The sequence below is a fragment of the Cygnus olor genome, chromosome W (assembly GCF_009769625.2).
Source record: "Cygnus olor isolate bCygOlo1 chromosome W, bCygOlo1.pri.v2, whole genome shotgun sequence".
NCBI lineage: Eukaryota > Metazoa > Chordata > Aves > Anseriformes > Anatidae > Cygnus > Cygnus olor.
The window spans coordinates 805,375-949,553 of record NC_049199.1 but is presented as its reverse complement, the minus strand read 5'-3'; the positions used below and the strand labels follow the sequence as shown (position 1 = coordinate 949,553).

The 144,179-nt window shown below is 44.6% G+C and overlaps 1 protein-coding gene across 1 annotated transcript; it reads left to right on the top strand.

Annotated features, from left to right (window-relative positions):
- Positions 1–24,058: 24,058 nt before the first annotated feature.
- On the top strand, positions 24,059–128,599 carry LOC121062446 (SET-binding protein-like). Its single transcript, XM_040542440.1, has 4 exons — positions 24,059–24,088; positions 27,474–30,936; positions 120,412–120,579; positions 126,500–128,599. The coding sequence occupies exons 1-4, from the start codon at positions 24,059–24,061 to the stop codon at positions 127,054–127,056; spliced, it is 4,218 nt and encodes a 1,405-aa protein (XP_040398374.1). The 3' UTR covers positions 127,057–128,599.
- The last annotated feature ends 15,580 nt before the right edge of the window (positions 128,600–144,179 follow it).

Below are 144,179 nucleotides of genomic sequence, written 5' to 3'. Positions count from 1 at the left end.
TGAAATCCCTATCCAGTGTCATAATCACAAATCCCTCTTTTGAGAGGTTTTTCTTGTCCTTTGAATATAATGAGCTTTTCCTTGTCTTTTGGGCTTGATTTTCCAGTAGGTTAAATATGCTCCTTATCAATACTTTATCAGCACTTCCCAGTAGTAGATCCACTCTGACAAGGAGCAACAGTTCACTGACTTTTAATGGAGATTCCTCCATTTTCCTTTAATGCTTTAAAGACTGCTTTAAAGTTTAAAATATTTAAAGTGCTGCAGGCACATGAGAGAAGGTGGGGAAGGGACAGTGGTAGTGAGAAGAAAGCCGTACACTGGCTCACAGTCAAGAGACCCCTCTCTGATTTCAGATAGGTCCAAAGGACTGCCCTACCATACTCAGAAGAAAGGCTAATCCCTAGGATCTTTATATTCACAATCCTGCCTTGTGATCTTTATAAATCTCTCTCCAAACACAGAGGATGAGCATCCTAGGGGGAATGTCAAAATGCTTTTTTGTACGAACGCTTGGTTCAAAAGGAAACAGAGCGCTGTGAAGAGTCCATGAAGAAGCAACCGTTTGAAGGTCTGCCTTATGAAAGATTAACTTGCATCCCACAGCTTCTTTTTTTTCTATTTTTTATTTTTTTTACAAAAGCTGTTTTTAATGGTTCACGTTTTAAATGCACACTGTTTAATTATTTATGCATCCCGAGCTGTTTTTTTCATCATTTAGAACGTTTGCCATGGCACTAACCATTTTATTTGACACCCCTGAAAGCACACCCTGCACTGTGTACAAAGCAGTATCTAAAGGGCCCCTGGAGAGTGCGTGCAGCAAGTGTGCAAGGCCTGTTTAAACACATGTGCGAGATGGGTTATTTGCCTGATTGCTTTGACCAGTAAGTCAGGGAGCATGGCGAACCTACCTCCACCCTGGCAAAATGGTTTCAGACCTGTCTTGGAAGTCAGAAGATGTGGCTTCTGTGTTGGGTGGTATTTTGGCCTCTTTCCTCTGCTTCTGCATCTTCCCTTTTCTCCATTGTGCCCTCATTATTTGAATGCAATGAATTTAGGACAGATTTTTTGCTGCATTTTTGGTGCCGTTGTTGCAGCCAGACACATATGTTCCTGTTTGAGTGTCCAGATAATCACAGTGCAAATAATGAATAGATATACCTACAACAATTCTTTTAAATTATCAAAAGAAAGTATAGAAGTGAAGGCCTGAATTCCTAGTCCAGTCTCCCTGTGTGCCACAGAGACCTTGAATACCTGTCCTTGGTCAAATCTTTCAATGTCTTACACCTTTTCTGGTGTGGAAATCAGTGCAAACAGGCTGTCCTTAGTGCAGAGGATCGGGATAGATTTTGCATGGCTTTCATATCTCTGTACAAATTTTGTAGATCTCTGTTGTACTGGAAATATAGAAATTTAATTTTATTATGTGCAAGATTTTAATTACACCATCATAAGATATATCTTCAGGTGGGTTTGCTAATGCATGAACATGGTGTATGGATAGGAGCAGTTTTAAATGCACTTGAAACCAAGTGAAAGAACAGGAGAGAAGAACCACAGGAGTGCTTCTATTTAATGATGCTGTTTAGGATTGATCCTTGCTGCAGGCTTTGGTAATGCGGACATAGACCATGCCCTGGGTTAACGTGCCTGCATTTCTAATGCAAGGAAAGTCAGGAGTGCAATCCTTATCTCTGTCAGAGACTTGTAAAAGTGAGCTTGAATGCACATCGAAGTGCTGGTCCAGCAGCTCCATGTGGTTACTGAAATCCATCCTTGCTCAACTTTGCATATCCTTGCTTTTGCCCTTCTTGACCATCAGAGACCATCCTGGAAGACATTTTGCCAGACCTGTATCAGAGCAGCCTAGTTCTGATTATGTGCATTAAGATTCTACAAACAGCAGAAACTCTGGGATTACTGTGGAAACATGGAAAGGAAGAATGGAAAAAATGTAGACAGGTCACTTCAGTGTCTCTCTTCCTATCCTTGCACAACTGTTCCCTGTAGCATTTTCTCCATCCCTATTATTTTGTCTAGTCTTATGTGTTCAAAAACTGGGTTTCCTGTTGTATTTGTAGGCTGCCCTATAACTTAGTACATTTCGTTGTCAGCAGGTTCTAATATTAAGCCTGAATTTCCTTTCATTTCATCCCTTTCCTCCTATTTGTGTTGTGGAAAGCCAGCCATCTCTTCAGCTGCTGATAGCCCAGTGCCGTGACTGCAAGGGGGAGTTTTGCTCAGCCTCTTGGCATTTGGTGGGCTCGGTTTTACAAGGGAGACTATGCCAACGTTACCAATTACACCTGCGTTTGAATATAAAGATCAGCTTAAAGGAAGATAGATGCCTTAAATGCACAGTGTGGTTCCCCTGGGGAGGAAATGTTTCTGGATCAAGTCAAACTTGACTTTATCTGGGAGTATATTGCAATCAGACATTGTCCCTTTTCCATCTGCAAAGTAATCTGCAGAATCTGAGCAAGTTTTCTCCAAGGGAGATGTCATGGCCTATTGCGAAATAACTCTTCGTTTTCCAAAACACTCTTGCAGCTCAATCTTTCCCATACATGGAGTCCCCTCTCTCCAGCACACAGCAGTAATGATACCCGCTCTGTATATAGTGTCTGCCTGATTTTTTTATTTCTATTTTTTTACAAGAAAATGGGATCAGGCATTTTGAAAGCACTGGTGTTTATTCCGTGAGAAATCCATCCAAGACAAATGAACCGTCAACACCTACTTCTCAATAAACATCTGTCAGGGATTTGAGTAAAGGAGGGCTGCGTGTGTGGGTGTGTGTGCCTGTTGGTTATTTAATTACTCCATGAGTCGGCTCATATCCCTAGTAACCTTCATGTTTTCATTTGAGTTACACCATTGCTTTGCAGTTATTTTCCCCAAACCATGGCTGGTTCTGAGATGAGATTGTTAGACAGCAGCCTGGCTTTGTTTGCTGCCCGTGTTACTGTAGCATGGGCAGAAAATTTAAACAGGCACCTATGACCCCTCTTGTGTGCTTCAGTGAGGGTTTTGTGCTGCTCTGATGCATCTTAGGCTCCCTCACTAACTCTGCATTAAGCCCTGCTCTCCTGAAAGGACAAACTTCACTGGCTTCCCATCGGGATATATTGGTTGGAAGGGAGAAATCAGCTCTCGGCTTCAGTTCACCAACAGAAATCACTACTGTAGTTTGCTGTTTGCACAACAAGTGAGTAGGCACAGCACATACTTTGATTAAAATCTGTGGCCTGTCTACCGGCCAGGCCTGCTGGTGCTGGGCAAACCCAGTAGGGTTTGCAGGGAAGGAAGTCTCGTCCAGGTTCTGGGGCTGCTGCCCCGGTGGGAGCAGAAATCACATCACTGGAGCCTAGATCACGTGTCAGAGTGGTTGGATGCACCATTCCCCTTGTTTTTTTGGGAAGGGCTTTTCACTAAGTTGTGCGTTTTGTGATGGCACAAGGCCTTCAGGTGAGGTGATGAGCTGAGATGGTCACAACTTACTGAGTTTTGCCCTCTGCTTTTTTCTTCTAATTTGCTATTTTTTGTCCTGTGTTCCTTTGAGGAAATAATGCACATACCCTCACTTCTGCAGAGAAGTGCTGAACTGGAAAAATTCTGACCTAGAATTGGGAATTTTTTTTTTTTTTTTTTACTAAAATGATTATTTATATGATGCTAGTAGTTAGAAGCCTCTGCCAAATTTAGGTTTTAGTTTTGCCTTATAATCATACCACAGGAGACTATCTCTGGACATTTCAAAGACCAGGGCATGCTGAAGTTATGGTAGGCATGATAACACAACATTGATCTCCAAACTCCTAGGCCAGCTAGACCATGTTTATTTCCACAGCTGTGCGGGCAGGTGTGTGTCCAGTAAAATAGCTAGAGGTGATAAGAATAAAAAAAAATCACAATTAAAAGAAAGAGAGGGGACATAAGCCTTCCAAAGGATACCCCAAGCAGAGGCCAAGGTTTGGTCCATCATCATGGGGGTGAGAACCCCAGGCCATGCAGGTGGCAAGACTCCTACTCCCTGTGCCTAGCTTAGACATCTAATAATGATAAGTTTTTGTGTTTTTTTTCTCTGCTGAACCCTTAGGCCTGGTGAACGGTGACCAAAAACCCAGGCAGAGCAGGGAATCTCTATCTCAAACCTCATTTAACCAAAGCAGAGCCTTGCAAGCCATTGGCTGGAAGGGCTGAGCAAGGCACTGCTCATTAAAGGTGTGGTGACTGGATGAAGCCTCTCTGGGAGCACCACGAATGTACCAGAGGTGCCCTTGTTGGAAATAACCTACAGGAAGAGCAGGAGCAAAGGATGCCCAAAGCAGGAGACGCTGCTGCTCCTTGGGCAGCGGGCACTCGGCTCCATTGCATTCTTCCTGTGCCCAGCTGCTGTGCCCTGCGGTAAAAGAATATGCATAATGCAAGATTTTACTGACGAGCAAACCTCAAAAGACTGAATTCAAGTTTTAATAAGAAGCTAGAAGCATGGGCATTCGAACGGTGCGACCAATGTGAATCCCGGTACCAGATTTTGCTGTTTTTAAATGCCCATTTGTATAATGTGGAATTTGCAGGGAGGGAACAAGGAAATGTTAGCCTCTGCTAACTTTGAAGAAGGCTGGGTTTAAATCTGAATTACATGCATAAGTTTGTTCTTTGTTTTCAGAATGCTCTTATTTGCCTGGGAACAATAGAGAAAAGGCACAGAGACTGTGGTGTATCCGAGATTATCTGTTTGCTCTTCCATGGTTTACCTCAAAAAGGAAAGAGAAGTCTTACATTCAAGAACAATTCAAATTAAGACCTTGTAATGATATAGCCTGACTGTGGGGAATGAAAAATCCCCTGCTTCAGGCAGGAGGGATGGCGTCAGGCAGCCCCCAAAGGTTCACAGCTAGCGGTATTCAAAACACAGTTTCAAAGAACTGCAAGGATCCCTATGAAAAATACTAATGATAGGTGGAAATCTTGAAAGCTTTGTCAGGAACAATTTGGGCCTCTGTGCCTTTGACTGATTGAGAAATGTTTCAGAAAGACTTTTGTCAAGGCATGGTTCAGCCCTGGCGTGGAGCAGCAGGAAAGAGGTTAAAGGCATCGACGTAATTGGGGCTATATTCACCCTGCCTCCCTTCAGTGCCTAATTTAGGTGCCTGAATTAGCTGCTCAGGTGCCCTATATAGTCAGTGGGGTGAGTTAGCATGCTGATTGCCTCTCTGGAGGCCTGGCTGGTGGTGTGGGGCACCCAAGCTGCTCAGTCAGGTGGTGGTCGAGGTTCAGTGGCCAGAGCCGTGCTCACAGTTCCCTGCCCTGCCCGAGGAGCAGGAGGAGAGCCAATTCTTGCAGAAAGTTAATGGGTGTCATCCCAAGTCTGACATGACATCTCACTGGGTTGGTCCAAGCAATAGCCTTGGTAACAAACAGCTCAGTCCTGGGGGGAAACCTGGGTTTGGATCCTGACCCAAATTTCTTATTTTATTTCATTTTCTCTCATTATTTATTTATTTATTTATTTGTGTTCCTAACTGGAAACTGTTTCTGGAGGACAGGAGCTGAAAGCACAAAGGCTTTGCTTTAATCACAACCTTTTTCCTTCTTTCCTCTAAGTAAAACCCCAGTGAGCAGCAGCCAGATCTGCTGAGCTTTGCCTGAAGTAACCCCTCCTTTTCAAACTGGAGTACGACAAGTCTGCAAGGGAAGGAAATCTAATTACATTGCACATGTTCTAATTTAAGTTGCTGTGGGTTGCTGGGAGTTTGAGCAGCAGAAACACGAGGTCACTTCTTGCCTGCGACTGTGTCCTTTGCTTGATGAGAAGTGGATAGACCTGATAGCTTTTCCTGGTATAATTACCTCTAAGGTGGACAACCGGAGATCTTCCCCACAGCCTGCAGTTTGTTTCCTTGAGAAAAATGTCCATCTTAAACACCCATGAACACACACACACATGCACAGACACATGCGCACAGGTAGGCAGGTAGAACACTGCACGTGTGCTGTGATTGCAGATGCCGGAATAATCCATTTTAATATCACCACAAAGCCAAAGGACTTAAAAGCCATCGCTCGTGGGTAATGTTTGCAGCGTAGAAATGATAGCCCTGTACATCTGAGACATCCACGAATCCCCATGGGCTGGCTGTGAAAGGCTGCGTGCTGCACTGACGCACAGCCCCACTTTTGTTCTGCTTTGCAGATCTGTGATCGCAGTTGCGGCTGTGATACCAATGGTCACTCCTGAGGGAAAGGCATCAGCGCAGCCAGCTCAGAGCCTTTTGATTTTCCCACCCACACTTACACACACAGACCCCATAGCAAAGGATCTGTTTGCACTTCATCTCCTTGCCAGGGGGGCATGATTTTTGTGATAACATATACAAAAGTGCAAACACACACGGACCGTATTTGCCCCACAAGTGCATTTTTAAATATATTTTCAATATTTAAAAACCTTTCCCCACTGATTTGCCTATAAACCAGAGAAGAAATACACAGCCTACAGGAAACACCAGCACTAGAATTCCAGTTTACTTTTTTTCTTACAGTTTTAATTGACATAGTATTGCTTATCTCATGCTGGTAGTGGAAGGTCCATCTTATTCTCTTTGTCCAGCTAGATGTTCATTTATTTGAAGTCGCATTCATCTAGATTGTGAAGTGCCTTGGGAACATGGACTTAGGATCTTGGTCTTGGGAATCTCCATGGGCACTGAAAAAAGTGAGGGTCAGGAAAACTAAATTCTTCTGAAGAATGTGGAAAGACATTTGGCAAATCACTGTGCCTCAGTATTTCTATCCGTAGTGCTCAGAATAATCATATTTCTTCCATGAGGTTCTTTGGCACCTAACTTTAGATAACAACAAGGTCTTTTTGCTTCCTGCAAATGATGTGATGGATGTCATTCTGAAGACTATAATGGAAAACACATGCAATAAACTTTTGTAACTCATTTATTCATTGCTTTATATCCCCCCTCCCACCCGTAACATACAATGTTCTTACTCACTGAAGTAGTATTTTTACAAAGAGTCCATCAGCCATTCCTGATAGAGAAGGGCATGCAGGCCAGTAGAAAAGATTACCTATTCTGGATATATTTGCAAGGATATATTTGCTCCCAGATGGGAACATGTATGTTGATGAGACTAGAAACCTCATTTTTAATACCCATTGGTGCAGTCCATCCACATGAGTCCTTGTCAGTCTCCACTGAGGACAAACCTAAATGTGTTTCTGGATGGGGCAGAAAGGATTTAGGATATTTTTTTTTATTATACTTCATCTACTGAAGCCTAGTCTTTGTATACAGCACTGTCTTCTCTATAAATGAACATTTGATCAGTAACAGTAAATCCAAAATACGTTACATGTCAGGAAGAGATTGCCAGGAAGCCTTGTTTCTCTCCTCTCTTTATCGCTGGAGGTGTTATACATGCAGGAATTTGGTACTATCAATTGTGCCTTACCTATTCCAGGAGGAAAAAAAAAAGAAAAAAAGAAGAAAAAAAATCACTGTAATAAATCTCATGACCTGCAGTCAGGGAAAACACAAATTCTCAGATATCCATGACAAGCAGAGCAGTCTGCAGCAGAAATTACAAGCGCTGCACACTGATTTAAAGTCTCTGGCACTTTAAAGTGCACATTTTCCAGATTTGCACTTTCCATAGTATTCCACGGGGGCCACCCATCGCAACTGATGATAAGGTCGTGTGCAGGGTGGGTGATGAATCTGCGCTGATTTCAGAAGGTTTTTCTGTCTGGTTGCAGAAAATAGATACACATGAATCCTTGAGAGAAATCCTTAAAGGCAGAATATACAGGAATAAGTGCATTGCCTAGTGAAAAACAGAACAAACAAAAAGAAAAAAAAAAGAACAGGAAAAGAAATCCTAGCTGAAAATAATAAGTAAATACTTCATCTTGGGTGAAATAGATCTTTTTTCTGACCTGAAGTATGTTTAAAGCATTCACTGAATAGTCCCTGTACCAACGACTTCAGTGTATGCAACCTTTTCATTCAGTGGTTTTAGATTTAGCTTTTGCTCTTTTTTGTCCCCCCACTTCCCCCAAAAAACACCACTGCACACTGAGTGTGACATTTGGACACAGGCAGAGAACTCCAGCAGCTCAAGGGGTTGCATTTGGGCTCTTGTTTGAGACTGTGATGTTGCATACAGAACAGCAGAGAAATTTAAGCCAAATCAATACATTATTCTGTATTAAGGAAAAAAAAAAAAAAAAGAAAATGAGAAGGAAAAGGAAAAAAAAGCAGCCGATGCCTAAAACTGACTCCAGCATTCCTCGTCTTCGTGATGTTTTGATTTTGAGCTGTTTTAATGATGTCTGTGAGACTTAGATCCAGACTGGGTATCATGCTTGGTGCCTGCTCTTGAGGCTCAGGGCCAAATCTCGGCTCAGCCCTATTGGTGAGGACAGGGTCAATCTGGAGGCATATTTCAAATTTATGTGCCTCTCAAAAGTCCACGCATGCCCATGCTCAGCCAGCACAAAGGAATCACTGGAGGCATTACCACAGCTTTCCCTGTGCCACGTTGGTAGCCTGAGTGCATCAAGAGCAAGGTGTTTGCTTCGCTCTTGCTTGCAGAGCCATGTGCAGTCCAGCACTGCCCGTCCTCACTCTGGGGGGAACAGAATCTCCCCAGGCTTGTCGAGATGCAAAGGGCCTTCCTAGTAAATCAGCTCTGGTGTACCGGCGGGACACGCCGCTTTACAGCAGCAGGGAATATGGCAAGTGAAATGAATTGTTAAAAAATGTGAAATATTCTTTTTGGTGCCAAGGATGAGGATGAATCCAGAACTGAGGTGTGTCTAGGGATAGAAATGATTCCAGGGGAAGACAGAAGAGGCTCTGAGCAGTGAGATTTATTACACTGGGATATAGCCTCCCAGAGGAAGGGCTTGAAGACGCATCGCTGGAATTGTTTAACACTTGCTTAGACAAAACACTGGAGGATATAGAGGATATATGGTCACAGATTTTTAAGGGTAGAAAGAGCTATTGTGATCGCTTAGTCAAACCTCCTGCATGACTCATACCAGGGGGTTTGCCTAAATGTATTCCTGTTACAAGTCCAATAACTGTCAAGCACTAATGCATATCTGTTTGAAAAACACCCAGCCTTGATTTACAAGAAACTTCAGTAATCGAGAATCCATTGCTATGATAAGCTGTTCTCATGGTTATTTATGCTCCCTATTAAAAATGTGGGCCATCTTTCCATCTCAGTGTTGGTAGCTTTGGCTTCAAACCCTGCATCTGTCTGCTAAGCTGAAGGATCTTCTGTGGCACTCTTGCCCCCATGTATTTTAAGTCCCTTTGTTGTGCATCTCAGATGCTTATAGCACCACTATCACCTGGGCTTTAGCTCATCTCCCTCTCTCCTCCACTACCTCTTGGAACCACTTCTACTAACTCTGCCAATGCCAATCCTTCAGAATAAGCTACATTTTGGAAAAAAAAAAGAGAAAAAAAAAAGAGAGACATAACTTTGCTCCCTCAGCAATGGACAAAGCCATTTTGATGTGTGAAACACATATTGCCTGCCTCTGATTAACCCTGTGCGCCAGGATGCTTGGATAGGGGATTGTATCTTTGGTGTCAGTATTTTTATAGAGTTACTCAACTCGAGCACGCAGTCAGCACTTAAGAGGAAGTAATAACAGGGCTGAGAATGGTTCTGCTTCGTCAACATGGATAGAGCGAAGAAATGTATTTAGGTGATTTAGTAGAACAAGGGCAATTAAAAGAGCAATGCTCTGAAGTGCTGGCGGTACCGTACCATTACTCTGTTTAATCTCAACGGCTCCACTCCTAAACAGAGCATGTACAGAGAAATCACTACATTTTTTATAGGTTCAAGAATTGAAGGGTTTCTGCAGCCCAGATCTTCTGCACAAGATAATGTTGCTCAGGCAGATAATGACAGGACAAGGGGGAATGGTTTTAAACTAAAGGAGGTAGGTTTAGATTAGAGGTTAGAAGAAAATTCGTCACTCAGAGGGTGGTGAGTCACTAGCACAGGCTGCCCAGAGAAGCTGTAGATGTCCCATCCCTGGAGGTGTTCAAGGCCAGGCTGGATGAGGCCCTGGGCAACCTGATCTAGTGGGTGGCATCCCTGCTCATGGCAGGGGGGTTGGAGCTGGGTGGTCTTTAAGGTCCCTTCCAACTCGAGCCATTCTATGATTCTACGATAAGGCAAACCCTGAGTCACGAGAGCTACAAGCTTTGCTGTTCTGGATGCTGAATCTGCATTAAAAGACTTTCCACTTGTCCATTCAAACTCCTGGATGAAAGGCTGGGGACTCAATGGGCTGAATTTTATCCCTGATTTCTTAGGGGAGGTGCCAGAGAAGTTTGGGAGGCCATTTAAGCACAAAGTCATGCTTGGGGTGCCTTGCAAGCCTCTTTTCTAGACCACTGTTCTCTGCCCTCTCTTTTTTTCAGTCTGTGCTGCTGTTGATTTATATTTGTAGAAACCAAACCTAAGCTTGGCCACAGCCTTTAAGGAATGCTGCTATACCTTAATAAAAGCGTAGTTAGTCTGGAGCTGTTGTTGTGAAAACAGCTGAGAAAGTCTTGAAAGTATAAAATCAAGGGACAATTAAATCTTCGGTTCAGCTCCCAAATGGGTTTCTGCTGGAGATTCACACTTAATAAAATACAGAAAATTGTGTTTCATTTTGGTACATAAATACTGGTAGTGGGGAACTGTGGCATTTAGAAGGGAGAATTGCTCCACCAGAAAACTCACTTCAGCAAAATGATGCGGTTCAGTTGAGCCCCTTTTATGATCAGAGAAATGACTGTTTTTATAGCACACTAAATAAAACCTGCTATTCAAGCTGGAGGTTTATTAGTAAAGGTGATTTTGCCATAGCTGGGGAGGGAGGGGAAGAAGGAGAGCTGCGAGATAAACATCAAAGCAGAGATGCGTGTCGATGTGAAAAAGCACAGCAATGCCCTCCAAAATATATGGTGTTGCTCATCATCACCCCAACTAGCATTGCCACCAAAACATTTGTGTCATATGATTATTTTTTTGTTGCTCTGAAACAGTGCTAACCTGGTTGAATTTCCCCTGGTGGGAAAATCTTTGCTACAGGTGCAGCGGGGGGAGTTGGTGAAAGGATCTGGAAGGACGAGGCACCTCGGGGAGCCAAATCCAGGGAATGGTAAAATTGGTCCTTGTAGGAGAGCACTCAGGTTTGGCCAGGACATCCTGTGATGGTGATGCCACCCAAAATTGCTGCTTTTATAGCCTTGCAAGAGGATTTTCAGGGGGATGTTGGCATCCTCGTAGCGTGTCCGTGCCTCAGGCATCCCAGTGCACTGCTGGGTGTCTTTCTTCAAACCTTGGAGATAGAAATTTGTCATGTATGACCTGTTTAGGCAGATTTTCCAGAAGGAATGAGCCACCCACGCCTTGCTGCAGATCAAGTTCATTTTTTCAGGGTGAATTTGCTGAAGGCAGAGCTGATGTTGTCTCGACATTGGTGGTGCAGGACTCATCCCATGATGCAGAGGTGGGAGAACACTCCTCTTCTTTAGTATATTTGAACTCTGCTGTGAATTTTCATGAGATTTTACCCAGCTCCGCCAAATAGATGTTCTGGCAGATTTCTGGACTTTGTGCTAATGCTGTAGCACATGCAATACTTCATGCAAGACCTTAGCTGCAATCAGGATGCTTTGAAAGAATTAATCTGGTGGTCAGTAACTGCTAAATGAAGTGCATGCTAAAAGAATGATGAGCTAACTGACTGGAGCTCGCAGCTTTTATGAGCTTCTCTAAATGCCTGTTTTCAGGTGAATTCAGCATCTCCTTGACATTTAAGGACTCAATTTATAATCAAATTATTTAACTCTAGTGGAAAGAAGCACTGGCCTCAATGGAAAAGCCATCTATAATCCCCCCCCCCCTTGGAAATAAATAAATAAATAAAAAGCATTCAGGGTAAAACTGCAATTCCTATAATAAATGAAGGATAAAAGAAATCTTTCCATGCAAATTAAGCACTGCAGGCTTTTAAAAAAATATAGCAGAAACTTACAGCGCACAGCTGCTCACATCCTTATTTCCAATTTAGTAAGCTGAGACGTGCCGAAGCATTATCGTCCCGGACACCACCACAGACCTTTCAGTGATGAATACTTCTTACTGCTCGCGTTTCTACAGGGCCAACAGGGCACCATCTATCCTGGGATCCTTCTGCTGTTTGATTTTGGCCAAGTCACTGTAGAGGTATACATTGCCCTCAAAGGCTTGAAGGGAAGAGCAGGCTGAGGTAGAAAACTAGATATGAGTAGGTGGCTATGGCACTTCTGAAGGGATGGAAACACATTTTATATATCAAAATATAAATATATAAAATCTAAAATATATACATATATATTTCTTGTATATCAAAAATAAAGCCTTTATATCACTGATGCTATTAAGTTCATTAAACAAGGCTTTTGGACAAATGAAAGCAAAGCAGCTTAGCAAGGCATTTTGCACTGTGAGCCCTGGCTTCGTGGACATAATGTCCAGTTGAAATGCTCACTTAAAACTCTTTGCACTGGCATGAGGCCAAGCAAGGGCCAAACCAGGGTTATCTTGCCAAAACTGTATTAGTTACACTGTAGTCTACCTTAGCTGTTCTCCCAATTGTTCTCTCTGCCTAAACTGGGGTGGCAAACTGTGTTATACACGATATTTAAACTGCTTATACACGATATTTAAACGGCATTGTTATGTCAGTGGTGATGTGCTCTTTGTTGGAGATGAGAGAAAAATCCCACTGTTTAGAGTTTTCCCAAACTCGGTGCTTAATACAAAGCCCTGAACAGAGCGGAGTTGTTTAAACATTTGATAAAGAAAATGTGTAGAGATGGGCCTATCCCGTGAGTAAGGAGTGGATCAGCCCGCAGATCCAAATCCTACCTTTATAAATTCACCATGCTGTTGCAATTTCCCCCCCCAAAAATCCTCAGTCCCTGGGTTTGGAAATTGGAAGTGTCTTAAATGCAGCTGAAGACTGAAATAGTGTGCAAATCATCCAGTTCAAAGCAGTAGCAAAATTAATTTGGAATAACTGTGAAATTTGCAAGTTATTTAGCAAATCGTGATGCTTTAGCAGGAATGCATGAAAAATTAAGATTTGCAACTGTGTGAGCATCTTTGGACTATTCAGTAATCTCTGTGCGTTGCTTTATCTTTTCCTTAAGGATACGTAATGCAAAAGCCTTTGCAACATCATCTGTTTTATTGATATTTTTATTCATTTGTCTTGACGATGCCCACAGCATGAACAACAAGGTGCCTATGGCACAGCAGCAAATAATGGGACCATCATTTCCACAGGACTTCACCTTCTCTGTATTGATATGATTACACAGATATCTCAGGGAAGACAGAGCTGTGTGACAATGGCAGTGCAAATCTGGAATGACCCCCGGCAGCTTCAGCGAAGCTGCTCCTGTTTTGTGCTGACTTGCACCACAGTCAGTGATGTTTGTGTTCAGTGAATGGACACAAACAGGTGATGCTTTGCTTTTAATTAACTCACTCCTACTTCATGCTGTGCCTTGCTCTCAAGTAGTCCCCCTGCAGCTTTGTGTTAATTCCTGTCTCTCTGTCAATTTCTACTGAATGATCCTCGCTCCTGCGAGTGCGGTGGTGTTTGAGCTTTGCACTGTTGAAGGCTCAAGGTTTCGGGGAAGGAGTGAACTCTGGGAGCAATGAATTTGACACACTGCTCTGAGAAATCCCCTTTCTTTGAGATGATAATGATGAATTTCAGGTTAGTGCCTGTTGACACATTTTCCATTCATATTTCAATCGGAATTAAAACCCCTGCATCAGTTTTGAACTAGCTTCAGTGGAGTTTCTTACAAGACACTAGCGCTGTTTGCCCTTCTAGCAAGTGTCATATGCCAGTTTGTGATCCCTCCTCACTGGTTAGAATCACCAAGGACCTAAAGGACTTCCTGAAACCATTTCACACACTTGCTATTACAAACTGGCCTGACTTGATCACAGATCCCTGCTATAAATTGATCACAGTGACTGCTCAAGCAATAAGTCATCAGGCCAAAGTTAAGTTCTCCTGAACCTGGAGCCTCCTACACTTAGCATCTTTTATTTACAGAGTAATGCTACCCCAGAAAGGCTCATTGCACTCACCAAAAGATGAGAAATATCTCTAACCTGGAGTTCAAATTATGGGCTTCAAGTGAGCGGTTTTCAGCTGTCCCATTAGGACACAGGAGGAAATGCTCAGTTTTAGTTTTGAGTGAAAGTATGAACTGAGCTAGGATTATTTATTCATGCATTGGAGAAGGATATCTCAGATTTTTTCTTCCTTTCAAAGGGTTTTCTTTTCCAGTAAAATGTTTTCATGCATGTCTAGGAAGCAGAAACTGAAGAGAAAGCTTTTCAAGAGGAACAAATTACCTGAAGTTCCTCCTGTTTTTTAGAACTCCGTGTAAAGGACGAAAGCAGCATCTGTTTTTTTCAGAAAGCAGGTTCCCATGACATTTGCAATTTACTCTCAACATAACCAAAATTATTCACTCAGTCTTGAAAAATCTCAATCTGACCTTTCGCTAGGCACCACCTACCTTTGCTAGCCCTATCTTTGCTCTAAGCTAGCTAAGTGCAAGGAAGGTCCAGTTTGCATACAGTACAGCTACCTTAGCAGAGTGCTGTGCCTGAGCTAAATACCCTTCTCTGCATAGCTTGGAAACAACCTCGTGTCCCAGCATCCAGCCAACCCAGGTGACAAGCAGACCACACGCCTGCACACAATGAAGCAGTCACAGCCTCACCCCACTGATTTCCAATGAGATGTCAGCTCCTTGTTGCCCAATTTGTTACCAAAACTGCCTTACAGGTTTCTAGATGACACAGGGTTATTGAGCAATGTTTCACTGAGATTCTTGCTTGCTGGAGAGGCAGTGGCGGCCCTGAGATAAAAGTAAACACTTCCCAAGACTCTGATTCTGAATGATATTATTCATTTAGGAAAGCCTTTCCTCTTTTTCTTCTTTTTTTTTTTTTTTTTTTTAATTTTATTTCCAGTCTATGAAGAAGATAACAAAGGATGGTATGTCCTCAGAGCATGCTCTGATGTGTCACTGTGGATGCCAATCCCCACAGATGCTTCAAATGTTATTAATTTTTAAAACAAACTTGCAGATTGAGGTTCTGACTGTCTTTAAATTGTCTCTACAAGGAGACTGTGTACTAATTAACCCACAGAAACAATCAATGATGTACCTTTTTCAAGTTTCAGGGTGATTAAAATATGAAAATGAAGAGCACAATGGTGCAGATGTTTTTAAATCACAGCAGACAGCAATTAGTGACATGGGAACCAGCTGCTTATCTCTCCAAATAAAGCCTCTTAATAGGGAATTACAATTGAGGAGCCATTACACAGATGGATCTGCAAATGATTTAAAGAGGGGGTGTGGTAGTATTAACTTTGATTTGCAAGCTAAATTCCTGATTGGGGGGGGGGTTACCTCTGGAATAAAGGTGCATTTGGATGATGAGGATACTACACCCTATAAACATCTAGACTTTTTTCAAGTGATGGGTTTTGCTATTTATTTTTTTCTTTTCAGTTACTTTATTTTTTCTATAGAGTACTTTGAATTTTATTGTTATTTTATTAAGCACTTGGTCTGATTATGGTATCTCATCCTGCCTTGAGGCTGGAAGCAGCATATAAATTTGGAGAGAAGCTTAGAAGGAATGGTGAGGCAGAGTGAGACATCCAGTAGCTGAATTAAAAGCGTCTTGCAGGGATGGATTTTGCATCTGGGTACTGTTTGCAGAGTAGGGTACCATTTGTCAGGGGACTGATATAATACAGTTCTCCTTTTTGTGTCCAAGGGCTGCATGCTAGAATAAAACTGTAAAGAGGAGTAAGCATATCTGCAAGTGTGGGGATGCACAGGTCTGACAAAGCAGGTGAAAGCACACAGTGCCATCTCCTCTGTCCTCTGGCCAGTGCGTTTCAACTGCTGGTAAATTCAATGAATCCTGCTTGTAGGCCTACCTACAACTGCCTAAGCTTGAGGAATGAAACTCATGAGCTTGTCACTAAAACTATTTCACTAACGATAAGAGGATTCATGCTTCATTTTTTTAGTCTACAGCTTAGCAGGTACTGGGTTATGTTGCTCAAAATCCTTTACAAAAACTGTTAGCTTCCATATGTGTTTTTTTGTCTTTTTTTTTTTAAGGAAAGATGGGATTATTATCCACTGAGCACTTCCTGTAAATTGAATGTCAAGAGAAAAACTGTCCAAGTTTGGTGAGAAGTAAAAAAAATTACACGGTTAAGTTACACTTCTACTAACAGACAAAGGAGCACAGTCCTAGACCAGAATGGCTAGGTGCTGAAGAAAATATTTTTTTAATAAAAGGGCAAGCTACAAATAGAGTCAGGCACTAAGTTGGAAGTATTTTTTCGGTATTATAAACCAAAAAAGTAAATAAAGGTAAATCTTTGTTTTCTTGAAAAAGCCTACTATTCTTGGTGCTGGTTTCAGTTCTCCTGCCATAGAAACTGTTCAAGTCAACTGTCCCTTGTCAAGACCTATAGAGCTGTAGTATATTACATTTTCCCAAATGAATAAAATAATGAATTTCTGTGAAAGGCACTGAGCTACAAGCTTCTGAAGAGCCCTGTTCGCTCTTATCCTACTGACAGCTCTGGTATCTTCCAATAGCTCATCTCAGGAGTTAGGTACGCTAAACTGGGGCTTGTTTGCCTCTTAGGGTGGTGCTCAGCCAGCAGGGTAAGTTGAAGCTTAAATTTTAGGACCAAGGGGATCAGACAACAACCCAGGAAGACACTGTTGTGGTTTAACCCGGTCGGCAGCTAAACACCACACAGCTGTTTGCTCACCCTCCCCCCTCCCTCTCCGGGATGGGGGAGAGAAACGGGAAAGTGAAGCCTGTGAGTTGAGATAAAGACAGTTTATTAAGACAGGAAAATAATAATAACAATAATAATAATAGTACTACTAATAATAATGTGTACGAAACAAGTGATGCACAATGCAATCGCTCACCACCCGCTGACCGATGCCCAGCCTATCTCCGAGCAGCCGGCCCCCCCACCCCGGCTAGCCACCCCTATATATTGTTTAGCATAACGTCAGATGGTGTGGAATACCCCTTTGGCCAGTTTGGGTCAGCTGTCCTGGGTCTGTCCCCTCCCAGCTCCTGCTGCACCACTAGCCTGCTCGCTAGCAGGACAGAGCGAGAAGCTGAAAAGTCCTTGGCTTGGTGTAAGCACTGCTCTGCAACAATTAAAACATCAGCATGTTATCAGCGCTCTTCTCATTCTAATCCAAAACATAGCACCCTGCCAGCTACTAGGAGGAAAATTAACTCTGTCCTACCTGAAACCAGGACAGATATCCACCCCTTATTCCATACCATTTATGTCATGCTCAGGTTACACTCTTTCCAGTACATTATAATTAATCACCATTTTCATCTGTGGTATATAGCAATCGTGGCAGTGATGACATACAGTATTATATAATAATTAACATACTACAATTCAACTCATGGGCTATTCTCACCCAGTATTAAATCCCCTTGAGGTACACACCGGACCTCCCCATTCTTTTGCATTACCCACCAAGTGCATCCAGGTCCCTGGGCAAAAGCAATCCCACGAATGGGCTTGCCTTTTCCTGAGGCAGGAGTAGCCCAGACTGTCTTACCCAACATGTTTCTTACGTGCACTTCAGGAACTTTATCCCCTTCTACAGTGCGTAACAGGTTTGATCGGGCAGGCCCAGCTTTGTTGGCAGATCCTCTAGTATTGACTAACCAGGTGGCCTTTGCCAAATGCGTATCCCAATTTTTGAATGTCCCAGCACCCATTGCTTTCAGTGTAGTCTTTAACAGTCCATTGTATCGTTCAACTTTCCCGGAGGCTGGTGCATGATAGGGGATGTGATACACCCACTCAATACCATGTTCTTTGGCCCAAGTGTCTATAAGGTTGTTTCGGAAATGAGTCCCATTGTCTGACTCAATTCTTTCTGGGGTGCCATGTCGCCATAGGACTTGCTTTTCAAGGCCCAGGATAGTGTTCCGGGCGGTGGCATGGGGCACAGGATATGTTTCCAGCCATCCGGTGGTTGCTTCCACCATTGTAAGTACGTGGCGCTTGCCGTTGCGGGTTTGAGGGAGTGTGATGTAATCAATCTGCCAGGCCTCTCCATATTTGTATTTCAGCCATCGTCCTCCATACCAAAGAGGCTTTGACCGTTTGGCTTGCTTAATTGCAGCACATGTTTCACAATCATGAATAACCTGTGCTATAGTGTCCATGGTCAGGTCCACCCCTCGATCACGAGCCCATCTGTATGTTGCATCTCTACCTTGATGGCCCGAGGTGTCATGGGCCCATCGGGCTATAAATAATTCACCTTTATGTTGCCAGTCCAGGTCCACCTGAGCCACTTCAATCTTAGCAGCTTGATCCACCTGCTGGTTGTTTTGATGTTCTTCAGTAGCCCGATTCTTGGGCACATGAGCATCTACATGGCGTACCTTTACAACCAGGTTCTCTACCCGGGCAGCAATATCTTGCCACAATGCAGCAGCCCAGATGGGTTTGCCCCGGCGTTCCCAGTTGTTCTGCTTCCATTGCTGTAACCACCCCCACAGGGCATTTGCTACCATCCATGAATCAGTATAGAGATAGAGAACTGGCCACTTTTCTCGTTCAGCAATATCTAAGGCCAGCTGGGTGGCTTTCACTTCTGCAAACTGACTCGATTCACCTTCTCCCTCAGCAGCTTCTGCAACTCGTCGTGTAGGACTCCATACAGCAGCCTTCCATCTCCGATGCTTTCCCACAATACGACAGGACCCATCAGTGAACAGGGCATATTTCTTCTCATTTTCTGGTAGCTTGTTGTACAGTGGGGCTTCTTCAGCACGGACCACCTCCTCCTCTGATGATATCCCAAAGTACTTGCCTTCTGGCCAGTCCATAATCACTTCCAAGGTTCCTGGGTGACTGGGGTTTCCTATTCGAGCCCGCTGAGTAATCAGTGCAACCCACTTGCTCCATGTAGCATCAGTTGCATGATGTGTAGAGGGGACCCTTCCTTTGAACATCCAACCCAGTACCGGCAGTCGGGGTGCCAGGAGGAGCTGCGCTTCAGTACCAACCACTTCCGAAGCAGATCGAACTCCTTCATATGCTGCCAATATCTCCTTTTCGGTTGGAGTATAGCGGGCCTCAGATCCTCTGTATCCCCGACTCCAAAACCCCAGGGGTCGACCTCGAGTTTCCCCAGGTTCTTTCTGCCAGAGGCTCCAGGTGGGGCCATTCTCCCCGGCTGCGGTGTAGAGCACATTCTTTACATCTGGTCCTGTTCGGACTGGCCCAAGGGCTACTGCATGAACTGTTTCCTGCTTAATTTGTTCAAAGGCTTGTCGTTGCTCAGGGCCCCATTCAAAAGCATTCTTCTTACGGGTTACTTGGTAGAGCGGGTTTACAATCAGACTGTAATTTGGAATATGCATTCTCCAAAACCCCACGACACCTAGGAAAGTTTGTGTTTCCTTTTTGCTAGTTGGTGGAGACATAGCTGTTATTTTGTTGATCACATCCATTGGGATTTGACGACGTCCATCTTGCCATTTTATTCCTAAAAACTGGATCTCTCGTGCAGGTCCTTTAACTTTATTTTGTTTTATGGCAAAACCGGCCTTCAGAAGGATTTGGACTATTGTCTACCGTTTCTCGAAAACTTCCTCTGCAGTGTCACCCCACACAATGATGTCATCAATGTACTGCAGGTGTTCAGGAGCTTCCCCCTGCTCCAGCGCAGACTGGATAAGTACATGGCAAATGGTAGGGCTGTGTTTCCACCCCTGGGGCAGCCGATTCCAAGTATATTGGACTCCCCTCCAAGTGAAAGCAAACTGTGGCCTGCACTCTGCTGCTAGAGGGATGGAGAAAAATGCATTAGCAATATCAATTGTGGCATACCACTTGGCTGCCTTTGATTCCAGTTCGTACTGGAGTTCTAGCATGTCCGGCACTGCAGCACTCAGTGGTGGCGTGACTTCGTTCAGGCCACGATAGTCCACTGTTAGTCTCCACTCACCATTAGACTTTCGCACTGGCCATATGGGACTATTAAAAGGTGAATGGGTCTTGCCGATCACTCCTTGTCTCTCCAGTTGACGAATTAGCTTATGGATGGGAATCAGGGAGTCTCGGTTGGTGCGATATTGCCGCCGGTGCACAGTTGTGGTAGCGATTGGCACTTGCTGTTCTTCAACCCTCAGCAACCCCACAACAGAAGGGTCCTCTGAGAGACCGGGCAAGGTAGACAACTGTTTAATGTCCTCTGTCTCTAAGGCAGCTATGCCAAAAGCCCAGCGGAACCCTTTTGGGTCCTTGAAATATCCTCTTCTAAGATAATCTATGCCAAGAATGCACGGAGCATCCGGGCCAGTCACAATACAGTGCTTTTGCCACTCTTTCCCAGTTAGACTCACTTCAGCCTCCAATACAGTTAACTGCTGGGATCCCCCCGTCACCCCATAAATACAGATGGGCTCTGGCCCTTTACAGCTTGATGGCATTAGAGTACATTGTGCACCGGTGTCTACTAAAGCCTTATACTTCTGTGCGTCAGACGTGCCAGGCCATCGAATCCACGCAGTCCAATAAACTCGATTGTCCCTTTCCTCCCCCTGGCTGGAGGCAGGGCCCCTCTAGTCCTGGTCAGAATCTTCGTTTCTGTGTTTAAAAGACTGCCTGCTGGAAGTTGGAGCAGCAAACTTTTCAGAGAACCCCTTTCTCCCGATTATTTCTTTTGCAACTCACGTACCCGTGCCTCTAGGGTCTCAGTAGATTTTCCATCCCATTTTCTCATGTCCTCTCCATGGTCACGTAGGTAAAACCACAGGGTGGCACGGGGTGTGTACCCACCATATTGTCTTCTTTGCACGGATGAACGCTTACCCCTAATAGCTGAGACACTGGTTTGTACAGGTGGGGAGGAAAATAATTTCTCTTCAAGTTGGTGGACCTTTTCAGAAAGTTTCTCCACAGCCGAGACGCAGGCCTGTAGGGAAGAGGAGAGACTTTCTTCGTACTGCCGGAGTTGTTTAGTCAATTCATCCACTGTGGGTTCCTCATCCTCTTTCCAGGCCATTATTGCCAATGAGCTGGCACATGATGATGGTGCACTCCGTAGAAACTCCCTCCACATGGGTCGTGTACACTTGACTTCATCTGGATCTGTGATATTTGTCCGTTGTCTAGGTCCTCATAAATCACCTCCCGTACGGCTAATTCCCTCAGGTACTGGATTCCCTTCTCCTTAGTGGTCCACTTGCCTGGTAGACATACAAGTTCTTCCTTGAAGGGATACCTTTCCTTCACAGCTGCCAGGAGATGCCTCCAGAGGCTGTAAGGTGGTGCTCCATCTCCAATTGCTTTGTCAATGCCTGCGTCTCTAGCAAGGGATCCCAGCCGCCTGGCTTCCCTGCCCTCTAATTCCAGACAATTGGCTCCGGTGTCCCAGCACCGGAGCAGCCAGGTGACAAGCTGCTCACCTATGCAGCGACCAAAATCTTTTCGCACATCTCGTAGCTCACGCTGGTATAGGGTTCGGGTAATTACTGTTGATTTTTCGACATCCTCATCTTCATTCTCCTGCACCTCTGATGGCCCAGCCTCATCTTCTCTATACCTAGACCTAGCAGAAGACTCTCTGCATTCTAAACGACCTGAATCTCTATACCATTTTTTCACCTTGTCTACAGGGGCAACTTGCACTGCTGCAACTCGTTTCTCTGACCCAGCCACAGGGTCTGCCACAGGGGTTGGAATACCCTCTGCAGGGGCAACTTGCACTGCCACTGCTCGTTTCTCTGACCCAGTCACAGGGCCTGCCACAGGGGTTTGAATACAGTCTGGGCCCATCACAGGGGTTGGAGCGGCTGCAGGAGCTGGAGCGGCTGCAGGGGCCGGAGTGGCTGCAGGAGCTGGAACAGCTGTGGGAGCCGGAACGGCTGCGGGAGATGAAGCGGCTGCAGGGTCCGTTGTAGGGGTTGGATTTGCCGTTGGGCTTGTCACAGGACTTGGAGTGGCTGCAGGGTCTGTCACTAGGTTGATAGTGGCATCGATTGCAGCTCGATAGGCATAGGCCAGACCCCAGCACGCTACAGTGATTTGTGTCTCTTTGGAACTGCCAGAGTCATGACACCTTTTTTTCAAGCATTCTACCAGGTTTTTAGGATTTTGCAGTTGTTCAGGGGTGAATTTCCAAAACACTGGAGGTGCCCACTGCTCTAGAAACCTGCCCATATCCTCCCATACTCCCTGCCATTCACAACTATCCCGCCTCAGGACAGCTCTCTGGATGAGATTCCTAAGTAGTTGTTTAACCTTCAACAAAACCTGAAGCGCATTCAGGAGACATAACAACAAGAACATGCTGGTCTGAGTATCCCAAGGATATTCAACATCTTGGAGAACTATCGTAACTAGCTCAGAGGATAAGAGGGTGGTGAAGGAGAAAGGGAGAGTGAACAGGTAGGAAAAAATATCTTCCCCTGTCCCCTCCACAGATTGACTCCCTGATGAAAAAAGGCAATAGGTGTAATTGCTAATAGTTTCTGAGATATGGTTTCCAAACTATAGAGTCGACGACAGTGCTGAATACAAATACCAGGTTAGAGTCATGACCAGAAATTTCATCATATCATAAGCCATTGTTACACCACACAGTACCATAACAATCTTAAACCAGGGCCCGGAAAGGATAAACAGCACGACAGGGAGCACATACAGAAAGTAACGTGCTATAAAACTCAATTTGGAAAACAGGCACAGCAGACTTGAGATTAAAGCAATCAACATTGTGACTAGCAACTATTAAGCAGGTCCAATACTTATACCAATTTTAGTTTAACACTCTGGCCAGATCTGTCGTTATCTCAACCCTTCGAGCCCCACGTTGGGCGCCAAAAAGGACTGTTGTGGTTCAACCCAGTCAGCAGCTAAGCACAACACAGCCGTTCGCTCACCCTCCCCCCTCCCTCTCTGGGATGGGGGAGAGAAACGGGAAAGTGAAGCCTGTGAGTTGAGATAAAGACAGTTTATTAAGACAGGAAAATAATAATAACAATAATAATAATAATAATAATAATAATGGCAATAGTACTACTACTAATGTGTACAAAACAAGTGATGCACAATGCAATTGCTCACCACCCGCTGACCGATGCCCAGCCTATCCCCGAGCAGCCGGCCCCCCCACCCCGGCTAGCCACCCCTATATATTGTTTAGCATGACGTCAGATGGTATGGAATACCCCTTTGGCCAGTTTGGGTCAGCTGTCCTGGGTCTGTCCCCTCCCAGCTCCTGCTGCACCCCTAGCCTGCCCGCTGGCAGGACAAAGCGAGAAGCTGAAAAGTCCTTGGCTTAGTGTAAGCACTGCTCTGCAACAATTAAAACATCAGCATGTTATCAGCACTCTTCTCATCCTAATCCCAAACATAGCACCCTGCCAGCTACTAGGAGGAAAATTAACTCTGTCCTAACTGAAACCAGCACAATGAATAAAAGAGATTTTGCTGCATTACTTTCAACCAAATTGTCCATGCTTTTAAGTAGACAATCCCCGCTATTCATTCCAGCCAGTGAAACACAACCTGCTGCAGCCGCATGATCTCTTGTTACCATGCTGCAGAAGAATTATTTTGGGGTGACATGGATGTGTCTGGCAGGGGAGAGCAAATAGTAAACCTTATGCTGGAAGAAGTAGCATGAGGAGACCCGGTGGACTGTTATGTGCTTCAGTAGATATGTAATTTTGACATCCCACTTTGGAAATGAAGTCCCCTGATCCCGCAGACTAGTTATTTTTTTGAAGCGCTGTTGAAATTGGAGTGATTATTAATGTGGTTAAATGCCTCTAGAATTGGCACCTTTGATGACAGGGGCATATCTTTCTCATGAGTTGTACGATGTATGTTGTGGTGGCCTGTGGTGCTGCAGTAATGACAAGGCTATCATTAGGGATATGTTGGAAGCTGCATCGTCATTTTATAATGTGCAGGACAAGGAAATGAGGCTGGAGGAGCCAACTGATTTATCAGCACTCACCTCTGATATAGAACTGGCCTCTCAGTTCTGAGCCCTTATTAACTGCCTTTAAACATAGATCAGAGAGTATTGCTTCTTTTAAACCAGAGATCTCTGTGTGTACGGTGTGCTCAGAGGGACCAAGGTGTTGCCAGTGTGTGATGTTTTCACTCAATGCTGTAAGCCTCTGTTTTTACAAATGAAATTGTTCAGGTCATATAGTCATATAGCAGCTTTGCATTTTGGAAATAACGTGAGGGGAAGGAGTTGTTTTCATGGCAGCCACAAGGCCGGGATCTCCGCAGAAGCAGCCTAGCCCTGCCTTGGTGCAGGCCAGGAGAGGCCTCGGCTGCCCATTTCCAGGCTTTTTCCAAGTCAGAAATCATGATACATTGGGAAAAGAATGTTTTCTGTGAGGCACAGCAAGCTATTAAACCTCATCCCGAGGATGTGGAAGTGGGTGGACTGCATTTTCTCTCGTGTTTTACCAAGGCAGACATTGGCATCGTGCTTCAGGAGCCGCACGGCCCTGGGCCGCTGCGTGCTGTGTGGTTCATGCGTGGGAGGCCACTGTGGGGAGGATGAAGTGATTCATTCCCCAAGGTCTTGTGGTGGTTTTACTCGGTTGGGCAGCCGAGTTCCACCACAGCCGCTCTCTCACTCCCCCTTTTCAAAGGGGAAGGGGGAGAAAATATGACACAAAGGGCTCAAGGGTTGAGATAAGGACGGGGAGATCGCTCAACAATTATCGTAATGGGCAAAACAGACTCAGCATAGGGAGATAGTAAGATGTATTGCCTATTACTAACAAGCTAGAGAAGTGAGAAACAAAGGAAAGAAACCAAAAACGCCTTCCCCCCATCCACCCTCTTCCACCTCCTCCCCCTGAGTGGCGCAGGGGAACGGGAGAATGGGGGGTGTGGTCAGTCTATAGCACCTCGTTTCCACTGCTCCTTCTCAGTCACTCTGCCCCTGCACTGTGGGGTCCCTCCCACAGGATGCAGTCCTTCCTGAACTGATCCGGCGTGGGCTTCCCACAGGCAGCAGCTCTTCAAGAACTGCTCCAGATATGGGTCCGTACCATGGGGTCCATCCCTCAGGAGCAAACTGCTCCAACCTGGGTCCCCCACGGGCAGCAGCTCCTGCCAGGTCACCTGCTCCTGCGTGGTCTCCTCTCCACGGGCTACAGGTCCGGCCCGGAATCTGCTCCGGCAGGGGTCCTCCACAGGCTGCAGCCTCTATCGGTGCAGGTCCACCTGCTCCACCGTGGTCTCCTCCACGGGCTGCAGCATGGAACCCTGCTCCACCATGGTACTCCATAGGCTGCAGGGGGACAGCCTGCTTCACCATGGTCCTCACCACAGGCCGCAGGGGACTTCTGCTCCGGCGCCTGGAGCACCTCTCCCCCTCCTTCTTCACTGACCATGGCGCCTGCAAGGCTGTTTCTCACTCCTCTCTCTCTCCCAGCTGCTGTACCGCAGCGGTTTTTTCCCCTGTCTTAAATATGCTCTCACAGAGGCGCAAACAACATCACTTACTGGTCCGGCTCTGGTCAGCAGCAGGGCCCTTACCTAACATGGGGCAGCTTCTGGATTCTTCTCACAGAAGCCACCCCTATGGCCCCCTGCTACCAAAACCTTGCCACGTAAACCCACTACAGGTCTGTTTATGCTTTCGGCTTTTTTCTCAGGCTGAAAAAAACAGGTATCACTCGCTTGCGACATCTGCAGCTCCACCGCAGCTGCGTGCTTTCATTTTCTCACTCCACAGTTCCTGGAAGTCTCTGCTATACACAAGCATACCTGGTCTGTATGCACAACAGCTGAGCTATCCACAGGATTTAAGAGTCCCCGATTACTCCTCAGATGATGGACTAGAACAGCTTCATCATTGCTGCCTATTCCAGAAAGGCCACATGCCCATTTTTATATGCACACTAAGGATATCACATTATCAGTTTGATGATAACATGCATGTTTATTGGTCACTAAATAAAGTACTGTGGGCTTCAACTGTTTAGCACCTTTCAAATTCCTCCAGCGTTGCCCAAAACTAGGGACACATCATTTCCCAGAAAACTAAGTCTGAAGGACCTCAGAGCCCTGTTATGCTGACCCCAAAATCTCTGGCAAACACCCCAAGCAGGAATCTAATGTAGGGCTGCTGATAGAAAATTGTAACAGCGTGTTTGCAGGAACATGAGATGCTAAGCAATTGTTTTCTGTTGTTCTTTCCTTGGTTACGCATTTATTTTAAGTCTCTCATCATTTATTTGGAATTCAGAACAGTGTCATTACAGTTTGCTAAGAACAGTTTGTTTGTAGTTCTAGGTGTACAAAATCAGTTGCACAGTTTGGTTCAGAACTTTAGAAAATATAGCACCTAAATGTCACAGGAGAAAACAAATGACTAGAAGAGGTCAGTTATGGAAAGTAAAATGTTGGTTTCTTTGTTTCTTTTAAGACATTTTAGAAAAAGGTACAGATGTAACAAGTATAATTTCTTTATCTGAAGGATGCCTACCAAGAAAAAAAGCAGACTTTCTTTTACTCTATAAAAGTTTTTGGTGTAATTCTGCCCTTACTGTTACACCTGCAGTTTGAAAGGCTTCTGTTGGATTAGAAATCATATTGAAAATATCTCTTACCAACAATGCAAATAGCAGATTATTAAAATTGAAAAAGAATAATGCAAATCTTGAACTTAACAAGCATACCCAATACACTTGATGCTATGCTTCTCACTTTTAAGCACTGATTTTGTGGGGATGACTTCTAAGTGAAAATTAAAGCAAGTAAATTTTTGCAGATTTTGGCTTCATGGGGAAGTGAACTCATGGGTTTTCCTCTTGTTGTAACTTCCTAGATAATTCTGCATTCTTGTTGTTTACAATGGGCTTAATTCTGATCATCAAGTTCTGCAAGGGATTATTTTTAAGGAAAAAGAGATTCTCACCAGGAGGCTGAGTTACACCATTCATCCATTGAAAAGGAATATTTTACTTGTGTTTTTTTTTTTAATTAAAAATCAATAGAAGATGTTTCCTCAGCAATCTAGCATTTATAGAAGTATTTCTATTGTTTTTAGAATGGGAAAACAAAACTTGTTTACAGTGCATGAATCTAAAAACAAATTTGACTGAAGTATAAGAACATTTTATAAAGGCTGCTAACCCTTATGAGGACCTCAGCTTAGAGGAGCTGTTATTCACTGTACAATGAAAGAGCTGCAGCCAGTGGTTATGACTGGAGTGATAAACTAACTTTTTTCCTATTTTTGTTTTCTTCTACCTTCCAGGTATATGACAAGCCACAAAAGCATTCTGCTCTGCACTATGATCCAGGCCTCCAACAAGACTTCACTGGTGACACCTTAAAATCAAAGCACCAGCAGAAAAGTAGCAACCAGCACCATCTTGACTGGTCAGCAAGCTCCGACTCTGTATCCACTTCTCAAAGTTGCTTCATCAACACAGAACCCAGTCGAGAAGCAGTTAGTGCCACCAAGGTCACCACTCCAGAGCCAGGAGTTTCCTTCAGCAAATCCCAAGCAAAGAAGTCCTGTGCCAGTAGCACATGGGGGCAGCTGTCGGCCAGCAGCAAAGAGCTTGCCATCTGCAGTGCAGTCCCATCACCCAACAACGTTAGTGCGGCCGCCCAGCCAAGCAGCGCTTCTGAGTGCAATGGGCTGTTGCCTCTTGGTAATCAGGAGGGAGGAGTGCAGCTGGAGGCCCCCGATCAGCCTGCTGGGAGTACAAAGAAGTCCAGCAAAAAGGACTTGATAAGTCAAACCATCCAAACTGCAGACATTGAATGGGTGAAGAGTGCTCAGAAAGCATTTGATAGCAAATCCCATGACAGCATGGAAGGAAAAAAGGAGTCTTACTCGATGGACACTGTGTTGGATGCATCACCCACAATGCAGAATCCCACTTCTGCTAGCAGTTGTGAAAGTGACACCAGTCATGTACGAATTACTATCCCAATAAAGTCTCCGACAACAGATACATCTGGCCACAAAAGGAAAAAAAGGCAATCTACAAAATCTTCCATGGAGAAAACTATCCAGGAGAAAAGCCTGCCTTCTGCACTTGCTATGAGCAGTGAAGTAGCAAACAGGACTAGTTCTCAGTCAGAGGGGAGTAAAAAAGATCTTCGAGCCACAAAGCTGGGGAAAGTGATTGAAAATGAGTCCCCCTTAGTAGCTGTTGACAGCAGTGTGCTTACTGACAAAGCTTCCCCCAACAGTGCCACCAGACTCAGAAAATCTGTAGCTGTGACATCCACTCTCCTATCCACCAATCTTCCCACAGCTAGCAAATTATCTGAGGTCCAGCACCCCAAACTTGCAGCTAAGAGGCGATGGACCTGCAGCAAGCCTAAATCTATCCTTCAGGAGACCTCCATGACAGCATCTGAGAAGCTGATGGTGGAGCCTCCTTCAGCCTATCCCATCACACCATCCAGCCCTCTGTATACCAATACAGACAGTCTTACTGTGATCACACCTGTCAAGAAAAAAAGAGGACGACCAAAGAAACAGCCTTTGCTCACTGTTGAAACCATTCATGAGGGAACCTCTACCAGCCCAGTGAGTCCAATCAATCGTGAATTTCCAGGAACAAAGAAAAGGAAGAGGAGACGGAATCTGGCCAAGTTGGCCCAGATGGTCCCAGGAGAGGACAAGTCCATCAGTGAACTCAAGTTTCACAAAAAGGTTGGGAAGCTTGGGGTCTTGGATAAGAAGACTATCAAGACCATTAACAAGATGAAGACCCTCAAGAGGAAGAATATTCTCGATCAGATCTTGTCCTCCTGCTCCAGCAGCATAGCTCTGAAAGCAAAAGTCCAGCCACCATCTAGTGCTGGGCCAACAACCATTGATGTCAGGCTAGGGAAGCAGATCAATGTCAGCAAGAGGGGGACTATCTACATTGGTAAAAAACGGGGCAGGAAGCCAAGAGCAGAGCTGCAGCCTCAACCAGAAGAACCTAAGACAGCCATCAAGCACTCAAGGCCTGTTTCCAGCCAGCCAGAAAACCCAGCAGTGCCTTCCAACTTGCAATCACTTGTGGCATCGTCACCAGCAGCTATTCATCAGCTTTCGACACAGTTAGTGGGGACTAATGGCAACCTTAGCCCTGCAAGTACTGAAACTAATTTTTCAGAGTTAAAAACTATGCCAAATCTTCAACCTATCAGTGCTCTTCCTACAAAAACCCAGAAAGGAATGCTCAGTGGAACTTGGAAGCTGTCTCCACCCAGGTTAATGGCTAATTCACCTTCCCACCTCTGTGAAATAGGTTCTCTGAAAGAAGTCACGCTGTCGCCAGTGAGTGAGTCTCACAGCGAGGAAACCATACCAAGCGACAGCGGGATAGGTACAGACAACAACAGCACTTCTGACCAAGCCGAGAAAAGCTCAGAATCCCGCCGGAGATACTCCTTTGATTTCTGCAGCCTGGACAATCCAGAGGCTATCCCATCTGACACCAGCACAAAGAACAGGCATGGTCACCGGCAGAAACATCTAATTGTGGATAACTTTCTCTCTCATGAGAGCATTAAAAAGCCAAAGCACAAGAGGAAAAGGAAAAGCCTGCAGAATAGAGATGACCTCCAGTTTCTGGCAGACCTTGAGGAACTCATCAATAAGTTTCAAGTGTTCAGAATTTCCCATCGAAGTTACACATTTTATCATGAAAATCCATATCCCAGCATCTTCAGGATTAATTTTGATCACTACTATCCTGTGCCATATATCCAGTATGACCCATTGCTCTATCTTCGCAGGACCTCTGACATGAAATCTAAGAAGAAGCGTGGTAGACCTGCCAAAACCAATGACACCATGACAAAGGTGCCTTTTTTACAAGGGTTCGGTTACCCTATTCCCAGTGGGAGTTACTATGCACCCTATGGAATGCCTTACACATCAATGCCTATGATGAATCTTGGTTACTATGGTCAGTATCCAGCTCCTTTGTACCTGTCTCACACACTCGGAGCAGCTTCCCCGTTTATGAGACCTACCGTGCCCCCACCCCAATTCCATGCGAGCTCTCATATGAAGGTGTCCACCACTGCCAAGCATAAAACAAAACATGGAGTGCACCTACAAACATCTGTGGGAATGGGCCTTGGAGACATGCAGTCCTCTTTGGCTCCTCCAAAGGTTGGAGGAACAAGCCTTTCAAGTGGCCGACTTCACAAAAGGAAACACAAACATAAGCACAAGCATAAGGATGAGCGGATATTGGGGACACATGAAGATCTGAGCAGTCTCTTTGATAGCAAGTTCACTGGCTTCTCCAGCCATGCGATCAATGAAAGGCTAAGTGGCTCAGATAAAGATCTGTCCTTGCTCAATGAGAAAAGCAAGCATAAGGAGAAGCAGAAGCACCAGCATTGTGAAACTGGGCACAAAGGCTCAAAGAGTAATTTCGAAGTGGATACACTGTCTACGTTACTACTTTCTGATGACCAGCAGTGGACACAGAGTAAAGAAAAAAGTGACTCGAGCAATGATCCCATTGACTCTTGCACAAAAAGATACTCTGGTAATACTGAGAGTAATGCAAGATCAGAGTCTCTGGACATGTTTGGTGAAATGAATTCCTCGAGTGAGAAACGGGACAATGATGCAAGTGGGAATAAAAGAAGAAGCTTTGAAGGGTTTGGAACTTACAGGGAAAAGGACATTCAGCCCTTCAGGACAAATAGGAAGGACAGAAGTACTTATGATTCTTCATCCTCTTCAGGTAAGCTCCGTTTTATTCTATTTTACCTTACTGTATTTTAATTTTAATGCTGAACAGAGGGACTTGCTGTTTCCAACAACTATGTTTGAGTCACTAACTTCTCTGGCTTTTTGCAATCGCACCCCATTTTGGTCATGTGTTAAGCTGAAACCTTTTAGAAGTATTTGAGTTGTTACCCAGAATTTTCATAAATATTTCTCTTGCCTTTGCATATTTATCCTTGCTTGGACCAAAAAGCCTCCAAAAATCTAGCCATTGTGTTCTGCAACAGTAGCAATTGCAATGCCTGTTGGAAAAGTAGGCATCCCTCCTACTGGGATCTGATGTCTTGGGGTGATGGTCATTGCCCAGCCTTTGGGAGTACAGCCACGGTACTGAGCAGTCTTCACTCTGGCCCACAAAGTGTACAAAAGCCATTTGCTGATGGGTTGGGCAAGTTGTGGGGGAAGCTGTGGGTCAATGTCCCACACCTGATGTGGTGTACTGGTGATCCAGAGGGACCCATCACAGTGATGGCAGTGCTGAATATATGGAGACCCTGGGTACAGTCCTTGTGTAAATCTTTCACTTCCAGTTGGCAGGTGTGGTGTAAGGTAATTATCCTGAGCATCGAGTGGCCATGGGAGGGACTGGTGTCATCGAAACAATAAACAGTTAACTAACCAGAGCCTGATAACCAGAGCCATACCTTGCACTACAAGGAAAAATACTAAAACTAAACAACTCTGCCAAGAAAGGCCTGGAGCCAAGACTGCTCATTAAAGCCTAGGAACATCTGTCTGCTTATGACTGTCTAAGATGTCCATGCAGCTTTTTTACTCTCTACCTTTGACCTTCACTGGGATTCCCAACAGACGTCCATACTTCAGTCTAGCTATAGCCATTAACTGGTTTCCACTGAGGAGGGATTAAACTTAAAAGGGGGGAAAAAAAAGGCACCCCATGAGAACACGGCTCTGTCCCAGGAGGCAATTCCGTAGCCTGATTGTTCCTGCCATCCCATATTTGTCATCTTTCACAATTGATTTCACAACATAAAAGTAATACGTAACAGAGATAAGAGGAGACATCCTAAATATTCAGATGAAAGCTGAAAATAGATTTATATCATCATTTCAGTGTTTATCTGTACTGCATGGGCATTTTGGCATGCTCAGTGTTGTGGTTCAGCCCGGCTGGCAGCCAAACACCACACAGCCGTTCGCTCACCCTCCCCCCTCCCTCTCCGGGATGGGGGAGAGAAATGGGAAAGTGAAGTCTGTGAGTTGAGATAAAGACAGTTTATTAAGACAGGAAAAATAATAATAATAATAATAATAATAATAATAATAATAATAATAGTATTAATAGTAATAATGTGTACGAAATAAGTGATGCACAATGCAATTGCTCACCACCCGTTGACCGATGCCCAGCCTATCCCCGAGCAGCCGGCCCCCCCCTCCACCCCGGCTAGCCACCCCTATATATGGTACCCACCAGATTGTCTTCTTTGCACGGATGCACGCTTACCCCTAATAGCCGAGACGCTGGTTTGTACAGGTGGGAAAGAAAATACACTCTCTTTAAGTTGGTGGACCTCTTCAAAAAGTTTCTCCAAAGTATTCTCTTTTAGTTGGTGGCCACTGGTTCATTCAGGTGGGGGGGAACATAAATTCTCTTTAAGTTGGTAGAACTCTTCAGAGAGTTTCTCCACAGCCGAGATGCAGGCTTGTAGGGAAGAGGAGAGATTTTCTTCGTACTCCCGGAGTTGTTTAGCCATTTCACTCACTGTGGGGTCTTCACCATCTTTCCAGGTTATTATTGCCAATGAGCTGGCCCATGATGATGGTGTAGTCCGTATAAACTTCCGCCATATGGGTCGAGTACACTGGACTTCATCTGGATCTGTGGATATTTGTGCGTCGTCTAGGTCCTTATAAATTACTTCCCGTACGGCTAATTCCCTCAGGTACTGAATTCCCTTCTCCATGGTGGTCCACTTGACTGGTAGACATACAAGTTCTTCCTTGAAGGGATACCTTTCCTTCACAGCTAACAGGAGACGCCTCCAGAGGCTGTGAGATCGTGCTCCATCTCCAATTGCTTTGTCAATGCTTGCATCTCTAGCAAGGGATCCCAACCGCCTGGCTTCCCTGCCCTCTAATTCCACACCATTGGCTCCAGTGTCCCAGCACCGGAGCAGCCAGGTGACAAGCTGTTCACCTATGCAGCGACCAAAATCTTTTTGCACATCTCGTAGCTCACGCTGATATAGGGTTCAGGTAGTTACTGTTGATTTTTCGACATCCTCATCCTCATCTTCATCCTCCTGCACCTCTGATGGCCCAGCCTCATCTTCTCTATACCTAGACCTAGCAGAAGACTCTCTGCATTCTAAACGACCTGAATCTCTATACTATTTTTTCACCTTGTCTACAGGGGCAACTTGCACTGCTGCAACTCGTTTCTCTGACCCAGCCACAGGGTCTGCCACAGGGGTTGGAATACCCTCTGCAGGGGCAACTTGCACTGCTACAGTTCGTTTCTCCGACCCAGCCACAGGGTCTGCCACAGGGGTTGGAATACCCTCTGCAGGGGCAACTTGCACGGCTACAGTTCGTTTCTCCGACCCAGCCACAGGGTCTGCCACAGGGGTTGGAATAGCCTCTGCAGGGGCAACTTGCATGGCTACAGTTCGTTTCTCCGACCCAGCCACAGGGTCTGCCACAGGGGTTGGAATACCCTCTGCAGGGGCAACTTGCACTGCTACAGTTCGTTTCTCTGACCCAGACACAGGAGTGGGAGCGGCTGCAGGAGCTGGAGCAGCTGCAGGGGCTGGAACGGCTGCAGGAGCTGGAGCTGGAACAGCTGCGGGAGCTGGAGCTGGAACGGCTGCAGGAGCTGGATCTGGAACAGCTGCGGGAACTGGAGCTGGAACGGCTGCGGGAGCTGGAGCTGGAACGGCTGCGGGAGCTGGAGCCGGGACGGCTGCGGGAACTGGAGCTGGAACGGCTGCCGGAGGTGGAGCTGGAAAAGCTGCGGGAGCTGGAGCTGGAACGGCTGCGGGAGCTGGAACGGCTGCGGGAGCTGGAGCTGGAACGGCTGCAGGAGCTGGAGCTGGAACGGCTGCGGGAGCTGGAGCTGGAACAGCTGCGGGAGCTGGAGCTGGAACGGCTGCGGGAGCTGGAACGGCTGCGGGAGCTGGAGCTGGAACGGCTGCGGGAGCTGGAACAGCTGCGGGAGCTTGAGCTGGAACGGCTGCGGGAGCTGGAACTGGAACGGCTGTGGGAGCTGGAGCTGGAACGGCTGCAGGAGCCGGGACTGGAACGGCCGCAGGGTCTGTCACTAGGTTGATAGTAGCATCAATTGCAGCTCGATAGGCACAAGCCAGACCCCAGCACGCCACAGTGATTTGTGTCACTTTGGAACTGCCAGAGTCATGACACCTTTTTTTCAAGCATTCTACCAGTTTTTTAGGATTTTGCAGTTGTTCAGGGGTGAATGTCCAAAACACTGGAGGTGCCCACTGCTCTAGAAACCTGCCCATATCCTCCCACACTCCCTGCCACTCGCAACTATCCCGCCTCAAGACAGATCTCCGGATGAGATTCCTAAGTAGTTGTTTAACCTTAAACAAAACCTGAAGCGCATTCAGGAGACATAACAACAGGAACATGCTGGTCTGAGTATCCCAAGGATATTCAACATCTTGGAGAGCTACCGTAACTAGCTCGGGGGATAAGAGGGTGGTGAAGGAGGAAGGGAGAGTGAACAGGTAGGAAAAAATATCTTCCCCTGTCCCCTCCACAGATTGACTCCCTGACGAAAAAAGGCAATAGGTGTAATTGCTAATAGTTTCTGAGATATGGTTTCCGAAGTATAGAGTCGACGACAGTGCTGAGTACAAATACCAGGTTAGAGTCATGACCAGAAATCTCATCATTTCATAAGCCATCGTTGCACCACACAGTACCATAACAATCTTAAACCAGGGCCCGGAAAGGATAAACAGCACGACAGGGAGCACATACAGAAAGTAACGTGCTATAAAACTCAATTTGGGAAACAGGCACAGCAGACTTGAGATTAAGGCAATCAACATTGTGACTAGCAACTATTAAGCAGGTCCAATACTTATACCAATTTTAGTTTAACACACTCTGGTCAGATCTGTCGTTATCTCAACCCTTCGAGCCCCACGTTGGGCGCCAAAAAGAACTGTTGTGGTTTAACCCGGTCGGCAGCTAAGCACCACACAGCCGTTCGCTCACCCTCCCCCCTCCCTCTCCGGGATGGGGGAGAGAAACGGGAAAGTGAAGCCTGTGAGTTGAGATAAAGACAGTTTATTAAGACAGGAAAAATAATAACAATAACAACAATAACAATAACAATAATAATAATAATAATAATAGTATTAATAGTAATAATGTGTACGAAATAAGTGATGCACAATGCAATTGCTCACCACCCGTTGACCGATGCCCAGCCTATCCCCGAGCAGCCGGCCCCCCCTCCACCCCGGCTAGCCACCCCTATATATTGTTCAGCATGACGTCAGATGGTATGGAATACCCCTTTGGCCAGTTTGGGTCAGCTGTCCTGGGTCTGTCCCCTCCCAGCTCCTGCTGCATCCCTAGCCTGCTCGCTAGCAGGACAGAGCGAGAAGCTGAAAAGTCCTTGGCTTGGTGTAAGCACTGCTCTGCAACAATTAAAACATCGGCATGTTATCAGCGCTCTTCTCATTCTAATCCAAAACATAGCACCCTGCCAGCTACTAGGAGGAAAATTAACTCTGTCCTACCTGAAACCAGGACACGCAGGAATGCCATTTGCAACTTCATGGTATGTTGTTGGAGATGAAATATGGAGCAAAACCCTGTGTAAAGATATCTATGACAAGAGCTATGAGAGGACCATTTAGTGCTCTTCAGCATTCAGGCTTTGCAGTTAGCTTTGTTGTAGTGTGCTGGTGCAGGTGTCATTATATTTCTGCTATTTTTGTCATTATTACCTGTGTTATAACAGCACTTAGCCATTTCTGAAAAAATCAGCATCCCCTGATGCTATGCATTGGCGATGCATATGGTAGCAAATAGCCCTGCCATATAACCCTAAAGCCTGTGTATAATTTTGTGATCTAGAAAGGTTAGGAAAAGCCATTACACTTTCTTTCTGGAGGAGCTGGAAATCTCTGCAAGAGGGCCAGGTCCCACGCAGGGAGTGCCACTAACCACCTCACTTGGCTGCAGCAAGCTTGTCCCATTCCCTGCACAGCACCAGCTTGGGCTGTCCCTGGGCATTCTCTAGAGGGGACCTTGTGAGCTCGGGCTCATTTGGTATGTCTTGGGACCTCTCGAAGTTAAAAGTGCAGTGTAAATGCAGGTGGCTGTTTTCCACGTGCACTGCCTGTTTCTCCACCATTGCTCTGGAGATCCTTTCCATAAACACTGGTTAATAACTCTTCCCCTTCCTTCCCATCCTTTCCCCGTGACCTGTTTCTTCCTACTGCATTTTTCAGATTTTTTTTTCAAGATTCCTTGTGCTCACCCAACCTTCCTGTATTTAAAAAGACTGGTTAATGGTACCTAAATGAACGCTACTTGTTTATTTGGCTGCTGCAGATGACTACTTCGTGGCATTGGTCAGGCCTGTAGGCAAGGATGCAGCAGATGCTTCAGACCCTGCCCTGCCACAGCCTGTACTGTCACTCAGGCACATCCTTAAAGAGATCTTTCCAGCTGTGTTGTGCACTAAGCCTTGGAGTTGACTCTCTCCCTCTGCTCTGCACAGCCAGAGGTGCACCTCATGCATTTGCAACACACTGGGTCCCCTCTGGCACTCCATGACCTGAGGCACTGTGCACAGCTAGATGGCTGAGCCTTTCATCTGCTTGCCAGTTGATGCTAAAACCCCAGGTGAGGGACCAAGGGAGAGGCCACAGATTGGTGACACAGCTGGGCTGGGGAGACTGAGAGCAGAGCTGTGTTTGAAAGAGGTCCTCATGGCAAATTCCTCAGCTTCCTGGCATGTCAGCCTGCTTCTCTTTCATACGTGGTGCTGAAGAAGAGGCTTGAACTGCTGATGAGCAGTCTTAATGCTATAACTTGTGCCTTGGAAAAGAGTAGGAATTGTCAGCCTTCTGGGCTGCAAGCCCACACTGCTGGCACCTTGCACTTGTTGAACCTCATTAGGTTCACATGAGCCTAGTTCTCAACATTTCCCAGGTCCCTTTGGATGGCATCCCTTCCTTCTGTTGTATCACTGCACCACTCAGCTTGGTGTCATCTGCAAACTTGCTGAAGGTGCACTTGATCCCACTGTCTTTGTCATTGGTAAAGGTATACAAACAAAGGGTGTCTTGCTTGCATGTTAGGCATCATGGCTAAAAGATCAGCTAATAAGTACATGGGTTTCATCAGATATAGCACAGATAACATGCACAGTAAATTTCCAGGAATATAAAGTTAATCCTATGCAGCTATTAGGAAGGTAGTAACCACCGGTCTCTGAATGCTGGATAGTTAGCATGAAAAACGTGCTTTACAAGTTAATGTTTAACTTCCCTACAAGCCCCCCCCACCCACTCCACCCCTAAGGTCCAGCAGTGAATCAATTTCTTCTGACTTGACCTTTCCTTCTCAGCTAGTCTGTATGGTGCTGGTTTAAGTCTGAAGGAAATACTGAAGGAAATTCACCAGCTTTAGGTGAAGGATGGGCATCACACAGTGAGTAGTGTTTGGCCCTAAGACTGGAGGGGGGAAGAGAGGCTGTGCCACGTGTACGTACATACATAACAAACTACATTCAGTAAATGCACAACTCTATGCTGTGATTGCTTAAAGTTGGTTTTAATGTCTTTATCTTGAAAGTGTCCTTGTTCCTGTTAAAAAGCCTTACGTTGGTTGATTAAACTTTCCAAAGGAAGAGTAGGAGGAATACTGGAACAGGGGAGAAGTGACAATCAAGTGGATGAACAGCATTCATCTGATGTCAGTACAAACATACTTATAAGTAACCACGCGCTGCTGAGGAGTGCCATTTATCCAGATGAGCTTTCTTCCCTGACAAAACTCCCCTCCACGGCTCAGTTTTCTGCTGGAATGGGCCATTTCCACGCAGCACAGAATAGATCTCTGGTCATCCTCTCTCAGAAGTCAAATGTGTTATTGTGATTTAAAACAGGACTTGCTATGAGCAAAAACAAACATGGTGAAATATTGGCAAAGCTACCACAAGGGTTTTGTTGTTGTTTCAGAAACAGCATATGCACTTCTGGGCCATTATCATGAAGCTTTAATCACCCAAAGTTTTACTACTTTTCAGTAGTGAGTAAAATTATTTCTTCTTCTGAATGTATAGGGAAGACCCAGACAAATAAGAGTAGTCAACTGTCTTAGTAATCAAACTTTGCTGATATTTGTATATAATTTTCCATTAATAATATTTTTATAGATCCAGAGTTACAGGGTTGGTTCATTATTCTGTAGTGAATATATTTCAGGAATAGTGGAAATGGGTCCAACGCTATATTTGATGAAAGTTTTCTCATTTGACCATCCCAGCGACACACTATGAATGTCTATCCTGACCGGGTCTTGTGTGTATGCTCATGGATGCACCTTTACATACTGGGACAACCGGGGAGAAAGGACAATTAGAGGAACGAACAAATTTCATCGAATATCGATTCAAACACATGCATAAGTCACCTTCCTTTCTTCAGTAGCAAGATTTGACCCAGTGGCACCTAGGTGGCACGTGGCAGTGCATGCACAGACGCGGAGGTGGACTGATGTGTGGAGTGGGGTTTGGAGACCCATCTTACGTATCGTAGTTTTCTCACATGACTCCAGAAAATATCTAAACAGGATTAAACCTCAGCATCTGTCTGGAAAAGGGGGATAAAAGCAATATCCTGGCGCAGAGAGCCATGGTGATTACTTGAAGTGGATGGGAGAAGAACCAGGTGCGAACTTCACTTGCCAGGGACGTGTGGAGCATTCGTCACCCTTCCTCTTCCCAGCTTGGCTTCTGCCAATGGTTTCCTCTGACACCCCAGGCCCCTACACAGCTTCAGGCAGCTTCAACAGTTTTCCAGTCCCGGTGCCAGTGGGGGGTTGTTCCCTCCCCCTGTGTCAGGTGGGGAGGGACAGGCCCTGTACAGTTACAGGGTGAGTGTTTATACCATCTGGACCATAAAACCCAGCATCGGAGCTTTACAAAATCCCATTATTTGTAAATACAATTACATTCATAAAAACATCTGTTTGGGCCCCTGGATGCTTGTGCGTACAACCAAAACTACTGAAATGACCTCCAGAAGTGCTATCCAGCCCCCTTAGGAGAAATGTCCTTATTGTTTTCTGCCAGTCTTGGGGAGAGGAGGCCAAAGTGGTGTGGCTGTTGCTCCATCCTGCCCACGGCAGTTCCTAGAGGAATGGGCTGTTGAGGGAAGACAAGAATGATGGGGAAAACTAGTCAAAGCTTTCCTTAAATGTGCTTTGACCAAGGCATTTGAAATACAGTGGGTTTTGTCGTCGTTGTTTAACACTGCCGCTTTCTTACTGTGTTGTTTCCAATGTTTGCAATGACCAAGGAGAGAAGAAATGAGGGAAGCTGGAGTGGGAGAGGGAGCTGGAGTATTTACCACCCAACCAATCTTTTATTTCCTCTCTTAATGATTGCATGTTTATTGCGCTGCCTGAGGCTCAGTACAAAGTCTTTTGGACCAGTGATGAATTCATCAAATTAAATGCTGTGACCCCTTTGCTTTCTGGGAGTGTTGCAAGCCTCCCAGCACCCTGCCTAATTTCTGCCTCTCACTTTGCTCTCTGTCCAACAGTCAAGCAGTTCTTCCTTTGCAACTTGGCTGCTCCCAGCTATTTATCTTCACTCTTTCTGGCCAATGCCAGAATGTCTTGTTTGAAGTTTTTATTTAGACCACTGCTGGTTTATGGAATTGTGCAGATTCTACGTTGGGTGTGCAGCAGCTTCATGTCAGACACAATTGGCTTCTGCTGGGCTCTTGGCTTTAAAAGGCAATAAAGAATCAAGGCCTGATTCTCTTCTCATACCCACATAAATCAAATGTCTCTCCACTGAAGTTGGTGAAGTTGACTTCAACCCCAAAGGAGAGAAGTTTCTGTTGAGGCAAAATGAGGGTGTGGGGCTGGGAAGCGTCCCGCGTCCCATTGGTGGCCAGAGTCCATGCAGCCAGGCTCTACCTGCCCCGTGCCACAGAAACTGCTGCAACCAGCCTCAGTTCGGCATCTGTAGAGATTTCATTAGCCTGGAGGGAGAGGACAGGCTAGGATTTTGACAGTGGGTACTTGTTTAAGTTGCAGCCTTAAGAAGAGTTAGAAGAAAAAGTATGTTATAGCTCTGGACTATACCCACTATAAAAACATATTATTTCCCATTCGAAGGCACTGATAATCTAAGTACAAGGCAAGAGGTCTGTTTAGATCCATGGAGGAAGTAAAATGAAGCAATTGCTATATCTTCACTATTAACCTGCCTGTCACTGTGATACAAATCTGGGCATAGGAAGAGCTGAGCTCAAGACATCTGCCGTGAGTTGGATCCTCATGCACTCAGGGTGACCTACATCCCATCCAGCCCAACTGCAAGTGTGAGAGTTGGGGTCCGTGACCTCCTGAGCATGCTCTGGGGAGGCTTTTCTGTTCCCACCACCTACCAAGAGTTTATATTCATCTATCACAGCAAAAGAAAGCTGAAAGAGAATTAGCCTAGTTGTCTTCACCTACCGTATTGCAGCAATGATACCAAACAAGAAAAGAGCAAGAATTCCTTGTTTTAAGGTTTCACTAAGAAGGAGATCAGAATAATTCCCCTATAGATAAAGGGCTGAGGGGAAGGGTGAGAAAGGAAAGTGTTGACCATGGAGGAGGTTTTAGGATGCAAGGATTCATAATAAGGAACAGTAGTGATCTGTCACAGAAGGCATGCAGCTCGGCAGGAATACCCAGGGGCTTTTGCAGCAGCACTGAGCCTGACCAAACTTTTGCACGGGGTGGCACTGATTTCAGGAGGCTTCAGGAGTGTGTGCAATGCAGAGTTAACTGTCAGGCAAGGGCAGGACTGGATGGCTTGGAGGGATTTGCTAATGAGCTATCAAGCCATGGGTCACTGGTTGAAATTTAATCTGCAAGAACAGCGACAGAAAATCAAATAAAAGTGCTGATGTCAGAGTGATGCTGCAGCAGCAGCTAAAGCGTTGCTGATGCCTCCTGCAGCACACACAGGCAGCTTAAATAAACCAGGAGAAAACTGTGAGGAACTCGCCTGGCTGATCCCAATGGCAAGATACAGCACAGCCAAGGTTTATTCTATCTATGAGTAACTCGCAGGTCTTAGTGAGGTTGCTTGTGAATGACATCAGCATATCTGATCACAGACTGCGACCCAAATCCGGTGTTATACACCACTAAAAACAGTGGTGGAGGCATCTAGGTAGACTTTGCCCAGTGGTATCACGGTACGTGAATCAGCAGCGTGCCAGTGAGGAGAGGAGCAGGGCAGCCTGCAGCTCCCATGATGGAGGATTTTAGCGTTAGGTCCCATGCTGGGGCCAGCAGTGATGGAAAGGCTTTGCCACTCCTGGGCTGCCTGGCTTGTCTCTTTGGTTGGGGACCAAAGGGACAAGGGCAGTGCAAGGGCAGCAGATACCCTCAGCATTGGTAGCAGGAATGCGTGTAGGGCTCGGCACACTGGGACAGTCAGGCTTGTGCTCCTTGCTTCAGGAGAAAGGAGACTTTACTCACCCATGCCATCAACTGAGCAGTGCCTGTAGCTCTTGAATTAACTCTTTCTCTGCCTGAAGGATCACCCTGGCTTCTACCCCACTGATGTGCTTGTTGTCCTTTTCACTGATTTTTTAGGAGCCCCTCAGTGGTCCTTCCTCTGAGGGTACGAGGTCTCTGCAGAGGGCACAAGCTGACATTTCAGCTCTGCATCTTCGGCCTTTCTTGCTTCCAGTGTAGGCAGGGAAGGGAGCAACAGTCAGTGTTGTTTTCTGTGCCAGCTCTGATTACTTGGCATAAGAGCACTTAAGTAAGTTGACACAGACTTTGAGATGCTTGGTTTGCTTAAAAAAGAAAAGAAAAATTCCTTGGACTATTCTAGGATCTCTTCGCTGCCTGAAGTCCAGTCTGCACTGATAAATGCTTGGGCTTATCCCAGGCCTGGGACGTGTTCAGTTGCAGAATATTTGTCATTTTGATGTTTGTTTATTTTCTATTAAAAAAAAACAACTCTGGGAGAGCAAGAAGTTCAAAAAATAGTTAAACTCCAGATTCATGCACATTTCCTGTTTTGCTTCTTAGCAAAACCTCAAAACCACTTTGACCAAGTTTCCCACCTCAGCTGAGGGTGGAGCTGAGGTGGGAAACTTGTTCAAATCTCCCTTGGCACGGTGGGGCCAAAGTTGCTGCTAGCAGGGCAGTCAATACGTGCGCCTGTGCATGACTGCCCAAAAGCACTTCTGACTCAGCCAAGTACACTGGAAAACTTTAACTTTACTATTTCCAACAGGGCAGACTGAGCTCTAGACATGTGGCAGAACATTTTTTAATGGGCTGCCTCTCCGCGATGCTCGGCAGATATTGGCTGCTGTTGGTGCGCTGGGCGATCTGTTGCAATTTCATTGGTTTGATCTGGCGAGACAGCATCTTGGTAAATAAGAAGAGCAGATAAATCTGCTGCACTGAAATTACTGGTTGTTGCCTGATCTGTTAAATGAATTCTCTGCAATCTGAAGCAATGCATGCATTTTGCACACCCAGCATTCTTTGGCTCCTACTGTGCATCATGACATGACTTTAGGCGGTAAGGAAGATCGTAGGTGTGATACGGTGTGCTGTGGTAGATAGTCAAGTAGCTAGATGCCTGGGAACTCTGGGTAGAGCTATGGCATTTCGGTGTGTAATTCTAAGTAACAATAAGCAGTGCTTAACGTTTCCTCCCACACTAGAAGCATACCCATTAAAAGTTTAGTCAAGTCAGCTCTGCAAGTCCTTGCATAAAAGGACAACTGCTAAAACACTAATAGGAGCCACTCTTATGTTAAGGAGTGGGTAGAGCAGGATGTGTTAACCCAAATTCTCCATCTCTCCTGCTAATCGGGAGAGAGTCTTGCTGAGATTAAAGAGACCCCTAGCAGGTAAAAATGATTATAAATCAGGCTCAAGCTCAGATTAAGGACTCGAGTGCAGAGTCTGAATAAGTCAGTGGATGTGATTGAGACCATCCATGAGTCTACTGAAGTCCACACGTGAGTGAATTGGAGTGTCTAAGTCCCAGGGAATGGCTGTTTCATCTGAAGTAGCACTTACATCCCAGAGACACTGAGCATGTGTATGAATCTGGGCCGTGCATTTCAGACTTAAGAGTACCTTAAGCACATAAGCATATGGTTTCACACATGTTCAGTGGTTGAAAGCTCAAAGCAGCTAGGTGTGTAGCTCCCAGCAGTCAGACCTGTGAGTCATGATGATGCGGAGCTAATATTTCCCCAGGTATCGAAAAGGGCCCACTTCATTGAGTCATAGTCCGACCAAAACCACTGGTTTTAGGTGACATTCAGCTAGCATGAAACACTTCAACAAGACAAATTTGGGACATATTTATACTGTTTTTCTGGGCCAAATCAGAAAGAGAGTCTTTGCCTCTGGTCTGCTTGTTACAGGCTGGCTTGAATTCACACAGCTGAGAGCTGGGAGTGCCTGGCATGGACAGACCAACCCACGCTGTGCAGTGCTTGATCCTGATCTCCACTGGGCAATGTCTCTCTTCAATTTTATTTATTTGTTTATTTGTTTGACTCTAAAATAGATGCCAGAATGGGGGCTGTTTGCAGCCACCTGCTTCCTTTGTGCTCTGGGAAGTGACTAGAGGGACTCTGGGGGTTTGGAGACTTTAGGCTAGCATTGCAATGTTGCACCAGGTGAGAGCCAAGGTTGTGCGGTGCATGTCTGTACTGTACTTGGAGCACACTGTCTTCTTGCCCATGGCCAGCTTTCCTCTCAGATGAAACAAAAGACTCCCTAATGGTCAGCTAACAAGTGCAGAGCATTGAGGATCTGGATATCAGGATATAGGAGAGGGACAAGGAAAAAATCTGTTTAGCAGTGTGGGAACACCTGGGCATTCCTAAGTGCCAGCTAAGCCTGGGACATGAGGGACTACCTGTCCCCTGACCTAGCTGTTCTCATGCCTTTCATCTGTCAGAGCTCTAAAATAGAAGATTTTCAGGCAAAAGACCTCTCCTTCCACTGGGCTGACATGCTCTGGCTTCCACATCTTACCTTTCTGGCTGCTGAGCAGTCAGGCTGCGGCAGGAGGGGTCAGAGCCACCACCCCAGCCCCACCTGTAGCCTGGTATTGCCCTGGCAAGTGGGGATGCTGGGGTGAGCCCCCTCGGGCAGAACAGCCTGCATCTCTACTTTTCCAATTTCCAGATTAGTGCTCAAACCTTTAATATCTTGTGTTTCCTCCTCCCACTTACCCCATGGCACAGGTGCTTGCCTTTCAGAGGGGAATTTGCATTTTGAATCCCACGTAGGCAAGCATGCACACTGCTGAGCTTTGCATTAAGTCCTTACCCAGCTGCAGCCCCAAAAATAATGTTTCCCGGTGCCTCCACCTGCGTGGCTGTGTGTGGCCACACCAAGTCATCCCATGGAGGCACCACAGCTCACCACCAGTCAGGGGAGAAACGTGTAAGTTTTGCTTGGGTGCTGCTTCAGAGGTATCCAAGCCTGCATTACTTGTGTAGTTTGCGTAGGCACCTGCCCTAAGTGATGTGAATCATTCTGCTGGAGCCAAGCACCTATTTCTTTTAGGTGTTGCAACATCTAAATTGAGTGCCTAAAGCAGGCAGTCTCAATCTAGCCTCCAGGGTCTCCACGTTTACCTACAAATATAATGATATAATAGTCCTTGCCTAACTCAAAGGGCTGTTGCAAGATTTTAATTAATTAATGCTTGAAAGGCTTTTAGATGTTGGAAATGAAATGAGGTCTATAAATGAAGTGTATTATTATGACTAGATGGCACTTCTGCTTTACTTTCACACCATACCTGGGCGCAGAGCGGGGCAGCTGCTTCCTCTGATTCACTGTGAATCATGCAGAAGCTTACTTAAAATGCAAATAGTATTGATATATTTACACAGGGTAAAATGTTCTGAGGAAGAGACATTGCTTCTCATTCCAAGAGTGCTGCTCTCTCTCTCTTTTTTCCCCCTGTTTCTCAATGTTATCCCATCTATACCGGAGTCCTCAGTTACTCAGCACTCAGCGTTTAAGTGCAATGTGCCAGAAGGTAGCTGGAGATGTGACGGTCCTGCTAGGATTTACAGAAGACCTAATTACTCCCCAGTGATAGTTCTGGCTGGCACTGGTGCTCATCCTGAGCACTATACTCCCCCAGGTAGCTTTTGGTCTTCCATTTCACTAGCATGACTGGTGTTAATTATAGCACTGCAGTTTCAGTGGTGGGCAAGACACCCAAAAGAAGTTGGTATCCCCGAAGTCCTCCCGTGTGCCTAGCATCGGATTAGCACACAAAACTCTTTGGACCAAGTCCCTTGGTAGGTCACACCATTTCATTAAATTACAAAATAGCTCATTAGATTGCAAGTCAAATTTAATTTTCTCTATATGTAAATTCTTCATGAAGAATGCTATAAACTTACTTGCTAAGCACTTTGCGTTCACTGGTAAGTGAAACACAGGTTGATGCTTCACGGCTAAGAGGGGGAGAGGGGGAGAAGAGAGAAGGAGAATATTTACGTCAAAACAGTGTAAGTCTGGGTGATGCCACTGAACACCCAAGGGATGCTGCTGTTCAGCTAGCCAACAGAAATAGGTGGCCTCAGGAGAAGGAGGCTGGATGGCCATCCAGGTGGCTGCTATGGCCCTGTCATCAGGCCTCCTACACCAGGGGCAGCTCTTTTCATGTGCTTAACAGAGTACTGGGCAGCTGCTCTTGCTCCTCACAGTGCAAGAGGGGTCCTGGCATTGCCATCTGGCCCCCTGGCATTGCCCTGTCTTTGGTCCACTAAATTGGACCAAACTAATGACCTTTAGCCATAGCCAGAAGAATACTCCTTTTTCCAAGCCGTAAGTGTAACTAAGAAGCATCATCACTTCTCTTATTATCATCCTTATGTCTTATGTCCTCATCAAAGATATGATATACTGTTTCCCCCAAGAGCAATTGCTAATTCAGGGGATAGGAGATGCTTTGAAGGCCAAGTAAAATTGTACCGATGTAAACTGTCTGGTGGCCAATGGTATCTCGTGTAAACTGGCCTTTCTGAGTCAAGTTCAGACAAAAGCGAATCTCATAAGACTGCATCTCTCAACCAGAGTTGCCAAGACAGTGGAGTTTGTGCTGGCTGTACACATGCTACTGGGTGTTATTCTACCTAGCTTGTCCAGGGTGCTTCTCCGCAGTAAATCTCAGACTGGTTTTACAAGAGAGGTCAGTATCTTTACCCTCATTTTATGGGCAGATAAACCAAGGTGCAGGGAGGGCTAATGCCAGAAGGTCAGTGTCAGAGCGAGAAGCAGCTAATTGCAACAGACTTTAATGCATCGTGTATGAGCGTCAGTAATTCTTACTGCAGCGTCAACCACGAAATTATGCAGGGTTACCAAAGACAGAAATAGAGCAGGACTGACCTTTTCTCTACAGATAGGGATTTGCTCTCCAGAGATTTTTTCCCCCAGAACCGGTAAATGACTAAAGAAGGGCAGGTGCCATTTCTTCCCCTGGGTGGCTATGCCCAGAAGCAGTAGAAGTCATTTTTAGGATATGGTTTCCCTCCTATTTACATCAAGCTAGCAGCAGTGCTTATTTTAACTCAGTTGTCAAGCTACTTTATTTTTAGTTGTCAGTGTAGTATCATTTTTTAATTCTTGCCTCATTTAAAACAAGTAAAGACATTTGAATGGGAACATGAAATTCACTGGAAGAATTATTGTTGCCTCACAAATATATATTGATAGCCTAAGAAAGCAGTGATGCTCCCTTTTCCATGACTAGAAATACTCCAAATCTCTAAAGCAACCCTAATATTTTCTCTAAAAGACCAAAGCACAAGCTGGATTACCTTTCAGTAAGAACTTTATAGATTTTCTAGCTCTTACAGCGGTTCCTTAGGGAGTCTTAATTCATCCAAATGATATTGTTCTCTTGATGACTATCACACTCCTATAGGAAAATTTGCCAGTGGGGTGTAGTCTTGGTTTAAAAGATCCTAGAAAATAGTACAAAATTGAATAGGGGGATGGGAAGAAGAAGAAGAAAAGAAAAGGAGGAGCAAGATATTTTTTTTAAATTTGGTTTGTGAAATTCACACAAACAAGAAAAATCCGGTTGCCATAAAGACTGATAAGCCACATGTATTTCTATAAGCATGTGTCAACTTGATGTACTACACTTCTGTGTTTTATTCAATTACTACATTTCATAAGAACATAGTAATTGCCATACTGTATCTACCTTGTCTAGCATCCCATCTGAAGAACATTGAAAAGAAGGCACGTAGAAGAAGAAAATGTCACACTGGATCTGTGGAATGCACATCTTCCTCCTTCCCCCTGATTAACAGATTGGCTTTTGTCCTTGTGATTCAAATTTATATTCCTTCATTTCTCTCCCAGTGTAAGAGTAAATATTCTTACCATCTACATTTCAGAAACTCATCTCCTTTTTTTGTTTATTTTTAACTTTATAATATTTCAAATATATCCTGCCACAGGAAGTGAAAGTTGAAATAAGACCAGTCTGTTAGGAACAAAAACATTAAAGATGAAAGCCCTCATGGAAACCAGCTCCAGAGTAATAGCAATGATTCATAAGATATGAGGCTCAGTGGATAGAAACTGAGGGCAGGACTAAGACTGCAGTAAACATGCATCCTGATTTGTACCAGGTAAAATGTACCTTTACACTGCCTGAATGCCTTCTGCTCTGAGTGTTGCCAGAGGAGATGAAGTTTACACAATTTTTTTGTTTGTTTGTTTTTGTTTTGTTTTGTTTTGTTTTATGTTTATCCATTAACGTGCACCTACTTCTAAGGAGGAGATGGAGAGTTGGGTAGTGGTGCTCTGAAATCCCACACAAATTTTAGGGGCTGGAAGACTGTGAGTAGTATTACAACAGGTACCTGGAATTACCCTAAATGTAGTTTCTTGTTTCCCAGATCTTTCTTGTTCTTACTAGGATTATATAAGATGCTTTAAAGGCAAGTTTAAAGAGAGATTTTCCAGGTTGACTGCCAAGAAACCGAGAAGAATTTTCTAACAATGTGCAATGTATGAGTACTTTTTTCAGCAATAAGTGATATTTTTCAGTCTGCAGAATGATATTGTTTCATCCTTTGGGTTTTCATGTACTTTTTTTTTTTTTTTGGCAGGGCTCTTTTATTGCATAATGATGACATATTTACTTTGACTTTTAATTTGCAGTCTTAGAATAGGCCTTTGGTGGCTGGGAGAAGTCATGGCAATGAAAAAGAATCTTCTCTGAAAAACAATATTCCATTTTTAAACATAACATCTGGCCAAATTGTGAGTGATTTCTTGAGGGTCTATCATGAATATGTTTGTGGATCACCTACTAGGGACATTCATTGAGGGGTTTCTAATGGTTTAAGAGGGCTGAAGAAATGTTGTTGGATGATAATGTGATGGCAATATAGTCACAATAACTATAAAGGACCAAATCATCATTTTCTTAAATGTACTCATTCTTAGCACTTGTCTACACATAAAGACCTCTTTCCCTTATCTGTGCTACAAAGGATACAATCAGGCACAAAAGAATGGACTGATAGCTCATCATTTACCCCTCTTGATTTTCACTTACCAGTTGATTTTGTCCCTGGAGCTATACTGCTTGCTTTCAGCGTGCATTTCTTCTCAAAAACACTTCTGAGTTTCCCTTGAACTAGTAAATCTGTTGAGTTTAAAAGGAGAAGAAACCAGGGGATGTCTGCATGTAACAGCACTATTTTTCATGAGAATTTTTTAATGTCACAAAAACAATGTGTATCCACAGAGCTTTACACAACCTAATAAATGACCAGTTGACACTGTGCCTCTAATTGTCCTCAACTGGAAGCAAAAATGCTGTCTGTGAGCCAGAGCTGATTAACGCTATTGGTTGATGAATTTTCTTTTTTAAAAAAGGAGCCAAGGGAGAGCCCCAACTGCTCTGAACTTTCACAAGGACTGCCTCTGCTTTAGGGGAATTTTGGTTTTTCCTGCTGTTTTGTTTGTTTTTAAAAAATGGTGATGTCTAATCTTCAGGAATGTACCTCATCATCCAACCCACAAACTGTTGGCAAAATAATAAACCTACACAGAATGTACTGTTAGATCTGTTAGATTTTTTTTCTTCTTCTTCCTTTCAGAGGTATAAATCACAGCTTTTTGCTTTTGCAAATTAAAGTATAGGCTTTGCACTGGATAGTTGGCACTGTTTCATCTGACCAAATGTTCCATGCTGCTTCCAAAGAAACTGTGGACACTGAGTTGGCTATAGTTTGCCCTTGAACTCCTTTGCAAAGCCTCAGTCTTTATAGGCCTCCAAGAAAAAAATGTAAATAGTTTATTAAGTTACAGTTTAACTCTTTTTTGTGTGAAGTTGCTGATATATTTTTTTCACTGACTTTGTTTTTTACTTCCAGTCTACATGAATGACATCATATTGCCATATAGGCAAAAAAAGCAAACAAACAAACAAACAAACAAAAAACTATACATTTTTTTACTGTCTTAAACAAGCAGAAAAGAATCCCAAACAAAAAATAGTTATTTTGCTAGCTGGTTTTAAGAGTAAGTTTCTAGTAAACCATACTCAATTGCTACTGAGCAAATGTCCTTCCCGTAATATTTCCAGACACCTTCTCAGCTACACATTTGCCTTTATGTCTTTGTAATGCAGTCATCAAACAGTGCTATCTTTGCAGCTTTTGCTGCTAACGTAACTATAATGTATTTCTAAGTAATATGGAAATAGGAATGCACCGCCTCCTGTGGTCTCACTCCTTGAAGCACTTGCTGGTCTTTGTCAAATATGGTTTTAGGGTTAGGGTTTTGATCATCTAAGTGTTTAGCAAGGAATAAATGAAAGTTATTGGTGTGTAAAACATTGCAGATCTTGTGTTAAACGTGGACTTTTCCTTCTAGCATACTTGTACTGCTTTCTTCTGCAATGCTTCTTTTCTATTGATGTGATGTCATCTTTGGTACTCTAACAAAGGGCTATATAAATGTTTGGAAGCCAGAACAGATGTTTCTGGGCAGCTTTCATACCGTTTGCCAAGTTCAGGCATAAAACAAGATCCTGATCACTTGTGGTTATTGTAGACTGTATGATTTTTTCAAAAGAAGAGTCAGCGTGCTGGGTCCAATGACTTCCTGTCTTCTGGCATCCTACCACGTCTTCTTTATTATACCATAATGTTTCTCAAGTTTGCTTTTGTTTCACTCTCATAATTGGCTTTGTATATCCACTGACTGATCTGATTTTCCTATCGAGTCAGGGCTGTTCACTCCAGATTTTCACTAGTGTAACTGAGAGGAAAATTTGGACCGAATGCTCTGTAATAAGATATATCATCACTGTCAATATTTTTCTTCTTCCCATCACTGCTCTGACATATGGCAACTTCACAGGAAAGAGCTGAACTGCATATGTTCTTAGTAGGAATTCTTCATTCCCTTGCAAAATCGAGGTTGGTTTTAATACCATTCAGATTTAAACATGGAGGAAGTCCTTAATCCTTTAGCATGGTATTTTCGTCTAACTTCAGCCATCCAAAAGCTAGGCAGCCAGTCATTGGGGCTCCTCCTATAGTCGTGGGAGGGAGGAAGCAACTGAGGGAGGGTGACTCATTGCATCCTAAGATAAGAGTCAGGGGAAAGTATTTTTCTTGTGAACAAGAGTGCACATCTATACACTTGCTGATCTCGATGATGTTGAATCAACGAGTTGAGCTTCAAAGGCTCAATTTGCATTCATCTGTATCAGTGAATGGAATGGGGACAGGAGGAGATTTTCCTGAGCTGCTGGTAGCCTCCTCCCTGGCACATTTTGGCCTGTGCCAGACAGGCTTTCCTCAAATAACACCTGAGTGTGACTCAGTGGACATCAAGCCAGGGACTGTTTACAGTTGGCAAGACACAGATAAGGCTGCCCTGTTTTGGAGTAGGAAATTTAGTCCTAGCAAGACAAGCCACCTTATCTGCCCACTTTCAGGGGCAGAAAATGGATTATGGCTCATATATTTACTGGCATACACACAGTCAAAGAGGTGTAAGCAGCGAAGAAAGCAATATAAGTGAATGAAGGATGAATTTCAGAGTTTATTCATTTACATTGCCTGAAACTGGGACTTGGGTGCAAGTAGCAACCAAAGAGAGAAGAGTTCCTGTTAGTGGCCCTTTTTATTAAGCATGTTTTAACGATGTGTCAGTGGTAGAGAATGACTGACCTCCCCCCCCCCCCCCTTTGAGCAAATATGGAAAGCAGCATTTGTAAAGGAAGACTTCCAGGACCCACTATACCTAAATGTTTTTCTAAAACCTGTCACACTACAGATGCCCCTTGAAGCCATCATTAGGAAACCAATATCCAGAGGGTTCATACCCAGCTAAATGCCCAGTATTACCCAGTGGTTCTGCAAAGTTTCTGAGCTCTGTTTGCTGGGTTTTACAGCTGGGGAGAAGTCTGTCTTAAAAACACTCACCCTTCACCACAGAGCGCCCAGATCCAGCAACAAGCAGTGCAAAGTGTTTCAGCCACTTTCAACCACCGTGATGAGGCCCAGGGACCATGGGATAAACTCGGATGAATAACCTTATTTCTAAGTTGTTTCCAGGGAGCGTGTGGGTGTTGCAGACATTTAACTGCCAGGCTATTCATTTTTTCTGCACTAATAGTTTCCATGCTAGCTGACTGACCAGTCTCCTTGATGTGTCACGTCAATTTTCTTATTAAATACGAAAATAATGAATGTTAGGAATGAGCCTAGAAAGCTCCTCATCTTCCAGATTGGGCCATGGTGCCAAAAGTCTGGCTGGCATCGTCTCCAATATTCTGCAAACAGCATCTGCATGAGCATGTCGGTTGTGTAACTTGTAAAGTGAACGTAAGTGGCTGCCGTGATTTGCTGAGCAGCACTGATTAGAGCTGTTTGGCTAGAGGGATGCTTTGCAGCATGTAGGAGAGACAGCCGTGCCCTGCCTTCCCCAGGAAAGGCAAGGGTGCAACATTTTCAGGAATGGCTCTGGGGAGATTTCTGTCTCCCCCCAGCTCAGGCTTCCTCTGATCCCAGATGTGATTAGCAGCGCACCTCCGCCAAAACGATCCCTGCTGGGATGAGCGCAGAAAATGAGTGTTTTGGAGTCACGGACCCACCCCAGTAGCTGCCTAGCTGGTTGATCTGGAGACAGACCGCATGCCAGAGAGGTGGGGAAACTTGAGAGGATGAGTGAGGGACTCAATCCCCTACTTGACAGTACACCATACTGCTGCTGGCGAGCCCTGTAACATCGCTGCTCATGAAAGAAGGGGCTCCGAGGTGCTTCTTCTCCACCTCCCCAAGCTTGGCGTGAAGCTGCATGGGAAGGCAGGACAGGCAGCAGGCTGGAGCCCTGGCACTCAAGTGCCATTTGCTTGCTGGGAACATCATTTCACTGCCTAGGAGGAAAAACTTGGATTTTAGAGCTGAAAAAGAACATTACATTATACTTTCTCCACTCTTAAGACAATTGTATTTTGTATATGCTACCAGCCACTTTAGGAGAGACTACACTCACTTTTTCTGTCCATTACACTAGTTTAGTGCAGTTGATTTCAACTGATTACTTTAAAGCAACATATGGCAGCCTGTTTTTGTAGAAAGGCTGAAATTTGACATTTTTCATGCTTAAGAGTTTCAACACTTCTTAAGTTAATTTTTTCAAAAGAATATAACATTTTTGTCAAAAGCAGAGCATGGCAGAAAGAAAACTACTTCTAGACAGGTACTAGGAACATCCTTGTAGGTTCTTGTTTGATATTGGAAACTTTCCAAAGAAAACAGACAGCAATGTGTAAATAACTAAACCACACATGCTAACATGGCACTGAAATATTATGTGCCCGGTCAAACATTAGTTGGGTTAAGTCAGGCATTTAGAGTAATCCTGCTTTACCCCACTTAAATATTACATCACTTAAGCTAAGTTGTGACAGCTCACTCACTGCAGGGAAAAGCTTGCCTTATCCTCAAGGATGAATTCAGGACCTCAGGAAGCTCCCAAGTAAATGAAAAACAGAAACAACAGGCAATGGCTTAGTGGCTTAAGCCATATGCCTCAGATCTGTCTAGCCATAATTTCAAATGCCAGCAGGATCATTACCAAGCTAATGCAGATCTATTGAGTAATTGGCCATTCACTACAGGCAGAACAAGTCCTTTGAGTTAAATCCTAAGAAATTAGATACTTTGGGCTTTTAATGGCTATTAAAAATCACAGGGCATTTTCAGAAGGGGAGGAGTTTATTAATCTTGTCCCCTTAACCAAATTAGCCCTTTCCTCCTACAAATACACTTTCAGTTCCTTATTGCAAAGGCAAGATGAGAGAGTATGAGAGAATGAAACTCTGCAGTGATGCGCTGTATCTTGCAAGAGCTGCACTACTGCTATCACTGAAACTCAAGGGCGTGGTGGGGTTGATTTTTTTTTTTTATTTCTTTTCAATGAAAGCCTCAGGTTGTTTTTGCTGGACTTCCTCTACCGGTGATAACCTCACATGGATTTGTTTTGCCGCATGTCCCGGAGCTGCGCTGCAGGGTGCAGCTGGTGCACAAGCACAGAGAGATGGGGATGGCGTGTGGGAGCAAATGCTGGTACCTGTGTGCGAGGCTTTCGTTATTGGCCTTGGCCCGCAATAAAGAAGGCTGGTCAGAGATAAAACCCCTCTGTCATCTGATTATGAAACAAAAGACAGAGGGTAAAGGCGTACACGGGAACAGTGGCACTGTGGTGGTCAGTTGCGTAGGAAGGATGCTAATCTAATGGCAAGGGCTTGTAGCCACTATGGAAATTGAGAGTTTGAAGGCAGATGGTGAGATAAGTCTGTGGGGGATTAGAGGAAACCATCTGTGTGTAAAAAATGCCATGGGAAATAGAGCCAAAGTGTTTAATTTAAGAAATATATACAGGGCCAATGGAAGATGGCGTGATAGATTAGAGACAGCAACCACCATTTAGATAGTGAATGAGAGGTGTTATACTGCTGATGGGATGTGTAAAGTTCTCAGATGTGAAGAGGATGGCTGGGATTCAGCTCCAGACTCAGGCACTTAAATGTGGGCAAAGGGATGAAAGAGAAATGTAGGAGGAATGCTGAGGAAAGCCAAGGTGATAATGAAGGTATGACTGTGATTAGCACAGTGTAGATGCTCCATTTCTTAAAGATTACAGCTCAAGACTGGGTGCCTGATAGCATGTACTCACAGACAAATCACTTGGCTTGATAAAAAGATATTAAGTAAAATGCATCCTTATCCTTAAAATCTGAACAACTCTGTATTATGATTTATTGGTGTTCTGTACTTCCATTTGTCGTGGGTAGACCTTCAGCATTTCCAATGTCAATGATTCAGTGCTGCTGATGCTGGAAAGTGGGCACTGGTCCAGCCTGGAGTTCTTCAACATCCTTCTATGAAACACTGGCAAGATTCAGAGACGCTAAGAGGCTTTCCCAAACCTGGATTATATCTAGCAATAGGAGCCAGATCTCCTAGTTCACTATTCTTTAGCAATCAGCTGATAACATTCTCGTGGCTTTGTTTTAATGATCAGTTATTTTGAAACTGGATAATGTTGGAAAATTGTCAGAATAGTTGAAAACAGCCAGTGAAGTTATATTTAGCAGATCGTACAAGTTTTAATTCATTTTCTATTTTAGCTTTTTAATGAAACAGTTTTCCCCAGTAAGGAAATAGTGCAAGGTGCTTTTTCCCTTTCAGGTTACACTTGTGATGAGAAACACAATGCTTGAATTCTTAGGCTGGAACTGCTCTGCTTGAACAAATAATAAAACAGAAGACTGCACTTATCTGTAAGATAAAGACCTTGGAGCATTTTGGGAAGAATGTTTGAAAGATCAAAAATTTAAGGTTTCTCACCATCTCTGGGAATTGAAAAATAAACAGAATTAGCTAGGGATCTGGCTGAAGAAAACAATTTCTAAGAAAAACAAACAAACAAACAAACAAAACTCCTAAATACATTGTTCTCTTTTCAGTGTTGTTTTTAAGCCAAAAATTGCGCTGGTGCCGAACAAGTAATAATTTATACCGGTGCAAATCCAAAGAGTTTCAACAAAGATGAAGGAGGGCTTTTATGTTTAAAGTACCATTACCAGCAAAAGGCTTCAGAGCATTTTCCAATTTTAATTACTTCAACAGCATGCAAAGCAACAAAGGATAAGTTTGAACTACCTTGCATGGTTATGAAATGTCGAAGTCTAGTAACTGATGTAGTATGTGGTGCCTACATAGCTGAAAAGCCCAGGGAAGCAATCCTTTATTCCAGAGATTTCAGACCAAATCCTATCCAGCTTGATATTCAGTGAAAATTGCAATGTAATGGCTTTTCAGCCTGAAATGAGTTGGTTTGCAGCTAAGATCCTCTTGGAGATATGACCAAAGATTTGAATCAACATGACAGTTGCCTGTCCTTATGGAGGGAGACTAGATGACTGCTTGCGATTAGATATATAACTTTTAGATGGCTGGAATATGATATAAATCCCACCCTCCCTTACCTCTTCCCTCATCTTCTGCACTGAGCCCCATCCATATTTGGAGCAGTGTCAGCGGAGGCACCCAGCAGAAATGCTTCATAAGCCCAACTGTCAGAGAAGCTTGGGGGGAGCTTCCACTGTCACTAAAGCATTATTCTCAGGGCAAAGGACTTTGAATCATCTTTTCGAGTTTGATCTTGTCAGTCAGCCTCCATCCTGGCAATGTATTCCTACTGACTTTCACGCTGGCTTTCACTTCCATAGGGAAACTCACACCGAGTCTGGGCTTCCAGTGAGATGATCGCCAAGGCTACTGCTGCTTGAGGCCGGGAAGAGTTTGCAGGACTAGGTTCATGGGAATGTGGGTTGAGAGTTTAGGATTATGTTTCTGCAGTCAGATATTCAGATTAACTCCACTTGCTCTGTAGCAGGCCTTCAGCAAGCTAGTACTTCGTAGGCAGGTATGAAGGCAAAGACCATGTAACCAGGGATGTGGTAGACTGGGAAGGTGGCTTAGGAATGAGTAAAAGACATTGCATTTTGGCAGAAACCAGATAGTTAAAGAGCAAAGTATTGTATGAGTCTCTTGTTCTGGTGTGCCTTACCCAGCAAATTAGCTGGTATTTTGATTCAGTTACTTGGCACTCAAGACTTTCAGTGTTTGTGGAGGATAGGGATGGGAAAACTAGCTTTTAAAGAATGAGGGGCTATGAATAGAGACCCTCTAAGGCACAAATCTGACCTGTCACAGTTTTCCCCACATGGGAGACGAGACCAAGCAGTATTTTGGTGCTGCAGTGGGAGGAGAAAACACTTCTGTCTGAGGGTCAGACCCATCTGCCCTTGATCCTGCACGCTTTTACAGCTAGACTTACATGATCTCTGCATCCTCCCAAGTGAATCACAGCCTTGTGCTCACTGTAGATCCATGTATTACTCCCCACTGTGTATGTACCTACCTAAAAATCCATAACTGGTCTCACATCGAATCAATGCTCACAACCAACTTGTATCTAAACAAACTGAATAAAGCTAGGAGCTCTGAAGATCCTCTTATTTATCCCATGACAAGCAGAGAGACTCCCAGTTCTTCTGCTAGTGACACCTTTGTCAATAAAATCTGCAGATTGCACAATATAAATTTGTTTTATAATTCATCTCCTTGACAATAACTGAACCTTTGAACAGGAATGCTTTATGTGGGTATCGCAAGAACAGTGCTCAAGTGGAGGCTGCATCAGAAAAATGCAAAAATAAAATTTTGTTCCTCTTGAAGAGTCACATTTCAAGCAATTTTTTGATCTAATGAAAAAAAACAGATTTGATTTTAAAGAAGAATTTATATTTGGCTGGCAATTAGATCATAAGTAAGAATCACAGGACTTATTAGATCATATATTCCATTCTTCTTCCACTGCAGGATCATTTTTCAGACCTGAGGTCTAATTGAATTATTTTAAAAGCACAAAACATCAGACTTACGGAAAGTAATGTAACTGCTGCAGTATTCACCCTTCAAAAAATGTTTTTATGCTGTACCTCCAAAACTAACTGCTGTCAAAATAAACTTCATGTGGAAATGATGGGAACTGGGTATCCATTTCATTGATTTGAAGATGATACTAGCTCACCTGCCTGCCTTGATTTGCATTCACAGTTGTTTGTGAGCATGTAGTAGATGTTTTAAAAGTCATGTCTCAAGTCCTTAATATGTATTTCATTTATTCTAAATTTACAGTACAGCTAGAACTGTTTCAGATCGTTATGTAAATACTGTGGTAGAATTTTTTTCTCTGAGGAGAATTCAACTAATCGTTTCACTTCAAATCTGAACTTTAATTCTTAACATAATCAAGGCAAAATTGGCTGTGAAAGAGGCATTTTCAAGACCATTTTTGAACAAGGGAATTGAAGAGAGAACTCCATCTCCAGTTCATTACTTGGCTAAAGGTCCAGGCAAGTGACAAAATAGCTGGGCAAAAATAAATACATAAAGAAATAGGGAACTGATAGTAACATAATAGCACAGCAGTCTGTAACTCAATAGTATTCAGCCAAGGACACTAAGAGGTTTAGTAACAGTAAACTAAGAAGAGGAATAATGTTTTCTCATTCTACACATACATGAATGTCTTGGGGAGGAAGATAAATTCTCTTTAAGTTGGTGGAACTCTTCAGAAAGTTTCTCCACAGCTGAGACGCAGGCCTGTAAGGAAGAGGAGAGACTTTCTTCGTACTGCCGGAGTTGTTTAACCACTTCATCCACTGTGGCTTCCTCATCCTCTTTCCAGGCCATTATTGCCAATGAACTGGCACATGATGATGGTGCACTCCATACAAACTTCTGCCACATGGGTCGAGTACACTTGACTTCATCTGGATCTGTGGATATTTGTCCGTTGTCTAGGTCCTCATAAATCACCTCCCGTACGGCTAATTCCCTCAGGTACTGAATTCCCTTCTCCATGGTGGTCCACTTGCCTGGTAGACATACAAGTTCTTCCTTGAAGGGATACCTTTCCTTCACAGCTGCCAGGAGACACCTCCAGAGGCTGTAAGGTGGTGCTCCATCTCCAATTGCTTTGTCAATGCCTGCGTCTCTAGCAAGGGATCCCAGCCGCCTGGCTTCCCTGCCCTCTAATTCCAGACAATTGGCTCCGGTGTCCCAGCACCGGAGCAGCCAGGTGACAAGCTGCTCACCTATGCAGCGACCAAAATCTTTTTGCACATCTCGTAGCTCATGCATGTATAGGCTTCGGGTAATTACTGTTGATTTTTCGACATCCTCATCTTCATCCTCCTGCACCTCTGATGGCCCAGCCTCATCTTCTCTATACCTAGACCTAGCAGAAGACTCTCTGCGTTCTAAACAACCTGAATCTCTATACCATTTTTTCACTTTGTCTACAGGGGCAACTTGCACTGCTACAGCTTGTTTCTCTGACCCAGCCACAGGGCCTGCCACAGGGGTTGGAATACCCTCTGCAGGGGCAACTTGCACTGCCACTGCTCGTTTCTCTGACCCAGTCACAGGGCCTGCCACAGGGGTTGGAATACCCTCTGCAGGGGCAACTTGCACTGCTACAGCTCGTTTCTCTGACCCAGCCACAGGGGTTGGAATACACGCTGGGCCCATCACAGGGGTTGGAGCAGCTGCGGGAGCTGGAGTGGCTGCGGGAGCTGGAGCGGCTGCAGGAGCTGGAACGGCTGCAGGAGCTGGAACGGCTGCAGGAGGTGGAACGGCTGCAGGAGCTGGAGCGGCTGCAGGAGCTGGAACGGCTGCAGGAGGTGGAACGGCTGCAGGAGCTGGAGCGGCTGCAGGAGCTGGAACGGCTGCGGGAGCTGGAAAGGCTGCAGGAGCTGGAGTGGCTGCAGGAGCTGAAATGGCTGCAGGAGCTGGAACTGGAGCGGCTGCAGGAGCTGGAGCGGCTGCAGGAGCTGGAATGCCTGCAGGAGCTGGAGCGGCTGCAGGAGCTGGAGCAGCTGCAGGAGCTGAAGTGGCTGCAGGGGCTGGAGCGGCTGCGGGAGCTGGAGCGACTGCGGGAGCTGGAGCGGCTGAGGGAGCTAAACACCACACAGCCGTTCGCTCACCCTCCCCCCTCCCTCTCTGGGATGGGAGAGAGAAACTGGAAAGTGAAGCCTGTGAGTTGAGATAAAGACAGTTTATTAAGACAGGAAAATAATAATAATAATAATAATAATAATAATAATAATAATAATAATAATAATGTGTTTGAAGCAAGTGATGTACAATGCAATTTCTTACCACCCGCTGACCGATGCCCAGCCTATCCCCGAGCAGCCGCCCCCCCCCCACCCCGGCTAGCCACCCCTATATATTGTTCAGCATGACATCAGATGGTATGGAATACCCCTTTGGCCAGTTTGGGTCAGCTGTCCTGGGTCTGTCCCCTCCCAGCTCCCGCTGCATCCCTAGCCTGCCCGCTGGCAGGACAGAGCGAGAAGCTGAAAAGTCCTTGGCTTGGTGTAAGCACTGCTCTGCAACAATTAAAACATCATCATGTTATCAACACTCTTCTCATCCTAATCCAACACATAGCACCCTACCAGCTACTAGGAGAAAAATTCACTCTATCCTTACTGAAACCAGGACAATGAGGAAGGCTTAGAAGTATCAAGTGGATTGATTTTCCTTTGACTAGTTTGAAAAGATAGAAAAAATATCTATTAGCTTTCTGTTTCTCAGGTTGATGCTCAATAGCTGCATTGGTGGAGGAGCTGAGGACCATGGGATAATAACCAAATAACTTACAGGTTATTTGGAGCTTGCCTTCACCAGGGCAGCAAAGCCAAGTGCATGTGGTATAAAATATGCAACAGAACCACTCCATGCTCTTCAGTTTTGTATTTTGGTGGGACCAGTCTGTGCTTCAAATGTGTCATTATCCTTGAGAAGGAAGTTTCACTCTACTCTTGAATCAGTTCACATTGTTAATGTGCTCATCAGCCAACTCAGAAGGATATACAGACAGCTGCAAGGAATCTAATTAACATTTGACTACAAAAGAAGAAATTGCAATCTACTGTACTATTTAATCTGTCAGAGAAGGTCTGGATTAGAAATGGGTTCAGTATTTCTCTGTAGATTTTCCTCTGTTTTAATGTAATAGAATCATAGTCATTAGAGGTGGAGAAAACCTATTAATTTATCTTGTCCATCTTGGATTGCTGCTACTTTTACCCTTTGGATGACCCTAAGTAAAACCTCTTCCTCCTTTATATTTGTCACCATCAAACACCTGCAGATTGTTATCATGTCTACTTCTAGTCATCATTTACTTGGGCTTATGTAATTCGTGTAATGTTTCCCTGCAGATCAAAACTTCCATCATTCTTCCTGTGTTCTTTTCTCCTTAAACACCTTTCTTGAGTATGGTAAAGAGTGCTCTCACCATCCAGAAGAAGTACACAGATTCTATATTAAAATCTATCTACTATTTAGTTTACAGTCACTATTAGTGAAGGATTCATTCAAAGTCACTCCATACATTTTTTGTAAAAGAAAAGGAAGAGCTATTGATTTTCTGAGTGATAGCTGCTCTTTACTGCATAGAAGGTAGGGCAAAAGTATTATGAAGCAGAGAGATGTTTGAAAAAGAGTCACTTTTTCAGATTAATCTGAATGTGCAAAGCTTTTTATTAAAAAAATAGGAGAAAGATCTAATTCAAAATTGTTTGGATAGAGGAGAGCGATTGTGTTGACAGCAGACGTATGAATAATACTGTTTTTACAGATGGACTGGTGAGAATCAAATTGAAGTTATTGATCTGTATTTGTGTAGGATCCTGCTAAACAGAAAGCTTTGAGGGCTTTGCCATTAGCAGCATGAGTCATTTTACCAATGAAGAAAAGCAACACTCTTTGAACAAAAAAAACCCTCTTTGGTGAGGGGTCTGGAGAACAAGTCTTATGAGGAGCGGCTGAGGGAGCTGGGATTGTTCAGCCTGGAGAAGAGGAGGGTCGGGGCGACCTTATCGCTCTCCATAGGTACCTTAAAGGAGGCTGTAGCGAGGTAGGGGTTGGTCTATTCTCCCATGTGCCTGGTGACAGGATGAGGGGGAATGGGCTAAAGTTGCGCCAGGGGAGGTTTAGGTTGGATATTAGGAAAAACTTCTTTACTGAAAGGGTTGTTAGGCATTGGAATAGGCTGCTCAGGGAAGTGGTTGAGTCACCATCCCTGGAGGTCTTTAAGAGACGTTTAGATGTTGAACTTAGTGATATGGTTTATTGGAGGACTTGTTAGTGTTAGGACAGAGGTTGGACTGGGTGATCTTGGAGGTCTCTTCCAACCTAGACGATTCTGTGATTCTGTGATTCTGTGACTGTTTCTGTCATAGACGTGCTATTGCTAGTGAAACAGAAGATGCCTAGTCTTCAAAAAATGTCAAGGGCCCTTCTGTAGAGACGGGTAATCCTGTTCAGATATAATTAAAAGCCTTTTCTCTTCTCTCAGCAGGCACACACACAAAAGATAACTCTTTTGAGGAAATATATCAGCAGGCTGGAAAAAATCTAATTTTGCTTTTTTAACTTCATTAGATTTGAATCTTCTGTTTAGCAGAGACGGAACACAGGCTGAAAAGAGTAGGAGGTGACAGTAACTCCTTAGGTCTCAAAGTGAACAGTGCCTTTGGAAAAGTGTAGAGAGAAGCACAGATCTTGCTTAAGGAGGGCAGTTTGGGATCTTCCCTATTTCTCTCTAGAGTCTGTATTGCAGGTTCTTATTAGTGTCAGATCTCCTTGGGAATCCGGATGGTGAGCAAAGAGCTCATTTGTCATTGTGGTTTCTGGTAGGACTGGCACCACCAACCTGACCCACCAGGAGCATGTAATTGCATCCAGTGGGCAGTAGGAGAGTGCAGCAAGTGTGAAAATAAATACCTTAGGACAGCTCTTTTTTTTCATAAGTGTATGATTCATGAAATTCGTTTGTTGTTACAGGAAGGATGGTTTTATCAGCTTATTTCTTTCTTGTTTGCTTTGATATTATCAGGCTTATGTAGAGGGATCATGTTTCAATATTACATCCATGGAGTGATGCTAGATAAGGGCAAAGTATTTGTACCTTTGTAATCAGTTTCCCCCATATGTAGAGTAACATTCCCCTTATCAGAAAATGGAAAAATAATCGAGACATCTGATTTCAAAACTTGCAAATGTATCCCATTTGTCTTCAAGTCACTAGGAGGAACAGTAGAATGTGTTAACCTTAACCAAACTTCAGATCAAATTGTTTAATCCCTGTGCGTCCGTCCACTAATGCTCTTACCAAGGAATGTTATAAGGTGAACTAAAGCACTATTTTCATCACGCATGGATTAATCTCATTTGTTTTTACTGTTTCTCAAGATTAAGTGGAGATGATAAGAAAAAAAGTCTGCAGCTATAACATGTCATTTATTGAACAAATCTTTAAGAACTTTATCCACTTAAAATACAGTGAAGTCCCAGTTACCAATTTTTATTATTATTTTCAGGAGAAAAAAAAAAAAGTAAACCCAAACCTTTAGTGATCTGGTAAATGAAAGGCCCCTTGCTGGCAGTGAAGCACAAACTCTCTGAGCCCTGAAGCAAATTGGAACGAGGCAACTCAGACAAGCATGGGCAGCATCCTGTTATACATGCTTCTATGATTATAGCATAGATGTGTATGTGTATACACATTTCTGGTCAGAAAACATCCAATATCTACAGTCTCTCTGACTTAAAGATATACTGTTTTGTTTTGCTTTGAAATTAACATTCAAAAAAAAATTTTGACATGGTGATACTATAGACCAAATATGTGCATGTATATTTAAATAAAGAAATGCAGTCTTTAGAAACCCCAAGAAGTGAATGACATCCTTAAACATAGACTAGTGGCCAAGAATAATGTTTGTATATGGGGCTGAGAAGTGTGCAGAAAATAGATTTTCATCAAATCATGGAAATTAGAGATAGAAAAGACCTATTAGGTCATCGTGGCCATTCCCTTGGCACTGAGGTACAGGACAGCACAAAAAGAAACAAACAAAAAAGCATTAAAGCTATAAAAAGGCTATTTCTGATGAAATCACAGTGCAAACAAAAGTTCTGCAACAACCACTACACTTCATATTGTTTGAGACGCATCAAAACTGATGTAAGGGGAAAAAAAAAAGAATTTGGAACTTCCTTTCGATGCCTTGGGCTTTTCCTTTCTCACATAACAAGTTTTCCATAAACCTTAATGTCAAGACTTTTTATCTTGTTTCCAATGTTGAGTGATTAAAAACTAAAGGGAGATAATTATGGTGACACTGACACAGCATTTTATGTATTCAAGGAATTAAGTGATTCTTGCAGAGCGCCTGTGAAATGAGTGTAAATTTGCTATATTGACAAGTGCTTTATCAGTGCCAATGGATTTATTGCTCTTGCTTTGTCTCTGAGGAAGACGAAGCAGAGGTGAAGTGACTAGGAGGGCCAGCCAGTAAGTCAGTGGCAGAGCCAGGATAAAATGCAGGAATTTTGCCTGAGTTTTCTGGTGTTTCAGGGTTGGACACTTTCCCACGTAGCTCTGAAAGGAGTAAATGAAGATGCCAGCTCTTTGCAGCCACTGGAGCAGAGCGATTCTATAGGCTGGGCACACCTGTTGTAACTAAAATCAATACAGTCTTCCCTAATTAAGATTGGCACAGTGCTTGCTGCTAGTAATATATCCCCGTAATGGATTTAACATTAAACATGTTCAAGTGGCAGCTGAAAAGGTTTTAACAGTGTCCACTTTGGATTAGGGATCTACTTTTTCTTGAATGTCTTTTATTTCTTGGCTGGGTTTTGGTTGTTTCTTTTTAAAAATCTGTTGGCAACACAACTATTGACTTTCAGAGAGAAGGATTAGGGTTTTTTTTGGTAACCATAATGATTTTATCCCATTTGCCTTCGTTTAATTTGGAAATGGAAACCATATCTGTAATGCTAATTAGGCAGCACATTACTTAGTCTTCCCGTCCTCGCATAAATAACAATTAGCAATAATTTAGCAGTTGTACACTCTGGCATCTTCTAAGCCATACCACTGTATACCATTCCAAATTCCTTTGCATTAATTAGGATCATAAGCCAATCAGCACTAATTAAGAAGAAAATAAGTATAATAACAAATGAAACAAAGCTAGTGATTTGTATCTGTTCAGTAGTTCTTTTTCCCTCTGCAGTTTATCAAATAGTTGTAATGCGTAGGAACTTCTAATTGAAACTAATTATGAGGTTTCCCCTGCTACTTTGAGCCTCATGTTCAAATCCCACGAAGCTCATTAAATAAGTAACAACGCTGGAATCTTTAGCACATATTGTAACTTGGTTCACATTAATTAGCACCACATTTTGGAGGCAGTAAGAGGCTGTTCAGCAGCAAACGCTACCTAAAGGGACATTAGATAGGGATTTTTGCAGATCTAGGAGACTATGCAGAGACCTCAGCTGGGTATCGTTGGGCATTATCAGATATGGCTGAAATGTCACACATACGCCTCAAGACTGTATGCTAAATACATTACTTTTTCTATTCTGCCCATTCTGACCCTGTCTTAATGTCTGTTGTTATTTGGAGCAAGCATCTGGGGAAATGTAGGTACTCAAATATACAGTCATTACATCTGAAGGTCATTCCTGTCTATCCGGTGACTGTGTCATAAAATAGCACACATTTTCCACTGCTGTTTTGGGTATCATTAGCACCATTACATCCCAAATAACAACCATTTTATCCCCCTCTACATTTCCAAACAAACTGATTTCACCAAATGACTATTATCATTTGAACTAGTGTTTAAAGGACTACTGTGAAAAAGATCACAAAACATCATTGCAGTCTTCCCAGATCAAAAAGATGTCCTATGTAAATTATGAAACTGTGGAGAAGTGTGCAGTCCAAAGTTACTGAAAATACGAAAAATGCCTCTTCCTGAGATATGAAGAATAGTCACCAAATGGAGATACTTTCCAAGACACAATAAAAAGCTTCATGAAGGCAGTCCACAAAGCAGTATTTGTTCTTGTGCTATCAGTAAAATGGCCAACACACATAACATGCACGGCGTGCAGGTTCTTGGTACATCAGACAGGGATCCATTCTATTAGGAAAGTTGTCTTCTGCCATAGATGGAAGACATAGTCTTATACCTGGACAACTCAGTCCATAAATGATTGTTTCTACAGTGTTGACTTTATTAAATACTTCTTCATGGCATTGCATCCAGTGGTGCCAACATCCCTTTGCCTTGTTCTGCTCGATGGCTGATCAGGGCACAGATACTGCTGTTTCTCTGAACCAATCGGTGGTTTGAGACTTCCCTTTTGAGGCAGTTAAAGTCTATCTGCAGTAAAAACCTGTGGTGGTTCCTGGATGTCAGAGAAGCAAGGTGATGGGAAGCATCTCCAAGAATGGCTTTGATTGCCTGCCTTCTTCTATTGCTTCCCTCCAAGGAGCAGAGGAAAGATATACGGCTGATATTACCTTTTTAGTTACTTGAGGTGTTTCTGAGGAAGAACTAGAACAAAACATCTTCATTTGCCCATCTTTGCTATTCACTTTCAAGCACCTGAGGAAATTACATAGAAGAAAAAGTCTGGAAGAGGCTCCCCCTCTCCTAGTTGTGCAAACTGGAAGCTTCAGTGTACATAAAAATTAATATTTGGTTACATAGCACTCTATTTTCTGTAGCATGCCTCTAAAAATCTGAAAACAGACAGTTTTTTTCTTAGGAATATATCTAAGCAGCTTAATAAATGGAACAACTGGTTCTGCACAAAATCTCCTAGGGCTTGCTGCAGGCCAAAAGTTATGTTTCTTTATCTGAAAAGAAAGTGTCTTCCAATTAAAAATGTGAAAAAATATACATAAATTAAAGCTTTCAATAGAAAACATATATGCCTGAAAAGAAGTTAAAGAGGTAAGGAAGTAAGTTTAATGAAAAATAAAATATGTTGCCTTATTCCAGCATATGAACAGTGTGTCTCTGAGCAACCCCAAAACCCCAAAATGTACGAGTTAGGCTGTCCTGCTTCTGTGTGTTTAAAGCAGAATGTGGACCCGGGTAGGCATTACCTGGTAGACGTGCTCTCACATCCACTGCAGAAACACCAGAAGGTCATCACTGGTTTTGTTACTCATGAGCACTTCTAGCCACGTCCTGATGAGAGTCTGAAGACCAAAAGAGTCAGGGAACCAAGGTACTTTTTTTACTCCTGAGAGGTAACCAAGCCAATGGCATGCAAGAAGGAAGGGGAAGGAGAATAACAGGAATTTGGACTGTACAGTCCTTGTATTGCGGAAAACAAAACAAACAAGGAGTCACTGGATTTTTATTTTTATTTCATATACCTTACAATTGCTTCTATCTAATTATGGTCTGTAAAGAAGTGGTTGCAACAACTGCAGATGGGGAATGCTGGTACTTTCCTCTCTTGCAGAGGCCCTTTGAGGTTTGATTCACTAAAATCTGTAAAATGCTTTGAGGTCATTGTGTGACAAACACAAAATAATAAAAATGAAGTGAATTGCCATCCCCTGTTCTCTGCAGTTGACATAGACAGAGAGGTTTGTTAGTGTTGAATTTGTTGGGGAAAAAGTTGGCACATGTCTAAGGCAACTCTGCCCTTTCCCTCAATGTGAGCCAGAATGGTTTAACGTTGCAGCGCGCCTTACTTTCAGAAGGAGAGAGGATGAGAGAGAAGGAGAAAGAGAAGGAAAAAAACAAATGCAAAAAAAAAAAAAAGCCCCTTTTTTGTGGAAAGGACTGGTTTCTGATTTCAGTTATTTCTGAGTTGTAAACATTTTCAGGGACAAGGAATTCCTTTGCATATACACATTGCTATTTGCAAAAACCAGGGCCAGTCCAGTGGAATTTTGTTTTTGTCTCAACAGAGTCATTTTATTCATCTGGGAGATTTTATTTAATACTCTGGTATTAATGACAGTAAGAAATTAAACAGTTGTTTCACTCATTTTTCTTTTCAGTGTGTGTGTCTTTCTTCCCCCCACTCCCCCATCCTCGTATCTTTATAATCATGTTTTAAGACTGTAAATGTTTCCAAAGGTAGTGCCAGATTTAAAATACTGGTTGTTATTACAATGTGTGGGTGGCTTTACCCTCTCTGTTCACAGCCTCCAGCTTTTATCTGCCCTTTTTCAGTCCTCCTATTATAAGAGAGGAATCCAAGAAAATGAACTCATTTAGGGGAGAAGCAGCTTGACTCCTTTTATGATTATTATGATTATTTTAGTCTGGAGTGACTACCCTTTAAGCAGATAAAACCAAAAATGAAGGGAAAAGAAAAAAAGCTTTGAAAGCTTAAATTTTGATGCAATAAATCAATCAGGCAGGCAGCCCCTGTCTCCCAGGTTTGTTTTCATCTCATCCCCCTGGTTGCAAGGGAGTTACTCCCATTTTATGCTACAGCGGCGGAGATGAGAATCCAACCTTCATTCTCTGCCAAACGTTTTTAAATTAAAAAGACATTCCTGTAGGCTGCTGCAGCATATCCCAAGCCCTGTTGTGCTCTCTGCTGCATACGGGGTGTATGAGGTAAATGCTGCACATTGCAACAGGCACAGGGAAGAGGAAGCGAGGAGCAGAGCCAGTGTTGTCCTCCCCCAAGTGCTGTAAATTTGCAGCTGGCACGAACGCAAGGAAGGGGTGTGATGTGAGCACCCCTGAATAGGTGGTGCAGGTGAGAGGATGGAGGATTCTGTCAAATTTATTCGTCTCGTGTTTCTGCTGAAAGTCATGTGCGAATGATGAGCAATTGCAGCACCAAGCCCTGACCAGCCTAAAGTGCAGCATGCACTGAGGCTGCGCTGTGCCAGCAGGCTTGAACCCCAAACCACCCCCAAACCCAGACCCAGCCAGCTGAGTGCGGGCTGATGGAGGTGTTTGAGGAAGGGATGAGTGCTCCTTAGTCTGTGCATTCGGTGGAATTTGCATTACCCAACATTACCCTTACATCTACCCACCAGTAAGTGCAGGCAGGGCATGGACAAAACTCACTGCATGCTCTGAGCAGCGTCCTGGGAGGTGGCAGGAGTGGGACCCCCATGCTGAGGATGGGTTAAGCTTTAGGTTCCTATTTGTGGGTAAATGCTGGGATACCAGCAGTATGCTTCCCCTGCATTTGTGGGGGAACGGGTGCTGACAACATGGGTGCTAAAGAGGCTTTGAAGTGGGTGACGGTGCCAGAGGATGGGTTGGAGTCTGGATGGACCTTTGTGCTCCCTGTTTTGTTGTGGCTGGTTGGTACGGGGGAACCGAGCTTTGGAGGTGCTTTTCTCTGCACCCTACCAGGTAAGGCGGAGGCAGCAGCCTCTCTGGGAGCACCAGCTCCCACTCCTCAGCACTGCTGGTGGCTTCTCTGGCCCTTGCTCAGCATTTCTGCTAGGGGAAGTCCTTACAGGAGGGGCCAAGCATCATTGGAGCTTTGTCCTTGGGGCATCCTGCTGCAGAAGGGAAGCTGAGGTATGGTGACGGAGCAATTTGCTCCAGGAGCGGGGAAGCAGATGAGCAGCAGCAAAGCCCCTGTAGCAGCTTGAGAATTTCCATTCTCTTCTTTAACTGTTAATGTGATTCTCTGTAATCATTACAGTTTCCCTATGTTTGAATGAAGAGGGCCATAAAAGTTTACCGTTATCTGTCTACCTGCTCTCCTGATTATCTCTGCTCTTCTATGACTACTATTGACTCATTATTGGCGTGGCGCTGATCTGAACTTTGAGTTTACTGCTCTGTGGAAATACAGTAGCTGCCTAGTAATGTGGTTATTTCAGCAGGCACCCTTTTTTCTATAAAATAAGAACACAGTTGTATCTGTTTAGTGCTGTCATAAAGTTGTGTTAGGCTCTCAATAAAAAGGAGTCTTTGCTTGCTGTTATGCAGAGAGAGAGCAGCTTACCTTTGAAACCAGGGCTTGGATGAACCCAACTTCTGTTTAATGAACTGGTGGCTTGCACTTTTGATATATTCGTTGCTCCTTTAATCAATAGAACTTCACTGAAATCAGGAGGTTTCCTGATATGTTAAAAATTCTGACTACAAGTCAACTGCGAAGTCATAATCACTGGCCATTTTCTGCTCCCACCCCTTCTCTATAGGGCAACAAAATGTTTCTGTTGCTTCAGTCCTTATTGCTTCAAAGCTCTTTGAAACATGGCAGTGTGGTTTGAACTCTATGCAGTCAAAGCCTGTCTTTGGCATTTTAACTTCAACTGACGGCTGTCAGACCCCCTACTGTTAACTAGACAAGTGGCTTCTGGTAGATTTATGTCCCATTGTTTCCATGTCCCAGCACCCAATGCTCGTAACATAGTCTTTAACAGTCCATTGTACCTCTCAACCTTCCCAGAGGCTTGTGGGTGATAAGGGATGTGATACACCCACTCAATGCCATGCCTCTTGGCCCAGGAGGTGACCAAATTGTTTCGGAAATGACTCCCATTGTCAGACTCAATTCTCTCTGGTGTACCATGACGCCACAGCACTTGCCTTTCTAGGCCCAAGATTGTGTTTCGGGCCGTGGCATGGTTTACGGGGTATGTTTCCAGCCACCCAGTAGTTGCTTCTACCATGGTGAGTATGTACCGTTTGCCTTGGCGGGTTTGTGGGAGTGGTCCGATATAGTCAATTTGCCAGGCCTCACCGTATCAAAATCCAAGCCATCTCCCCCTATTCCAGGGAGACTTTACCCTCATGGCTCTCTTGATTGCAGCACAGGTCTCACACTCACGGGTAACCTGTGTGATGGCCTCAATGGTCAGGTCCACCCCTCGATCACGAGCCCATCTGTATGTGGCAGCCCTCCCCAGATGTCCTGATGTTTCATGGGCCCATCGAGCTACAGCTCACCCTTACGTCCCCAGTCCAGGTCCACCTGAGCCACTTCAATTTTTGAAGCTCGATCCACTTCTTCGTTGTTCTGATGTTCTTCAGTTGCGCGGCTCTTGGGCATGTGGGCATCTACATGACGTACTTTTACATCCAGGTTTTCTACCCGGGCAGCAATATCTTGCCACAGGGTAGCAGCCCAGATAGGTTTACCTCTGCGCTGCCAGTTGCTCTGTTTCCATTGCTGCAGCCACCCCCTGTCCTGGTTTCAGTTATGATAGAGTTAATTTTCTCTTATTAGCTGGTAGGGTGCTATGTTTTGGATTAGGATGAGAAGAGTGCTGATAACATGCTGAGGTTTTAATTGTTGCAGAGCAGTGCTTACACCAAGCCAAGGACTTTTCAGCTTCTCGCTCTGTCCTGCTAGCGAGCAGGCTAGGGGTGCAGCAGGAGCTGGGAGGGGACAGACCCAGGACAGCTGACCCAAACTGGCCAAAGGGGTATTCCATACCATCTGACGTCATGCTGAACAATATATAGGGGTGGCTAGCCGGGGTGGAGGGGGGGCCGGCTGCTCGGGGATAGGCTGGGCATCGGTCAACGGGTGGTGAGCAATTGCATTGTGCATCACTTATTTCGTACACATTATTAGTAGTAGTACTATTGCCATTATTATTATTATTATTGTTATTATTATTATTTTCCTGTCTTAATAAACTGTCTTTATCTCAACTCACAGACTTCACTTTCCCATTTCTCTCCCCCATCCCAGAGAGGGAGGGGGAAGGGTGAGCGAACGGCTGTGTGGTGTTTAGCTGCCGGCCGGGTTAAACCACAACAGTCCTTTTTGGCGCCCAGCGTGGGGCTCGAAGGGTTGAGATAACGACAGATCTGACCAGACTGTGTTAAACTAAAATTGGTATAAGTATTCGACCTGCTTAATAGTTGCTAGTCACAATGTTGATTGCCTTAATCTCAAGTCTGCTGTGCCTGCTTCCCAAATTGAGTTTTATAGCACGTTACTTTCTGTATGTGCTCCCTGTCGTGCTGTTTATCCTTTCCGGGCCCTGGTTTAAGATTGTTATGGTACTGTGTGGTGTAACACTGGCTTATGATATGATGAAATTTCTGGTCATGAGACTAACCTGGTATTTGTATTCAGCACTGTTGTCAACTCTATAGTTTGGAAACCATATCTCGGAAACTATTAACAATTACACCTATTGCCTTTTTTCATCAGGGAGCCAATGTGTGGAGGGGACAGGGGAAGATATTTTTTCCTACTTGTTCACTCTCCCTTTCTCCTTCACCACCCTCTTATCCTCCGAGCTAGTTACGATAGTTCTCCAAGATGTTGAATATCCTTGGGATACTCAGACCAGCATGTTCTTGTTGTTATGTCTCCTGAATGCGCTTCAGGTTTTGTTGAAGGTTAAACAACTACTTAGGAATCTCATCCAGAGAGCTGTCCTGAGGCGGGATAGTTGCGAGTGGCAGGGAGTATGGGAGGATATGGGCGGGTTTCTAGAGCAGTGGGCACCTCCAGTGCTTTGGAAATTCACCCCTGAACAACTGCAAAATCCTAAAAACCTGGTAGAATGCTTGAAAAAAGGGTGTCATGACTCTGGCAGTTCCAAAGAGACACAAGTCACTGTAGCGTGCTGGGGTCTGGCCTATGCCTATCGAGCTGCAATCGATGCCACTATCAACCTAGTGACAGACCCTGCGGCCACTCCAAGTCCTGTGACAGGCCAAACGGCCATTCCAACTCCTACGAGGTACCCTGCAGCCTCTCCAGCCCCTGCAGCCGCTCCAGCCCCTGCAGCCACTCCAGGTCCCGCAGCCGCTCCAGCTCCTGCAGCCGCTCCAGCCCCTGCAGCCGCTCCAGCTCCTGCAGCCGTTCCAGCTCCTGCAGCCGCTCCAACCCCTTTGATGGGCCCAGCATGTATTCCAACCCCTGTGGCAGGCCCTATGTCTGGGTCAGAGAAACGAGCTGTAGCAGTGCAAGTTGCCCCTGTAGACAAGGTGAAAAAATGGTATAGAGATTCAGGTCGTTTAGAACGCAGAGAGTCTTCTGCTAGGTCTAGGTATAGAGAAGATGAGGCTGGGCCATCAGAGGTGCAGGAGAATGAAGATGAGGATGTCGAAAAATCAACAGTAATTACCCGAACCCTATACCAGCGTGAGCTACGAGATGTGCGAAAAGATTTTGGTCGCTGCATAGGTGAGCAGCTTGTCACCTGGCTGCTCCGGTGCTGGGACACCGGAGCCAATAGTCTGGAATTAGAGGGCAGGGAAGCCAGGCGGCTGGGATCCCTTGCTAGAGACGCAGGCATTGACAAAGCAATTGGAGATGGAGCACCACCTTACAGCCTCTGGAGGCGTCTCCTGTTAGCTGTGAAGGAAAGGTATCCCTTCAAGGAAGAACTTGTACGTCTACCAGGCAAATGGACCACTAAGGAGAAGGGAATCCAGTACCTGAGGGAATTAGCCATACGGGAGGTGATTTATGAGGACCTAGACAACGGACAAATATCCACAGATCCAGATGAAGTCAAAGGACTGTTGTGGTTTAACCTGGTCGGCAGCTAAACACCACATAGCCATTTGCTCACCCTCCCCCCTCCCTCTCTGGGATGGGAGAGAGAAACTGGAAAGTGAAGCCTGTGAGTTGAGATAAAGACAGTTTATTAAGACAGGAAAATAATAATTACAATAATAATAATAATAATAATAATGGTAGTAGTACTACTAATAATAATGTGTACAAAACAAGTGATGCACAATGCAATTGCTCACCACCCGCTGACCGATGCCCAGCCTATCCCCGAGCAGCCGGCCCCCCCACCCCGGCTAGCCACCCCTATATATTGTTTAGCATGACGTCAGATGGTGTGGAATACCCCTTTGGCCAGTTTGGGTCAGCTGTCCTGGGTCTGTCCCCTCCCAGCTCCTGCTGCACCCCTAGCCTGCCCGCTGGCAGGACAGAGCGAGAAGCTGAAAAGTCCTTGGCTTGGTGTAAGCACTGCTCTGCAACAATTAAAACATCAGTGTGATATCAACATTCTTCTCATCCTAATCCAAAACATAGCACCCTACCAGCTACTAAGAGAAAATTAACTCTATCCTAACTGAAACCAGGACACCCCCACAGAGCATTTGCCACCATCCATGAGTCGGTGTAGAGATACAGTACTGGCCATTTTTCTCTTTCGGCAATCTCTAGGGCCAGTTGTATGGCTTTCACTTCTGCATACTGACTCGACTCGCCTTCCCCTTCCATGGCCACTACGACTCGTCGTGTGGGACTCCACACAGCAGCTTTCCATTTCCGATGGCTCCCTACCACACGGCAGGATCCGTCAGTGAACAACATATACTGCTTTCTGTCTTCTGGCAACTCATTACATGGTGGTGCCTCTTCAGCACGGGTTACCTCTTCTGTCGGCACAACGAAATCCCTGCCCTCTGGCCAGTCCATGAGCTCTTCCAGGATTCCTGGGCGATTAGGTTTTCCCATTCGAGCCCGCTGTGTAATTAACGCTATCCACTTAGTCCACGTAGCATCAGTCGCATGGTGTGTAGTGGGGATTTTCCCTTTGAACATCCAGTGTAACACAGGTAGCCGTGGGGCCAAGAGGAGCTGTGCTTCTGTACCCACAACTTCTGAAGCAGCTCGATCACCCTCATATGCCGTATCTCTTTTTCAGTTGGGGTGTAATTGGCTTCTGATCCTCGATAGCCCCGGCTCCAGAAACCCAGAGGTTGACCTCGAGTTTCTCCTGGGGTCTTCTGCCAGAGGCTCCAGGTGAAGCCATGCTCCTCAGCTGCAGTGCAAAGTATGTTTTGCACAGCTGGTCCGGTACAGACAGTCCCAAGGGCTACTGCATGAGCTATTTCTTCTTTGATTTGTTCAAAGGCCTGTTGTTGCTCGGGGCCCAACTCGAAATAGTTTCTCTTTCGAGTCACTCGATATAGAGGACTCACAAGCTGACTATAGCCTGGAACACGCATTCTCCAGAATCCCACAAGGCCTAGGAAAGCTTGCGTTTCTATTTTGCTAGTTGGCAGACACATTGCCGTTAGTTTGTTGATCACATCCATCGGAATATGGCGACATCCATCCTGCCATTTTACCCCCAAGAACTGGATTTCCTGTGCAGGTCCCTTGACATTACTCTGTTTAATTGCAAAACCAGCTTTCAGGAGAATTTGGATTACCTTCTTCCCTTTCTCAAAAACTTCTGCTGCTGTGTTGCCCCACACGAGGATGTCATCAATGTACTGCAGGTGTTCAGGAGCTCCCCCTTGTTCCAGTGTCATCTGGATCAGTCCATGGCAAATGGTAGGGCTATGTTTCCACCCCTGGGGCAGCCGATTCCAAGTATATTGGACTCCCCTCCACGTGAAAGCAAACTGTGGCCTGCACTCTGCTGCTAGAGGGATGGAGAAAAATGCATTAGCAATATCAATTGTGGCATACCACTTGGCTGCCTTTGACTCTAGTTCATACTGAAGTTTTAGCATGTCTGGCACTGCAGCACTCAGCAGTGGCGTGACCGTTCAGGCTGCAATAGTCCACTGTTAGCCTCCACTCACCATTAGACTTTCGCACTGGCCATATAGGACTATTAAAGGGTGAGCGAGTCTTGCTGATCACTCCTTGACTCTCCAGCCGATGAACCAACTCATGGATGGGGATCAGGGAGTTAACACCCCAGCCAGACCCAGTACAGCGAGGCTTGGTATTAAGACCCGCGTGGCTCAGGACATGGAGATGCTGTGAACTTTTCTGAGTGCCACAGCCTGTTTATTGGTCTGATTTGGAGTCTCTGGACGATCCTGAGGGACCTGGCCATCTGCAGCAGCCTCAGGCTTTCTTCTGGCTCTTGCCTGTTTCTTTGTAGGTCTCTGGTCAGCAGAAATCAGCAGAAAGCTGAGAAAAAACAGTTCATCATTTTATAGTTTCCAGAGAATAACATTGCCAACTGTCTAAGCTCCCATCATTGAAGATTTGGTGGTGGGGAATGAGAAACCTGGTGGTGGGGAATGAGAAACCTTGGTGGTGGGGAATGAGAAACCTGATGACTTTCTTTGGATGGACTTTGGGAGGAGAGCTCAACGAGAGAGTGCAAAGCCACCACTGAAGGTTTTCATTTCTCGTTAGAAATTAGAGGATATTATTTGTCGCTCTGTCTCCCTGCCCATTTATCCACCTGTCCTCACAGCCACATCTATCATGTTGTCTGTTTGCAGCCACTGTAGCAGTCCATTTTGATGTATGTAAGTTGCAATAATATTACAGCCACAGGCAGTGTCACATTATTGTCAGCTTAATGGAGTTATATCCACATTTACTACAAGGCAGGAGCAAACTGCAGTGCTGCACAACTCCAAGAGCTCAGATCCTGCTTGCTTGGAGAATCTGCCCCCCCCCCATCTTTTCACTTCACCTTCAGTCAATCCCTAATGTATGAAAGGGAACACAAGTGTCTACGTTGCTCCCTACAGCCTATTTTTCTCTCTGTTGTACAAGGGCCAAGGACAATGTTTCCCTCCTGTCTGTCCCGTGTAGCTCACGCAGATTTACTTGAGCTGTTTCAAAATCACACAAACTTTCACAGACGTGCGAAAAAGGGATGGAAAAAAAGACCAGTAAGAAAATTGTGCCCAAACAGCAGCACTGAGGTTCAGAGCCAGGTCTTACCAAAGTCTCCATCAGGAGTGTTCTTTTCCCAATGTGTTTCCCAGAGAAGAAGCCACCACTCTGTCCGAGCAGGGTGCGGCTGCCGTGCCCACCCCACGGGATTTCCTTAGGGCTCCTGCTGGGCAGGTGCTATCAGTGCGGTGCCAAGGTGGCAGCTCCAACGCGCGCTGCCTTTGGCAAATGCTTCTCGACCAGGTCAGCTGGCGGGTCCGTTTGCCACACTGCACTGGATGAATTATGGGCTCCGGCCCTCAGCCCCATGAAATATGTCAGGATGCTCTGCACGTATTGTCTCCCTAATCTCCCTTCCTTCTCAGCCTACATGTAGCCCTGATGTCTTTATTTAAAACCCTACTGACTTAATATTTATATCCAAACCATTTCATCTATTCCTGTCTCTATCAGAAGAAGATATCATTTGTTTGGAGGCAGTAGCTGAGATTTTTTTTCTTTTTTTTTTTTTTTATTATTATTATGCCCCCAACATAAATTAGCCACTTAATAGGCAAGTAGCAAGGGGCAAATTTCTGGAGGGAAGGTAGCACATTGGATCAAGGTCAGGTAAAAAACAGAGCTGAGCTACTGCCAGTTTCTTTGTCAAGGCCAGAAGGGGGAACTGGGGACAGTTTTCTTAAAGCCAATGGAGCTCGCGTTGATGAAGAGAGCCGCAGAGACTGAAAAGAGGTCAGTGAGTAATGCGTGCTGGAGCCAGGACAAGGGAATAACAGCATCAAGTGCCTGCAGAGGAAGACAAACAGCAGTGGTAATGTGGGCTACACAGCAATGTTGCTAAACTGTTTTCAGCACACTTTCCTAAAAGGCTGTTGCTCTGAATGGGGCAGTGCCAGAGCCAGCCTGCTCCTCCCGCGTCCTCCAGCATCTTCCCAATCGCAGAAGCACGTCTGCTTTCACTGCAGCAAGCGCCGCACAGCTTGAGGAGACAGTTTTGTGCCATTATAATTAAAGCTATTATTTTCATACACAGGCAATAGTTGGATAATCTAGGTCATCACGTATGTACAGCCTGGAAGGGTGCTCATCATAGCTGTGGAGAGCTCTTCTCACAGCTAAGTCTTACTGCATGACATTAAAGAACATACAAGAGGCTATGTAACTTATTTATTTGCAGCAAAGTGTCATGTTCAGTCCTACTTCAGGGACTGGTTCATCTGCTCCTGTAAGCAGTGGCAAACCTGTGGCAGAAGGATGGGGGAGATGGCCCCTCAAAAACATGACAAGCAGTTCAGCATAAGTTCTGCCCCAATACTAGCTTTTAAAAACCAATAATTTATATATCAGATGTACATATATATGTACATGTGTATGCCCATTTATACATATAACCTCTGAAAAGTGCCTAGTATCTTACTTGCCCGGTTGACGATCCTTTAAAAGCCATCTTCTGCAGATGCTTGGCAGCTTGAGAAAAATCTCTTCTGTCAAACTGAGCACCCGCAGCACTGTCCTTCCCACATCAGACGATGGTTTTTAAGCCCTCCCCTTCAGTAACCAAAACTAAATTAATCTAGCATCGGGCGAGGCTCATACAAGGAAAGCCTATCAGACTTGGAAATAGTGTCCCCCAGGGAAGTTGGGGAAGCCCTGTTGTTTAAAGCTGAATGGATTGGCCTATTCTGGGACAGCTGGAAGCTTGGGCTAGCTGAGCTAATATGGCTTTTCCAGTTCTAATATATCTGACCTAAACTTGGACTGTCGAGACCCAACAACACAGGCAGATATGCTTTCAAGGAACACACCAGAAAATGAGGAACAGTGTTTTTTAGTAGGCAGACAAGTCATAACCACAGGATCCCTGGACTTTCAGTTGTGGCTTTTTGTCTTCTTCCCTCTCCAACTTCTGTGCTAAAACACTTTGCTCTCCAAAAGTAGCAAGGGCTTAGGCCTCCTGTTTCTGAACTGATGTCATCTTGTTTGGGAACTTGGGAAACATAGTTCAAGAAAGAAAAGAAAAAGTTATGGAAGGACCACTAAAGGGAAAATGCTCAAAGATCAATGTTTCATGTAGATGACAAATATCGCTCCAAGCAGGAAAAATAAGCTTTGAGTTAGAAACATGGATATTAATGTTCAGACATAACTTGTTTTTTCCTCCCACTTGTCATGGTCAGTGGAGTTCTAGTACATAAAGTATTGCATAATTTTTGTGGTGATTGTTCAGGATGTGAAGGCTTCTAAGCCTAAATATATATGTACTTATTTGTATATTTACATTTCACTTTCTGTAACCTAAATTATTTGGGGGAAAGAAGATCTTTCTTCTAATAGTTTCATCATTCTTCCCCTCTGAAATTTCGGCTTTAAGAATAAATAAACTGTACAATTTGTGTCACTTTAGCTGCAGGGATGAGATGGGATCCTTCCAGGGAAAAAGTGCTGTAGGATTCCAGCACTCAATTACAGTGACATCCGCCCATCAAAAGCTGAGTCTCGAGCAGAGATCCAGTGTCAGAAATTTGGCAAAATATCCATTCAACACAAGCAGTCAGTGATTGCAGGAATCAGTGATATGGAGTGAGAAAGCTGTTCTGAGAGGAAAGCAGCTCTTCTGTAGAGAGGAAGCTGGATGATCCCTAGCAGCATGTAAGGCTGGTCACAGTCTCCCTTCTCTACCTCATTTCCTATAGGGAAAAAGAGCACAGGGATGTGAAAATCAGCACCGTGTGGGAAATGAACTGAAAGCTTCTGTAATTGCTCCCCTCGGAGCTGAGTACAGACTAGGTCAGACCTGGAGTGGGACTTTAGTGGAAAACTGAAATCTGGGTGCCCTGGTTTCGGCTAGGATAGAGTTAATTGTCCTCCTAGTAGCTGGTATGGTGCTGTGTTTGGGATTTAGGATGAGAATAATGTTGATATCACACTGATGTTTTAATTGTTGCAGAGCAGTGCTTACACCAAGCCAAGGACTTTTCAGCTTCTCGCTCTGTCCTGCCAGCGGGCAGGCTAGGGATGCAGCGGGAGCTGGGAGGGGACAGACCCAATACAGCTGACCCAAACTGGCCAAAGGGGTATTCCATACCATCTGACGTCATGCTGAACAATTAATGGGGGGGGGGGGGCTGGCTGGGGTGGGGGGACCAACTGCTCGGGGATAGGCTGGGCATCAGTCAGCGGGTGGTGAGCAATTGCATTGTGCATCACTTGTTTTGTACACATTATTATTAGTAGTACTATTACCATTATTATTATTATTTTCCTTTCTTTTCTGTCCTAATAAAGGGTGAGTGAATGGCTGTGTGGTGCTTAGCTTCTGGCAGGGTTAAACCACAGCACTGGGATGGAGGAGAAGGTCCCTGGGAAGTCTCTGGGGGAAAGATGTCAGGTGTTCACCTAAAAGATTTTAACTACATTTTAGTTCAAGGGGGGGGCAACTGTCACATTGGAGAGGACTAGCCTATGTATCACCCAAAATCTGTGTAAGTCCTTTTTTTTTTTTTGAGATGCTAAGCTTGAAAATCAGTCCATATGTACCTTTTGTATAGGCCCATGTAGCTGAAACAGCAAAGCTACCATTTCATCTAGAGCAAGATCTGGTCCCTCATGTGGACAGTTTTTCCACTTTCTGACCCTTGTAGGCTGATTTTTGGTAAGAGGCTTATATCGTGCTTGTTTATGAGAGCAATCAACTGTATCTCCTTACCCCACTAGTGTTAACAGTAATTTGTCCCCAACACCTCTGCCTCCTCCTGAGTGAAGGGTAAAACTCCTACCCCTGTCCCTCCATGACTAACTACAGCAAAGCAGGATTTTCCTTCCTGGCCTTTGCCAGCATGATGATACCCTGAGCCCACCCCAGGGAAGAAGGTCTAGACCTCAGGCTCAGTCAAGCTGTTCCCCTCCTATAGCAGGCTATAGGGGCTGTCAGTAAAACATTTCACTGAGGCTTCATCTGTGAATCATACCCTGAAAATAGGCCAGGAGAGGGAAGCCCATCTCTTTGCCTGAAGACTTATATGCCAAACACTCTAACATCATGTCTCAGGCACCAGCAATTTGGTGAATAACTCAATTCTTTTTAATATTTACAAATAAGAAGTCAGTTTCCATTGGATTCAACCTGTTATTTCATGTATTATTGTCAAGATGCAGGAAGTATTTTCTCTCATCGCCATCGCAAGTAACTCTTTGTTTTTTAAAGATAATTGACATGCATTCATCACTTGACTCAAGCAGTTTCCACTTTTAAGAAAAACATGGTATAATAGAATTACAAGAGTTGAAGTGGCAGTAGCTGGTGATATAAGTTTATGTAGCTTCTGTCTTTCCAGGGTCTAGTTGCATGCTGGTCAGAATAGGATGCTCAGATTACTGCCAGGACTTCCCTTGACATCTTTGTCCAGTTGTTATTAATACAGTAATATTCACCCAAACAAATGAGCACATTATCTTGTGGACATTCCTGTGTGTGTAGCCACAGCAACCCTGCTGTTGACTGGAACTTGAAGTTGGTGATGGCAAAGCTGAGAGCCTCTGGGTAAGGATTAAGGGACGAACAAATAAAGGGGATGTCGCTGTGGGAGTCTATTACAGACCACCCAGCCAGGATGATGACACCGATGAATTATTCTTTGCGGAACTAAGAGATGCCTTGAGATCAACTCCCCTTGTCCTTATGGGGGATTTCAACTTGCCAGACATCAACTGGGATTACCACACGGCCGACATGAGCAGGTCCAGGAGGTTCCTAAAGCACCTCGATGATAACTTCTTGGTGCAGGCGCTAAGGGAGCCAACTAGGAAAGGTGTCCTCCTAGATCTGTTGCTGGAGAACAGAGAGGGTCTTGTGGGGGACATGGCAATTGGCGGCCGTCTTGGTCATAGTGACCATGAAGCGGTTGAGTTTAAAATTTTTGGTGACAGGAGGAAAACTGCCACCAAAACTTCAGCCCTGGATATGGGGAGAGCAGACTTCGGGCTGCTCAAGGGATTAGCCAGCAAGGTCCCCTGGGAAACTGCCTTTGAAGGTGTTGGCATCCATCAGTGCTGGTCAATCTTTAAGCACTGCCTCCTAAAAGCACAGGATCAGGCAATTCCAAAATATTGGAAGTCAAGCAGGTGGGGCAGAAGGCCGGCCTGGCTGACCAGGGATCTTCTTCTGGAGCTTAGGCAGAAAAAGAAACCATATGGCTGCTGGAAGGAGGGTCAGGCAACATGGAAGGAATACAGGGACGCTGTTCGTGTTTGTAGGGAGAAAATTTGTGCGGCCAAAGCCCAATTAGAGTTGAAGCTGGCCAAGTCTGTGGGAGACAATAAAAAGTTTTTTTTTTTTTACTATGTGAACAGAAAAAAGAGGACCAAAGAAAACATAGGTCCTATACTTGACGGGGAAGGTCACCTCACAGACAAGGACAAGCTGGGAGGCCAGCTGTTCTTGGCAAAGCGTAGAGGCAAAAGAGAAGGACGTGCAATAGGAAGCAGCTTTGGAGATGTATGAGAGGAAGCAGTAACTCCACCACAGCCTGGCAATTTTAGACCTTTCTGGACTGTCTCCTCCCATTCAATACCCAGCTAAGAGGGTTCATGGAGACAGTAACCAAGAACCACTCCTGTGCTAGAGTAGTTGGGTGAGTGGTTTGGTTGTGCTTTGCAGCAGGTCACTACGATGATCCTAAAATACTCTTCTGTCTACAAACCTCACACCCAGATGCCCTGAAGACAACCCCAGCAGTGAATGTTCAGCTTGATGCTTTCTCATAAATAACATCAAGCTTAACTGAAGTTACATGTGTGAACACTGAAACAGCAGGATGCAAGCAATGACATAAACATGAAGTTCTTGATCAGTAGTAATTATTAATATATATTCTCAGAAAGGGACCTGGGCCAGCTGTGACCGAGTCTGCATAGACACATTTACACCTTTCCACCTCCAAGGAAATATAGTAAAACACACAGTGGAAAGACACAAGGGAAGAACCAGTTGATTTCAGACTATCTGATGGCAAACCAACCTCTGCATATCCACTGTCTAGGCAAGAATGCAATATATCCCTTGGAGAAAGGACTTCTGACAAAAGTGTCAGCCCCCCATGAGCACATACTGTCTTAGTCCTTGTGCATGATCAGGAGTAATGAGGCATTTAAGAGAAAAGCTCCAGCAAACCTACTACTGAATAGAAAGCAGCAGTACAATAGTATATACATACACATACACACAGAGGTGATGTATTTAAGAGCCACATTAAAAAAAAAAGAAGTAGAAACATGCAGAACATATACCAGTCTTGACTCATAATGCACAAGGTCCTCAAGATCTACAGAGAGGAAGCGATACAGAAGAACAAAGTCTCATTTTATTACCATGATTATTGATCCAATGAGTGCTTTTTTTAAAGCAGCACATGGCCATTTTCCTCATCTTTTGCTGGTAACCAAATATCCCTCCTCCCTCTTACCTTTACTGTTTTACTGTTATTGGCTTTAAATTAAGATGTCATTTTTTGCAGCCTAACTGGTTAAATGTTGAAACATAAAATGAACGGTATCAAATCATATCCTCAAAGCTGAAAGGGACAGAGGGCCCAATATGCCGACCAGACCCAACCCAACCCACAGGGAAGTCTGTTGCCTCCCTGGGGCTCGGGTGAGAGACATTGCTAAGAAAGTCACTCGCCTGGTATGGCCCACCGACTACTACCTACTACTGGTCTTTCAGGTTGGTAATGACAAGGTAGCAAGGAGAAATCTGAGAGCGATCAAAAGGGACTTCAGGGCTTTAGGGTGACTAGTTAAAGGTTCAGGGGAACAGGTTGTGTTTGCCTCTGTCCTTCCAATAGGGGGGACCCATGCTGACAAACAGACTCGTCACATTAACACGTGACTTCGGGACTGGTGCAACCGGCAGAACTTTGGGTTTTTCGATCATGGGAAGGTCTACGTGACACCGGGTCTGCTGGCACCAGATGGGATGCGCCTCTCTCAGAGGGGGATAAGGATTTTTGCTCAGGGGTTGGCGGGGCTGATAGACAGGGCTTTAAATTCGAGTCGAAGGGGGAAAGGGATAAAACCAAGCACGCCGGTGATGAACTAAGGGATGGTGCGCTAGAATCAGAGGGACTGTGTGGTAGTGAGGTCCTTCGGTCTGCTCCACGAGGTGCTGCGTGTAGGGAGGCACATTTGAAGTGCTTCTACACAAACACGCACAGTATGAGGAATAAAATGGATGAGCTAGAAGTCTTGGCCCAGTCCCACAGCTACGACATCATCGGCATAAGCAAAACCTGGTGGGATGAGTCCTGTGGCTGGTGTGTCGCAATGGATGGTTACAGGCTCTTCAGGAGGGACAGGCAAGGTAGGCGAGGTGGGGGGGTGGGGATGTACATGAAGCAGGGGCTGGACTGTGTGGAACTTGAAGTTGGCGATGGCAAAGTTGAGAGCCTCTGGGTAAGGATTAAGGGACGAACAAATAAAGGGGATGTCTGTGTGGGAGTCTATTACAGACCACCCAGCCAGGATGACAACGCCAATGAATTATTCTTTGAGGAACTAAAAGATGCCTTGAGATCAACTCCCCTTGTCCTTATGGGGGATTTCAACTTGCCAGACGTCAACTGGGATCACCACACGGCCGAAACGAGCAGGTCCAGGAGGTTCCTAAATCATCTCGATGATAACTTCTTGGTGCAGGTGCTAAGGGAGCCAACTATGAAAGGTGTCCTCCTAGATCTGTTGCTGGAGAACAGAGAGGGTCCTGTGGGAGACGTGGCAATTGGTGGCCGTCTTGGTCATAGTGACCATGAAGTGGTTGAGTTTAAAATTTATGGCGACAGAAGGAAAACTACCACCAACACTTCAGCCCTGGATATGGGGAAAGCAGACTTCAGGCTGCTCAAGGAATTAGTCAGCAAGGTCCCCTGGGAAACTGCTTTTGAAGGCATTGGCGTCCATCAGTGCTGGTCAATCTTTAAGCACTGCCTCCTAAAAGCACGAGCTGGTGAGGGGTCTGGAGAACAAGTCTTATGAGGAGCGGCTGAGGGAGCTGGGATTGTTCAGCCTGGAGAAGAGGAGGGTCAGGGGCGACCTTATCGCTCTCCATAGGTACCTTAAAGGAGGCTGTAACAAGGTAGGGGTTGGTCTATTCTCCCACGTGCCTGGTGACAGGATGAGGGGGAATGGGCTAAAGTTGCGCCAGGGGAGGTTTAGGTTGGATATTAGGAAAAACTTCTTTACTGAAAGGGTTGTTAGGCATTGGAATAGGCTGCTCAGGGAAGTGGTTGAGTCACCATCCATGGAGGTCTTTAAGAGACGTTTAGATGTTGAACTTAGTGATATGTTTTAGTGGAGGACTTGTTAGGGTTAGGTCAGAGGTTGGACTAGGTGATCTTGGAGGTCTCTTCCAACCTAGACGATTCTGTGATTCTGTGATTCTGTGATTCTGTGAGGATCAGGCAATTCCAAAATATCGGAAGTCAAGCAGGCGGGGCAGAAGGCCAGCCTGGCTGACCAGGGATCTTCTACTCGAGCTCAGGCAAAAAAAGAAAATGTATGGCTGCTGGAAGGAGGGTCAGGCAACATGGAAGGAATACAGGGACGCTGTTCGTGTTTGTAGGGAGAAAATTCATGTGGCCAAAGCCCAATTAGAGTTGAAGCTGGCCAAGTCTGTGGGAGACAATAAAAAGGGTTTTTTTAGATATGTGAACAGAAAAAGGAGGACAAAGAAAACATAGGTCCTCTACTTGACGGGGAAGGTCACCTCACAGACACAGACACAGACACAGATTTCTAGGTTGGAAGAGACCTCAAGATCATCGAGTCCAACCTCCGACCTAACACTAAGTACTCCACTAAACCATATCGCTAAGCTCTACATCTAAACGTCTTTTAAAGACCTCCAGGGATGGTGACTCCACCACCTCCCTGGGCAGCCCGTTCCAATGCTTAATAACCCTTTCGGTAAAGAAGTACTTCCTAACATCCAACCTAAAACTCCCCTGTCGCAACTTTCGCCCATTCCCCCTCGTCCTGTCACCAGGCACGTGGGAGAACAGACCAACCCCCACCTCACTACAGCCTCCTTTAAGGTAACTGTAGAGAGCGATAAGGTCAACCCTGAGCCTCCTCTTCTCCAGGCTGAACAAGCCCAGCTCCCTCAGCCGCTCCTCGTAAGACGTTCTCCAGACCCCTCACCAGCTTGGTCGCCCTTCTCTGGACTCGCTCGAGCACGTCCATGTCCTTCCTGTAGCGAGGGGCCCAAAACTGAACACAGTACTCAAGGTGCGGCCTCACCAGAGCCGAGTACAGGGGGACAATCACTTCCCTAGACCTGCTGGCCACACTGCTTCTTATACAGGCCAGGATGCTGTTGGCCTTCTTGGCCACCTGAGCACACTGCTGGCTCATATTCAGCCGACTATCAACCAATACTCCCAGGTCCTTCTCGGCCAGGCAGCTTTCCAACCACTCATCTCCCAGCCTGTAGCTCTGCTTGGGGTTGTTGCGCCCCAGGTGCAGGACCCGGCACTTGGCCTTGTTGAACTTCATACAGTTGACCTCAGCCCATCGCTCCAGCCTATCCAGATCCTCCTGCAGAGCCTTCCTGCCCTCGAGCAGATCGACACACGCACCTAACTTGGTGTCATCTGCAAACTTACTGAGGGTGCACTGGACACCCTCATCCAGATCATCGATAAAGATATTAAAGAGGACCGGCCCCAGTACCGAGCCCTGGGGGACACCACTAGTGACCAGCCTCCAACCAGATTTGACTCCATTCACCACAACTCTCTGGGCCCGGCTATCCAGCCAGTTTCTAACCCAGCGAAGCGTACGCCAGTCCAAGCCCCGAGCATCCAGTTTCTTGAGGAGAATGTTGTGGGGAACGGTGTCAAAAGCCTTACTGAGGTCAAGGTAAACCACATCCACAGCCTTTCCCTCATCCACCAAGCGTGTCACTTTGTCATAGAAGGAGATCAGGTTCCTCAAGCAGGACCTGCCTTTCATAAACCCATGCTGACTGGGCCTGATCGCCTGCTTGCCCTGCAAGTGCCGCGTGATGACCCTCAAGATAATCTGCTCCATGAGCTTTCCTGGCACTGAGGTCAAACTAACAGGCCTATAGTTCCCCGGGTCTGCCCTCCGGCCCTTCTTATAGATGGGCGTCACATTGGCTAGCCGCCAGTCAACTGGGACCTCCCCCGATAGCCAGGACTGCCGATAAATGATGGAAAGCGGCTCGGCCAGCTCCTCCGCCAGTTCTTTCAGTACCCTCGGGTGCATCCCATCCGGCCCCATCGACTTGCGCACATCCAAGCTCCGTAGCAGGTCGCCAACCATTTCCTCATGAATAGCGAAGGCCACATCCTGCTCCCCATCCCCTTCCACCAGCTCAGGGTACTGGGTATCCAGAGAACAACTGGTCTTGCTGCTAAAGACTGAGGCAAAGAAGGCATTAAGCACCTCAGCCTTTTCCTCATCCTTAATAACTAGGTTTCCCCTTGCATCCAGTAAAGGATGGAGATTCTCCTTAGTCCTCCGTTTCGCGTTGATATATTTGTAAAAGGATTTTTTGTTGTCTTTAACGGCAGTAGCCAGGTTGAGCTCCAGATGAGCTTTGGCCTTTCTAATTTTCTCCCTGCACAGCCTCGCTACATCCTTGTAGTCCTCCTCAGTGGCCCGCCCTTTTTTCCAAAGATTATAAACCCTCTTTTTTCTGCTAAGCACAAGCCGCAACTCTCTGTTGAGCCAGGCCGGTCTTCTTCCACGCTGGCTCGTCTTTGGGCACGTGGGGACGGACCGCTCCTGTGCCGTTAAGATTTCCTTCTTGAGGAGCGCCCAGCCTTCCTGGACTCCTCTTCCCTTCAGAACCGCCTCCCAAGGGACTCGGCCAACCAGCGTCCTGAGCAGCTCAAAGTCAGCCCTCTGGAAGTCCAATACAGCAGTTTTACTGGTCCCCTTCCTGGCCTCGCCAAGAATAGAGAACTCTACCATTTCGTGGTCACTCTGCCCAAGACAGCTCCCGACCACCACATCTCCCACCAGTCCTTCTCTGTTTGTGAACAGAAGGTCTAGCGGGGCACCACCCCTGGTAGGTTCACTGACCAGCTGCGTCAGGAAGCTATCTCCCACGCTCTCCAGAAACCTCCTAGACTGCTTTCTCTGTGCCGTGTTGTGTTTCCAGGATATGTCCGGGAAGTTGAAGTCCCCCACGAGGACAAGCGTCGACGATTTTGCAACTTCTGTCAGTTGCCTATAAAACTCCTCATCCGTCTCCTCATCCTGGTTCGGCGGTCTATAACAGACCCCGACCAGGATGCTAGCCTTGCCGGCCTTCCCGCGGATCCTAACCCACAGGGATTCAACCTTATCATTCCCAGCCTGGAGTTCCACAACATCAAAAGATTCTCTAATGTAGAGAGCCACGCCACCACCCCCTCTGTGCTGCCTGTCCCTCCTGAAGAGCCGATAGCCAGGCATTGCAGCACTCCAGTCGTGGGAGCGGTCCCACCACGTTTCCGTGATGGCAACCAAGTCATAGCCTTCCTGCTGCACGATGGCTTCCAGCTCCTCCTGTTTGTTACCCATGCTGCGTGCGTTAGTGTAGATGCACTTCAGCTGGGCCATCGCCTTCTTCCCCAGCCTAGCCATTGTTCCCCCTGGCACAGCTCCAACAAGCCTTGTTTGAGCCCCGTCCCCCTTCTTACCTAGTTTAAAGCTCTCTCAATGAGCCCCGCCAGCTCCTGGCCTAGGATCCGTTTTCCCCTTGGAGATAGGGACCCGTCTGGGGCCATCAGGCCAGGCGCCGAGTAAAGCTCCCCATGGTGAAAAAACCCAAAATTTCTGTGCTGGCACCAGCCTCTGAGCCACCTATTAACCACGTGAGCTTTCCGTGTCCTCTCCGTGCCTCTCCCTTCCCCCGTAGGGATAGACGAAAACACCACCTGCACTCCCGCTCCCTCCACCAATCGTCCCAGCCCCCTATAGTCCTGTTTGATAGCCTTGAGGCTTCTCTTTTCAACATCATCACTGCCAGCCTGGACTATCAAAAGTGGGTAATAGTCAGAGGGGCGAACCAGGTTGGGAAGCTTCCTGGTAATGTCTCTGACCCTGGCCCCAGGGAGGCAGCAGACTTCCCTATGTGTGGGGTCAGGCCGACAAATAGGGCCCTCTGTTCCCCTGAGGAGGGAGTCGCCCACAACAATCACCCTTCTTTCTTTCTTGGTGGAGGCAGTCCTGAGGCGTGGAGTCAACTTCCTCACCTCAGGCATCCTCCTGGGTAGGCTTCCTACCTCGTCCTCACCCACCGGTCTCTCAAGCTCCAGGGCCTCAAACCTATTGTTCAAGGGCACCTGGGAAGGCGGCGCCGGAAGGGGAGGGCATCTCCTGCGAGGTCGAGAGGGGACCTGTCTCCATTCCTCCTCAACTCGCAGGTCCCCTCCCTCTGCCCGATGGCGACAGGGCAGGGGGTCCACCCCCCTTTGGGGCGTCTCACCCTAGTCCCTCTCCCTCCGGTCCTGCAGGGAGTTGCTCCACCAGTCTATCTCCCGCTCGCACTCCCTGATATCCCTCAACCTCTGCACCTCCTCCTTGAGTTCCGCCACCATGCGGACCAGGTCGTCCACCTGCTCGCACCTCACGCAAGCCGTCTCTCTGCCTCCCGCCGACGGCAGCAAGAGGCTCAGACACTCCCCGCATCCGGAGACCTGAACTGCCGCATGTTTGGACGGGCAGTCGGTCTGGGTGTGTACTGACTTCCTAGAGAAAGCACCGTGCCTGGTGGAGACCATTGCAGCCCAGCTGATGGGAGAGTGCCGTTAGAGGAGTTGTCCCTATGGGCGGGTGTGAGCGCTCCGCCCTTCCTGCCCGCCCTGCCTGCGCTAACTGCCTCGCTAACTGCCGCGTCACTCCCTGTTTGCCGGCCCTGCTCGCCGCGCTCCTGGTCGCTCGCGCTCCCTAAGGGCTGCCTTTGAACGGCCGGGGGGAGGAGCTGTCGCTGACGCTGCTGGCTCCGCCTACGCCTTGTCAGCCTCCCTCACGAGGGCTGCCGGTGCCTGGCGGCTCCCTCACGTAGGCTCGATGCCCGAAAAATAGCCCTGCCTGTCCCGATCCCGCGCTCCGCTGCAGCACGCGTCTGCCCCGGAGCCGGTCGCCTCGGCAAGGACAAGGACACAGGCAAGGACAAGGACACAGGCAAAGCAGAGACGTTTAATGCCTTCTTCACCTCTGTCTTCAACACTGATGATGGGCTTCGGGACCCAGGGTGCCCTGAGCTGGAGGACCATGACGGTGGGAATGACAAACTCCCAACCGACCCTGAACGTGTGCGGGATTTGCTGCTCCACCTGGATCCATACAAGTCCATGGGTCCGGATGGGATTCATCCCAGGGTGCTTAAAGAGCTGGCTGACGTCATCGTGGGACCTCTCTCAATTATTTTTCAACGGTCTTGGGAATCTGGAGAGGTCCCAGTAGACTGGAAGCTGGCAAATGTGCCAATTTTCAAGAAGGGCAAGAAAGAAGACCCTAGCAATTACAGGCCTGTCAGTCTCACATCAGTGCCTGGTAAAATTATGGAAAAGATTATCCTTGAAGTTATTGAAGCAAACCAGTGTAGTCATTGGTCCCAGCCAACATGGGTTCACAAGGGGTAGGTCCTGTTTAACAAATTTGATTTCCTTTTCTGATAAGATCACCCATCTAGTTGATCAAGGGAAAGCACCTGATGTGATCTTTTTGGATTTCAGTAAAGCTTTTGACAGTTTCCCATAGGATCCTACTGGACAAAATGTCCAGCATACAACTAAAAAAAACATCATGCGATGGGTGAGCAATTGGCTGATGGGCAGGGCTCAAAGGGTTGTGGTAAATGGGGCCACATCTGGCTGGCGGACAGTCACTAGTGGGGTCCCCCAAGGCTCCATTTTAGGGCCAGTCCTCTTCAATGTTTTTATAAATGATTTGGATGTAGGACTAGAAGGTGTTTTGAGCAAATTTGCTGATGACACCAAACTTGGAAGAGTTGTGGACTCGGATGAGGGTGGAAAGGCCTTGCAGAGAGATCTGGACAGATTGGAGAGCTGGGCAATCACCAACCACATGAAGATTAACAAAAGCAAGTGCCGGGTCCTGCACCTGGGACGGGGCAACCCTGGCTATACGTACAGACTGGTCGACAAGACGCTGGAGAGCAGCCCCGCAGAGAGGGATCTGGGGGTTGTGATTGACAGCAAGTTAAATATGAGCCAGCAGTGTGCCCTGGCAGCCAGGAGGGCCAACCGTATCCTGGGGTGCATCAAGCACGGCATCGCTAGTCGGTCGAGGGAAGTGAGTGTCCCGCTCTACTCTGCGCTGGTGCGGCCTCACCTCGAGTACTGTGTGCAGTTCTGGGCACCACAGTACAAGAAGGACATTAAACTGTTGGAGAGTGTCCAGAGGAGGGCGACGAAGATGGTGAAGGGCCTAGAGGGGAAGATGTATGAGGAGTGGCTGAGGTCACTGGGCCTGTTCAGCTTGGAGAAGAGGAGGCTGAGGGGAGACCTCATCGTGGTCTACAGCTTCCTCAAGAGGGAGAGTGAAGGGGCAGGCACCAATCTATTCTCTTTAGTGACCAGTGATAGGACCCGTGGGAATGGGGTCAAGCTGAGGCAGGGGAGGTTTAGGCTAGACATCAGGAAGAGGTTCTTCACCGAGAAGGTGGTCGCACACTGGAACAGGCTCCCCGGGGACGTAGTCACTGCACCAAGCCTGTCTGAATTTAAAAAGCGATTGGACTGTGCACTTAGTCACATGGTCTGAATTTTTGGGTAGACCTGTGTGGTGCCAAGAGTTGGACTCGATGATCCTTATGGGTCCCTTCCAACTCGGGATATTCTATGATTCTGTGATTCTATGTGTTATTCTCAGTTCTTGTGAGCTTGCTGGGTGCTTCTTCTGAGGGAAAGCAGGAGCTGCCATGTTCTACTAAAAACATTCTTTGTGTCTAATCAGATATATTTAACAGTTAAGAAGTGCAAATCCCTAAGCAGTTATTAATATCTCCAAGCCTGTGAGGCGCTCTCCTTCAGTGCTCACCTTTTAACTCTCCTACTGAAACCCAGATTCTGTTTTTTCCCTTCATGCCTTTAATTTATCACATGCTTAGTAAAGCGAAGCCCCACAATTAACTTGAAAATACACCACTGAGGAGTGAGGGTTGTGACTCAGATTGGTAGAGATTCAGTAGATCCTGCATCTTCTCCAGAGCCAGCACCAAGTCAATGCTACGGGTTGCCACAATGCCACATCCTTGGAATAATGCGCTATTCTCCACCCACAGTAAGGTCTCATTCAGTGACAGTAAGGATTCAGTTAGTTGATATTAACCTACTGAGATGTACCAGCAGAAGCACAGATCCTTTCTGCTTGGACTGGATGAGTTGCTGCCGTGGCTGGCAGGTAGCGCCCGCTGTGGCCTCCTGTGCTGGGTCTGTCTGGGATGGAGTCACCTTTCCCTGCAGCAGCCCACACAGTGCTGTGCTCTGCACTCGTAGCTGGAACAGGTATCACTCCAGTATTGTGTCTATTGCTGCATAGTACTGGCACAGCATCAGAACTCCCTCCAAGCCCCCAAGAGCCAGCAGTCTGGGGGTGGGCAAGTGATGGGAAGGGGACATTGCCAGGGCAGCTGACCTAAACCAACCAAAGGGATATTCCATACCATATGATGTCACACTCAGCAATAAAAAGGGGGGCTCTCGTGGGGGAGGGGTCTGTTCTCCCGAACAACCATTACGCATATTGAGGCCCTGCTTCCCAGGACGTGGCCGAACATCGCTCATTGATGGGAAGTAGAGAATAACTTTTTTTTCCCTTTCTCTCTGTGCTTCCACACAGCCTTGTGTTTTTTGTTTGTTTGTTTTTTTTCCGCATTCCCTTTCCCTTTAATTAAATCATTCTCATCTCAAACCTCGAGCTCTTTGTGTCGTATTTTCTCCCCCTTCCTCTTTGAGGAGGGGGAGTGAGAGAGCGGCCGTGGTGGAACTCGGCTGCCCACCTGAGTAAAACCACCACACCTCCAAAGCATCATATGGCGATCGCGGCCTGTCCAGCACTGTTGGTGTAGTGGTGTTGCGTACAGAATCACCGAATGGCCAAGGTTGAAAAGGACCTCTGAAGATCGTCCAGTCCAACCCCCTGCCCAGCAGGGTCACACAGAGCACATTACACATCCAGGCAGGTTTTGAATATCTCCAGAGAAGGAGACTCCACAACTTCTCTGGGCAGCCTGTCCCAGTGCTCTGTCACCTCACAGTACAAAAGTGCCCCCTCATACTGAGCCGGAACCTCCTGTGCTTAAGTTTGTGCCCATTGCTTCTTGTCCTGTCACTGGACACAACTGAAAATAGAGCGGCTCCATCCTCTCGACACTCTCCCCTCAGATATTTATACACATTAATGAGGTCTTCCCTCAGTCTTCTCTTTTCCAGGCTAAACAGGCCCTGTTCTCTCAGCCTGTCCTCGTACAACAGGTGCTCCAGTCCTCTGATCATCTTCGTAGCCCTCCTCTGGACTCGCTCCAGTAGTTCCATGTCCCTCTTGTACTGGGGAGCCCAGAACTGGATACAATCCTCCAGGTACACACCACCCTCCTGGGCCACGGCACTTCAGTGTCATACCAGAGCCACCTGAGTATCTGTAGCCACTGCAAAGGTCTTTGAACTGAGCAAGGGAAATGCAAATTGTTGCTGACCTAATGAAGATCTGAGATATGGTTTGAGGGCGTTTCCTTAATTCTTTTCAAGTCGCGATCTTTAGGGTCCCCCCCATCTTCCCATAGTTTGTAAAGCGGATTTGTTTGTGGCACACATACAGTAATGGGCTTACAGAGAATACAGAGGGCTTAAGCAGCTTTCCTCGATGGCCTTTGATTCACTGAAATTTGCCCTGGGAAACATGGCAGTGGTGGTTATTATGGTCGTTATTTTGATAACACTTCAAGCGAGCAGCAGAAATACCAAGCAGCCTGGGGGCAGGGAGAATTAGCAATGACAGTGTCTTGCCTGCAACTGGAAGCCTCTCAAAAACAAAGTGTGCTTCAAGCTGGAGGCTGGGGAATCAATAGAGGATTGTTTTCATGTGGGGGCCACAAAGTGCCACTGCAGTTGAGGGTCAGTTGGCCTTACAGTTACAAACGGCATTTTTCGGAGGCCCGCGACACGCCTGTTTCTATTTGCAGACAGCAACTAACATGCCACACAAGTGGTCTGTGAGATTTTGTTTTTCCTTAAAGGAAAATATATGTGATGAGTGAGGAGCGAATTAGCAGAGAGCTGGCACTGCGTTTCGAGACCCTTGCGTTTATTTTTAAACTGCACTCTCTGAAGTCCTGCTTAGCTTTAATAAATATATTTCTTCTGCCACATCTTTGATGTCATGCCTGGGGAGTTAGCTTCACAACTCTCCATTTCGTGGAAACCTTTCAACTAAATGTACGTGCATCAAGCTGACAATGTAGATGTTTATTTTATTTTATTTTATTCATTTAAGGCCCAATCCAAAGTACACTGCAGTCAATAGAAATCCAGTCATGGCTTTAGTGGACATTGGACTGTGCCATCATGAAAAATGTCTTTATTAAATACATTCCAGAAGTCAGATGGGCCAATATTTAGACAAGGTTTCCTTACCTACCCTAAATTCCTCCCCATCAACACAAGCAGGGACTTGTTTCCTGTGTTCTGTTTTTTTGGTTTAGGGTTGGTTTTTTTCTTTTTTTTTTTTGGTTAATATTATTTTTACAAAAAAAAAAAAAGACCAGGTGGATGTTCTGATTCCAACATTTATTCTCCAGTGTCTGTGCTATAATCTCATGTCAGCATCCCATTGCTATGGTGGGGATGCTCTCCTGTGACCAGCTGAACAGACTTTCAATTACACTTTGCATCTTCAGATTCACTAATTACAAAAGGAAAATATTGTGGGAATTAAACCTTCTGTTTTTATCTCAAATGTCCATAGAAATTCTACTGTTATAATACAGAAAACCTGCCTTTAGATACAGTGCATGCCTCCCCACTAAAACTCAAGCGAAATCATGATACAAAATCAATGGGATTGCTTAGTTTCATTCACTAGGAAGGTAGGGATCATGTTTCTCACTCCCAGGGGTTCTGAGTAGCCAAATTTGTTATTATATATAAAAATGTTTTGCACTGCTCGAACGAAGGCACTGTGAGACACATGTGAACCTCTTACTAAACTCTCAGAATCAGATGAAACAGGAGCTCGTTCTGAATTGCTGCTGGATGCTGTTTCCCAAACCCACATCTCGAGCTGAAGTTTTGCAAAGCAAAACCAACCTGCTTTTCTGTCACCTCGCTGCCCACTCCTGGGGCAGAAAGGTCTCCCCAGCTGGGCTCGGAGAAGCTGTGCAGAGCTGCTCCCAGCTGCAAGCCACCTTGGGTCTCTTCCACCCTTAGAGCAGCGTGGTTTCTCCATGACTGCTTCCCCACTGCAGCTAAATATGTCAAATAGGCAGGGAGACACCTGTGAAAGAGCAGCACTCTGTCTGCCCTTCAGTGGCACAGAGGATGCATATCGGGGCTGGCTGCTGCTGCACCACACCTGCATCACTCTCCTTGCTGCTCTGCCTGCCTTACCTGTTCAGTTTTTATTAATTCGAAGGCATTCCTCTGTCAAAGTCATGCAGACTTGTATTTCCCAGATCTGTTTTCTTCCTTTGCGTTGCTTCCACTTCAACTAACAGGCTTCAGTAGGTCTCTGTAAAGGGCAGTCGGATTTGATGGCATGGAGATAAATCATGTACAGAAGGACTGAGGAAAACTAGAGCTGTACATGAGTAATAAATAAGGCTATTATTGTCTCCCTGTCTGATTCAAAAAGAGCAAATGGCCTCAGCATGCTTTCATTTAATAAACACTTTCTTTACAATGAGCAATTTTTTTTCACCTGCATATTACTTACTGCTTTTGCCAGCCCCATAGCTGAGATAAGAAGTGTTCTGCTCCTATTACAGATAGTGGAAGCTGGGGTGGGAGCGTGTAGAGCAACACTCACCAAAGGGGCTGCACGCTATTAGTCAACAAAACTCCACTTTTTATTCCCTGAGATGCCTCCTGTCATTTGCTCCTGAAGATTTCACCAGACACCATGGCAACTGGCATCCCCAAAAGTCAGGCTGCTAATTTTGTTGCCTAATATCAGAAATAGGTGATGTCTGGCTTTGTTCTGTTTGATTTCTCAAGAAGCAACAGTGCCTGCATCCTGTGTTCAGCCTCTTTGAGCCCCATCCAAAGCTGGATGGAAGCAATAACATTGCTAATTGGGGTTCATTAGTGCAACCGATAATTGAATAGGAAAATGTGGTTAAGGGAAAACAAGGACTGGAGGCTTAAAACCTGTCATCCAGGTTTCCTACAGCCCTTGTGCTCCCAGGCTCAGCTCTTAATCCCAAAGCCTTTTTCTCTGAGTCCATTGAAGTCTGCAAACAAGTCCCTCCCCTGCTGCCTTGCTCGTAGTGCAGCCACACTGAGCAGCCAGGGATCAGCAGCGACTCCTCCTTCACCTCCATGTCTCCTGCATCCCACCCAGCCAAGCTGCAGGGCTCCTCCCTGCACAGCATCACCTAGGGAGGGCTTCCTCAGGAAGAGAAAGGGCCATGGTGCAGAGAATACCTTGGAGAAATATTGATAATAATGCCTCTCTACCCTCCCTTCCCAATATTTTCAGGGGGTGGGGGAGGGATGGCCAAAAAATATATCCGTAATTAGGTTTGCCGGTTTTAAGCTGATTATGGTTTGCAAAACCAGTCATGAAAAAAACTGTTATCGATGTGCTGTTTGTGATAGAAAGCTTTCACTAGGGAGCAGCAGGCTTGGATCCTGCTCTGCCAGCACTTTAATCTGGCAGAATCTACCCCTGCAGGGCGCTGTATGCTAAAATGAGATGAAGCAAAACGATACTGAGGATGTTGGGGACCTGTCTGGAGGCATTCAGCACCTGGCAAGATCAAGCTGCAAGTCACGCTTCTCCTTTCTTAATAAAAATGGCTTTTGGGGAGGAAAAAAAAAATCCTTTCCCAAAATATGTTATCTTTAAAAAAAAACAATCTGCCTTTGCAAGACAGGCTGTAATTGAATCCCAGATGAATGCAGCTGCAATTGGGGTGAGGTGCCAGCATCAGGAACAGCGTCTGGAAAACCGCAGAGAAGAGCAGAGTGGAGTTGCATAAGCTAAGAAGCTCTTTAAAATATACGCATGTGTGTGTGGGCACGGGTGTAAATAAAACAGAGAAAACTAAACAGAAGATCTGAGGCCAGGCTAGAAAATGGCGGCGGAGCGTCCCCAAACCTCCAACTTGACCAGCATCCTGCAGCTCCCTGAGACGATGACCCTCCTGCATCTTTGTTCTTCCTCATACCCTGCTCCCAAGCCTGAGCCCGAGATTGTTTACTTCTTCTCCCCATCTCTCCAAGGGTGAGATTCGCACGTTTCCAGATTTATTTGAGCAAAATGCAATAAATATGCTGCTTCAGTTTTAACTGCTGGAATGTAGCCAGGGTTTTTAATGAATCTGGTCTGTGCGATTGAAATGGTACAGGATCGCATAAGCTCTGGGCACTGTTAGATTATACACACAGACATACACACACACATATCTCCCCCCACCTCCCGTTCCCTTGGGGCTCTCTGAGTCACATGCGACTGCAGGTTTTTCAGATTCGGCTCTGGTTAAAATTAGCAAAAGACTTTATTAGTTAAGAAGAGGTAGGATTCCTATCACAGATGCTGAGAACTGCCATATTTTTCTTGGATTTGCTGCACCGACCTATTATAATTTAACTTTATCTGTTATTCTTTGTTTCCCTAAAAAATAGTAGCAAGCCTTGGTCCTGTCAACACTGAATTTTAATTAACTGTTCATGAAGATCACTGCATTAATCCGTAGCTGGACTATTGTGGTTTTTTTCTGTGCAGCTGGCATCTCTAAGGTTTCAATCTTTTATAGTAATGTTTTGTTACAAGGTACGGTCAGATCTCATCCGATTGAAGCACTAGTTTTGCGAGCTTGAACAAAAGACACATTTCAAGCAATTGTAAACACCTTGATTTAGTTATCAGAGCAGGTAGCGAAGGGCTTTCGCGCCAAAATCTGGAGGCATATAACTCAAGTGGGGTTCTATGAAGCCTGGCACCAGATTCATTCAGTTCACAAGCTGCATGCACTTAAGAGGAAAACAAAACCCGGAAAATGAGTTATGATACAGTAAATACGGTCCATGTGAACTCAACAGGAAGGTTTTGGCCAGGTCCCAGGTGACAACAGACCAAAATCACCACGACCTATGGGAAGAAGTCCGCTCTAGTAGAAACAGTGCCACTGCTGGAGCTCCATGGCGTCTAATGGGTCCAAACCAACGTGGAGGCATATTGCCAGTGCCACATGGAAAAATCAGAGGATGTCATTTCTCCTTCGCCTCCATCTGTGGATAATTGGTTGAGCACTAAAATTCACAAGGAAAATTTTGTTTTAGACAGATGATAAAGAGAACAAACAAAATACAGGAAATTAAAATTTATGTAAACATAGTGGTTCCCAGAGCAACTATAAATGAGCCACACTGCACATATAGAAAAAGGCATAAAAGTTAATACCATGTGCAGCAATACCATACACTACATAGGTACCCTTGGGATGATGTTACATTTGCTACAGGACCCATCATTTTGAATGGTTTGACTTTTACGTTTTTAAAGTCTCAAACGTACCATTGCACTAATGCCAGGTGGGAATAGGCCATTTGCTGTTCATTTGTTTGTTTGCTTAAAAGAGAAAGGACCATTTGAACAGAAAGAGCCACAAGTCATAATTTTTTCCAGTTCCATACGGGAGACAAAAGTTACAGGATTTGGTCTCCGAAGTTTTCTGAAGAGTTTTGTCGGGGAGGTATTTCTGTGCACTGATTTAACACTCACAAAGTGGGATGGCAGGAAGGGAGAACAGCTCTCGTGTTGAGATAGGGCAGCATGTGTTCCAGCGATGAATTATAGTGCAACGGCACAGATACTGCACGCAGTCCAGGTGCATTGCTGCAGTGAAATCAGGGCTTGCACCCCTTGGGCATCAGCACCACCTACTGACACCTTCATCTGCTGGGGGTCTCTTTCTGTCTCCTTCCTGGCAATACAAGGCTATGTGGTCCCACCTGGGGAGCTGAACCTCCTCATTTCTCCAGCCCCCATGCCCCAGAGAAATGCTCTGCTTGCACTCATCCTAGCAATAACCCTCAGGTGGTGGCTGCCCTAGGGAACTGGGTTGGAGACCAGGGGAGGAAAGCTTGGAGACCTTTCTCTGTTTAGCAATGTGGTCCGTTTCTCACTTTTTATGTGTACTGTGACTGCTACAGTGGGACCCCAGACTTTGGTGAAGCCAAGTCCTTCATCTAATTCATAATAATAAAAAGGGAGAGTGATATACTCTTCATGCAAAAATTTATTTTTTTTCTAATTCCTGTTCAGCTGAAGCAGCTCATTTCTCTTGAAACACAATTGAAATGTCATTAGTATTTTCATTATCATGATGACTGATGTTACAAGGCAGGCAAGTAGATTTGGGGCCTAGGCTGATAAATTTTCATGACATTTTTGTAAGACTGTGCTAAACACTTCAGAAGTCACATGCCAAGTGGTTCCAGATAATTTAAAAAAACAGAAGACTTTTTTTTTTTTTTTTAACCTCTGGAATGAGAAACAGCTGCAGAGCCATACAGAAATAGCACAGCAATCCCTGGAAATGCCCAGCAGTTGCTAAACATTTTTTTTCTTTATTGAAACAGTTAATCTACATTAATGGTGATATTTTACTGATGCATCATTGACATTTTGCCTTTTTTTTCCCCCATTTCTGAGGATTCACATCTCTAGGTGAAATGGCTCTTATGTTTGTGGGGAGGAGTGAAATTCCTGTGGAGGAGCCCGGCTTAAGACCTAACCATAACTTAGGCTGCCTTTAGAGGCTTTTTTGAGAGGTTGAGCTGGATTTAAGTGATACATGTGTATAAGCTGTCTCGACAGTTTGGCTTCCAGAGCCTTTTCGCATCACTAAATGAACAATGAAGAATGGATAAACAAGAAGGGAAAGGAAATGTTAAGCTTAGTTGTCTAATCAGTCTGAGACATTTTGCCCTCTTTGCTATGTGCTAGCTTCAGACACAGATGAAGCGAATTAAGCACTTGGGGTGACTTGTACTTGTATCTACTGGATAGGCTATATTTATTTCATTGATTCCTTCTGTATGTGCAAGAAATAACAGAGCTGTGTCCTGTAAGTTCCCGTGGTTTTCTCTCACCTGCAATTTTGAACTGCAGGGTTGTTGGATTATTTTTTAATGCTGTGCTTACTAAGAGAAAGAAAAAAAATGTTAATCTCTTCTTTGCCATGTCAAGTAAAAGACCCTTGTCATGGGACAGAAAAAAAAAATATCTAATTTTCTCACCGGGTAACAAATCCATCCTAACGAAACATGGGAAATTTCCATGTTTTTTAATTTATAGCACACATACTTTTATGCCTTGCATTTTTACTTCCCATTCAGGAAGGAGTTGACAGGGCATGTTTGTGCTGCCCCTTCATTGGTGACAAGGGGATATTTGCAATGATGAGATATTTCCCTACCCACAAGAGCCTTTGGGACAAGCAAAGATGAAGGCTCAGGGCTCAATTCATTTGCCCATATGTAGTTGTCAACTGTCATTTGAGATGCCTAGGATATCCTGCCTGGCCTCCAGCTGCTCTTGCAGAAGGGCAGAGGTCTTGCCTGAAGCCCTTTATCATATCTGCCAGCCACCCTTGGATGTTTCAAATACCTCAGGGTATTTCAAATACAACCAGGTGCCGGTATAGAGCTTACACTCCTGGCCCAGGGATGCACCAGCCATATTTGAGCCTCTCCTTTTGAGCAGGAAGAATTTAAACCTGAGAGGTTGACATTTGGCCATGGAGTTTCTGGGGGGATGGATCCTCTCACAGAGATCTGTGTACCTACAGCAGAAGACAGCTATGTGAGTTAGGTGTCTCCACTTTCATTATAGTCGGTGAAAGTTTAGCCAGTGGAGCCTGGAGAGTAATTTGTCTTGAAATAGAGAAGACTCCTACTTTTTCAGATGAATCACCCACTCCACTCTTTTGACTATTAATTTGATCTCTGTAACAGGAGCTTGGATATATAGCTCTCATGTAGAAACCTGGACTGTGGCCATCTAAAGTTAGATGAGATGAACCCCTTCTCTTCTAATATGTTAATAAAGAACATCAGGAGGGCACAACTAAAAATCCAAAGATTTGGTTTTGTAGGCAAAACTCAAAATATTGGATGTGATTGAGCAGTTTTACTGGACAGTTGTCCCAGTAGGAGAAAACAAGGCCACCTTAAGTGGCTTTTCTTGCTCAAACTGCTAAATAAAATCCCTTTTGATTTCTTCCTCCCAGTTTTTCTGCAAAATTCACAAGGTCAGATGTTGCAAACAATTGTCTGAAACTAGGACCTATCCTCAGGTAAATCCCTACTGGGACATGGAGTGCTGAGCAAATAAAGTATGCTATCAACTTCATTTCAAGCATTTTCATTTGGAGAGCCTGTGCTTGGCAATTTTCTGATGTTAATTTTTTTTTCTATCGTCCGATGGCCGGCCTGACAAAAACCTCAGCCAGGTTCAGAATTTCAGCAGATTCTGCCACTGTTAAATCTTTCCGTTGTGATAGTAAAATTCTACCACCCCAGCAAAGGGATCGCAATTAAAGAAAAACAGCTTGTATCATCTTTGCTCCATCATGATGCTCTCTCAGAGTTTTCTAGATGCTTAAAGGGAACATACTCCCATCCTGATATACCTGGTCTGGTCTTCTATACCTGGTATTTTGTCTGACTGATGCTGTAGTACAAGCCTATGTGTTTATCAGGAGGTAAGTTCATTGGGGAAGAATCTAAAACATCTTGTTTAGGCACTATGAAATGTGAAAACTGAAGACAAGCTTACACCAATATTATGCAGAAGAGCACTCTGGAAATTTGGAGTGGTTTCCACATAGATGTGCAGCATTCAAGTTGATAGCATAACTCCAAATGTCAGTGGTTAAAAGCATTTAGGGTTTTCCCAGTATGCTCTTTACTCTGGTTCTTGTCAGTCTGCTTTTCACACATCTGTAATAAGTGATTTTCCTCCTCCAGCTTCTTTCCAATCAATTCTTTGTCTCCCATTTCCATCTATTTCCCTATTTCATTCCACTTTGCACTCTTCACCTCTTTAACCTCTTCTTCATCAGTCAGATCCCTTCTTGTGTCTACACACTCCATGAAGGCAGTCTCTGACCTCATTACATGTGGTCTCTCTGCCATCCTTCTTACACTGCTCAAGGAAGCAGTCTCAAGCAAGATTTTTAATGAAAACCACTCTCAATAAAGTATTTCCTATCATAATTTTCCTTTGAAAAAAAAAATGTAAAATCCAAATGTTTTACACTAATGTTTGTCCCAGGTCAACAGTTATCCCTGAGGTTTTTAGTAGGATACAAAAGAAACGATGAACTTCAGGAAAAATCCTAAATTCTAGATTGTTTTTGGTCCAGTTACAGCAACCCTGAACTATTAAAATAAAGCTGAACATTGTACTCCATTAAATCATTTTCTTCTTTTTTTTTTTCAGAATGCCATTAGAATAGAGCAACAATTAAAGAACTATATACCATAATGTTAGCTAATTATTGAACTTCTGTCACTGAGGTTAATTGGCAATAACGCTTATGATCTCTGCATCTATTTAAATAGATTTCAGTTTTCATATTGCAGTCAATTACCGTGGTTTTCAGAATGAAAGGTAAAAAAATTACTCCATATCTATTGATCTGAAATACAGAAAGGGAGAGAGGAGGAGAACGATGTATGTGCTCCCAGTGTATATTATTTTTCATCTCTGGTGCTGATAAAGCAAGCACTCATTTTAGTGATAAATCAGCATTAAAGTGGGATAAATGGACTCAGATACTAAAACAAAGCCAGCACAAAACCTTCTCAAAATAAAAATAAAAAAACCTCCTCCATTACAGTCTCCTAGACTGTAGGGTATACAGTGAGTTCCATTAAGTGCTGAGACCTTACTTCAAATGCATGGCATGCTCTGAGCTTTTCTCATTGTATGAAGTGGGGCATAGCTTATTACAGATAAAGAAGAAAAATGAAATGACCAGGCTGCCCAGTAGGGAGAATGCTAACTGGGATGTCAGCAGTCTTGGATTCCCTTATCAGCTTCATGCCTGACTTCAGGAAAAATGTTTCAGCCCATCCTCTTCCCACCTGTGCCTACCACCATGACATAGCTGCCTTTGATTGCAAGGTGGGGACCTCTCCAAAGAGCAGTTTGTATATTTCTGGACTAAGTCAGATGGTGGAGGTGTTCACCTGGTTCTTTTGTTTTCCTTTTGTGCAATGGTATGGGCAGTTGGGTTCCAGCAACACCCCTGGAACTGTTTACTTTTCGAACACAGACATCACCACAGGACTACTTAAATCATTGTAATGCAAATGTTACATGTCAGTTGCAAAGGAAAAATATCAGATAAGTTTGTGCATTATCCAGATATTGCCTTTTATTCCATGCACATGCAGGGCAACCTAAGCCCATTTCTGGAGGAAAGTTGTGCTTTTTCTCAGTGGAGGTATCCTAGTTGAACTTGTTCAGCAAGATTTTTGCTAATTATTTTGCTAACTTCTCATCGTTTTCATCACCTTTTCTACACTAGATGTGCCTGAAAAATGACTCCATCATTACACCAGCCCGGTCCTGGTGCCTCATTCATCCTCCCCCCCACCGGCAACTTGACTCTTCTGCCCATGCTTCATGCCAGCACTGTCCTACCAAAGCTGTCACTGTCCCATTTAATCTGTGATAAATACAAACTGCTCCCAACTCCACTTGCCTAGGGGATATCAGCTCTATCTGCCACATTTTAAAATGATCATCCCTGTTGTTAAGAAAAACAACAACTCAGAACACCACCCCTGACTTTTCTCATTACTTACAGACTGAAATTCCCCCATCTGTCTTTCCTCAGCTGTGTTCTTGAGAAAGAAATCCTATCTCATGTTTCCTTCCTCCCCAGTGAGCATATCCTCATCCACTATGACAGTTCATTTCAGTTTGACTACTCATCTCTAAGCAGGTTCTTGCTCCTACCTTCAGTTTTTTGTTTGTCTTTTTATTATTATTATTATTTTATTTCTGTCCCTTAGAATACCTACTGGCTTTTTATGCCTTAAAAACGAGCCCTTTAGCTCTCTCTTCTTCCACCCCAGCCTCCCGTACTTCCTCAAACGCTTTTTTTCACTTCACTTCTTTCAAAGATTTTAATTTTTGTCCTTCCCTCTCTACAAGAGAAGTTAATTCTTTATCACTGTGTATTAAATGATTCATCCGCTGAGATATTTCACAGCAAATTTCATCTCTTCAGCACTAGTGGTCTCTGCCTCCCTTGATTCTGTCTGCCTCCAACAACTGTAAACTGGGACTTTATGCTCAACCTAAAGTTTCAGGCTCTGGGCAGGAAAAGTTTTGACTCTGGACCTTTTTAAGCCCCTGTTGCTTAAACCCATGTCCTCAAGGCCTGGGATCCTGGAGCCTCTGACTCTGAATTAGCCTTTTCTTTTTTTTTTTCCCTTGGCTTTTTCTCTCATTAAATTTATTGATTGCTGTCACCTGCCCCAAGTTCTGTTGGAAATCCTTGTGTCATGTGTTTATCCCTTCCTGCATGACAAATTTTCAGCCCCCAGTCCCACCCTGCTTGAAGGACTGGGCTGCTAGGAAGGGCATGCAGAGGGCCTGGAGGAGACCAAGCATGAGCGCACTCACAGCCCCCTTGGGCCACTGTCCTGTACTCTCTTGGCATCAGAACTACTTCCACCAACTTCATTTAAACCGTTTTCATTGTTCAGTCCTTGAAGGACGGAACTTGCAAGTGCACATCGCTTCATCTTCCATGACCAAGGCTGCACATCCTTTATTCTGCAGTCTGTTGACTCTGTTTTCCTGCTGGCAACCTGCAGATGAGGATGGAAGAGAATGAGATGGAGGATTTGTGGGTATTCTTTGTACAAGTATGAGAGGAAGGGAGAAAAAAAAAAAAACAGAAAAGGCAATGGGCAATGCTCAAGACTCTGTCTCCTAGGAAGCCTAATGTAGGTTTGAAACAGGTGGGAGATCAGCCTTTTAAATCAAATTACAGCTGATCATCCTCTTAGCTGGAGGGGCAAAGGGGATTTGTGACTCATTGTCCTGGTTTCAGGTAGGACAGAGTTAATTTTTCTCCTAGTAGCTGGCAGGGTGCTATGTTTTGGATTAGAATGAGAAGAGCGCTGATAACATGCTGATGTTTTAATTGTTGTAGAGCAGTGCTTACACCAAGCCAAGGACTTTTCAGCTTCTCGCTCTGTCCTGCTAGCGAGCAGGCTAGGGATGCAGCAGGAGCTGGGAGGGGACAGACCCAGGACAGCTGACCCAAACTGGCCAAAGGGGTATTCCATACCATCTGACGTCATGCTGAACAATATATAGGGGTGGCTAGCTGGGGTGGAGGGGGGGGCCGGCTGCTCGGGGATAGGCTGGGCATCGGTCAGCGGGTGGTGAGCAATTGCATTGTGCATCACTTATTTCGTACACATTATTATTAGTAATACTATTATTATTATTATTGTTGTTGTTGTTGTTATTCTTTTCCCTGTCTTAATAAACTGTCTTTATCTCAACTCACAGACTTCACTTTCCCGTTTCTCTCCCCCATCCCGGAGAGGGAGGGGGGAGGGTGAGCGAACGGCTGTGTGGTGTTTGGCTGCCAGCCGGGCTAAACCACAACACTCATCCTGATGATGAGCAAAATAAGGCTTTCTTAGCCTTTCCTCCTTGGGTTTAGTTCTTGCATGACTAATGACAACAGCTACATCTTTTTCAAATGTTGAATGCCATTGCAGCTTCCCTCAGTCCTGGGACCCACCTCCCTGGAAGATGAGTTGAAGCCTCTACAGACAACCCCACAGCTGCATATAGCAATAGCAGCTGCTCTGCTTGCTTAAGGGACGCTTTGCGAGGCCTCAGGTAGACAGCAGTTGCCACTATGCACCCTGGCAGGAAACACGATTATCTTCCTAAAGAAGTGAAGAGGAAGGCTTGCACCGTGCCTCTTGAACTCAGGTGCAGAGATTCACCCAAGTAGAAAGGAATGGCAAGATGCATTTAACCTCATTAGTTTCAGTAGGGCTGACTTTGTGCAATTCATCAGTGTACAGATACATTAGGGGAACTAAACTATTTCCACATCTCATTTACATAATGGATGGGATGTGAAATGAGTCCTATGGAAGAGAAGCGCCCTGGAGGCACTAAAGTTTATCACAATAGGTAAGAGTTCTTTTAGATCATTGCATTAAATTTCCACTAACAAGATAACAAATGAATTGTCTGTATTACTGTACTAACCCAAAGCAGATAAAGTGTATGATTTCAGCAGAGGAAGGCAGCTGTTTAAGACAGCTTGGTGGTTATGGGAGGAGGCAGAGGAGATTAGTGTGCCATTTGTGTGCCATGATGCCAGCCATCCCCCTGCCCCTTTAAAAAATCTGGCTCTTCTCTAATCTGATGTTGAACTTGAGCTTTATTAGTGAAGTGAGGGAGAATGAGCAAATCAACTGTATCAGACAAGCCTCAGGACATCTGGAAATTGATCATTCTGCAGAAATAAGCACTCTGTTTATTAGCTGGGAGTTCATCACTATCGCTTCTCTTTATCCAATTCCTAAGAGATTTCAAAGCTATCATCATAGCATTAGCTCTTCTGACACTCCTACTGCAGATAAAGATCAGAAGATCTATCTAATGATGGCTTTCTTGGTCTCCCTCTCTCTTTCTCTAAAGATATCCTGATTTAAAAAATCATAATAATAATAATAATAATAATAAAGAAGTAAGAAAATAGCTGGAATGAAATAAGGCAGTCTCCGTGTCTTAAATTTTTGCCTGTTGGCAATGAGAGTAATTTTTTTTTTTAATTCTACAGGAACTTGGTTTTGTTCAGGGGAACACATCTTGTAGAATAGAAAATCCTTCATAGAAGAGGTGGAATTTGAAGTTTCTAATGTGGTGGTGGAAAAAGAAGGAAGATAAAAGGACCTGAAGCCATAAAGCAGTACTGTACATCGAAAGTACAGTTATTTTTAAACGATAATACATGTCAAATAGAAGCCAGGAAAATGAATTCCATAAATTAGAAAGGTAATAACATTACTTTAAGAAGAATAATTACTTTCCTTAGCTACATTTATCACATAGTAATTCAGTTCTCCCTTCTGGAATATGATGCAATGCCAAACTTTTGACTGATTTATTTAAAATCAGCCTTAAGAAAAGATTCACCTAGATACGAGGCTTCTTCTGGTTCTTTATTCAAAATTGAGCAGTTATCAAAATGCAAATAACATGACTAACTTACTGTTTAGATATGCATTCCTGTACAACTGCACTGTGTATCTACATTGTGCAAAGAGACCGGGAGAAAAAATTTAAGAGTTTTCAGATAACAGTGGTCAGATGCATAAGCAATTTAAATACAGCCCTGGATTTCCAGAAATCTGTGGGGAGTGTAAAGTTCAATGCAAGGAACTTTCTAAAGAAAAATCTTCCCTAGCAGAAGCTACACAGAGATCAATTTTATCAGCTCATTTTCTCTGTTTTCCAATGGCAAATTAATATTTATTATTTCTTTTGAACTGGCACTTATAGTTCCAGCCTGGCTGCACATTGTACTAGGTTCTGCACACAAATAAAAGAAGAAAAGATGGACATTGGCCAAGAACCTTTCTATATAAGTAGAAAATGAGAGAAAACAGATGAATGCAATAAGCAGAGTGAGCGTGATCTAACAGTAAAGCAAGGATGGTTAATTAATCCATTTGTACAGAGCCTAGCACAATGGAGCTAGACTACATTACTTGCAATGTAACAACAACTTGCAACTTAATAACAACAACAATGACTAGGCATTTAAAATTAATGTATTAATTATCAGCCAGAGCTCATAAGTTGCTTAGCCACTGAATGAAGAATGCCATTTTTTTTTTATCCAAAGTATCAGGGGACCCATAAATCTTTAAGAACAGGGCCCGTTTTACATCAGTATTGTTTTGCCTCATACACAGCCTTTCTGCCAGTCTGCCTTGAACTAGAATAGTGCTACTCCTGGTCCACCCTTTTATTTATGATCATCGTTATTATTTATTTATAATCATGCCATTATTGTGTTAGGTAGGGGGGTGAATTTTAAACTGAGCCCCCCACAGACACACATGACGGTGTTATGGAAGATTTATTTTTGCTTGATTCAATTATAGGTTGAATTGGGGGGGATCTCATAGTCAGGCCTCCTAAACAGGGCATCCCAAATGGGAAGAAATAGTCCAATGAAAGGTGATGATGCCACGTCAGTGGGTTGGTCTGCTTGAGGTATAGACCTCCCATTCTGCAGCATGAATCATAGCCTTGTGAGAAACCACATGGCTTTCCAACAGTGCCTCCAATTCTCAGTTTGCATTTTGGTATCTGGGAAAGAAACACGATGATTCTTCCTTATTGGCTGTTCCAAATCCATAAATTATTCCCATTCCTGAATTCGGAGGTGAATTTCAGTGAGGTGAGTGATACAGGCTGAAGAAACCAAGTGCATAAAACAAAAGACAGGTGGCTGAACCCATGATTCACCAGCAGTGAGCTGCAATTGGGCCACGTAGACTTTGAAGTAATTCATTACATTTATATCTCTTCTGCAGATGGGGGATTTTCCTCAGTGATTTGTATGACCTTGCTAAACCCAGATAGGTGGTAATTGAGCAGAAACAACTTCTTCAGAAGAAACAGAATAAAAATATTGAAAATATTGACTCACCCCAAAGGCAGTAAGCAGCACTTTGGTCTTCGACCTTTAAGCATCCTAGGGTAGTCAATAACCTGGCTGTTAGAAGCTGTGCCTGCCACTGATTTTGATTTGGGAGTAGTTTAACCTTGAACCAAGATCCAAGTAACCACGGCAACAGCAAGTTGGCCTCTCCATCCAAGGAGTGGGAATCCATAAATCAAGGTCCCTAATGCAAACACTGTGTGCAGGTAGAGATTTGAGAGGCTAAGTGGTTTGTGAGGGATTACCTTTGAAAAATGAATGACTGTCCCTTGATATGTTGAAGCACAGCTTCACAGAGACTTTTTTTTTATCAATAGAGGTCAACAGGTTACAGCTGCATGTTTTCATATGGCTCTTTATATAGGCCCTTCAGTTTAATTAGAACCAGATGTTGAATTTATGAGGTTGTTAGCATTATTATGTACCATATGCACATGCATATGTGTATGTGTATTGATACATACATCCACATATGCACATCTTTTGCCCACAAACTGTATTCATGAAAAAATGATGTTAAGCCTCAAACTCAAGCACTAAGGAGTGGTGAAACCTTAGTTTTGCATATGCACAGTTCCATAATCCTGGGATCCCACAGGCATAATTACCTGATCAAATACCTTGGTTTTTCTATGGGACATTACTTTATTCAGTGTATGGCACTCACCTAATGAACAGCTATTTGGTAGTTGGATTTTCCTCTCGTTATTCAGTGTGTGACCTCATGTCTCATTTATTCCACATTTCTAAGTCTTGCTATGAATAGATGAATGTTTCATGAATGTTGATAATCTTATTTTTGCAGCACTGCTCTTGAGATGAGGGGTATATTATTGTTCTCATTTGCAATAGAGAAGCTGAGCAGAGAGAGATTGAAGTTGAATGGATACAATTTGAGATGCTTAATACTCGATTCGGGGCTCTGGAAGAATGTGTAACTTAGTACGCAAAAACTCCTCAGTATATCTTTACCAAGCCATGACCTCTGACTGTGATTCTCTCTCTGTCCTGACTGCTTCTGCTTTCAGACCCATTCTGCTGCATTAAGTCCACAGGTTTTTCATCTGGACTCCTCTCCCAGACTTGCCCACTCTGTAGCCCCTCATCTCTCAGCCTCCCCTCACCAGTGCACTGTTTCTGTGTCTGAGTCTGATGGAGATCTCTTCCACAGTTTCTGGGACCACCTGTAGGTTTCCTGATATTTCTCATTTCACATGTAAGGCCAAAGGTAGGGACACTCATAGCAGCTCTGACTGCAAATGCAAGGAAATGTTAGTTGGTGCCTGGCGAGGCTGGGTGCAGCCAGCAGAGGCAGCCAAACAGACACAGAAGATTGAACAGCATTTTCTGGGCTCTGCTTCGAGATCTTCTTGATCTTCTGAGACCTTCTTCCAAGGTCATTAGGTGACTTCTGGGAACTCTGTGAGAAGCTCTACCAGATGCTATCCAGGTGCAACCAAGGAGAGCAGTGGTTGCCACCTGCTGCAGAGGATGAAGGCACCAGTCTTCTGACCTGACCTGCTGTCCAGGGAGGTTTTCTCTTTGCCTGGAGCTTGGATCAGGGACATTGTGAAGAGATATCCAAGGCTTGTCCACTTGTCCTTGGACTGGTAATACTGCTGCTCTTCCACATGGGTACCAGAAGTACTGTTGTGGAGTCTAGGAGCATGTCAGGCATGGGTAAGTGTCTCTGGGGGCTGTGATCAAGGCCATGGGGATGCAGGTTGTTTTCTCCTCAATCCTGCAAGTGAGATGGAAGTGCTTGAAGAGGACTGGACAAATTCTGCATGTCAGAAACTCATTGTGTAGCTGGTGTTGGAAACAGGGATTTGTTTTTTCATGACCATGGGACCCTCTTCAAGGTTAGAGAACCACAATGAAGAGAAGAGGTCCGCCTGAGTAAATGGAGTAAAAGCATATTTTTCAACAGCCTGGCCAAGCTGGTGCAGAGTGCTTTAAACTACAAATGTCAGGGAAAAGAAATGGTGACCCACAATCAAGTGAGGAAGTGGTGGACCAAGCTGTCAAGAAAAGGTTGCAGGGTGATATAAGAAAGCAGCAGCAAGGCATGGAGCAATGCCTAAGGATGTGTGATGAACCAGTTCAGAGCTTATGGGTCAGGATTCATGAGCAGACAAATGTGGACAATGTTGCAGTGGGTGTTTGCTATAGAACACCAGATCAGAAAGGAGATAAGGCTTTTCTTAGATAGAGAGAAATCTTATGTTCACCTCAGTGTGACAGAAGGAACAAGGCAAAAGGGAGGACCACAATCTTCTTGGAGAACTCTTATCAGATCATGGGATATGGCCCTGGAGAAAATTGAGGTCCGGGAGAGCTGGTTGATTTTCAAGAATCACCTCCTCCAAACTCAAGAATGATCCACCACAATGAGCATCAAATCAAGCAAAGGCATCAGGAGACTTGCATGAATGAGCGAGGAGCTACTGACTAATGTCAGACTTGAAAAGGAAGCAAAAAAAAAAAAGAGGGGAAAACAGGGACAGGTGATCTAGAGGAATATAGAGGAAATGTCTGAGCATGAAGGGATGGGCTCATGAAAGCCAAAGCCTATGTGGAGTTTAATCTAGTGAGTGCAGAAGGACAACACAAAATGTTTCTGCAGGTACATCAGCAGAAAAAAAGAAGACTAGGGAAAATGTGGGAACAGAGCTGAATGAAATGGGGACACTTGTGGCAAAGGACATGGAAAAGACCAAGGTACTCAATGTCATCTTCACCTTGGTCTTCTTGGTCACCTTGGTAAGAGCAGCCTTAAGGAATCCCTGGCCCCTGAGATTTGTGAGGAAAGAAATCCTATTCCTGGTGGAGGAGGATCAAGTTAGGGAACAGTTAAATAAACATACATAATTCCATGGGACCTGACAGGATACACCCAAAGGTGCTCACAGATCTTGCCAGTGTTATCGTGAGGGAACTCTCAATTGTTTTTGAAAGATGGTGGTAATCAGGAGAGGATCCTGAGGACTGGAAGAAATAAAGTGTCACTCCAATAAGTACAAGAAAAAAGATCCAGTGAGCTACAGGCTGGTCAGCCTCATCTTGATCCCTGGGAAGCTGATGGAACAAATAATCCTGGAAACCATTTCCAAGCATATGAAGGATATAAGATAATGATAAGGAACAGTCAACTTAGATTTATGGAGCAGAACTCATGCCTGACCAACCTGATGTTGATCTTTGCCCAAAGAGGCTGTGGAGTCTCCATTCTTGGAGATATTCGAAATCTGACTGGACGTGGTCCTGGACAAAGTGCTGTAACTGAGCCTGCTTAAGAAGGGGATTGGATTAGACAATCTCCAGAGGTCCCTTCTGGCTTCAGCACTTCTCTGACTTTATGAATTGTCATGTCATTTAGTTGCCAAAATCTAATGTATTTTCCCTTTGGTCCGTGTACAGGCTGAGATTTAGAAAAAGAAGTGATTTAAAGACTCCCTTTGAAAAATGAGTGTCTGTCCAGAAAATGTTGACGCCCAGCATTGCAGAGACTGGAAGAAGTTTTCATAAGTTAGCAGAGACACAACACCAGCTTCTCATCCTACCAGACCTTTGCTCCAGTCTCATGAGAGCAGAATTACTGCATTTCTATAAAACAGCAACTGCTAGGAGTTTTCTAAAATCAGCAAAAACTCTCACTGTAAAAAAACTGACTAAGACATTTTAGCTGACTTCCCACTTGATATATTTATTTTTTTTCTTTTTCTTCTTTTTTTTCATATACTTACAAATGTAAATGTGGTACGTATACACATACACAAACTCACACAAATATTAAATATAAATGGGTGGATATTGTCCTGGTTTCAGCTAGGACAGAGTTAATTTTCCTCCTAGTAGCTGGTAGGGTGCTATGTGTTGGATTAGGATGAGAAGAGTGCTGATAACATGCTGATGTTTTAATTGTTGCAGAGCAGTGCTTACACCAAGCCAAGGACTTTTCAGCTTCTCGCTCTGTCCTGCCAGCGGGCAGGCTAGGGATGCAGCAGGAGCTGGGAGGGGACAGACCCAGGACAGCTGACCCAAACTGGCCAAAGGGGTATTCCATACCATCTGACGTCATGCTGAACAATATATAGGGGTGGCTAGCCGGGGTGGAGGGGGGGCCGGCTGCTCGGGGATAGACTGGGCATCGGTCAGCGGGTGGTGAGCAATTGCATTGTGCATCACTTGTTTCGTACACATTATTAGTAGTAGTACTATTGCCATTATTATTATTATTATTATTGTTATTATTATTTTCCTGTCTTAATAAACTGTCTTTATCTCAACTCACAGGCTTCACTTTCCCATTTCTCTCCCCCATCCCGGAGAGGGAGGGGGGAGGGTGAGCGAACGGCTGTGTGGTGTTTAGCTGCTGGCCGGGTTAAACCACAACAGTCCTTTTTGGCGCCCAACGTGGGGCTCGAAGGGTTGAGATAACGACAGATCTGACCAGAGTGTGTTAAATTAAAATTGGTATAAGTATTAGACCTGCTTAATAGTTGCTAGTCACAATGTTGATTGATTTAATCTCAAGTCCGCTGTGCCTGTTTCCCAAATTGAGTTTTATAGCACGTTACTTTCTGTATGTGCTTCCTGTCGTGCTGTTTATCCTTTCCGGGCCCTGGTTTAAGATTGTTATGGTACTGTGTGGTGTAACAATGGCTTATGATATGATGAAATTTCTGGTCATTACTCTAACCTGGTATTTGTATTCAGCACTGTCGTCAACTCTATAGTTTGGAAACCATATCTCAGAAACTATTAACAATTACACCTATTGCCTTTTTTCGTCAGGGAGCCAATCTGTGGAGGGGACAGGGGAAGATATTTTTTCCTACCTGTTCACTCTCCCTTTCTCCTTCACCACCCTCTTATCCCCCGAGCTAGTTACGATAGTTCTCCAAGATGTTGAATATCCTTGGGATACTCAGACCAGCATGTTCTTGTTGTTATGTCTCCTGAATGCGCTTCAGGTTTTGTTGAAGGTTAAACAACTACTTAGGAATCTCATCCAGAGATCTGTCTTGAGGCGGGATAGTTGCGAGTGGCAGGGAGTGTGGGAGGATATGGGCAGGTTTCTAGGGCAGTGGGCACCTCCAGTGTTTTGGACATTCACCCCTGAACAACTGCAAAATCCTAAAAAACTGGTAGAATGCTTGAAAAAAAGGTGTCATGACTCTGGCAGTTCCAAAGTGACACAAATCACTGTGGCGTGCTGGGGTCTGGCTTGTGCCTATCGAGCTGCAATCGATGCCACTATCAACCTAGTGAGAGACCCTGCGGCCACTCCAACCCCTGGAGCCACTCCGACCCCTACGATGGACCCTGAGGCCACTCCAGCCTCTGCGGCCACTGCAGCCCCTACAGCCACTCCAACCTCTGCAGCCACTTCAGCTCCTGCGGCCTCTCCAGCCTCTGCGGCCTCTCCAGCCTCTGTGGCCTCTCCAGCCCCTGCAGCCTCTCCAGCCCGTGCGGCCACTCCAACCCCTGTGACAGGCCTAGCGGTTGTTCCAACACCTGTGATGGGCCCAGCAGTCATTCCAGCCACTGTGACGGGCCCAGCAGTCATTCCAACCACTGTGAGGGGCCCAGTGGACATTCCAACCCCTGTGGCAGGTCCTGTGGCTGGGTCAGAGAAACGAACTGTAGTAGTGCAAGTTGCCCCTGTAGACAAGGTGAAAAAATGGTTTAGAGAGTCAGATCGCTTAGAATGCAGAAAAACTCCTGCTAAGACTAGGTATGGAGAAGACGAGGCCAGGCCATCAAAGGAACAGGAGGATGAAGTTGAAGATGTCAAAAAAGCAACAGTAATTACCCGAAACCTATACCAGCGTGAGCTACGAGATGTGCGAAAAGATTTTGGTCGCTGTATAGGTGAACAGTTTGTCACCTGGCTGCTCCAGTGCTGGGACACCGGAGCCAATGGTGTGGAATGAGAGGGCAGGGAAGTCAAGCGGCTAGGATCCCTTGCTAGAGACGCAGGCATTGACAAAGCAATTGGAGATGGAGCACCACCTTACAGCCTCTGGAGGCGTCTCCTGGCAGCTGTGAAGGAAAGGTATCCCTTCAAGGAAGAACTTGTATGTCTACCAGTCAAGTGGACCACCATGGAGAAGGGAATCCAGTACCTGAGGGAATTAGCTGTGCGGGAGGTAATTTATAGGGACCTCATAGAATCATAGAATATCCCGAGTTGGAAGGGACCCATAAGGATCATCTAGTCCAACCTTTGGCTCCACACAGGTCTGCCCAAAGTTTAGACCATGTGACTAAGTGCACAGTCCAATTGCTATTTAAATTCAGACAGGCTTGGTGCAGTGACTACGTCCCTGGGGAGCCTGTTCCAGTGTGCGACCACCCTTTTGGTGAAGAACCTCTTCCTGATGTCCAGCCTAAACTTCCCCTGCCTCAGCTTCACACCATTCCCGCGGGTCCTATCACTGATGTTTACAGTGAATAGGTCACCTGCCTCTCCACTCCCCTTCACGAGGAAGTTGTAGACCGCGATGAGGTCCCCACTCAGCCTCCTCTTCTCCAGGCTGAACAGGCCCAGTGACCTCAGCCGCTCCTCATACATCTTCCCCTCTAGGCCCTTCACCATCTTCGTCGCCCTCCTCTGGACACTCTCCAACAGTTTAATGTCCTTCTTGTACTGTGGTGCCCAGAACTGCACACAGTACTCCAGGTGAGGCCGCACCAGCGCAGAGTAGAGCGGGACAATCACCTCCCTTGACCGACTAGCAATGCTGTGCTTGATGCACCCCAGGATACGGTTGGCCTTCCTGGCTGCCAGGGCACACTGCTGGCTCATATTCAACTTGCTGTCAATCACAACCCCCAGATCCCTCTCTGCGGGGCTGCTCCCCAGCGTCTTGTCGACCAGTCTGTACGTATAGCCAGGGTTGCCCCGCCCCAGGTGCAGGACCCGGCACTTGCCTTTGTTAATCTTCATGTGGTTGGTGATCGCCCAGCTCTCCAATCTGTCCAGATCTCTCTGCAAGGCCTTTCCACCCTCATCCGAGTCCACAACTCCTCCAAGTTTGGTGTCATCAGCAAATTTGCTCAAAACACCTTCTAGTCCTACATCCAAATCATTTATAAAGACATTGAAGAGGACTGGCCCTAAAATGGAGTCTTGAGGGACCTAGACAATGAACAAATATCCACAGATCCAGATGAAGACAAGTGTACACAACCCATCTGGAGGGAGTTTGTACGGAGTGCACCATCATCATATGCCAGCTCATTGGCAGTAATGGCCTGGAAAGACCATGAGGAACCGACAGTGGATGAATTGACTAAACAACTCTGACAATACAAAGAAAGTCTCTCCTCTTCCCTACAGGCCTGCGTCTCAGCTGTGGAGAAACTTTCTGAAGAGGTCCACCAACTTAAAGAGAATTTATCTTCCTCCTCACCTGTACAAACCAGTGTCTCAGCTATCAGGGGTAAGCGTCCTTCCGTGCAAGGAAGACGATATGGTGGGTACACACCCTGTGCCACCCTGTGGTTTTACCTACGGGACCATGGAGAGGACATGAGAAAATGGGATGGAAAATCTACTGAGACCCTAGAGGCACGGGTACGTGAGTTGCAAAAGAAAACAATCGGGAAAAAGGGGTTCTCTGAAAAGCTTGCTGCTCCAACTTCCAGCAGGCAGTCCTTCAGACACAGAAACGAAGATTCTGACCAGGACTAGAGGGGCCCTGCCTCCAGCCAGGGGGAGGAAAGGGACAACCGAGTTTATTGGACTGTGTGGATTCGATGGCCTGGCACGTCTGACGCACAGAAGTATAAGGCTCTAGTAGACACCGGTGCACAATGTACTCTAATGCCATCAAGCTATAAAGGGCCAGAGCCTATCGGTATTTATGGGGTGACAGGGGGATCCCAGCAGTTAACTGTATTGGAAGCTGAAGTGAGTCTAACTGGGAAAGAGTGGCAAAAGCACTGTATTGTGACTGGCCCGGATGCTCCGTGCATCCTTGGCATAGACTTAGAAGAGGATATTTCAAGGACCCAAAAGGGTTCCGCTGGGCTTTCGGCATAGCTGCCTTAGAGACAGAGGACATTAAACAGTTGTCTACCTTGCCCGGTCTCTCAGAGGACCCTTCTGTTGTGGGGTTGCTGAGGGTTGAAGAACAGCAAGTGCCAATCGCTACCACAACTGTGCACCGGTGGCAATATCGCACCAACCGAGACTCCCTGATTCCCATCCACGAGCTAATTCGTCAACTGGAGAGCCAAGGAGTGATCAGCAAGACCCATTCACCTTTTAATAGTCCCATATGGCCAGTGCGAAAGTCTAATGGTGAGTGGAGACTAACAGTGGACTATCGTGGCCTGAACGAAGTCACGCCACCACTGAGTGCTGCAGTGCCGGACATGCTAGAACTCCAGTACGAACTGGAATCAAAGGCAGCCAAGTGGTATGCCACAATTGATATTGCTAATGCATTTTTCTCCATCCCTCTAGCAGCAGAGTGCAGGCCACAGTTTGCTTTCACTTGGAGGGGAGTCCAATATACTTGGAATCGGCTGCCCCAGGGGTGGAAACATAGCCCTACCATTTGCCATGGACTGATCCAGTCTGCGCTGGAGCAGGGGGAAGCTCCTGAACACCTGCAGTACATCGATGACATCATTGTGCGGGGTGACACTGCAGAGGAAGTTTTCGAGAAAGGGAAGAAAAAAGTCCAAATCCTTCTGAAGGCCGGTTTTGCCATAAAACAAAATAAAGTCAAAGGACCTGCACGAGAGATACAGTTTTTAGGAATAAAATGGCAAGATGGACGTCGTCAAATCCCAATGGATGTGATCAACAAAATAACAGCTATGTCTCCACCAACTAGCAAAAAAGAAACACAAACTTTCCTAGGTGTCGTGGGGTTTTGGAGAATGCATATTCCAAATTACAGTCTGATTGTAAACCCGCTCTACCAAGTAACCCGTAAGAAGAATGCTTTTGAATGGGGCCCTGAGCAACGACAAGCCTTTGAACAAATTAAGCAGGAAATAGTTCATGCAGTATCCCTTGGGCCAGTCCGAACAGGACCAGATGTAAAGAATGTGCTCTACACCGCAGCCGGGGAGAATGGTCCCACCTGGAGCCTCTGGCAGAAAGAACCTGGGGAAACTCGAGGTCGACCCCTGGGGTTTTGGAGTCGGGGATACAGAGGATCTGAGGCCCGCTATACTCCAACCGAAAAAGAGATATTGGCAGCATATGAGGGAGTTCTATCTGCTTTGGAAGTAGTTGGTACTAAAGCGCAGCTCCTCCTGGCACCCCGACTGCCGGTACTGGGTTGGATGTTCAGAGGAAGGGTCCCCTCTACACATCATGCAACTGATGCTACATGGAGCAAGTGGGTTGCACTGGTTACTCAGCGGGCTCGAATAGGAAACCCCAGTCGCCCAGGAATCCTGGAAGTGATTATGGACTGGCCAGAAGGCAAGTACTTTGGGATATCATCAGAGGAGGAGGTGGTCCGTGCTGAAGAAGCCCCACTGTACAACAAGCTACCAGAAAATGAGAAGAAATATGCCCTGTTCACTGATGGGTCCTGTCGTATTGTGGGAAAGCATCGGAGATGGAAAGCTGCTGTATGGAGTCCTACACGATGAGTTGCAGAAGCTGCTGAGGGAGAAGGTGAATCGAGTCAGTTTGCAGAAGTGAAAGCCATTCAGCTGGCCTTAGATATTGCTGAACGAGAAAAGTGGCCAGTTCTCTATCTCTATACTGATTCATGGATGGTAGCAAATGCCCTGTGGGGGTGGTTACAGCAATGGAAGCAGAACAACTGGGAGCGCAGGGGCAAACCCATCTGGGCTGCTGCATTGTGGCAAGATATTGCTGCCCGGATAGAGAACCTGGTTGTAAAGGTACGCCATGTAGATGCTCATGTGCCCAAGAATCGGGCTACTGAAGAACATCAAAACAACCAGCAGGTGGATCAGGCTGCTAAGATTGAAGTGGCTCAGGTGGACCTGGACTGGCAACATAAAGGTGAATTATTTGTTGCCCGATGGGCCCATGACACCTCGGGCCATCAAGGTAGAGATGCAACATACAGATGGGCTCGTGACCGAGGGGTGGACCTGACCATGGACACTATAGCACAGGTTATTCCTGATTGTGAAGCATGTGCTGCAGTCAAGCAAGCCAAACGGTCAAAGCCTCTCTGGTATGGAGGACGATGGCTGAAATATAAATATGGAGAGGCCTGGCAGATTGATTACATCACACTCCCTCAAACCCGCAACAGCAAGCGCCACGTACTTACAATGGTGGAAGCAAACACCGGATGGCTGGAAACCTATCCTGTGCCCCATGCCACCGCCCGGAACACTATCCTGGGCCTTGAAAAGCAAGTCCTATGGCGACATGGCACCCCAGAAAGAATTGAGTCAGACAATGGGACTCATTTCCGAAACAACCTTATAGACACTTGGGCCAAAGAACATGGTATTGAGTGGGTGTATCACATCCCCTATCATGCACCAGCCTCTGGGAAAGTTGAACGATACAATGGACTGTTAAAGACTACACTGAAAGCAATGGGTGCTGGGACATTGGGATATGCATTTGGCAAAGGCCACCTGGTTAGTCTGTACTAGGGGATCTGACAATGAAGCTGGACCTGCCCAATCAAACCTGTTACGCACTGTAGAAAGGGATAAAGTTCCTGTAGTGCACGTAAGAAACATGCTGGGTAAGACAGTCTGGGCCACTCCTGCCTCAGGAAAAGGCAAACCCATTCGTGGGATTGCTTTTGCTCAGGGACCTGGATGCACTTGGTGGGTAATGCAAAAGAATGGGCAGTTCCAGTGTGTACCTCAAGGGGATTTAATACTGGGTGAGAATAGCCCATGAGTTGAATTGTATTATGTTAATTATTATCTAATACTGTATGTCATCACTACCATGATTGCTATATGTCAATGTCCTATTAATGGTATCACAGTAACAGCCATGCAGATAATAATGAATGAATTTTGGTAGAAATGGACAAGCACAGAGATGTGATGGAACGAGAACGGGCTTCAACGTGTGACGATCCAACATCACACACCGTCTCTTCTGCCCTGAAAGACTGCAGTGACAGATGGAGCCCGAAGTCAGTCACGGACTATGCAAACTCAGTGGACATTGTATATACCATAGATGAAAATGGTGATTAATTAGAATGTATTGGAAAGGGTGTAACCTGAGGATGACATAAATGGTATGGAATAAGGGGTGGATATAGGTCCTGTTAATTTTCCTCCTAGTAGCTGGTAGGGTGCTATGTTTTGGATTAGGATGAGAAGAGTGCTGATAACATGCTGATGTTTTAATTGTTGTAGAGCAGTGCTTACACCAAGCCAAGGACTTTTCAGCCTCTCTCTGTCCTGCTAGCGAGCAGGCTAGGGATGCAGCAGGAGCTGGGAGGGGACAGACCCAGGACAGCTGACCCAAACTGGCCAAAAGGGTATTCCATACCATCTGACGTCATGCTGAACAATATATAGGGGTGGCTAGCCGGGGTGGAGGGGGGGCCGGCTGCTCGGGGATAGACTGGGCATCGGTCAACGGGTGGTGAGCAATTACATTGTGCATCACTTGTTTCACACACATTATTAGTAGTAGTACTATTATCATTATTTATTTTTCCCTGTCTTAATAAACTGTCTCTATCTCAACCCACAGGCTCCATTTTCCTGTTTCTCTCCCCCATCCCAGAGAGGGAGGGGGAGGGTGAGTGAACGGCTGTGTGGTGCTTAGCTGCCGGCTGGGTTAAACCACAACAATATACATTCAGATGTATTAGTCAGGAAGATATCTAATATGTAAGATTTCAAAACTGGCAGTTTAAATTTTATGCATTTACAAACAAAAAAAGGGTTCAGATTGTAAGAGAGTTTGAGAAACATTGCTAAGGGACAAATCTACCAGCCTTGCTTGCATAGCTTTTATTTTCTTGGAACATTTGACCTCTTTGGTATATTTGTACCATTCATTTATTCCATTTTATAATTGCTGTATGAGTAACTCTGATGCCATCAGAATCTGTTGGTAGAAAAATGTATGACAAAGTACTCTTTTTTTTTTTAACTCCCACCTCTTTGATGAGTTGTAAGGTAGATTTTTATTAGTAAGGGGATTCCTAAAAATATGTAGAAGTGTAATGTGCTTTAGACAGGGAATTATATGCTGAAGCTGTTACTGATGCCTGCTCCTTACTGTGACGAAACACACATTGAGTCAAGTCATTATAGAAGAGAAGTACATAAGTCTGTGTGGAGAATATACTACATAGAGAATGACAAATAGACAATCTCACTGAATAGAGATATGAAGCGTGTCTGTCTTTAAACATGTATACGTATGTGTGTTTGCTTGCAGAAGAAAGAGTAACAATGTGGAATTATTATTCTGTTTTCCCACTGTTTATAGAGATCACTGATAGCACCTTCTGAAGCGAAAGTATTAGAAATTAATAAAAATCTTGATCCTTGCTAGTATCAAGACCATATGTACAGGGAAATATGAAAATATATTGCTGTAGCAAAGACAGCAGCTGAGTACTCATCTCCAGATATTCCCCAGTCTGATTCAATTCATTCATCATTTTCATCCAAATTTTGTTTCCTTCCCCAGGAATTGTAGGACCCCACTTAAAAGCAGACCAGACTTCACTTCACAGTAAAATGGAAAGTTCTGCCTGTAACATGATAACCAGAAGGAAACCAGCAGCTGTTGACAGTATTGCAATGCCGACTCCAGTATTCTCTCTCCTACCTTCAGCAGCAGCAGCATCTGAAGCAGGTAAAGTTGTTTCTCTCCATTCTCTCTATTTCTTCTTCACCTTCTTCCTCCCTGCACTGAACACTATGTGCTTGTACTTCTTGATTTGAGTAGTAGTTGCAAATATGCATATCTGATGTGATAATCAGGCTGTAATTTTTTCTAACACTTTCTTATCATGATCATATCTTGGCATATCAAATCTCTTTTATTCACATACCACCACTTGTGCAATAATGAGGATACAAGTAGCACCAGCCCATATGGTCTAACAGGGGACTCTGAAGCAAGGCTCTTGGGTTGCTTTCTCAGCCCTGTTGTTCATTTATTTGAATGTTCCCATCCCTGTAGTATGAACATGCTGAATACACAGCGAATAGCTAAGGAGAAGCTAAGATTTCTTTCTGCATACTTCAGTGATTTTAGCATAATATTCTGTCTTGCAAATGTGAAATTGTCTGGGGCAATGAACAGTAATTTAAAATATATGGGAATAAATAAGCAGTAGTAGCATTTTTTTCAATCACCTTATATTTTGTGCTTCTATTTGGAATCAGATTGGAAGGTGATAGCTTTATACAGTCAAAAATTGAGCCAAGTCATTCAGTCATCATCATGCCTTTTGGGGGGCATGGATAGAGAAGTTAATCTTGCATTGTGTCTTAATTTCCAGTGGATGCCCACAGTACATTACCCTACATGCAGCCATTAGGAGTTTCTTAGTCTTGTCAAACCTCTGATTCCACATTCACAAAAAGGTATTTGTATCACTGAGTTATGGAATGATAACATATCTAGTTATGCAATTGAAGGTGCTGTTTCAGTGCGCTCTTTTTGATTTTCTTCTAGTTTCCTGAATAAATAGTGAAAACAAGGGAACCATGCTGTAAAGTGGCCTCCATAAAGATAATTTTTTATGTAAAAAAAAAATCAAGAGTCTCTGTTTAGCCTTTAATACTTTCCTATATATAAACTAAGGATAGATTTTTAATGCAATGGAGAATGAAAGCACTCAAATATTTTATGATCAGTTTCAAGATGAAAGTGTATGCTTAACTGCATAGTTCATTCTTTCCATTTTCAGAAGTCTAATTAAATTATCGGTTCATCTGTAGGCCAGATGTTGAAATAATTTAGTGAAAACTGAAAGAAACTGTGTTAATGGGAAAATAGGACAGTGCTATGGGTTTCCTGTAATTAATGGAGAGCTCTTTGAAAATTCCTCCATTCAAATGAAGTCAACAAATTGAGCCCAGCTGTTGAGCAAACAGTCTTCTCTGTGCCGTGTTCTTGCAAGTGGCCTCAGGCGACTCTGAAGGGATGCAAAATGACAGGCTGTAAGATTGATCTTTAGTGCTGCAGACATACCAAAGCCATCCAGAATAAAGTCAGAGGAGAAATGGAGAACTTCCAAAACGTCTGATATATCCTTGTTCAACACCACTGTGGTGGAGTGGGTTGTTCAGCCTCCTTTAAGCTACCTTTGGAAACATATATTTTTGGTAGAGCTCTTTGGTAGGCTCTTATTGCCTCAGAAGCTATTTCCAGCTATATCAGTCCTCCGTGACTTCCCAGCTTGGCCAGCACTCATTTTGATTTGTCTCTGACTATGAGACAAAGCCACGCTGCATCTGCATACCACGGGGAGGGGAGAAATGCAGGGCCTTGGTGTGCCTTATTTTAAATGTGCAAAGGTGTTTGTTTGTTTGTTTTTAATGCCAACACTGCTTCTCACTTGTTTGATGCAGCTAGGTAGGTTGTTTGTTTCTGGAAAGTAGGGAAGGGATGGAGGAAAAGTATAAAAGTTTGATTGGACAGAAAGCAGCAGCAATGTGTAACTTTGCAGTTTGTTTTCATAGCCTGTATTTGAGACAGAGTGTTTACAGGGGACACTGCAGTGTGCCTGTCTCTGATAGCATGTGGAAAGCCTCAGACATGCATTTTCAGACAGAAGTCCAGAAATGCTGGTGCTTATCTGAATTATCTATGTCTCGGGAGGCCAAAATGCTTCTCTCTCCTATCGCTCTCTAGTGATCTCTCTGAAAGAAGGATTTCCTCTGTAATGGGTCCTCCCCATGGAGTAAGGGAAAAATCAGGGCACTTTCCTTCTTCTGCCAGCCTTTTGCATCAAGTATTTCTAGCTTCTGATCACTTTGGGCTAGACTGTGCCAAGTAGCTTCAGGGCTTCACAGAGGCAGCATGTGGCCCTGCAGCCTGGGAAGGTGAAGGGAGATAACTATGCCCAAGCAGCAAAGTCCTCTTCCTGGTACTCCATCGCCTGGAGGTTGCCATCATGTTGTATCATCTCTTCAGAGACATATTGCCTTCTTCCTATGGCATATACAGACACTGTGTTACTGTTCCCAACCTCCTCTTCATCCCATTTAAGATGAATTTCACCTAATAGAGATAGGGGAAAGTCTTCCTCCCAGAGCAAAGTTTCCATGTGCAAACAGTAAATTATGTGCAGGAAGAAAACAACAAAGCCTAAAAACAATGCAGACCAACTTGGGTCCAGGGTTGGGCAGGGGTCTGTCTGGATAAAATGGAAAAGATTAGTACTTAGCTTTGGTTTTCAGCAGAGCAGTATATCACATGGCAATATAGTAAAATATTTTATATCAAAGATTGCTCACCAAGAGCTTCCAGATGAGTTGATAACACCTAATGGCTCTCACTTCAATAGTGGTTTATTTTGGCAGGTCTCCCTGATATTTTGTCATATGCACATCTCATCAAATCTTCCCCCTGCAGACCCATCAGACTCCTTTCCACATAGCCTCCCTTCTCCAAATGTAGAATCAGATTCCCTGTCAGAGTCCCTGACTCTCAACAGTCAAAATAATATTGTGTTTCCTAATATCGCCTTTAAAAAGCCTGACTTGGAAGGATATTACTTATTCAAGACGTGTATTCTGACTATTGGCAGACTATGTAACACAATTCAAATATTTTCTAAAGCATGCAAGTTCAGCAGCTTGCTAGGGAGAAAAGCAAAAGCATTATTAGTAGCTTCTAACAAGACAAGCTTCCTGGGAAAGTCATAAACACCCCAAAGCATTTATGAAAGAAAAATTACTACAGTAAACCAGCACAGAACAACTTTTTTTTTTTTTAATTAAGAGAGAATGAGTTTCAGTCCAAAAGGAAAGGGTCTGTCAGCTTTCAAAGTTTTAGGATGGCAAGAAAGTCATCTCAACAACACAAAGGAAGACACTGGGTATTCAGCTCACAGATTTACATATAAATGTAGGTATCTACCACTAACTGTCTGTGTATCAGTTGATTTTAGAAAACTAGGCAGTTTGGCAGAAAGCAAATGCCTGCCTTTGCTCCACTCAGTCCCTGTCTACACGCCATTGAGCTCCATTCCATCTCTAAGCCTGGGTGTCCTGGATGTCTTGGGTGACTAAAACACCCATCAGGGCTGGCAGGACCACCAGGAGACCTGCACCCTACTTATTCAGTATCTGGAGATCAGAAGGATGTCCATGGTCATCTCAAAAGGCATTAAACTCCCATTTTAAAAATAGAAGAGTAGGAATGCATCCTCTCCTGACTGTATGGAGCAGATCTCCATTGACGGCAATGGGGTATTAATACTAGATGCAGAAATAACAGATACTAATAGATCTCAGTAGAGACATAAAATCTTGCAGATTCTTCTTTTCAAATTAATTTCCTGCCCTTTGACTTGCTGTCTTTCCAATTAAAGATGAGAGTAATGCCAAATCTCCAGATTTCACCATGGACCTTGCAATTTTTCCTGTATTTTCACTAAAATTCCTATCTACAAGATTTCCATCACCAACTGAAAAATTTCAACTTTACTGTCTGGGAGAAAAAAAAAAATGCATCTTGAACATAGGTGTTTTCAAAAAGTCTTGAAAATGGGCCCTGGCAATAGTGATAAAAGGCAAAACGTGGACAGCAAATATGAAGGCTGTGCAAAGCGTTTGATTTCTTAAATCCTCTTACCTGAAGCTACTCTCAGAATCTGGGAGAAACCCAGAAGAGTTGAATGCTTAGGACTGAAAATATTGGGACTTTATATGTTGGTCATCAGTGAGGCCACAGAGTAATGGTTTTGTGTGACAGGGATCTAATTTTTTTGATCAGATGACTGAGAAGGAGCTCATGGCCACTTGCGCTTAGGGCTCTTATACCCACCCTTTTTAGGGGTGACCTACTTGAGAGGAATTTTGTGCGACTAATTAGATTTTCCCTAGTAGTTTGGACATTTCATTTCCTTTCTCTTTTCCTTTGCTACCAAAATGAGTGCATTTCTCTTTTCTTTTGTCCTTCGTGAATCACAAACTGTAAGTGGGTTTTCTTTTTCTTTTTTTTTTTTTTGTGTGGGGAGTGGGTTACATATGGAAAATGTATTTTGTTTTGTAATTAATGAAAACCAGACTTTGGGAAGTTGGCCATCCAGGTCTTTATTTATAAGAGAGTATATGTCTGTGTTTTGTTTATGACTCACTTCTACTTCTTGCATTGTAACTTGGATTTGTTTATGCAAGCTCTTTGCTGAATTCAAGCAACGTGGTGGTATAAGAGCCAATAATTTATGTTGTCCAAGAGGGGAGGACTGTAAGTGATGTTTGTATGCTGAATCTGTCATAGTGAGCAAGGGAAGATTCTGCCACTTGACAGCTCCTGGTTATCTACAGAAAATGCTACAACAGCAACTTCATTTTAAACTACTGGTAAAAGATTGCCCTGTTAGCCATGAAGGGAATGATAACCCCCAAATGAACTTTTCTCAAAATCTTGGCCACTCTGGAAACTTCAAAGATTTCAAACCCAAATGACTGCTTGATAGTCAGGTGTAAATTAAGTTTGCAAGTAGATGTGGGCTGAGGTTAATTTAGTGGGATGTTTTATTCTTTACTGAAAAGAAATCACAAACTCAATCATTTCTTTTCCAGCAGCGCAGAACGGATATGTTAGGAGTGAAAGGGAGCACCAGTTATTGCAATAGCAGAATTAATACATACAGTTTCACTCACAAAGGGATAGTTACTTATAATCCATGTGCAAATCTTGAACTCTGAACAAATGCCACGTTTGTTAAAGGACAATGAAACAATTTAAGACAAAAAAAAAACAAGCAAGGTCTCGTGTCCTAAGCAAAGGCCCAGGAGCCAAGAAATGCTGGGTTCTCTTTCCAGCTCTGACAGTGACGCACAACGTGACCTTGGCAAGACGCTTAACTACTTTGGACTTCATTCAGATCTAAAGTAAGTGATCTGAACCAGGCAGGAGTAAGCTTACTTCAGGGGCCATTAATGTCAATTATACGACTGATAGTTTCAGCTAGTTTCTGCGGAGATGATAGTAAAGAAATCCAAGTGGGACTAACGAATTTACCACAGGTGAAGTGAGCCACAGAACTTTCAAGTGCCCACTATTTTCAGTAACAAACACTTTTCATACTATCTGACATCCATGGCAAGCATTAAAGACCAGTGTGAAGACATCAGGAGTATGTGTTTGGGGTATACAAAGTTTAATAGTTACGGTGGACCAATGTGACACCTATGCTAAGCAGGCCTTTCTTCCCTCCCATTAGAGGCTTAGGAATGAGACTGAAGCAAACCCACAATAAAGCACTGATGTAGGAAAGTTTTGCTGCTTTAGAAGAGAAGAGAACTGGAGATAGATCACTGAGGACAACTTAACAAAGTTGTGTTTTCATCTAGAACAGTAAAAGAGGAGGTAACAGCAATTCTTCTGGGACTGTAATAATTATCTTTTTATTTTTTTTAATTGCTTGTCTATGCAAAGTCCTTTCTCACAGCCACTGCTTCTTCAGTAGTCATATTCAGCCTCTCAGTCTTGAAAACCCCTAGTCTTCGTGATACTGAAAGCAGACAAAGGAGGGTTTCCATTCACTGTTGTTTGACCCAGCCCTGTTTCTGTCCTTGTCTCCCAACAGCCAGCCCACCACTGAAAAAAAGGTTCAAGCGCCGTGAAATCGAAGCAATCCAGTGTGAGGTGCGCAAGATGTGCAACTACACCAAGATCCTGTCCACAAAGAAGAATCTGGATCACGTGAACAAGATCCTGAAAGCCAAGCGGCTGCAGAGACAATCAAAGACAGGCAATAACTTCGTCAAGAAGCGGAGGGGGCGTCCCCGGAAGCAAACCCTTTCCTTTGATGAAGACTCCAGAGACCAAATGCCCATTCTGGAAAAATGCATTGACCTTCCCAGCAAAAGAAGTCAGAGACCAACACTGAATCCGTTGATATTGGAGCAAGCAGCCACCGAAGACACGATCATGGCCACCATCGAGGCTGTCATACACATGGCTCGAGAGATGCCACCCCTGCCACCTCCTCTCCCTCCTCAACCCCCGTCACCCCCTCTCCCTCCGCCCCGGACGCCACGGGTTGGGAAAAGGAAAAGCAAGTCCCCGCAGGAGGAGGAGGAGGACATAAAAGTGAAGCGGCACCGGAAAAGCAGAGGAAGTGAAAGCGAAGGCCTCCCGTAAGGCCAGCACACCCTGTCGAATGTCGGGTGCCGGTAGCAGGGCACGCCGGGACCGGCGGACTGGAGGCACGCAGTCTGCTTTGCCCCCATGGCAGCACCGGACTTGTCCCTCGGGCAGCCGAAACCCATCATGGAGAGCTGTGCCAGCTGGGGTTCACATCTTCCTCTTTATCGCTTCGGCCCCGGCCCCTCAGGAAAGAGGGGGAAAGGGTGAGGGGCTGGAAAGGTGGGGGCGAGGGGGGTGGGGGGTGTCAAAGTTGGGGAGACTGTCTACTTTGCAGAGTTTCCAAAACTAATCAGCATCTCGGCATTGCTGTGCTCACACCGTACCTGAAGGCGGGAGGTCGTCCTCACAGAGAGCTGAACGTTGTCACTAGAGCTGCATGCTCGACTCGGATTCTGTTTGGCGGGCCAGGTGAAACTAAGAGTAACCATACCATAGTAGAAATCACTGTAAAAAATAAGGAAAAAAAAAGAGAAAAGAAAAAAAAAGAGAAAAAAAAAACCAAAAAAATAGTGTAATTTTCTCAACTGTGATCTTGATTATAATCTGTTTGAATTTTTCTTTTTTTTTTCAGTTTTATATACCTACCAGGTTTTGGGGCAGCATAACCCCAAATGCCTGACTCCTGATAGAACTATATATATATATTTTTTCTCATTTACTTGCCTAGTTACAACTAGCTGCAATACAGACAATAGAAAAGTAGAGCCTTACACGTGCACACTCTCATTCTGAGTGCTATCCCAAGGAACGACGGAATATCACAGCATTTCAAATAAGGTGCACATGGATATTCAGTTATGATAGCATGTTTCTATGAAGCAACTTGGCATTTGCAATGGCATGTGAAAAAGGGGTCATCCATCAACCAAGTTGTTTTGATACTCGGTACATATGAGTAGAGAACAGCAAGACACTTCTGGGGAATAGAGTTATAGTAAACATGGACAAAATCACCAAAAAAAAAAAAAAGAATAAAAAGTGAAAAGAAAAAAGTAGGACAGAAAAAATAGAGTAAAAAGACAGGGCCCAACCCTACCAGTTCTTATCACCTGCAATTCCCAGTGAAATTATGGGAAACCCAGGATCCAAATTATTTGCATTGGGTAGCAATGCCTTGATATGTTCTTTTAAAGAAAATAGATAAAGTAGATTGTTTTAAAAAAATAGAGGACAAAACCCTATGGAAAATAGGTTCTTTCTTGGCAATTATTTCTTAAAAAAGAAAAGGAATAAGTGTTCTTATCTGAAAATAAAAATAAAATGTTCAAAGGGTATCAACACTGCAATTGTATTAATGCCACTTTGGACATGTTCTCCAAGTTGTGGTTGCCTTAATAAACTAAAAAGAAATTTTTTTTGTACATAATGTAATTATAAAGCTCTCAGTCTGCATGGATGCAAACTGTGTGTGACAAATCGTCTCTTTAAATGGTCAGTTCAAATTGTACATTTCTCATTCGAGTTGTACGTTAACCATTGATCTAACTTGGGTAAAATACCTGAGCTCCATTTCCACAGCCCAATCAAAATGTTTAACTCAAAGACTGAACATGAAGCTGTTCCACTGCAGTAACAATGCTTTAAAAAAATAATTAAAAAAAAAGTCAGTTGTTGAAATTTGAAATAGGGAAATAGGTACATTCAACTTTATTTTATTTCTTTTTAAAGTCCTTCACTACACCCAACACCTGACATGGCAAGATGGATATTAAAATTGGGGGGGGGGGGGGGGGGGGGGGGAGGGAAAATTCCAGTAAGGGAGTGGGAAGTGGAATTATTCAGTGATTCATAAGCAACTGTTATTCCCATGACATAGCATGACAGTAAAAAAAAAAAAAAAGACAGACAACAAAAAAGAAAAAAGTCCCCACCAAAAAAAAAGAAAGCATTTTTATTCTGTTATTTTTTTTTACAAAAATCATATCAAGACCATGGTGTTAAAGGGACAGTGTAAACATACAGCTCATTATTCTTAGAGACTGCTTTTTTCTTCTGTGATAGCACCTTAGCTTATTAAAACTGAATGCATTTGGGGTTTGGACTGGGGTTGGGGGGCTGGGAGAGGGTTTTTTTATGTGTTTTTTTTAATTTATTTTTTTAAGGCTGGAACAAATGTTGAGATCCTATCTCCTTAAAACTGATAAGATGTATCGCAGAATTTTGTTTCTGATTTTTTTTTGCATCATTCATCATACTCATTTGTGCTTTTTGTTTTCCAATTAATGCAGCTTAGAAATAAACTGATTGGTTGCTGCTTCTGTTACAACCAACTTTGCCTTTCATTTCTCTTGAATCAGTGCAGTGTTATTGACTGAAGCCGTAGGCCTGCAGGAAAAAAACATGCTTATGCCTCCTCCAGCTCCTCCTTTCTTCCTTAAAAAGCATTGGACGGAGTTTTAGTTGATTCAGAAACCTTTGGTTTTCCATCTTTCCCTTGGGCCTGCAAGTAGTTGACAGCATCTCTTAAAATGCAAGAAAAAAAAAAAAAAGATTTTGTATTCCAGGTAGCCTGTACGCTGAAACTAAGCCATCTATCCTTAGTTTCATCTTCAGTGATCTCTTTGTTAGCCTTAAAGGACATTTCAACACGTAGCAAGCGGAACAAAGGTCTGAAAGGACCAGATTCTGTCACTGAACGCCTGTTGAGGTTTCAAGATGCATCAGGTCTTACAGAGTGCCAGTAAGGGCACCTAAATGATTCTATGATTCTATGAAATGTACTATCCAAGATGCTGCTAGAGGCAAAGCCTCCACTTGGAAAGCACAACCCCATATACCCTTCACTGAGCATTTTGCATATGGCGAAGAAAATAAAAAGGCACATTTAGTCCTAAGAAACTAAGGGTAGCATTCAAGACTTGGTAACTGCAAGCTGTCCAGTTAGGATGGGCTCTACCCTGGGTGCCCAAGGTTTGTTTTTCTCAGTGAGAAGGTGCTGGGAGAGCACGGCACTGCGGTACTGCCGGGGCTGTTTGTCCGAACACCAGCCTGGTGCAGCCAGTCCTGGATGGCAGGAAGATTAGCTTGTTAACTTGTGTGAAAGCAGGCTGAAAATACTGTTAGATGGCACTCAGAATTTGTGTTGTGCATATTGCATAGTCTACAAATATGATAAGCAAGTTGCTGACAGAATAATATTATAAGGCGATGTACTACATGCAGATCATAAAGGATTTAGTTTTAGGGCTTAAGGCTAAAATCCCACTCCTGCAGTTTATTACCCAACGATATTCCAGTAATGAGCTTTCTGATTTTTTTTTCTTTCTCTACCACTAGGAAGATTTACTGAGGAACTCTCTAAATTCTCTCCACACATTTCCAAGGACTGTATAAAACTGGGGCGAAAGCCCTTTTGCTTATTAAGACCAAAAATACTTTTCAAACATGTCCATCGTGTCACAGATTAACACGTCTTAGCATGCTTCAATAAAAACGCAAAACAAAATCACATGGCTGTCAGCCATATGAAGTGAGGCCACAGGTTTGCATCCTCTCCATGGGTCCTATATTCTTCAGCCCGGTGTAAAAAGAAAGGGGACAAATTTGTGGGGAAAGAGGAAAAACAAATAAATGATCACTTGTGTCTCCAAGAGCTTCATACTGTCAGTTTCTTGAGCCCTTCATTATTAAATTTTCTGTGAAGCATCTTGCACGTTTTTGGGTAACTGTGAAAAAAAAAGTGATAGTAGTAATCAGCTACTACGGTATCCTACAGCATGGCCCATGCCTCTCCACTTGACAGCAATGCTTTAGACCATCCATGTAGAATATTCGGTTTGTGTTCTCACATTTTTTGGGCAGTCTGGTCTGATGAGGTGCTGGTTCATCACTGGGGTTTCTAAGCACTACAGCAATACGACGAATAAGCAGTAATCACTGTTCCATACACAAGGATTTCCCCAACTCTTAATTTCACATGCCCTGATTAAGGACTTAAGTGCATTTAAATAGCATCCTGAAAGAAAAAAAAATCACAGGAAAAAAAATAAAAACAAAAATAAGATGGTTTTCTGAATTGAGAAAACAAACATCATGCCCTTGCAATGCCTCTTCCTTCCATATCATCCAAAAACTGGGGTGCAGCAGTTCTGAGACAATTAGAAGCACATTTCAACAAAGGACACATATTTGAGATCTGCTTAAGATGCCTGCGTAGGTTGTATAAACCACTACATAGAAAAAAAGAAAAAGAAAAAAAATGTAAAAACATGAAAAGAGCTGCCAATTGGACAACATGGGGAAGCAGTTCAATCCCATGTTGGTTTGTTTTACTTTTCTTTTTATTTTTTAAGCTATTTCTTAAATAATAAATGCACATGAAGTGTTAAATATGTATATACTGTATTTCAAAAAAAATCAAACGAATGGGGCACAAGATTGTTCTATAAGTCGTGCTAGCTAATTTTTAGTTTGTATTCATAAGTGGTTTTTAAAAGCCTTTTTTAAAGTGTAATTTGCATGTTCTACTTTGATTGTATGTAAACATTTTAGAGCAAAAAAATGTATTTGTATTTTATTGAATATAAAGGCAAGAAAAAAACTTGTACATTGTTTGAAATGTTCTTTTTGTAACAGTTTTTATTCATGAAGCATTTTTGTACATTTAAAAATGGATATGGACTTGATGTTCTTTGAGGCTTAGATACATCTGGCATGCTTTAATGTCATGCTCCTTCATGATCTTAGATGTTGGTTTTTAAACATTTTTTTCTAAAACAAAGCTCAGTCTTTTTGCTACCAAATCAGGTTAGCACAGTATAGAGCACTTAACTAAAAAAAAATTAAAAAAAGGAAAAAAAAAGTTAATCCTATTCATATGTTATTCATTGTGTGAAATTAAAGGCATTCAATTCAGTCTAACATGAGTTGTGAATTCTTTTGTCTTATTTTCCATCTGTTTCCCATCACTAAGGAGTTTAATAGCTTTTGGGATACTAATACCATGCATTCACAAGCCCTCTTTATGGTAATGGAGAAAAACATGCTTTGGTTCTGTTTCTTTTTTCTCTTCTTCTTCTTTTTTTTTTCCTTTCCTTTTTCCCAGAATATCCTTAAAAGTTAAAAATGGACTGTGCCATGGGCCCCATGGACAAAAGGGAGCTTCCCACATTGAGGCTGTGTGTATCATCAAATGAGCAGAAACATCTATGGTCCAAACCATGTCCCCAGGCACCACCAGCACAGTGGTACCTGCCGCACAGGTGGGACTCCCACTCCTGAAGCAGATGGAGCATCGCCTCCAGACTCCTGCAGGGTGAGGAGTCACAGGGGCTCCACCACCTTCCCCAGTGGCTCATCAACCTTTGCATGGAAAGCAAATCCCACTCCCTGGAGAAGGCAGTGATGCTCAGGTGGAATAGGTGACAGTGTCCTCTCATGTTCTGCCCTTCAGTTTTTTGGGATGGGTTGTCCTGATGGGACAAACTCATCTAACCACTAGGACAACCCCTCTGCTGCTTATACAGCTTTTGCTTCCCCCCAAGGTTATGTCCAACTTCATGTAGAGCTGCTCCAAAGATCTCATTTTAATGGGTCTTTTTTCTTTCTCTTCTTTGTATCTTTAACATACGCACAGCCCCAGCATTTGACAACAGTTTGCAAAAGCGCTGACATTTTCGCTCACTGTTTTTATTGGGCTCTGTGATGTATAAGCCACTGGTCTCTGACTGTAACCACATTTTTTGTAAAAGGCCTGTGGTAAGACTTCCTCAGAAGCATCTGTGAACTGTCAAGTTTTGTGCTTGCTGCTGTAGTATCTGAGGACTGATCTCCCCTCCCACCAGCTCTTTTCTGAGATTTACCTCCCACTGCCACTGAGCACTGCTGTGCTTTCATGGTATCACCTTGCAGGGATAATGGAGAAGGCAGGGAGAGCATCTGCTGGGAGAGAGGGCGTTGTTCAGTTTCTGTCATTGTGTGTGTGTGGCAAGGGATGAGGGCCTCCGTTTGTCAGTTTTTCATGCATTCATGCCTCTGATCTCTTCTTTTCACCAGACTGCTGACACCATGTACAGTGTCAGAGCACCATACTCCTCTCTGGTCTCCTCCTGGGCTGGAAGGAGTCCTTGTCCAACAGCCTTGTTGGTTTTCTCAAGGTAAAATCAGGCTCTTGCTAGGATCTCTCTGTTTATCCTGGCTGTTTCATCCCTGGTAATTACTCCAGTATTGTCTCCTCTTTCCTCTGAGGAAAAAAACCAAAAACAAAAACAAAAAAAAAACATTGAAAACCTTAGGAAAAAAGCTTAGGAAAATCACAGGCTTTGGTAGGTTGTTGCTTTTTTTAGGTAGCTTTTGTTTACTGAAGTATTATTCTCATGTCTATATTTTGCTTGAGTCCAGTGCTTTCCCAATTTACTTTAATACTTTCATTATTAATCTCTGCCTGAAATAATAAAAAATAATGAAAACACCAAGTGTGTCAGAAATAACTGTCATTAGAAACAATGTTCTTTCCTGGTTATCCTCCTTTTATTTTTCTGAGCATCCTTTGCTCACAGAATTAGTGAAGCTCTGTTCAAACCTTCTTTGGTCATCCTCCATATTATTGGAGTTTGAACTTAGGAGGGAATTTCTCACTCTACCCGCAAGGTATGGATAAGGACATGAGCAGTATCCCTAGGGTCAAAGTATGATCTTAATTCACTCTTGATAGTGGAGGTTGTTCATGTCCTCCAGGACAAGTAGGATGACCAAGGTGACCTTCCCTCAGCCTCAGCTGGCAGAGACAAGCCTCGATCTCCCCCATGGTGCCATTTCCCACCAGACTCCATGGCTATCTCATCTGTCAAACTTACGTTGTGTGAAGGGAAGTTTAATTGGTGGAGATGCTTGCAGCTTGTATGCAAGTTGTGTGAGCTCATGACAGCGTTATTTGCTATTCTGTAATATGGAGCATGCACATAATTTTAGAACAACTCTTCTGTTACCAAGCAGAGTTTTCCAGTGACTTTGAGGGGATGGATGACAGGATCCTGTGCAAGGCTCTTCAGTACTGTAGTAGGTTTACGTGGCAAGGTTTTGGTAGCAGGGGGCCATAGGGGGGCTTCTGTGAGAAGGATCTAGAAGCTGCCCCATGTTTGGTAAGGGCCCCACTGCTGACCAGAGCTGAGCCAATAAGCGATGTTGTTTTGCGCCTCTGTGAGAGCATATTAAAGACAGGGAAAAATAAAAACACAAAACAACAACAACAACAACAAAAAAAAAACCACGCTGCTTCACAGCAGCTGGGAAAGTGAGAGGAGTGAGGAACAGCCTTGCAGGTGCCAAGGTCAGTGAAGAAGGAGGGGGAGAGGTGCTCCAGGCACCGGAGCAGAAGTCCCCTGCGGCCTGTGGGGAGGACCATGGTGAAGCAGGCTGTCCCCCTGCAGCCCATGGAGTACCACGGTGGAGCAGGGGTCCATGCTGCAGCCCGTGGAGGAGACCACGGTGGAGCAGGTGAACCTGCACCGATGGAGACTGTGGCCTGTGGAAGACCCCTGCCGGAGCAGATTCCGGGCCAGACCTGTAGCCCGTGGAGAGGAGCCCACGCAGGAGCAGGTGACCTGGCAGGAGCTGCTGCCCGTGGGGGACCCAGGTTGGAGCAGTTTGCTCCTGAGGGATGGACCTCGTGGTACGGACCCATATCTGGAGCAGTTTTTGAAGAGCTGCTGCCTGTGGGAAGCCCATGCCGGATCAGTTCAGCAAGGACTGCATCCCGTGGGAGGGACCCCACAGCACAGGGGACGAGAGTGACCGAGAAGGAGCGGCAGAGAAGAAGCGCTATAGACTGACCACAACCCCCATTCCCCCATTCCCCTGCGCCGCTCGGGGGGAGGAGGTGGAAGAGGGTGGATGGGGGGAAGGTGCTTTTGGTTTCTTTCCTTTGTTTCTCACATCTCTAGCTTGTCAGTAATAGGCAATAAATCTTACTGTCTCCCTACTCTGAGTCTGTTTTGCCCATTATGATAATTGTTGAGTGATCTCCCCGTCCTTATCTCAAACCTTGAGCTCTTTGTGTCATATTTTCTCCCCGTTCCTCTTTGAGGAGGGGGAGTGAGAGAGCAGTTGTGGTGGAGCTCGGCCGCCCACCCAAGTAAAACCACCACAAGTACATATCATCCTGCAAGTTCTAGTAAGCAAAGGAAAGCATAGATAAACTAAAAAATGTATGTTTGGCCTTCTATTAGTAATTAACGAACTGTATCATTACTGCAGTAACATAGAGGGTTCCAAGCTAATAGGAAGTACAGAAATCACAGTGAAGTGTGGTGTATCAAACTATCTATGCATTTTTACTGTGAGCTACAGGAACAACTGGCATGAAAGCACCACAGGAGCTGTAAGAGGAGTTGAACAGAATGTTAGTGCCATTGTAAGTCATTTCATTACAACAATTAACTTTCTCTGTAACACAGAGCAGGACCCAGTGGTTCACATTCTCAGCTTATGCAGATCAGCACTATCCATTTCAAATGTGTTAAAGCAGTTTGCAGGAGAAAAAGATCTGTTTTCATTTTCCTCATGGAAACTATTCATCCCAAAGTGGCTTTGGAGTGCCTCTAGTAATATGATGTAATATAAACTACTGTTTTTTGTTGCCTGTAAGAAATGTCATATTGAAAATGTACTAAAAATCAAATGTTTGGAAAACTTGTTCAGCAGCAGTAGTAGTCAGACCACTATGGTTTTATAAGAGCTGTGGTTGAAAGAAGTGGGGAAAAGAAGTGGAAAGTCCTTGGGAAAAGGATGAAGCAGGAAGATATTTAAGTATTGAGATCTAGTTCTTCTTGGGACCCTTCTGTGCTTCAAAAAAATTCTTAAAAAATTCTCCAAGCCCTAGATATCATGGAGTACATCAGCCCTGCATAAATCAAGCTTGGAGGAAGCACAGTGTTTCTTCTGTAGTGCTTGAAACAGATGTGGTCTGTATGGTATCTGTTTGCTTGGAGGGATTTATCCCCTTCTAAAATCCCTCCCCAGCCAGCAATGCAAAGCTCAGAACAGGGACCCTGTCATCTCTCCATCATTTTCCAGGTAACCTGTTCCAGAAGAAGGGAAAATTAAGAGGTATAATTATTTGATTGGCCTTGAGTATCTTTGAAAAGACAAGAAAATGTCTTTCTCCATTCTACTCCCACCCATGCTCATATCTGGCAGTTCCTGAACTCGCCACAGATGTTATTGGTAAATAATACTCCAATTAAATCAATAGAAGTTTTGTCATCAACACAAAGGGAACAAAATTCCCTGCAGCATCTCCCTGATTTAGCTTGCCAAAATACTATTTGTGACCTCAAATACCTTTTAATGTTGCCTTACCCAATATTCTGTTTATATATTGAAAGAACAAGTATTTCAAGCAGAGAATTAATAAAAAAGGACAAACTGTGAAAGTCTCTGCAAGGTAAAGGCAAGGAAGAGAGCACATGAAGAGCATCTGCGGGTGAGCATTGTACAAGAGCACAATTAGAAAAGGGATGAAAAGTGATCTCTGAAGGAAGCAAATGATGACGTGGCAGAGCTGTAATACAGATAATGACAAAGGAAGGCACTGCTTAATTTTCTGGAAGAGAGAAAAAAAAGCAGCATACCTGAAGGGGAAGCAACGAGCACAGAAACACAAAAGGACATTCATTGGAAGGAGGGAGATAGAGAGGCTGGAGAATATGAAGGTTTAGGTCATGGAAAGAGTATAAAAATGGAGCTTTCAAAAGAAAACAGAGGAGGCAGCCTGCTTGCTTACTAGGACTTTATTGCTGCTTTTTAAGCTGACACAGCACTCATTATTTATCCTCATTAAACAGCTACCATCAGAGCATACTTAGTGACCATTAGTCCTTGATTCCCTCTCTTTAAAGTGCAGATGAATAGATTGTTATTGCAAGAAATAAAACTGTCTTTGCTTGGATATTGATACTTAAAAGTTTCCCAAAATCCTGGTCAAGGATTAGCAAATGGCAACAAAGGTCTGACAAGAAAGGCAGCTTTATTTACTTCAAAGATATAATAATATTTATGTGCTGTTGATCCCACAGCTTTCCATGGGCAATTTAATGCTGATTCAACATCTAACCCAAGTATCTGAGGGTCAAATACTTTCACCTGCAATGAGTCTCAGCAACTTACTTTCTCATGGGGATACAAGCTGCTTTGTGCCCAAGAACAAGCCATTGTGCAATGCCACTTGTAAGAGGTGGCAAACTTTGAGAAAATGAGTCCCAAATCCTTCAAGCTGGCCTGTGCTGTTGGGTACTCCCATTTCGATGTAGAATACATAGCTCTGTGTGGTCTGAATATTTAAAAAAGCAGCCATGGAGATAGTGGAAGGGCCTCTTAGAGACAAACTTTAAAAAATGTGGCTCTTGCTGACTTTTGTCACACTGCGAATAAAATCAACATGAAGCATCTGTCCTGAAGCCAGCTATTAGGCCTTTGCTCAGGATACTGTGAGAAGGTTTTCGTTTTGCTTTGTTTTCAAATGGTGGTTCACCAGAATGTTATCTCCAGAAGGGCCCGGGTGACCCTGAGGGACAAGATCCTATCAGCAAAGAATTACATTGCTTTATCTTCCTGAAAAAAAAAAAAAAAAAGAGAGAGAAGCAAAAGGGCATAGCCTCTCCATGATCTGAATTACTGTCGTCTCAATTTAGAAAATCACATCAGCACACACTTTTGGAAATTTAAGACATAATATAAACAAGAACTCGCATTTAACCTTTGGCTTAGTCCCACTGACATCAATACGATTTAAACACTTTAAAATTAAATAGATGATTGTTGTGGTTTAACCCGGCCGGCAGCTAAACACCACACAGCCGTTCGCTCACCCTCCCCCCTCCCTCTCTGGGATGGGGGAGAGAAATGGGAAAGTGAAGCCTGTGAGTTGAGATAAAGACAGTTTATTAAGACAGGAAAATAATAATAACAATAATAATAATAATGATAATAGTACTACTACTAATAATGTGTACGAAATAAGTGATGCACAATGCAATTGCTCACCACCCGTTGACCGATGCCCAGCCTATCCCCGAGCAGCCGGCCCCCCCTCCACCCCGGCTAGCCACCCCTATATATTGTTCAGCATGACGTCAGATGGGATGGAATACCCCTTTGGCCAGTTTGGGTCAGCTGTCCTGGGTCTGTCCCCTCCCAGCTCCTGCTGCATCCCTAGCCTGCTCGCTAGCAGGACAGAGAGAGGCTGAAAAGTCCTTGGCTTGGTGTAAGCACTGCTCTACAACAATTAAAACATCAGCATGTTATCAGCGCTCTTCTCATCCTAATCCAAAACATAGCACCCTGCCAGCTACTAGGAGGAAAATTAACAGGACCTATATCCACCCCTTATTCCATACCATTTATGTCATCCTCAGGTTACACCCTTTCCAATACATTCTAATTAATCACCATTTTCATCTATGGTATATACAATGTCCACTGAGTTTGCATAGTCCGTGACTGACTTCGGACTCCATCTGTCACTTTAAACCAGGGCAAGGGTTTCTTTGTCCTTCTTTACTGCAGCCATATGTTTCTGTCCATCCTTCAGTATCTCAAATAATAAAATGAAAACATTTTTCTTCAGCTCTCTATAAATAGTTCCCAAGCCTGTCCACACCGAGTGTGTTTCTGAAGATACTAGCTATGTAGTTTTGGATCAGTCATTTATTTATATCTTCACCGATAAGGGTGTCCCAAATACTGTAGCTGTCCTGTCTGACTGCTTTAATGTTCAGATCACAGACTGGGCAAGGATGCTGTGGGGGAATCACTGGAGGTGAAGCATGACATTTTTACTCGGTGTACAATGGATCCAAACACTGAAGGGGAAAGAGTACAAAATCTTTGACATGGCAAGGGAATCCTGAATTCCTTCTTGGTAGATTTCTAGATGGGGTGGGGGGGGATAAAAATGTTGTTTTTGCACAGAGTTACATTGTTTAGAGGGAAGGAATGTGGTACTGAGATATGTTTGCAGTAACAAGAAAGCTTAACAGACGACCTTGTAAAATGCAGACAACCAGAATCCTTAGAGCAATTAGGCAGAAATCACTGTGTAAGAAACATTACCACCTCAAAGAGTATAAAAGTCAAAAGAAATTTGACTTATAACAGGCCGGCAACTGAAAGCCATGTATTGTCTGTGAATCACCGGGTAGACAGTGAACCTGGATTACCCAGTCAATGGGAAACAGGGAAGGGTCCCGGTCGTCCAGGAAAAAAAGTATATAAACTGTGTTATGGAACTTGTAGTGTGTTCTGTTATTATATTAACTGTTTTACATCAAGAGAGTCATTGGGAGGTGCAAGCAATGTGTGATGTTGTGCTAAGAAAGGATGTCTGTGTAGGAATATACACTTTAGTGAAGCAAATATGCAGAGGATGTACCATATGTCAAAAGGCAAATAAAAAGGTCATCCGTAACCCACCTAGAGGGGGACGGGAGCCAGGGATTCGACCTTTCCAAAGTATACAGGTAGACTTTACTGAGTTACCTAAAGCAGGGAGACTTAAGTACTTGTTTGTCCTAATTGACCACGTGACTGGATGGGTGTAAGCTTTCCCCTCCGTATCTGCCACTGCGAACACGGTGGCTAAGGTATCACTGGAGCAAATAGTCCCTAGATATGGGATAGCTGAAAACATTGATTCAGATCAAGGAAGTCATTTCACTTCACAAGTACTGCAAGGGTTAATGCAGGCCTTAGAGATTGAGTGGGATTTTCACACCCCCTGGCACCCCTCCTCTTCTGGGAAGGTGGAGCAAATGAACCAGACATTAAAGAAGCAATTAACTAAAGTAGTGTTAGAAACCCAACTTCCTTGGGTAAAATGCTTACCTTTAGCACTCCTACAGGTTCAAACAGCACCAAGAAACGATATAGGAATTTCACCGTATGAGATGCTGTTCGGATTACCTTATCTGGGCAGAAGGGATGAGATACCACAATTCGAAACAAGAGAGAGTTTTCTTAAGAACTGTATTCTGCGGTTGTCCTCTTATTTGTCATCTCTCAGGACCCGTGGGCTGTTGGCTCAAACCCCACCTTTGGAATTCCCCATTCACCACCAACAACCAGGAAATTGGGTCCTGATTCGGACCTGAAAAGAATCAAAACTCCGGCCTGAATGGGAAGGACCATTCCAAGTACTACTAACCACTGAAACAGCCGTAAGAACTGCGGAAAAAGGTTGGACTCACTATACTCGAGTGAAGGCATCTGTCGACCCTAGTACCTGGGAAGCTGTTCCTACAGAAGACTTGTTGGAAGCTGAAATCGAAGAGGAAAATCTCATAGTGGACTCTGAGCGGGATAAAAGCTTACAATTGTAAACTAACCTTTTATTTTCACAGGTAGCTAATGAGTGTGACTTGTGATTCAGAGAAAGGACAGACCTATAGTGAATTGAAGTGCTCCCAAGGCGGGTTTGTTATAGTAGTAGTGTACATCTTATTCTTTGTATTGATAATTATTTGGAAACCTAAGGTTTAAAAATAATGACAGGGAAAAATCAATTATTAATTTTGTTTCTGATAATTGTAGGCCTCAGAGAAGGCCTTGGTCAATTGGAAACTTGGAAAAGATTTGACCAGATGATAGCAAAGACAGGGTATCCTGTCAAAATATGGGTGAATGTGACAGAGGGTTATGAACCACAATCCATCACGTTTGATGCTTGTGAGGTGTTAGCTTGTGGAGATTTAAATGCCCAACGACAACTGAGCAGAGAGAACAAATAACTGGGAGAGACCCAACAGCCAGATTGAGAATAGCTGTATGGAAACGATCCTCTATTTCCATCAGAGAAAGGGAGAAACTCAAGGAGAAAACAGGAGAGAAAACAGGAGGCCCTCTTTGAAATGCGGCAGTTCAAACATTTGAGATTGAAACAGGGTATGGGGATGTGAATGCCTGGATAGAATGGGTCAAATATACTGTCCAGAGTCTCAACCATAGCAATTGCTATGCTTGTGCCTCGGGACGACCGAATGCCCAGATAGTGCCCTTCCCATTGGGGTGGACCAAGGACTCCCAGGGGATGCGATGTATGATTGCATTGTACCAAGAAAAGACTGCCTGGGGAAATGAGGCCTGTAAGTTTCTCTCTTTGCAGTTCCCTTCCTTGCGTGATAGCAATATCAGGGTTCCCCCTGCATTCTCTACAGCTATAGGTAACCATACAGCTTGCCTCTCACGGCAGGGTGTGAGTGCTACCCGGCATCTGGAGAATTTGCCTTGTGCACGAGGACCTTGAATGCTACCAAGGACTCGATGGGAAACTGCTCAAGACTTGAGATCCCCAGGGCAGATCTCTGGTGGTACTGTGGAGGGAAGATCTTACGGTCCACCCTACCATCTAACTGGGGAGGCACTTGTGCACTTGTTCAATTAGCTGTACCCTTCACCCTGGCATTTGAAAGAGAAACATCACAAATACCCAGAAGAAGTAAAAGAAGCTTAGGAGTATCATTCGATGACAGAGCGTACATAGATTCTATTGGGGTGCCTAGAGGAGTTCCCGATGAACATAAAGCCAGTAATCAAATTGCTGCAGGGTTTGAGTCACTGTTCTGGTGGGTAACAATCAATAAGAATGTGGATTGGATCAATTATATTTATTATAATCAGCAGAGATTCATAAATTACACAAGAGATGCGATAAGAGGAATCGCTGAACAACTAGATGCCACCAGCAAAATGGCTTGGGAAAACAGAATAGCATTAGATATGATTCTTGCGGAGAAAGGTGGTGTGTGCGTGATGCTGGGCAACCGTTGTTGTACTTTTATCCCTAACAATACTGCCCCGGATGGCACAGTAACTAGAGCATTGCAAGGGCTTACTACCCTTGCCAATGAACTGGCAGAAAACTCAGGAGCAGACACTTCCATCACAGGATGGTTGGAATCTTGGTTTGGTAAATGGAAAGGGATGGTAATGTCCATATTTACATCCTTGATTGTAGTAGCAGGAGTTTTGACAGCCATTGGTTGTTGCATTATCCCCTGTGTAAGGGGACTTGTCCAGCGGTTAATTGAAACTGCACTTTTGAAAAAAATGACCATGGATCCACCACCTTACTCAGATAAGAGGATGATATTAGAGGAAATGGAAAGCAAAGAAAGTGAAGAAGAGGAAGACATCTACCAAATTACACCTTAGAGAAAAATTTTGCAAAAATCAACAAATTATAAAAAGAGAAAAGGGGGGAATTGTGGGAATAGAAATGTTGTTTTTGCACCCCTCCTCTTCTGGGAAGGTGGAGCAAATGAACCAGACATTAAAGAAGCAATTAACTAAAGTAGTGTTAGAAACCCAACTTCCTTGGGTAAAATGCTTACCTTTAGCAGTCCTACAGGTTCAAACAGCACCAAGAAACGATATAGGAATTTCACCGTATGAGATGCTGTTCGGATTACCCTATCTGGGCAGAAGGGATGAGATACCACAATTCGAAACAAGAGAGAGTTTTCTTAAGAACTGTATTCTGCGGTTGTCCTCTTATTTGTCATCTCTCAGGACCCGTGGGCTGTTGGCTCAAACCCCACCTTTGGAATTCCCCATTCACCACCAACAACCAGGAAATTGGGTCCTGATTCGGACCTGAAAAGAATCAAAACTCCGGCCTGAATGGGAAGGACCATTCCAAGTACTACTAACCACTGAAACAGCCGTAAGAACTGCGGAAAAAGGTTGGACTCACTATACTCGAGTGAAAGCACCCATCGACCCTAGTACCTGGGAAGTTGTTCCTACAGAAGACTTGTTGAAAGTTAAAATCAAAAAGAAAAACCTCATAATGGACTCTGAGCAGGATAAAAGCTTACAATTGTAAACTAACCTTTTATTTTCACAGGTAGCTAACGAGTGTGACTTGCGATTCAGAGAAAGGACTGGCCTATAGCGAATCAAAGTGCTCCCAAGGGGTTTTTGTTCTAGTAGCAGTGTACATATATCTTATTCTTTGTATTGATAATTATTTGGAAACCTAAGGGTTAAAAATAATGACAGGGAAAAATCAACTATTAATTTTGTTTCTAGTGATTGTAGGCCTCAGAGAAGGCCTTGGTCAATTGGCAACTTGGAAAAGGCATGACCAGATAATAGTAAGACGGGATACCCTGTCAAAATATGGGTGAATGTGACAGAGGGTTATGAACCACAATCCATCACGTTTGATGCTTGTGAGGTGTTAGCTTGTGGAGATTTAAATGCCCAATGACAGCTGAGCAGAGAGAACAAATAACTGGGAGAGACCCAACAGCCAGATTGAGAATAGCTGTATGGAAACGATCCTCTATTTCCATCAGAGAAAGGGAGAAACTCAAGGAGAAAACAGGAGAGAAAACAGGAGGCCCTCTTTGAAATGCGGCAGTTCAAACATTTGAGATTGAAACAGGGTATGGGGATGTGAATGCCTGGATAGAATGGGTCAAATATACTGTCCAGAGTCTCAACCATAGCAATTGCTATGCTTGTGCCTCGGGACGACCGAATGCCCAGATAGTGCCCTTCCCATTGGGGTGGACCAAGGACTCCCAGGGGATGCGATGTATGATTGCATTGTACCAAGAAAAGACTGCCTGGGGACATGAGGCCTGTAAGTCTCTCTCTTTGCAGTTCCCTTCCTTGCGTGATAGCAGTATCAGGGTGTTGTGGTTTAGCCCGGCTGGCAGCCAAACACCACACAGCCGTTCGCTCACCCTCCCCCCTCCCTCTCCGGGATGGGGGAGAGAAACGGGAAAGTGAAGTCTGTGAGTTGAGATAAAGACAGTTTACTAAGACAGGGAAAAGAATAACAACAACAACAATAATAATAATAATAATAGTATTAATAGTAATAATGTGTACGAAATAAGTGATGCACAATGCAATTGCTCACCACCCGTTGACCGATGCCCAGCCTATCCCCGAGCAGCCGGCCCCCCCCTCCACCCCGGCTAGCCACCCCTATATATTGTTCAGCATGACGTCAGATGGTATGGAATACCCCTTTGGCCAGTTTGGGTCAGCTGTCCTGGGTCTGTCCCCTCCCAGCTCCTGCTGCATCCCTAGCCTGCTCGCTAGCAGGACAGAGCGAGAAGCTGAAAAGTCCTTGGCTTGGTGTAAGCACTGCTCTACAACAATTAAAACAT

Coding starts and splice junctions, on each gene's coding strand:
- LOC121062446 (XM_040542440.1), top strand. CDS start 24,059: ATGTATGTTGTGGTGGCCTGTGGTGCTGCA. Junction 24,089..27,473: donor TGGTGGCCTGTGGTGCTGCA/GTAATGACAAGG, acceptor TCTACCTTCCAG/GTATATGACAAGCCACAAAA. Junction 120,580..126,499: donor AGCAGCAGCATCTGAAGCAG/GTAAAGTTGTTT, acceptor GTCTCCCAACAG/CCAGCCCACCACTGAAAAAA.